The 129,177-nt window shown below is 45.8% G+C and overlaps 1 protein-coding gene across 5 annotated transcripts; it reads left to right on the forward strand.

Moving 5' to 3' along the window:
• The first annotated feature begins 19,037 nt into the window (after positions 1-19,037).
• On the forward strand, positions 19,038-82,755 carry BRD4 (bromodomain containing 4). Of its 5 annotated transcripts, XM_077262309.1 has the most exons (22): positions 19,152-19,313; positions 44,222-44,546; positions 44,957-44,994; positions 53,218-53,355; positions 55,304-55,439; positions 55,596-55,676; positions 56,141-56,373; positions 56,533-56,931; positions 58,277-58,405; positions 58,628-58,840; positions 58,938-59,131; positions 59,609-59,931; positions 60,301-60,411; positions 60,494-60,546; positions 62,683-62,977; positions 63,069-63,746; positions 63,826-63,935; positions 64,024-64,183; positions 66,368-66,495; positions 66,807-67,006; positions 80,981-81,200; positions 81,285-82,755. In XM_077262309.1, exons 3-22 carry the CDS (start codon positions 44,983-44,985, stop codon positions 81,354-81,356), a joined length of 3,885 nt encoding a protein of 1,294 aa, XP_077118424.1. In that variant the 5' UTR covers positions 19,152-19,313; positions 44,222-44,546; positions 44,957-44,982; the 3' UTR covers positions 81,357-82,755. The 5 variants fall into 5 exon arrangements, with proteins under 5 accessions (XP_077118422.1, XP_077118420.1, XP_077118423.1 ...); XM_077262307.1 differs by lacking the exon at positions 44,957-44,994 and having other exon boundaries at positions 19,038-19,313; positions 56,141-56,361; XM_077262305.1 differs by lacking the exon at positions 44,957-44,994 and having other exon boundaries at positions 19,041-19,313.
• Positions 82,756-129,177: the final 46,422 nt, after the last annotated feature.

Here is a 129,177-nt window from a genome sequence, read left to right on the forward strand (position 1 = left end):
AGCAGATCCTCGGAGAGATATTTGTATTGTCTCCTTATATACTTATACATGGTTTTTAGATCGCCCCTCATTTGTCTTTTTTCTAGACTAAATTCTAATTTTGCTAATCTCTCTGGATATTGTAGTTCCTCCATCCCCTTTATTAATTTTGTTGCCCTCCTTTGTACTCTCTCTAGTTCCATTATATCCTTCCTGAGCACCAGTGCCCAAAACTGTACACCATACTTCATGTGCGGTCTAACCAAGGATTTGTACAGAGGCAGTATAATGCTCTCATGTGTATCCAGACCTCTTTTAATGCACTACATGATCCTGTTTGCCTTGGCAGCCACTGCCTGGCACTGGCTGCTCCAGGTAAGTTTATCATTAACTAGGATCCCCAAGTCCTTCTCCATGTCAGATTTACCCAGTGGTTTCCCATTCAGTGTGTAATGGTGATATTGATTCCTTCTTCCCATGTGTATAACCTTATATTTATCATTGTTAAATCGCATCTACCACCTTTCGGCCCAAGTTTCCAACTTTCCCAGATCCATCTGTAGCAGAATACTATCTTCTTTTACATTGACGGCTTTACATAGTTTTGTATCATCTGCAAATATTGATATTTTACTGTGTAAATCTTCTACCAGATTGCTAATAAATATGTTGAAGAGAATAGGTCCCAACACCGACCCCTGTGGTACCCCACTGGTCACAGCGACCCAGTTAGAGAATATACCATTTATAAGGAGGTAGCGACCATGCTATTTTAGAATTTTGGATAACTAGAGGAGGAAGACCTGTGAAGACTTAGACGTCAAGGTTAGATTTCAGAAAGGCAGATTTTAAGGGACTCAGAAAGAGAATCGGAGGGATCCAATGGCTGGATATCCTTAAGGACAAAAATGTCCAGGAAGGATGGTAAATCTTGAAAAATGAGATTCTCAAAGCACAATCGTTAACAATTCCGAAAAGAGGGAAGAATAGGAAGCATTTAAGGAAACACAGAACTTAAACACATGCTAAAAAGGAAGAAATAAAAGTTTATCAAATGGAAAGAGGGAGGCATATCTAAAAAGAAAATATAATGCTGTCTGCAGAACCTGTTGTGAATTAGACTTTTTGGCTCCCTCTTGTGGTTACTAGTGATATGACTCTGGGATTGTCTTTCCTCAGTTTGGCACCCACCTGGGTCGTTAGTCCAGGGGTGTTGCTATATAAACTTCCTGGATCCTTAGTCCAGTGCCTGGCATCGTTGTAATCAGATCCTTTCTGTTTGCTCCTGTCTGCTGCTCCTTGTTCGTGCAAAATTAAGCTAAGTCCCGCTTCTTTGTTTTTTGGTTATTTGCTTTGCTCTTATTTTTGTCCAGCTTGTACTAAGTCTGATTCCTGACTTTGCTGGAAGCTCTAGGGGGCTGGTGTTCTCCCCCCGGGCCGTTAGACGGTTCGGGGGTTCTTGAATATCCAGCGTGGATATTTTGATAGGGTTTTTGCTGACCATATAAGTCATCTTACTATATTCTGCTATTAGCTAGTGGGCCTCTCTTTGCTAAATACCTAGCTCATTCTTACGTTTGTCTTTTCCTCTTACCTCACCGTTATTATTTGTTGGGGGCTTGTATCCAACTTTTGGGGTCTTTTCTCTGGAGGCAAGAAAGGTCTTTCTTTTCCCTTCTAGGGTTAGTTAGTTCTCCGGCTGGCGCGAGACGTCTAGAACCAACGTAGGCACGTTCCCCGGCTGCTGCTATTTGTGGTGCTAGGATTAGATATATGGTCAGCTCAGTTACCACTGCCCTATGAGCTGTTTTTTTGTGTTTGCAGACTTAGTAATTATTTCTGAGACCCTCTGCCATTGGGGTCATAACAGTATGCCAGGCCAACATTGAATGTTTAATGCATTGCAGAAGTGGGATAATAAAAAAGGAAATTCTGAGTTTTTTTTTTTTTTCCCTCTCTTCCTCCCCTTTACCTCTGAGTGGCTTGTGCTTGCTGCAGACATGAATGTCCAGACCTTGATTACAAGTGTGGATCAGCTTGCTGCTCGTGTGCAGGGCATACAAGATTTTGTTACCAGTAGTCCAATGTCTGAACCTAAAATACCTATTCCTGAACTGTTTTCTGGAGACCGATTTAAGTTTAGGAATTTCAGGAATAATTGTAAATTGTTTCTATCTCTGAGACCCCGTTCATCTGGAGATTCAGCTCAGCAAGTTAAAATTGTTATCTCTTTTTTACGGGGCGACCCTCAGGATTGGGCTTTCTCGCTAGCGCCAGGAGATCCGGCATTGGCAAATATTGATGCGTTTTTTCTGGCGCTTGGATTGCTTTACGAGGAACCCAATCTTGAAGTTCAGGCAGAAAAAGCCTTGCTGGCTATTTCTCAGGGCCAGGATGAAGCTGAAGTGTATTGCCAAAAATTTCGGAAATGGTCCGTGCTTACTCAGTGGAATGAGTGTGCTCTGGCCGCAAATTTCAGAAATGGCCTTTCTGAAGCCATTAAGAATGTGATGGTGGGTTTCCCCATTCCTACAAGTCTGAATGATTCCATGGCGCTGGCTATTCAAATTGACCGGCGTTTGCGGGAGCGCAAAACCGCTAATCCTCTGGTGGTGTTGTCTGAACAAACACCTGATTTAATGCAATGTGATAGAATTCAGACTAGAAATGAGCGGAAAAATCATAGACGTCAGAATGGGTTGTGTTTTTACTGTGGTGATTCTACACGTTATATCAGCATGCTCTAAACGCCTAACAAGGGTTGTTAGTCCTGTCGCCATTGGTAATTTGCAACCTAAATTTATTTTGTCTGTGACTTTAATTTGCTCATTGTCTTCTTACCCTGTTATGGCGTTTGTGGATTCAGGTGCTGCCCTGAGTCTTATGGATCTGTCATTTGCCAAGTGCTGTGGTTTTGTTCTTGAACCGTTGGTAAATCCTATTCCTCTTAGAGGTATTGATACTACGCCATTGGCGGAAAATAAACCGCAGTTTTGGACGCAGGTAACCATGTGCATGACTCCTGAACATTGGGAGGTGATTCGTTTTCTTGTTCTGCATAAAATGCATGATTTGGTCGTTTTGGGTCTGCCATGGTTACAGACCCACAATCCAGTCTTGGATTGGAAGGCAATGTCTGTGTCAAGTTGGGGCTGTCAGGGAATTCATGCTGATTCCCCGCCGGTGTCTATTGCTTCCTCTACTCCTTCGGAAGTTCCTGAGTATTTGTCTGATTATCAGGATGTATTCAGCGAGTCCAGGTCCAGTGCTCTGCCTCCTCATAGGGACTGTGACTGCGCCATAGATTTGATTCCAGGTAGTAAATTTCCTAAGGGAAGACTATTTAATCTGTCTGTACCTGAGCATGCCGCAATGCGTTCGTATATCAAGGAGTCTCTGGAGAAGGGGCATATCCGTCCATCCTCTTCCCCTCTTGGTGCGGGATTCTTTTTTGTGGCCAAGAAGGATGGATCTTTGAGACCTTGTATTGACTATCGGCTTCTGAATAAAATCACTGTTAAATTTCAGTATCCTTTGCCTCTGTTGTCGGACTTGTTTGCCCGGATTAAAGGTGCCAAGTGGTTCACCAAGATAGATCTTCGTGGTGCGTACAACCGTGTGCGCATTAAGCAAGGAGATGAATGGAAGACAGCATTTAATACGCCCGAAGGTCATTTTGAGTACTTGGTGATGCCTTTTGGGCTCTCTAATGCTCCCTCAGTGTTTCAGTCCTTTATGCATGATATTTTCCGGAAGTATCTGGATAAATTTATGATTGTTTATCTGGATGATATTCTGGTTTTCTCTGAAGATTGGGACTCACATGTGGAGCAGGTCAGGATGGTGTTTCAGGTTTTGCGTGAGAATACTTTGTTTGTTAAGGGCTCAAAGTGTCTCTTTGGAGTACAGAAGGTTCCCTTTTTGGGGTTTATTTTTTCCCCTTCTGCTGTGGAGATGGACCCAGTCAAGGTCCGAGCTATTCATGATTGGACTCAACCCACGTCAGTTAAGAGTCTTCAGAAGTTCTTGGGTTTTGCTAACTTCTACCGTCGTTTTGTCGCTAATTTTTCTAGCGTTGTTAAACCTTTGACGGATATGACCAAGAAAGGTTCTGATGTTGCTAACTGGGCTCCTGCAGCCGTGGAGGCATTCCAAGAGTTGAAGCGCCGGTTTACTTCGGCGCCTGTTTTGTGCCAGCCTGATGTCTCACTTCCCTTTCAGGTCGAAGTGGATGCTTCTGAGATTGGGGCAGGGGCCGTTTTGTCGCAGAGAGGCCCTGGTTGCTCGGTAATGAGACCATGTGCTTTCTTCTCTAGGAAGTTTTCGCCTGCTGAGCGGAATTATGATGTTGGCAATCGGGAGTTGCTGGCCATGAAGTGGGCATTTGAGGAGTGGCGTCATTGGCTCGAGGGTGCTAAGCATCGTGTTGTGGTCTTGACTGATCACAAAAATTTGATGTATCTCGAGTCTGCTAAACGCCTGAATCCTAGACAGGCCCGCTGGTCATTGTTTTTCTCCCGTTTTGACTTTGTGGTCTCGTATTTACCAGGTTCAAAGAATGTGAAGGCTGATGCTCTTTCAAGGAGCTTTGTGCCTGACTCTCCTGGAGTCGCAGAACCAGTTGGTATTCTTAAAGAGGGAGTTATCTTGTCGGCCATTTCTCCTGATTTGCGACGTGTGTTGCAGAGATTTCAGGCTGGTAGACCTGACTCTTGTCCACCTGACAGACTGTTTGTTCCTGATAAGTGGACCAGCAGAGTCATTTCCGAGGTTCATTCCTCGGTGTTGGCAGGGCATCCGGGAATTTTTGGCACCAGAGATCTGGTGGCTAGGTCCTTTTGGTGGCCTTCCTTGTCACGGGATGTGCGGTCATTTGTGCAGTCCTGTGGGACTTGTGCTCGAGCTAAGCCTTGCTGTTCTCGTGCCAGCGGGGGGTGCTCTTGCCCTTGCCTGTCCCGAAGAGACCTTGGACACACATTTCCATGGATTTCGTTTCGGATCTCCTGGTGTCTCAGGGCATGTCTGTCATCTGGGTGGTATGTGATCGCTTTTCTAAAATGGTCCATTTGGTGCCTTTGCCTAAGCTGCCTTCCTCTTCCGATCTGGTTCCTGTGTTCTTTCAGAATGTGGTTCGTTTACACGGCATTCCTGAGAATATTGTGTCTGACAGAGGATCCCAGTTTGTTTCCAGGTTCTGGCGATCCTTTTGTGCTAGGATGGGCATTGATTTGTCGTTTTCGTCTGCCTTTCATCCTCAGACTAATGGACAAACGGAGCGAACTAATCAGACTCTGGAGGCTTATTTGAGGTGTTTTGTTTCGGCAGATCAGGATGATTGGGTGACCTTCTTGCCGTTGGCTGAGTTTGCCCTAAATAATCGGGCTAGTTCCGCTACTTTGGTTTCGCCATTTTTCTGCAACTCTGGTTTCCATCCTTGTTTTTCCTCGGGACATGTGGAGCCTTCTGACTGTCCTGGGGTAGATTCTGTGGTGGATAGGTTGCAGCAGATCTGGAATCATGTGGTGGACAACTTAAAGTTGTCACAGGAGAAGGCTCAGCGTTTTGCCAACCGCCGCCGCGGTGTGGGTCCCCGACTTCGTGTTGGGGATTTGGTATGGCTGTCTTCTCGATTTGTTCCTATGAAGGTCTCCTCTCCTAAATTTAAGCCTCGCTTCATCGGTCCTTACAAGATATTGGAAATCCTTAATCCTGTGTCCTTTCGCTTGGATCTTCCGGTGTCGTTTGCCATTCACAACGTGTTCCATAGGTCTTTGTTGCGGCGGTACGTTGTACCTGTGGTTCCTTCTGTTGAGCCTCCTGCTCCAGTGTTGGTTGAGGGCGAGTTGGAGTACGTGGTGGAGAAGATCTTGGATTCTCGTCTCTCCAGACGGAGGCTTCAGTATCTGGTCAAGTGGAAGGGCTATGGTCAGGAGGATAATTCCTGGGTGGTTGCTTCTGATGTGCATGCGGCCGATTTGGTTCGTGCCTTTCACGCTGCTCATCCTGATCGCCCTGGTGGTCTTGGTGAGGGTTCGGTGACCCCTCCTTAAGGGGGGGGGTACTGTTGTGAATTAGACTTTTTGGCTCCCTCTTGTGGTTACTAGTGATATGACTCTGGGATTGTCTTTCCTCAGTTTGACACCCACCTGGGTCGTTAGTCCAGGGGTGTTGCTATATAAACTTCCTGGATCCTTAGTCCAGTGCCTGGCATCGTTGTAATCAGATCCTTTCTGTTTACTCCTGTCTGCTGTTCCTGGTTCGTGCAAAATTAAGCTAAGTCCTGCTTCTTTGTTTTTTGGTTATTTGCTTTGCTCTTATTTTTGTCCAGCTTGTACTAAGTCTGATTCCTGACTTTGCTGGAAGCTCTAGGGGGCTGGTGTTCTCCCCCCGGGCCGTTAGACGGTTCGGGGGTTCTTGAATATCCAGCGTGGATATTTTGATAGGGTTTTTGCTGACCATATAAGTCATCTATATATATAATTGTCTAAGGGGTTTTCCGTCTGTCTGTCTGTCTGTCTTTCTGTCTGTCTGTCTGTCTTTCTGTCTGTCTGTCTGTCCTGGAAATCCCGCGTCTCTGATTGGTCGAGGCCTCCAGGCCTCGACCAATCAGCGACGGGCATAGCATGGCGACGATGATGTCATAATGGAAATCCCGCGTCTCTGATTGGTCGAGGCCGCCAGGCCTCGACCAATCAGCGATGGGCACAGTATCGACGTAGATGTCATAATGGTTGCCATGGCGATGATGATGTCATAAAGGTATACTACGGGGACATGCATATTCTAGAATACCCGATGTGTTAGAATCGGGCCACAATCTAGTCTTACTATATTCTGCTATTAGCTAGTGGGCCTCTCTTTGCTAAATACCTAGCTCATTCTTACGTTTGTCTTTTCCTCTTACCTCACCGTTATTATTTGTTGGGGGCTTGTATCCAACTTTTGGGGTCTTTTCTCTGGAGGCAAGAAAGGTCTTTTTTTTCCCTTCTAGGGTTAGTTAGTTCTCCGGCTGGCGCGAGACGTCTAGAACCAACGTAGGCACGTTCCCCGGCTGCTGCTATTTGTGGTGCTAGGATTAGATATATTGTCAGCTCAGTTACCACTGCCCTATGAGCTGGTTTTTTGTGTTTGCAGACTTAGTAATTATTTCTGAGACCCTCTGCCATTGGGGTCATAACAAGAACCTGCAGGGCACGAATCAGATTATCTAAAGCTGACAACGAATTAAGGCTTGCAAGAGATGTCAAAAGCAGTAAAAAATGATTTTGGGGATATGTCAAAAGTAAAAAAAGTCAAAGATGCTATAGGATTTTTACAGGATGAAACTGATTGAAATGGCAAGGAAGGATGTTGAGAAGGCTGAACTTTTAAATTCCTATTTTGCATGTTTTCTTTCAGAAAGAAAATGTAACATCAACTTCACTGTCTTATTAAGGGAATAGAAGAATCCAGGATATCTATAAACAGAAAAATAGTGAGGAAACACTTAGCTAACATAAATGAATTCAAGTCTCCGGCTCCAGATGAATTACACCCCAGAGTACTGAAGGAGATAGCAGAAGAAATTTTTTAACCACTCTCCATAACCTTTGAAAATTTTTGGAGAACAGGAGAAGTCCCAGAAGACTGGAGAAGAGCAAATGTTGTTCCTATCTTCAAAAAGGGGAAGAAGGTGGACCCAGGGAACTATAGACCTATGAGTCTGATGTCTATACCAGGAAACATCTTTGAATAAATTATTAAACAACATGTATGCAAGTACCTGGATACGAATGAAGTGATTAAACAGAGTCAGCATGGGTTTGCAACTAATAAGTCATGTCAGACTAACTTAATTTCCTTCTATGACAGAATCACTGACTGGGTGGATCAGGGAAATGCTGTATAGTATATCTTGACTTCAGCAAAGCATTTGACAAAGTATCTCACACAATCATTATTGAAAAAATGACTAGGTATGGAATTGACAAGCAACTGTTAGGTGGATTCATAACTGGCTTAGTGATCAGATCCAAAGAGTGTTCGTAAATGGCTGCACATCCAGTTGGAAGAATGTCTCAAGTGGGGTACCACAGGGCTCTGTCCTGGGCCCTGTATTGTTCAACATCTTTATCAATGATTTAGATAAAGGAATTGAGGGTAAACTGATTAAATTTGCTGATGACACAAAACTGGGAGGGATAGCTAATACTAGAGAAGAGAGAAGATTCAAAAAGATATAAATAAACTGGAGCAGTGGGCAGCAACTAACAGAATGATTTGTAACAGGGAAAAATGCAAAGTACTACATCTGGGCAATAAAAATGAAAAAAGCATCTACAGAATGGGAGGAATAGAACTAAACAACAGCACATGTGAAAAAGACTTGGGTATACTAATAGATCACAGACTGAACATGAGTCAACAGTGTGATGCAGCAGCAAAAAAGGCAAATACAATTCTGGGATGTATTAACAGAAGCATACAGTCTAGATCACGTGAAGTCATTATTGCCTGTTAGGGTTGGCGGAACACACCGAGTATATACAGGTATACATGTATTATTAGGTGCATTCGCAACCCGTGGTCCACTGTGCAGGAGAGGAACCTGATGCTGGCAAATGGCGCTATATGGCGGTATAAGCGAACTCTGTTAACTCCAGAGTCGCTAGGAACAAGATGCTGTGCCCTGTTAACCTCACAGAGGTACACAGCTACCAACCAGAGCAAACTGTGGTCATGCAGTCAGAGAAAACAGACAAACAACTCTTTACCAGAGGTGCTGGTATTCTAACAGCTTATTTCAGCCAAAGCGCTGAATACACTCATACAGACTCCTCACCGGAGGTGGTGGTATTCTAGGGGCTTATTTCAGCCAAACCCTAACTGCATCCAGACATGGCAACACTGGCGCTGAGCTCATAGACATTGGTTTGATACTAGCCATTTATAGCTGCAGCAACTTCTTGACCTTCCTTGAGGACAAATGGGAGCTGCTACAGTACCTGAGCAACTTCAGGACCTTCCTAGAGGACCAATGGGAGCTGCTGCAGTATCTGAGCATGTGACCCCCGACCTCCAATGAGAGGTCTTACCCTGGGCATGCTCAGAAGGGGAAAAGCAGGACTTAGTCCCAGAGACGTCTGCTCGCCGCTGACCAGTACTGGCTACAAAGGCAGAGCCTGGAAGAACAGTAGTAACCAGTCGCCCAGTATCAGCCTGAGCCAGACGCTGGGACCGACGTCTCCGCTGAGCAGGCTCCACTGCAGCTGGAGAAGAATGGGAGGCCGCAGTGGAGGTGGTTTGAGATTCCCCCTGTGCAAAGGCGGGAACTCGACACCTAACATTACCCCCCTCCTAGGCCCCCTCCCTCCTTGGACCTCGCTACGCTCGAAGGCAGCAATGAGCTGCGGAGCTCGAATGTACTCAGCAGGCTCCCAGGACTTGTCCTCGGTGCCATAACCCTTCCAGTCCACCAAATAAAAATTTTTTGCCACGTACCACCTTGCACCCCAAAATAGCGTTCACCTCGTAATCATCCGAAGACGAACCCGATGTCCCGGCAGATGACTCGGAAAACCGGGACATGTACACGGGCTTCAGGAGGGACACATGAAAGGTGTCGGTGATACCTAGGCGTGGAGGAAGGACCAGACGGTAGACCACAGGGTTAACCTGTTCGAGGACCTTGAAGGGACCCAAGTAGCGAGGTGCAAACTTAGTGGACTCAACTCGCAGCCTGATGTTACGGGCGGAGAGCCACACTAAGTCGCCAGGAGCAAAGGTCGGAGCTGGGCGCCGATGTGCATCAGCGGAGGACCTCATTATCTCCTTGGAGGCCCGGATGACATCCCAAGTGCAGTCCCAAATGTCCTGTGCCTCCACAGCCCAGTCTGCCACCCTGGAGTCGGCGGATGACACGGGCATAGGCACAGGGCAACGTATGGGGCCATAATCAACGTTTCTGCAGCACTATATGAGGCAAATATATATATGGAGCATCTTATGGGGCATAATCAACATTTCTGCAGCACTATACGGGGCAACTATATTTATGGAGCATCTTATGGGGCATAATCAACGTTTCTGCAGCACTATATGGGGCAAATATATTTATGGAGCATCTTATCGTGCCATAATTAACGCTTCTGCAGCATTATATGGTGCAAATATATTTATGGAGCATCTTATGGGGCATAATTAACGTTTGTGCAGCATTATATGGCGCAAATATATTTATGGAGCATCTTATGGGGCATAATCAACGTTTCTGTAACACTATATGGGGCAAATATCTTTATGGAGCATCTTATGGGACCATAATCAACGTTTCTGCAGCACTATATTGGGCAAATGTGTCTATGGAGGATCTTATGAGGCCATTATTAACCTTTATGCAGGATTATATGGGGCTCCTGATTCAATATGGATATTCAAAAACACTTAACCTACTGATGTCTCAATTAATTTTACTTTTATTGGTATCTATTTTAACATAATGGGGATTCAGAAATGTACCTTGGCTTGGTCATACAGTTTCAATAGAGTTAAGGTTCAAATGGGGGAGGTTTGGGGGGGGGCGCCAAACTGATCCTATGCCCCGGGTGCAGGAAAGGCTACATACACCTCTGGACCAGGGTCTGGTTGGCCCTCTCTACCAACTAATTCGTCTCGGGATGATATGCTGATTCAACTCAATGCTGAGTAGACGACAAAGCTCTCTCCAGAATCGAGACGCAAACTGGGGACCCCAGTCACTGACAATTTTGTCCAGCATACCGTGTAGGCGAAATATGTGTTTGATAATGCCGCCAGAGCCCGTGCAGAAGGTAGCCATGGAAGAGGCACCAAGTGCACCATTTTGGAAAAATGGTCGGTGATCACCCAAATAATGGTGCAGCTACGAGACTTGGGTAAGCCCACCACAAAATCCATCCGGACCATCTCCCAGGGCCTGTCTGCCACCGGCAGGGGGTGAAGCAACCCAGCTGACCGTTGATGAGGAGACTTGTTCTTGGCGCAGGAGACACATGCCCGAACATAGTCTGCGACGTCACGGGCCGTATGCAGCCACCAATATGTCCTCGCCAGTAGCTCAGATGTCCTTTTGGTCCCGAAATGTCCACCCACCCTAGACGAGTGAGCCCAAGAGAGAACATCCAGACGCAAAAGTCTTGCCCGGAGGCACAGACTCTAGCGAAACCGGGGCCACAGTTCTCAGGCTCTTGGAAGGGACAATAAGCCGAGGCTCCTCTTACTCCTCCTCAGATGATACAACAGAGCGAGAGAGAGCGTCGGCAAGAATGTTTTTCTCCCCGGAAAGAAAATGGAGGGTGAAATGGAACCGAGAGAAGAACAAGGACCATCTGGCCTGGCGAGAATTTAGCTCCTGGGTGGTCTGTAAATAAACCAAATTCTTGTGGTCTGTAAATACTTGGAAGAGAAAGTGAGCCCCCTCCAAGAGGTCTCCACTCTGAGAAGACCAACTTCATTGCTAGCAACTCTCTGTCCCCGATGGAATAATTCCTCTCCGCTAGTGTGAAGGTTTTGGAAAATAAGAAGCAAGGATGCTTCCGACCTTGAGCATCCTTTTGGAAGAGGACTGCTCCAGCACCAACGGATGAGGCATCCACTTCCATTATAAATGGCTTATCTACATCGGGGCGATGCAGGATGGGAGCGCTAGCAAAAAGAGATTTAATAGAAGTGAAGGCCTTGGAGACCTCCTCAGACCACAATTTGGGATTTGCTCCCTTCTTGGTGAGAGCTACCAAGGGAGCTACCAAAGTTGAGAAATGAGGGATGAAATGGCGATAATAGTTAATTAACCCCATAAAGCGCTGCACCGCTTTAAGAGAATGGGGTTCTTGCCAGTCCATCACAGCCTGTAGTTTGGCAGGATCCATAGCCAATCCCTGGACGGAGATGATATAGCCCAGGAAAGGGGCTCAAACACACATTTCTCCAACTTGGCATAGAGGGAGTTAGTTCGTAAGAGGTCGAAGACTCTGCAAACATCTCTCCGGTGGGAGTCAATATCTGGAGTGGAGTAGATGAGAATATCATCCAGATAGACTACGACCGAGGTGGAGAGCATATCCCGGAAGATATCATTTACAAAGTCTTGGAAAACAGCTGGGGCATTACAGAGCCCAAAGGGCATCACTAGATATTCATAGTGCCCATCCCTGGAGTTAAAAGCCGTCTTCCATTCGTCCTCCTCACGGAAGCGAATCAAGTTGTAAGCACCCCGCAGATCTAGTTTAGTAAACACCCTTGCTCCCCGAAGTCTATCAAAAAGCTCAGATATCAGGGGCAGAGGTTATTTATTCTTAACGGTGATGGCGTTAAGACCCCTGTAGTCTATGCATGGACGTAGTTCCCCGTTCTTCTTCTGCACGAAGAAGAACCCAGCCCCTGCAGGTGACACTGACTTTCTAATGAATCCTCTTGCCAGATTTTCCTGGATGTACTGAGACATTGCCTCCATCTCCGGGAGAGATAAAGGATAAACTCGACCCCGGGGAGGCTCAGCACCAGGCAAGAGGTCAATAGGACAGTCATAGGGGCGGTGAGGCGGAAGGGTCTCCGCAGCCCTTTTGGAGAACACATCCGCATAGGGCCAATATTGCTTGGGCAGAGAGGATAGATCTGCGGGTACCTCAGTTGAAGCAACATGAATGCTCTCCCTCTGACATCTACCCCCAAAAGATTCACCCCATCCCAAAATTCTGCCTGTGGACCACTCGATATGAGGAGAGTGATACCGTAGCCAAGGCATCCCTAATAGGACCTCATCAATTCCCTCAGGAATGACGAGCAGAGATATAATCTCCTGATGAGATGGCGACCAGGACAGAGTGAAAGGGATGGTCTGGTGTGTAATCTGTGAGGGCAGTGTCGACCCATTCACCACTCGTACAGTTACTGGTTGAGCTAGCATTACCAGGAGTATTGCGTGACGTTGGGCGAAGGCAGAAGACATAAAATTGCCCTCCGCCCCAGAATCCACGCAGAGCTCTAGCGAGTGAGTGAATGAGCCTCTTGTAATTGTCCCCTTAAAGGACAATTTGGAGGCAAACGTCGCCGTGTCTAGTGTACCTCCACCTACTACCACAAGACGCTGACGTCTCCTCGACTGCTGTGAACATCTGGTGGCAAGATGTCCTGACTGACAAACATGGCAAACCTTGAGTGCATGAGCGGTCCGGGACTTAGATCCCGCTCGTGACACTTCCATGGCCTCATGTAACTCAGGGACCAGGACCGGAGATTCCAAAGGTTTGGTGAAGGTGGGAGCCAGCCGAAACCTCTGCCTACACTGGGCCCGCTCTAACCTCCGCTCGTGAAAATGGAGGTCAATATAGGGTAGACACAGCTATTAACTCCTCCAGTGTGGTGGGAATCTCCCTTGTGGCCAGAGCATCCTTCACATGATCAGCCAGCCCCCTCCAAAACATAGGGATAAGGACTTTATCCGACCACTCCAGCTCAGATGCTAGGGTGCGGAAGTGGACGGCAAAATGGCTGACCAAGGACGAGCCCTGAGTCAATGCCAACAGTTGGAGCGCTGTATCATGGGTGACTTGAGGCCCTAAAAAGACCTGTTTCAGAGTCCTCAAGAACAGCGGAGCACTCTGCACATGATCGCCACGCTCCCACAGCGGCGTAGCCCACTCCAATTCCCTGTCCGACAGGAGAGACACAATAAATCCCACCTATGCCCGCTCCATGGGGAAACGTGCCGCCAGGAGCTCGAGATGTATAGAGCACTGGCTCACGAAACCCCTACAAGATTTACTATCACCAGAAAATTTTTCTGGCAGCGGGAGGCGAGAGAGTCGGAACAGGGGTGGCCGTGGACAAGGTTGCTGCAACCACGCTAGCAGCCTGAACAGCAACCGCGGTAACATCCACAGCTGAGGTTGTGCACTCGAGAGCGCCAGCCTACCCTCCAGCTGCTGGATGTACCACAAGGATTGCTGTTTATCCGCCATTAACTAGTCAGACCCTGGCGCTAGTATTATGTTAGAGTTGGCGGAATGCACAGAGTATATATATATATTATTAGGTGCGTTCGCAACCCGGGGTCCACCATGCAGGAGAGGAACCTGCTGCTGGCAAATGGCGGCGCTATATGGCGGTATAAGCGAACTCTGTTAACTCCACAGAGTCGCTAGGAACAAGATGCTGTGCCCTGTTAACCTCACAGAGGTACACAGCTACCAACCAGAGCAAACTGTGGTCATGCAGTCAGAGAAAACAAACAACTCCTCACTGGAGGTGCCGGTGTTTTAGCGGCTTATTTCAGCCAAGGCCCTGAATACACTCATACAAACTCCTCACAGGAGGTGCCGGTATTCTAGGGGCTCATTTCAGCCAAACCCTAACTGCATCCAGACCATACTGGCGCTGAGGTCGTAGACATTGGTTTGATACTAGCGCATGGCCATGCGAACCATTTATAGCTGCAGCAACTTCAGGACCTTCCTAGAGGACCAATGGGAGCTGCTGCAGTATCTGAGCACGTGACTCCAATGAGAGGTCTTACCCTGGGAATGCTCAGAAGGGGAAAAGCGGGACTTAGTCCCAGAGACGTCTGCTCGCCGCTGACCAGCACTGGCTACAAAGGCAGAGCCTGGAAGAACAGTAGTAACCAGTTGCCCAGTATCAGCCTGAGCCAGACGCTGGGACCGACATCTCCGCTGAGCAGGCTCCACTGCAGCTGGAGAAGAATGGGAGTCCGCAGCGAAGGTGGTTTGAGATTCCCCCTGTGCAGAGGCGGGAACTCGACACCTAACAATTGCCCTCTACTCCTCTTTGGTCAGACCTCATCTGGAATACTGTGCCCAGTTTTGGGCACCATATTTTAAAAAGACATCAACAAACTGGAGCAAGTTCAAAGAGCGACCAGAATGGTGACCGGTCTGCAAACCATGTCCTATGAGGAACGTTTACAGGATTTGGGAATGTTTAGCTTGCAAAAAAGAAGACTGAGAGCAGACTTAATTGCGGTCTACAAATATCTCAAGGGCTGTCACATTGTAGAAGGATCATCTTTATTCTCATTTGCAGAAGGAAAGACTAGAAGCAATGGGATGAAACTGAAAGGGAGAAGACATAGATTAGATATTAGAAAAAACTTTTTGACAGTAAGAGTATGTGTCCATGGGCTAGATTACATCCGGATTAGCTGCGGATTGAACGCTGTGTACAGACACAGTGTTCAACCCGCAGCGTCCAGATGTTACAGCATAGTGGAGGGGATTTTATGAAATCCCGTCTCCACTATGCGTGTGAATACGCATCCGGCAGCCCTGCGTTTACTGACATGCGGCCTGTCTTTTTAGAACGCAGCATGTCTGTTTACCTTGCGGCTATGCTCCTTCTCCACAAGGTAAATAACACAGCCCTATGTATAGGGTGCGACGATTCCGGATGTGGTCACTGAACACATCCGGAATCACCGCGCGTACAGAATGGGGCGATGCTTTGGGAGGAGCGGGTTTTCCGCTCCGTCCAAAGCGCCGGCAATCTGTACCTTGGACACGCACCCTAAGGGTGATCAATGAGTGGAACAGATTGCCACAAGAGGTGGTGAGTTCTCCTTCAATGGATGTCTTCAAACAGAGGCTGGACAGACATCCTTCTGGGATGATTTAGTGAATCCTGCTTTGAACAGGGGGTTGGACCACATGACCCAAGAGGTCCCTTCCAACTCTAAGATTCTATGATTTAACCACCCTCTGCTTTCTATCACAAAACCAGTTACTTACCCATTTACACACATTTTCCCCCAGACCTAGCATTCTCATTTTGTGTACCAACCTCTTGTGTGGCACGGTATCAAACGCTTTGGAAAAATCAAGATATACCACGTCCAATGACTCACCTTGGTCCAGTCTATAGCTTACCTCTTCATAAAAACTGATTAGATTGGTTTGACAGAAGCGATTCCTCATAAACCCATGCTGATATGGAGTTAAACAGTTATTCTCATTGAGATAATCCAGAATAACATCCCTCAGAAACCCTTCAAATATTTTACCAACAATAGAGGTTAGACTTACCTGCCTATAATTTCCAGCTTCACTTTTAGGCTATGTGCACACGTTACAGATTTTTCACGTTTTTTCGATGGTTTTCCGCTGCAAAAACTGCTTACATTAAGCATCACATCATTTTTAATGCATGCCGCAATTTTTGTGCACATGTTGCGCTTTTTTCAGTGATAAAAACGCATCGCAGAAAAAAACGCAGCACGTTCATTAATTTTGTGGATTTTTCACTGATTTCCCGCTATATTAATGCATTCGTAAGCTCCGGAAAAAAACCGCAAAAAATACGCGTGCGGATTTCCTGCGAAAGTAGTCCGGATTTGCTCAGGAAAATTCTGCACACTTTCCTGAGTGTGGGCACATAGCCTTAGAGCCCTTTTTGAATATTGGTACCACATTTGCTATGTGCCAGTCCTGTGGAACAGACCTCCTCGCTAGAGTCCCTAAATATAAGAAATAATGGCTTGTTTATTACATTACTTAGTTCTCTTAGTACTCGTGGGTGTATGCCATCCAGACCCAGAGATTTATCTATTTTAATCTTATTTAGCCGGTTTCGCACCTCTTCTTGGGTTAGATTGGTGACCCTTAATAAAGGGTTTTCTTTGTCTCTCGGCATTTCACCTAGCATTTCATTTTCCACCATGAATACCGTGGAGAAGGTGTTTAATATATTAGCTTTTTCCTCGTCATCTACAACCATTCTTTCCTCACAATTATTTAAGGGGCCTACATTTTCACTTATGAATCTGATTCTTTTACTATTGATTTAGTTGAAGAACAGTTTGGGATTAATTTTACTCTCCTTAGCAATGTGCTTCTCTGTTTCCTTTTTGGCAGCTTTAATTCGATTTTTAGATATTTTCCTCCCTATAGTTTTTTAGAGCTTCAGCGGTGCCATCCCGCTTTAGTAGTGCAAATGCTTTCGTTTTACTGTTAATTGCCCCTCTTACTTCTTTGTTTAGCCACATTGGGTTTTTCCTATTTCTTGTCCTTTTATTCCTGCAAGGTATAAACCGCTTACAGTGCCTATTTAGGATGTTTTTAAACGTTTCCCATTTATTATCTGTATTCTTATTTCTGAGGATATTGTCCCAGTCAACCAGATTAAGGGCATCTCTAAGCTGGTCAGACTTTGCCTTCCTAAAGTTCAGTGTTTTTGTGACTCCGACAAGTCCCCCTAGCGAAAGACAAGTGAAACTGTACAACATTGTGGTCGCCATTTCCTAGATGCCCAACGACCTGCAGATCTGTTATTCTGTCGGGTCTGTTAGATAGTATTAGGTCTTATTAGGCGCACTGCACATGATCGGAAGTGCAGAGACTTGAACTGACATTACTTGAGTCTTGCATGAAAAAATACAAAATTGCAAATGTAGAACCAGGAGGGGGCAAGTTGAATTGCTCCGGAATTGTTCACACGTTGCGTTTTTTTATTTTTTGCTACTTTTTTTTGTGCAAATTTTCAGCTATGTTTTACAGTACCAGCAAAAGCTATGACATTTCAGAAATCTCCTGCACACGCAATGGTTTATTTTCTTGACTGAATTGGAAAACTGCTGTGTTCTTGAAATGGCAGAACGTCACTTTTTTTCACTCAACGAAAGCAATGATGAAGTGCAAAAACGAAGCAAAAAAATGCAGGTGTCAAGATTTGCTGCTTTTTTTTTATGCAAAAACCTAAGGAAGTTGCATCATGATTCTTTTTTTGTGGGGGGGGACTAAACTTCATCAATATGCAAGAGAAACAAAAACACAGCAAAACCGGCTTTTTGAAAGCACCTTCTTTTACTGCCAAGAAAGCAGGTTTTGCCTGCAGAAAAAAAAAAACGTAAAGACAGCTTAACACATCTCACTAATTTAACTAAACTATGCGTGGAGTGGGGAGAAAGAAAGAATTGCTCTAGAAAAAAAAATAAGTGTAAATTGCATTACAAAAAAAAAAAACAAACTTGGAAAAAATAAATAATATATAAAATAAAATAATAATTAGCAAAAATAAATGACTCACATCCTGCTGTACCTGAAATGTATTTTCACTCAAAATGTAGCAAAAACTGTTTTCTATGTTTTGGCACTTATTGCTTTCTATGGGTAAAAAAAAAAGCTGCAGAAATGCTTGAAAGAAATGACATGCTGCACAATTAACTATATCAGCAGCTTTCCAATTGTCGGGAAGCAAAAAAAAAATACGTGTGAGATTTCGGAAATCTCGTAGCTTTTTCAGGTATTGGAAAAAGCAGCTTTTAATTTAAAAAAAAAAATGTGTGTGAAGTTTTTAATTTCCTGAAGAGCTTTTAATTTCTGCAGCCTTCTGATTGGACAGAGACTAGTTAGGAGCAGATTCCATCAGAGGACGCTTTAAATTTTTTTTTCTAAGACCTGAAATGAGGAAAAAAAAATGTTACACAACTGAACATATGAACAGCGAAATGTTTTTGCCAATGGAGATGAATAGGAAGAGTCTTTTCCGCATGACAATTAAAATAAATAAAAATATTGAAAATATAATTAAAACAAATCAGTACTGTCCCTCATTTTCCCAATAGGAAAATGTAAAAAAATAAAAATATGAATAAAAACAACCCACCGCCACATCTAGAAAGGTCTATACTATAAAATGCCATTTTTCGGTCATGGAAAAATTCAATAAAAAGTGACAAAAATGGCGACATTGTAGTTTTCTGCTATTTCACCTCATTTGGAATTTCCCTTCCCCTTTTTACATGGTAAAGTGAACCACGTCATTAACAACCAAGTCGTCCCGCAGAAAACAAGCCCTCATACGGCCATGTTGATGGAGAAAAAAAGAAAAAAAGGTATGGCTCTTGGAGGAAGGTGAGGAAAAAAAAAAAAAGTGCAAAAAACTAAGTAAAAATGTAGGAAACTGTCCCTGAAAAGCTTCTGTGTGCTTCCCACAGTGACCAAGTACAGAGTCTACATATTTTGCTCTTTGTAGCCTGTTGCCAGGGGTAACCAAGCCAGGGATTGTTTCTCAGGTATCAGGTCTAGTAGGAAGAAAGAGGCGGAAACAGGAAGAGGAATCAGCCGCGCATGCGCAGTAGGGAAGGAGCCAGATGAGGCGGGTTTCGGACGACGTGGGTGTATGCGTATGACGTCACGGAGCGTAGCGGCGGCGCTGTGTGAGGAAGGAGCCGTGGGAGTGCGCTCTCGGTGCGTCTCCATTAATCCCTGTCGGTGATCGCTCGGTTGTCCCGGTTCTGTGGCTGAACTGGTTAGCGGCCCGTTCCTTGGCATTGTCGCTACATCGCCACGCCTCCCGGAGAGGCCTTGAAGGTGAGCACAGGGCCAAGAAGCCTGAGCTATTCACTGTTGCTGGATACGCCGGGCCCGCATTGCATAACCAAGGCAGTTTTGTGGCTGGGCGGAGTTGGCGTATCATTTTGTACATGGTCTTACTCTATTTTTCGCACATTTTCCTGTGCTGTTCTCGCCGTAGGGCTGGAGCCGAAGTCTGCGGTGATTGTATTATTGACGTAATGCTGGGAAAATCCCGTACGTACGCAGTTTACGTAGCGCTTGGCTGTGTGTGGTGTGGCCAAGTCTTCTGCCCTCGCTCGGTGTGACTCAGCCCGGGGTCGCGCAGACATCCTCGGCATCCGCCTCGGTTACGTGTTGGCGGGAGCTGTGCTGTTTACCAGTGTGTGCAGGCTGGCCTCCCTATATACGTTCTTTGCGTACAGCAGTGGGCCGGCTTTGGAGGATGGGCGGGTTACGTCAGATTCGTAGGTCTATGCAGGAAAAGCGCTGGGGGGATGGCTTACGCTTTTGGCGTAAAATATCCCGGATGTTCTCCAATGTTTACGTAACTTGCGTACATCGGTTCTATGGCTGTTCCAGGACACAATGTTTGTGATCGCTGCTTGTTCACATGTAGCACCTAACAGTGAACTTCAGGCTTTGTTTTTTTTTAAGCATCTGGATCGGTGTTTCCGAGCCTGATGTTGTTATCAATGAACCCTGCTGATGTTGCTTTTTTTTTAAAAAAAAAAAATTTAATTTAATTTTCCAAAAATGTTTTGGCTCGTCATGGCCATACGAGGGCCGGCCGGTCTTTTGTGACACGGGCCGCATTTCCTAATGTTGCTATTTTGGGGCACATGTAATTACGTAGGATGAACGAGTCCAACCTTTTCTAATTTACTAAATACATGCTGATCGGATGTTTGCTCTTTCTCCCGCTATCTCCTCTGACCTGCTAATCAGATCCCTGGCGATCATTACTCATCCATTCATTCTAGTGGCAGTAGCCGAGATTGCTGACTTTGGTCGCTGCCATTAAAATGTTACAGTAATGCGTATGATCAACACCAGCGCCATTCAGCCGGGGGTCTGGAGAACCCCTCTTCTTGTTATCTCGGGGCCATGGTGGTCTGACATACAGCGATCAGAAAGAGGAAAACTTTCAATCTTGCAAATACCCCTTTAAATTTACTCTGCTTCATTCTATTAGAGGGTTGAACAGGCACATGGTCAGCATTTTACATCCGTAAGCCACAGGAACAGTATAATAGAAACACGTCACCACTTCTGTATTTCTTACCCACTCCTGGTTTTGGCTTACAAATACTGATGTAAAATACTGACCAAATACTGAATGTGTGAATGTGGCCCAAGATAGAAAGCGATCAACACTTTGATCGCAACACGTGACGAGGGTGAGCGGGCAATGATGGCGCTGCAGCGAGACTCCTAACTGCTTAAATGCCACTATTACCAGCGGCTTTTAAGCGGTTAAAATTCTGGGATCAAAACTAAGTTCATTCCAAGCAGGAGCAAGGCTGTGCACATACAGCTCCGCTCCTGCCGCCATACATCATTATACGGGAATCGGACCACCACGTCTGGGTATATCAGGCAGTTAAAATTTTATATATATATATATATATATATATATATATATATATATATATATATATATTCCTAGAATTTTCCTTTTTTTCCCTACGTCATTATGATCAGTGCTTTGCTTGATAGTCCAGCTCTTCCTCTGGGAGGGCAGCATCTGTTTTGTGGTCTGGATCAATATGTCCCCGTCCATTCCTTGGGGAGTTGTGGCTGAGCCTTCTCCCTCCTGTGTCTTCTCTGCTGTATCCATGTACCGGAATCGTCGCTCTGGCCAGCAGTGCATCCTCTAGACGTCTTGTTTTTGGGGCAGTTATTTAGTAAACTTTGCGAATTCCACATATTAATGTGAATTAAAAAAAAACTTTTCTCAGGAACTTTATTACAATTAAAACTTAAAGTTCAATGTCTGGAATAAACTCATGTAAAGTTTAGGGGATAAATTGAGGGTTGATGGGTTTCTGAACACATGGACCCCCCGCAACCTCGGAAACGGGGCTCTGAAATGTAAGTAAGGCTACGTTCACATTAGCGTTGTGCGCCGCAGCGTCGGGCGCCGCTGCGTCGCCGCATGCGTCATGCACCCCTATATTTAACGTGGGGGCGCATGGACATGCGTTGCATTTGCGTTTTGTGACGCATGCGTCGCTGCGGCGCACGCGTCGGCGCACAGGACGCAGCAAGTTGCATTTTTTGTGCGTCCAAAATCAAGCAAAAAAAGGACGCATGCGTCACAAAACGCTGCGTTGTGCATGCGTTCACATTTGCGTTGTGCGTTGCGTCGCCCAACGCAAATGTGAACGTAGCCCAAGTGCACCCCTACTCCATTCATTCCCTAGGAGGTCCTTCCACAGATAGTGGATTACAGCGCTCGCCTATCTTCTGTCCTGTAGAGAATGGATTTTCTCAGGATTAGGCAGGGGAGATGACTTTAAGTTTTAGGAGTAACTCTTTAAACATTACAAAATGTAAATACATATCATTTCAAGCTGGTGTGAGTGAGGGGCAGTCTGGTGTAGGTTTGGTTCAGATCTTCTCTCCTAATTTTCCAATGTTTTGCTCTTTCAGAGCCGCACTACAGTGAAAATGGTGGCAGTGCCGAATCCGTCTCATGACTGTCACCAGCGGTGCTCAAACCCACCCTACTTACCATATTGGGGTCCGCCTATCACGTCTCTCTTTACATGCCTCACTAGGGCCAAATTTACTAATCACACTCTGAATCCAATTCTCTTGAATGAGAAGTTGGAGGGAAAAAAAATTCTCCATATTTGTGAGTTTGGAAAATCAGACTGCACTCAGATGTCATCAGTGTGGTCCGATGGTTTACACGGACTCATTGACTTGCAGAGCTGAATATCAGATCCAACTCATGCATGCTGTGAAAATTGGACAGGTGCATGGCCCCATAGAATAACATAGGTCCGAATGTAATCCGATGTCTTGTAGGATCGAGCTTGGACTGAAAATAGGCATTTGTACGAGCCCTAAAGCTGGATTCCTGCACTGGTGTTTTTCTCCCGATGAGGACATCTGTGTTTCATTCTCCAGTGATTTACAGTGGAAGGCCTTATTCAGACATCCAATTTTCACGTATCAATGTTTTTCAAAGATAGCAGTTGTACCAGTGATAGTCAATGGGACCATTCATATGTCCATGGAAAATCATGGGGATATGTCCGATTTGGATTCAAGTGTTAGATCAGAATTGGCAATGCAAGTCTATGGGTCCATTAAAAAAAATCACATTGCATTCAGATGACATCAGAGTGCAGTCAACTTTCACAGGCAGGTAATAGAGAAGGTGGAGAAATGTTTCTTCATTTTTCTCCACGTACGAGGATCCAATGCCACTGTGATCAAAATAAATTGGTCCATTTTTCTAGTACGTGGATAAAATCAGACGTCTGAATGAGCCCTCCGTTTTCGTCATTGATCACATTTTCGGTCTGTACATTGACAGCACTCTATATGATAAATTACGTTTTGGTGGCTGAGGAAGTCTCTGATGGAATTACCGTGTGTCTCAATGCAAAACATGGCGGGACGTCTACAAAGTATGACTGGAGATCTGTCGGTGTGCAGGACCCCCTGTGTCCACCATTTACGGTCATACACTTCCAGATCCCAGGGGTCTTCCATCTGGAGTGGATAATGAGATCCCCACTAGTGATTTAGTTCACCATCATCTGTCACTTAGTTCTCCACAGTAGTTTGGTTTCATCGGAGGGTTTCTATTCCCTTAGGGTACCGTCTCACAGTGGCACTTTTGTCGCTACGACGGTACGATCCGTGACGTTCCAGCGATATCCATACGATATCGCAGTGTCTGACACGCAGCAGCGATCAGGGACCCTGCTGAGAATCGTACGTCGTAGCAGATCGTTTGGAACTTTATTTCGTTGCTGGATCTCCCGCTGTCATCGCTGGATCGGTGTGTGTGACACCGATCCAGCGATGCGTTCACTTGTAACCAGGGTAAACATCGGGTTACTAAGCGCAGGGCCGCGCTTAGTAACCCGATGTTTACCCTGGTTACCATCGTAAATGTTAAAAAAAAAAAACCGTACATACTCACATTCCGGTGTCCGTCAGGTCCCTAGCCGTCTGCTTCCCGCACTAACTGACTGCCGGCCGGAAAGTAAAAGCAGAGCACAGCGGTGACGTCACCGCTGTGCTCTGCTTTCACTTTACGGCCGGCACTCAGTCAGTGCGGGAAGCAGACGGCGAGGGACCTGACGGACACCGGAATGTGAGTATGTACGTTTTTTTGTTTTTTTTACATTTACGATGGTAACCAGGGTAAACATCGGGTTACTAAGCGCGGCCCTGCACTTAGTAACCCGATGTTTACCCTGGTTACCCGGGGACCTCGGCATCGTTGGTCGCTGGAGAGCTGTCTGTGTGACAGCTCCCCAGCGACCACACAACGACTTACCAACGATCACGGCCAGGTCGTATCGCTGGTCGTGATCGTTGGTAAATCGTTTTGTGTAACGGTACCCTTAGGGTCATCCGCATTTTAAAAACCTTGTCATTTCATTGTTTAATTTTCAGTGGCTCTTTGTTTCCAGCACATTCAAGTTTGTTGTGGTCACAGATCAGCCGAGAGTGGCTAAAAGAAGACCGTTCCAAAACCTCAGAATGAGCTCACTGACTAGTTTCCAGTGAACTCATTTTGTAGCCAGTAGTGTAATTAGTATACAGGAGGCAAACAGTGCAAAATGTGTAAATGCTAAAATTATTTTCAGACCCAAATAAATTAATGTAACTTAAAAAACAAACAAATCTTAAAATGTTTTATTGTTGTTTTTTTTAAACATGCGGCTGCCGTACATGCATCAGTTTTCTGGACTCTTCCGTTCTTCATGGCTGTGGTTCGGAGCAGCTACTAGTGATGAGCGAGTATACTCGTTGCTCGGGTGGTCTCCGAGTATGTGTGAGTGTTCGGAGATTTAGTTTTTGTTGACGCAGCTGCATGATTTACGGCTGATACCCAGCCTGAGTACATGTGGGGGGTTGCCTGGTTGATAGGGAATCCCCACATGTATTCAGGCTGTCTAGCAGTCACAAATCATGGAGCTGCGTGGGCAACAACTAAGGCCTCTTCTGTCTTTTCAGATCCGTTGCAGTGCGTCGTTTTGGGAAAAAAATGGATCCTGCAAATGTGCAGGCAGGATCTGTTTTTTTCCCATAGACTTGTATTATCGATGGATCGCAACACGTTGCATCCGTCGTGCGACGGATCTGTCGTGTTTTTGCGGACCGTCATCTGGAAAAACGTTCAATGTAAAGTTTTTTTTATCTGCGCCGGGAAAACGTGTCGCGACGGATCCTGCGGCATACGTCGTTGACTAGAATGGAAGCCTATGGACGCAGGATCCGTCGTGACACGTCGTATGACGGAATCCAGCGCTGGAATCCGTTTTTTTTTTTTTTTTTTTTTTACACTGCGCATGCTCAGAATCAGGAATTTGTAGCCAATGGGCCAGACAGGCCCCAAATCTATATAAACCTGGCCTGGGGCGTCACCCCCAAATGTGACAGCAAGACTCCTGCCAGCCTGAAGACTGCCAGCCAGTCAATATATTGGTTTCCCTATTTTCCAGTAGCCAATCACATTTGGGAGACCCCCATTTTTAGGCATGGAAAACGGATCTGTAAAAAAAAAACGGATGGTAAAAACGGATGCAATGGATCCAGTTTTTCGACGGAACAGTCTAGCGGATCCGTCAAAATACTGGATGCGTTGCATCCGGTTTTCACTATTTTTGACGCATCCGTCGATATGTCGCGCCGACGCATTGTGACGGATTAAAAAGAACCGGAAGTGTGAAAGTAGCCTAAATCACCACCCGAGCGTGCTCTGGAAAATCCGAGCAACGAGTACACTCGCTCATCACTAGTAGCTATGTGTCAGCAGTAGCAGGCGGCTCCTGTGTGTCATTTACTTTCACTTTTGCTTCATTCTCCCTGTAATCTGTAATTAGCAGGACTGATCGCAGCATCACCGTCAGTCATGGGGACATTGTGCTTCTGCGTTGCTGCATGCCTGTAAATGCACATCCTAATCACTCGGGGTCCCTGTGATCATTTTGACGAGAGCAGAAAGTGTTGTCATGTGGACATAGGACGGACAGACTTCAGCGCTATCAATCCCAGAGCCAATACTTCAGAAAAAAGTGATAGACTGAGGGATAATGACCAGTCCTGGTGGTTTTGCTTTCATTTCTATAGCAATAACATGTGGTGAAGCCTCCTCTCATCATTTCCTAAGTGCGGTTCTGCTTTTCTCTCTCCAAACACTGCGGCTGCAGAATGAGGGCAGCTTCTGTGGTTGTGGTTTCTGTCCGCACTTCTGGAGGACAATGGTCAAATACCAAATCGAGGGGACTTTATCCCCATTTGCTGGAACAATAATTATTTATTATGCTTTGCTTATATAGCGCTATGATTTTCTGCAGCGCTTTAACATACATCATCACTGACTCCACAGCCCGGATTGCTAGAAAAAACTTTTCACCCATGGTATTTGTGGATAGCGCTTGCACCTATGATATTCTATAGGGCTGTCCTCTTGTCTGATATATTTTTTTTTCCCCTCACTGAGTTGTCTGCAGCGATAATTGGAGACATGTCTGATTTTGATACGATTGTCAAATCAAAGTTGGCAATGCAAGTCTGAGTCAGTGAGAAAAAAGAAAAAAAAGCAGAACGCACTCGGATGACATCTGAGTGCAGTCCGATCTTCACGGACTGACAGAATGTGGAGAAACTTTTTTTTTTTTTTTCTCCACGTCCGGGAAAAACTGATCTTAATAATCGGAAAGTTTCTCGGATGTGGAGACCATGGTCATGTGACCGACCCCACGGTCGCCTTCTAACGTGTCTAGCTCGTGGTGGTTTTTTTTTTTCCCCCTCAAAGGCAGCTTTCTCTAGGCTAATTTTTTATGTGCGTTTCCATAGACATCTCTATAGTAAAAATAACATTTAAAGAACACACACGTGGACACAAAGCAAAAAAAACAAAAAAAGCTTGTAAAAATTGATTAGTTTTTATTTTTACATACTAAAATGCTGCAAAGAGAAAAAAACGTTTTAAAGAGTCGCATGTGTGGGTGACCTGAAGGCGAACCCTCTGTGCTTAGGTGACTTACACATCTGTGAGATTCCGTCTAAGAACCTTTAGGCTATGTGCACATGTTGCGGATTTTGCTGCGGATCCACAGCAGTTTTCCATGCGGTTTACAGTACCATGTAAACCTATGGAAAACCAAATCTGCAGTGCCCATGGTGCGGAAAATACCGTGGTTTATTTTCCGCAGCATGTCAATTCTTTGTGCGGATTCCGCAGCGTTTTACACCTGCTCCACAATAGGAATTCGCAGGTGTAAAAACGCAGGTGGAATCCGTACAAAAAACGCTGGAAATCTGCGGTAAACCCGCAAGTAAAACGCAGTGAGCTTCACCTGCGGATTTTTCAAAAGCAGTGCCCAATCTGCAACATGGGCACATAGACTTAGACCTTTTTATCACTATGATTTCCACATCAGAGGCTGAAAAGCAGAAATAGCAACTCCTAAGTATCGGCGTGAGCTCCCAACTCCTTCCAGTGCCCTCCAGTGCTTTCTGTAGTAACCCGCGTTTCCCACCATAGTGTCCTGTATTGTGGTGATAGAGGGTCAGTCAGAATAGATTGTAAGCTCTTCTAGGTGAGGGGGTCTTCTGTTTCAGGAAGGGATGTGATTTGGCTGCACGTGTAAAGTGTGGACATTCTCTTGTCGCCTGACATCCAGTTTCCATCCTTAAGGGCTCGTGCAGATGACCGAATAATCGGTCTGATTGCCATCCAACAAAACAGATCACTCTCAGACCATTGTTCTACGGGGCCATGCACATGTCCGATTTTCTTCCTCTGACAGCTGGTCCAGGGGGGAAAAAATTAAAATTGCTGCATGCCAGAGTTTGATCTGCTACAGCTATTCGGATTGCACTCGGCCATGCAAGTCTGGGAGTCTGTGGAAAACATTGGGCTGCCCTCGGATGGCATCTGAGTGTAGTCTGTTTTTCACAGACTGACAGAATGGAGCAGACAGAAACTTTTTTTGCTCCCATCTTCTCAGCCTGATTCTCTCTGAGAGAATATACGTCCTGACAGGAGCCATTTCTATGTTGATGGCTCTTACCCCTGTCAATATTGGGAAGGCTCCTGGTCTGACGTGTCTTCATGTAACACACAACTGTGCCTTGTCGTCCCACTGCTGCCGCACCTTCATGCCTTGCATTTGTCATACGATATGTAACCAATAAATGATGTATTTCATGTCTGATCTGCCTGGTGGTCCTCAGATGCACAATACATGTCCTCCTCATAATCAGGGCAATGCCTCCCTCAGTGCCCCTCTAATTAAAATCGGACTAGTCTCATGTCGGTCCGAGGAATAAAAATTGGACATGTGCACAGCACCATAGAATATCCTAGAAAACTACGGGTAACACTCATCCCAGAATATCAGTCATGAGCCAAGAAATCCCAGCTCCTTACTTTCTGTGATCGGTCTCGAGACGGATTATACAACTGGATGGACATCAAGCTGCACAGGAGGAAGACGCTTAGTCGCCAGCACTTTTCAAGCTTTTCTTTGGGTGGGGGTGGACTTGGAACATACTTTTTGAATAAAATGGCTTTGCGCAGTCAGTTTCTGACATTGAATGTCGTCCTGTGCAGAGAGGTTTACGCTGGTTGTCCACGATCGGAAACTAGCAGTGCTCTTTGGATGCAGTGTATCTTCTTTGGGTCCAAGGTGCAGCCTGATAGTGAACGCAGGTAAATCCTCATGTGATCACTGAACCATGCGGATTTCCAGCATTCAATTGATGTCATTTCTCTACCCGAGACTAGTCCGCAAGAGAAATTGACCATGCTGCGGTCTGGAAAGATGTCCCTCTCCGCTGGTGATCCGTAGGCATCTGTGGGCGCATAGGGGCCAAATCTTACCCACTGTGCTCTCACAGCTGGCCGCTGCGGTTGTGATGCGGCATAAATCCGCAGCATCAAATCCTGATCGTCGGCACATGTCCTTATGGTGCTGGTTGTGGTGGGAAGCTTGGTGTTTGTCCTGTAGACTTCAATGTCAGACACTCAGTTTCTTGCGGAACTCTCAGACCACAGAAAATCACTTCAAGGTGTCGCTTCCTGTGTGTCCTGGGTTCTGCGGTGTTGGGCTGAGCCATGTCATCACCTAATATTGTGGCTTCCTACTTGTCTTGATGAATGTTTGTAGTTTTTCTCTGGAAGTGCAGCTTAGAGAACTTTATTTTTTTTTAATTGAATCCTGTAGATCACGCTATATAAGTCTGTATGGAGGCATGAATTCAGGGATGCCTTAGGCTGCTTTCACACATCAGTTTTTTGTCATCATTCCGTTGAATGTTGAATAAAACTAATCTGTCGCAGATTGTGAAAAACTGATGCAGATTCGTTTTTTTTTCCACCGGATCAGACCAGCTGATCCAGCTAATTGGATCCTAAAAAAAAAAAATCAGAGCCTGCACAGTTAAAAAAAAAACAACAAAAACCTGAATCTGTCGCCGAATTCCGTCATTTCAAGGATCTGGCGCCATAAGCTTCCATTCGAGCAACCGACGGATGGCGACTGATCCGTCACTGTCCGTTTCTTTTCGACGGACACAAAAAAAAGTTACTTTGTCCGTTTTCTCCGGCCGCCGGATAAACAATTTTCGACGGATCCACGACGGATGAAACATCAGGCCATCCATCACAATCCGTCGCTAATACAAGTCTGAGGAAAAAAAAGGATCCAGCGGCAACATTTGCTGGATCCATTTTTTTATTCAAAATTCGCCTGATTAAGACTGTTGTGTTAAAGGAGCCTTAGACACAATTTTGCAGCATCTGGTGACATGTGAAGTGCATCATTCAGGAATGAAATGGCAGCACTGTACACCATAAGGCTATGTGCACACGTAAGAAAAGAGGTGCAGAATTTTCTGCACAAAATCCGCATCTCCTGGCAAAATCCGCAGCCGCGGATTTGCTGCAGTTTTTATGCGGATTTTGTGCGTTTTTTATGCGAAATTGGTGTGGATTTTCTGTGGTTTTTGCCACTGCGGAATTTTAACATGGAGGGGTGCAGAAACGCTGCAGATCCGCACAAAAGAAGTGACATGCACTTCTTTGAAATCCGCAGCAATTCGACACTGATTTTTCTGCACAGCTTTTTTTTCCCCCATTGACTAACATTGTATTGTACATCACAGTGCGGATCTGCAGCGTTTCTGCGCAGAAAAATCCGCAGCAAATCCGCATCGTGTGCACATACCCTAATCATCTGGAAACATTTTAAAGTTGCAAGTTTTCTTCTTTCAAAAAACAATTGTCAGATCAGATTTACCAGCTTCTCAATATAAACTGCATACATTACATTGATCTCTTATTCCTGATGAGACAGATGGACTTAAACCAATCTGTGTTAAAATGGCTGTAAAATCATCAAATTAAAAAGAATAGTTTTGACAATTAGGCCGGTTGATTGTAAGTAATTGTATTCCCAAAAATGGCAGCCATATTGTAGGAGTGACACATTTATTGACTAATCAGCAGAATTACATTTGCATCTTTCAGGTCACAGCGACTCCTTCAGGCTGGTTTACAAATGAATGGCAGAGACAGAGGACAACACCTAAGAGAACATACAATGGGACATTTATGCCTGGGGAGATGCCTTCTAAAGATAATCCAAAGAATCAAACAGATTTAAATGTCTCAATACTGAAAGATCTGTTTACTGATGACAGAGGAAAATCTGGGGACTTACACTGATAAGGATGTATGTAAAATTCTTAGACAATGGGGCCCAATGTAACACCTGTCCTTACATGGACACAGTTCCCACCTCCCCCAGAAGGCCTCCTGTGTAGAAATCTCCTGTTATGTCTCTTAAATGTTGTCCTCTGTCATTCATTTGGAAACCTGCCTGAAGAAGGATCCGCTGTGCCCTGAAAGCTGCAAACGGTCATTGGCTAACCCGAAGGATGATTACTCCTTGAATACCTATGTCATTTTTGGGCAGAAGTATATAGTTTTTCTTTTTTTCCCCCCTCTGGCTAACAATATAAATTTGACATTGGACTTAGACATCATGCAAGAAAACTTTCTCAAAAGGGTTACACGGTAAGTACATCAGCCTTGTCAGGTCTAACATGCAACTTATGTCTTGGAATGTGGTGGCAGACCCACTGTAGACCTTAAAGCCACATCTTGCCATGTTTGTGTGCCGGTTACAGAAGACACATCTCTTATAGCTGCTGTGAGGGTTCCACATCCTGCAGCTCCTGTCTGTGCGATGGGGGGTCTGTGTGGGGGTCTGTGTGTTTGGTTATCTGTGTGGGGGTCTGTGTGACTGGGGATCTGTGTGGGGGTCTGTGTGATTAGGGATCTGTGTAGGGGTCTGTGTGATTGGGGATCTGTGTGGGGGTCCGTGTGTTTGGTGATCTGTGTGGGGGTCCGTGTGCTTGGGGATCTGTGTGGGGTTCCGTGTGCTTGGGAATCTGTGTGGGGGTCCGTGTGCTTGGGAATCTGTGTGGGGGTCTGTGTGATTGGGGATCCGTGTGTTTGGTGATCTGTGTGGGGGTCCGTGTGACTGGGGCTCTGTGTGGGGGTCCGTGTGACTGGGGCTCTGTGTGGGGGTCCGTGTGACTGGGGCTCTGTGTGGGGGTCCGTGTGATTGGGGATCTGTGTGGGGGTCCGTGTGATTGGGGATCTGTGTGGGGGTCTGTGCGCTTGGGGATCTGTGTGGGGGTCCGTGCTCAGTGTTATAAGTTGGTATGCTGTCCATCCTGTGCATCTGGGATTGTTGAGCCCTTGATGGGGGGGCACTTAGTATTTAAAGGGGTTGTCCAGAGCCGATTTAATTGTTTTATTATGGCTTTCTACATGCACAAAAGATCAATTGTAATCGCTCTATGGTGCTGGTGACATATCTTTTCCTAGCGCCGGTGATTGTTTCCAATTCCACGCCTTGTCCTCTGCTCCATGTATGGGACTAGAGCCTGATACAAAGCGGCGACAGGAGCTAGTGGGATAAAGTAAAACTCGTGGCATGGCTGTAGCTGAGAAGCCAGCCCTGGGCTTGGTGGGATTTGTAGTCCTGAGAGCCAGAAATGCCAGTCTAGAACAGCAGAGAGACTGATAAGAACTCGACCAAAAAAAACCAAAAACGTATTAAAAATTAAATAAAAAGGATGTTGGAATTGGAAACCCCTTAGATCAGTTGTATGTTCGTGGTTGGTTGGGAAGCAGCAGAGTCTTCTCCATGGCAACGCTTTCCTGGTTGTTCTCCTATAACGAGGTTTTGTGATTGGCTGCAGCAGTCTGTGTTTAAACAACTTGTCACCGCCTGGGAAGTGTTGCCATGGAAATGTGTTTTTTTTTAACCTTTTTATTATTGCCGTACTATCTGAACCAATTCCCAACATAAATTCATATGCCGGGGACTGAAATCTGTTTCCTGGGGGACGACCTTTTCCCAAGTCTCATGCACTTTGCTGCCACTGAAATACAATGCAGATTTTTTGACTGTAAACCCCCCGGCATTTCCATCCTGTATGGATGCAGCCATGCAGACCGACCATTTCACCATCTGCTCTTGGCTTTGGCCCAGATGGCTGGACGAGGGTTGGAGCCCTTAAGGTCTTCAAAGACAAGATGGCTCCCGGCAGTGCACTTGTTTGGTCACCTCTTCCTGTCCCCACGGATCATATACTTGGCCACAGGGGTTGTTTTCAGGAAAGCATCATCTCTCTATCTCCCTGCTTACATGGGGGCAGAACACTCCTGATGAGTGACAGTTCGCTCTATGGCCAAATGCGCTTTTCCAGGCTTACTCTGCAGGGTCAAAGACTGGTGGGATCCAGCCATCTTTAGATCTATGATAGTCGGTAACCGTGGCAACAAGCTGTAGACTACTAGAGAATATAAAATCTTCTATGATGGTAACAATGAGCATTTTTAGTAAGAGGTAGATTGCAATGTTGCTTGTTTTTACATACACATTACATGGCGGTTGGCAGAATGTCTCTCGTATGGTCATCTCATTATGCTGACAAATTCTTCATAAACACTGGATAATGAGGGTAAAATACTTGGTCCCAGCAATATTATTAAAACTTCTAAAATAAACAAAACCCTTTCTACACTTTGTATAAAGATGGGCAGGATGCTTGCGCTAGTTGCGTAGCTGGCCGCTTGTACAATTTACGCAATTTGCGTAGCTGTTGTAGCGTATACGCAGCGCCTGGAATTGCATTCAATTGCATCACCACGCTCCTGCTGCGCATGATGTCACTTCCGCAAACAGGGCGAGCGCGTTCGTGAATCGGCACCTTTACGCCGCCAGCGTGACGCAGCTTCCAGCCTCCTTCGCTGCGGCGACGGCCCAGTCCTTTGATCCGTCACGTAGCCGTCGTAGCTACGCCATTAGCGCTGATCGTCGTCGTGAATAGAGCACTTACGTTTGGAGCTATGTATCCGGCCAGCGCCGCTGCGCGACTTTCGTGACGCCGGTTCTCCTTGGCGGGCCGTGTGTCGGACGGGTTGGAAAGCCGCCACCGGTGGCGCACCCTCGGCGTGAGGATGACGGCTTCTCCTCACCGAGGAGCTCCCCCGCTGCTTACATGTGCGCCGGACACTTAATAGGTACGGAGAGAAATACCGGGGAAGGAGGAGCCGGGGGCCTGGAGAGCAGCCCCGAACCGGCGCCATTTTGTGGGAGAGGAGGCCCGGGGGGGTGGGCCTATGTGAGGGTGAGATTACATGGAGAGATGGCGCAGCGTGTGCACGGCGGTGTACATAATGTGCGGACACTGCGGGGAGGAGGCGGTGTATACCGGCCATTATCTGTACTGTATAGGGGGAGGGGTGTATATATGTATACATAGTGTGTATATAATATATACCCTGTGTAATGTGCGGACACTGCGGGGAGGAGGCGGTGTATACCGGCCATTATCTGTACTGTATAGGGGAGGGGTGTATATATGTATACATAGTGTGTGTATATAATATATACCCTGTGTAATGTGCAGACACTGCAGGGAGGAGGCGGTGTATACCGGCCATTATCTGTACTGTATAGGGGGAGGGGTGTATATATGTATACATAGTGTGTGTATATAATATATACCCTGTGTAATGTGCGGACACTGCAGGGAGGAGGCGGTGTATACCGGCCATTATCTGTACTGTATAGGGGAGGGGTGTATATATGTATACATAGTGTGTGTATATAATATATACCCTGTGTAATGTGCGGACACTGCAGGGAGGAGGCGGTGTATACCGGCCATTATCTGTACTGTATAGGGGAGGGGTGTATATATGTATACATAGTGTGTGTATATAATATATACCCTGTGTAATGTGCAGACACTGCAGGGAGGAGGCGGTGTATACCGGCCATTATCTGTACTGTATAGGGGGAGGGGTGTATATATGTATACATAGTGTGTGTATATAATATATACCCTGTGTAATGTGCGGACACTGCAGGGAGGAGGCGGTGTATACCGGCCATTATCTGTACTGTATAGGGGAGGGGTGTATATATGTATACATAGTGTGTGTATATAATATATACCCTGTGTAATGTGCGGACACTGCAGGGAGGAGGCGGTGTATACCGGCCATTATCTGTACTGTATAGGGGAGGGGTGTATATATGTATACATAGTGTGTATATAATATATACCCTGTGTAATGTGCGGACACTGCAGGGAGGAGGCGGTGTATACCGGCCATTATCTGTACTGTATAGGGGGAGGGGTGTATATATGTATACATAGTGTGTGTATAATATATACCCTGTGTAATGTGCAGACACTGCAGGGAGGAGGCGGTGTATACCGGCCATTATCTGTACTGTATAGGGGAGGGGTGTATATATGTATACATAGTGTGTGTATATAATATATACCCTGTGTAATGTGCGGACACTGCAGGGAGGAGGCGGTGTATACCGGCCATTATCTGTACTGTATAGGGGAGGGGTGTATATATGTATACATAGTGTGTGTATATAATATATACCCATGTAATGTGCGGACACTGCGGGGAGGAGGCGGTGTATACCGGCCATTATCTGTACTGTATAGGGGAGGGGTGTATATATGTATACATAGTGTGTGTATATAATATATACCCTGTGTAATGTGCAGACACTGCAGGGAGGAGGCGGTGTATACCGGCCATTATCTGTACTGTATAGGGGAGGGGTGTATATATGTATACATAGTGTGTGTATAATATATACCCTGTGTAATGTGCAGACACTGCAGGGAGGAGGCGGTGTATACCGGCCATTATCTGTACTGTATAGGGGAGGGGTGTATATATGTATACATAGTGTGTGTATATAATATATACCCTGTGTAATGTGCGGACACTGCAGGGAGGAGGCGGTGTATACCGGCCATTATCTGTACTGTATAGGGGAGGGGTGTATATATGTATACATAGTGTGTGTATATAATATATACCCATGTAATGTGCGGACACTGCGGGGAGGAGGCGGTGTATACCGGCCATTATCTGTACTGTATAGGGGGAGGGGTGTATATATGTATACATAGTGTGTGTATATAATATATACCCTGTGTAATGTGCGGACACTGCGGGGAGGAGGCGGTGTATACCGGCCATTATCTGTACTGTATAGGGGGAGGGGTGTATATATGTATACATAGTGTGTGTATATAATATATACCCTGTGTAATGTGCGGACACTGCAGGGAGGAGGCGGTGTATACCGGCCATTATCTGTACTGTATAGGGGAGGGGTGTATATATGTATACATAGTGTGTATATAATATATACCCTGTGTAATGTGCAGACACTGCAGGGAGGAGGCGGTGTATACCGGCCATTATCTGTACTGTATAGGGGAGGGGTGTATATATGTATACATAGTGTGTGTATATAATATATACCCTGTGTAATGTGCGGACACTGCAGGGAGGAGGCGGTGTATACCGGCCATTATCTGTACTGTATAGGGGAGGGGTGTATATATGTATACATAGTGTGTGTATATAATATATACCCATGTAATGTGCGGACACTGCAGGGAGGAGGCGGTGTATACCGGCCATTATCTGTACTGTATAGGGGGAGGGGTGTATATATGTATACATAGTGTGTATATAATATATACCCTGTGTAATGTGCAGACACTGCAGGGAGGAGGCGGTGTATACCGGCCATTATCTGTACTGTATAGGGGAGGGGTGTATATATGTATACATAGTGTGTGTATATAATATATACCCTGTGTAATGTGCGGACACTGCAGGGAGGAGGCGGTGTATACCGGCCATTATCTGTACTGTATAGGGGAGGGGTGTATATATGTATACATAGTGTGTGTATATAATATATACCCTGTGTAATGAGCGGACACTGCAGGGAGGAGGCGGTATATACCGGCCATTATCTGTACTGTATAGGGGAGGGGTGTATATATGTATACATAGTGTGTGTATATAATATATACCCTGTGTAATGAGCGGACACTGCAGGGAGGAGGCGGTATATACCGGCCATTATCTGTACTGTATAGGGGAGGGGTGTATATATGTATACATAGTGTGTATATAATATATACCCTGTGTAATGTGAGGACACTGCAGGGAGGAGGCGGTGTATACCGGCCATTATCTGTACTGTATAGGGGAGGGGTGTATATATGTATACATAGTGTGTGTATATAATATATACCCTGTGTAATGTGCGGACACTGCAGGGAGGAGACGGTGTATACCGGCCATTATCTGTACTGTATAGGGGAGGGGTGTATATATGTATACATAGTGTGTGTATATAATATATACCCTGTGTAATGTGAGGACACTGCAGGTAGGAGGTGGTGTATACCGGCCATTATCTGTACTGTATAGGGGAGGGGTGTATATATGTATACATAGTGTGTATATAATATATACCCTGTGTAATGTGAGGACACTGCAGGGAGGAGGCGGTGTATACCGGCCATTATCTGTACTGTATAGGGGAGGGGTGTATATATGTATACATAGTGTGTGTATATAATATATACCCTGTGTAATGTGCGGACACTGCAGGGAGGAGGCGGTGTATACCGGCCATTATCTGTACTGTATAGGGGAGGGGTGTATATATGTATACATAGTTTGTGTATATAATATATACCCATGTAATGTGCGGACACTGCAGGTAGGAGGTGGTGTATACCGGCCATTATCTGTACTGTATAGGGGGAGGGGTGTATATATGTATACATAGTGTGTATATAATATATACCCTGTGTAATGTGAGGACACTGCAGGGAGGAGGCGGTGTATACCGGCAATTATCTGTACTGTATAGGGGAGGGGTGTATATATGTATACATAGTGTGTGTATATAATATATACCCATGTAATGTGCGGACACTGCAGGGAGGAGGCGGTGTATACCGGCCATTATCTGTACTGTATAGGGGAGGGGTGTATATATGTATACATAGTGTGTATATAATATATACCCTGTGTAATGTGCGGACACTGCAGGGAGGAGGTGGTGTATACCGGCCATTATCTGTACTGTATAGGGGAGGGGTGTATATATGTATACATAGTGTGTGTATATAATATATACCCATGTAATGTGCGGACACTGCAGGGAGGAGGCGGTGTATACCGGCCATTATCTGTACTGTATAGGGGAGGGGTGTATATATGTATACATAGTGTGTATATAATATATACCCTGTGTAATGTGCAGGCAGGAGGAGGCGGTGTATACCGGCCATTATCTGTACTGTATAGGGGAGGGGTGTATATATGTATACATAGTGTGTGTATATAATATATACCCTGTGTAATGTGCGGACACTGCAGGGAGGAGGCGGTGTATACCGGCCATTATCTGTACTGTATAGGGGAGGGGTGTATATATGTATACATAGTGTGTGTATATAATATATACCCTGTGTAATGTGCGGACACTGCAGGGAGGAGGCGGTGTATACCGGCCATTATCTGTACTGTATAGGGGAGGGGTGTATATATGTATACATAGTGTGTGTATATAATATATACCCTGTGTAATGTGCGGACACTGCGGGGAGGAGGCGGTGTATACCGGCCATTATCTGTGCTGTATAGGGGGAGGGGTGTATATATGTATACATAGTGTGTGTATATAATATATACCCTGTGTAATGTGCAGACACTGCAGGGAGGAGGCGGTGTATACCGGCCATTATCTGTACTGTATAGGGGAGGGGTGTATATATGTATACATAGTGTGTGTATATAATATATACCCTGTGTAATGTGCGGACACTGCAGGGAGGAGGCGGTGTATACCGGCCATTATCTGTACTGTATAGGGGAGGGGTGTATATATGTATACATAGTGTGTGTATATAATATATACCCTGTGTAATGTGCAGACACTGCAGGGAGGAGGCGGTGTATACCGGCCATTATCTGTGCTGTGTAGGGGAGGGGTGTATATATGTATACATAGTGTGTGTATATAATATATACCCTGTGTAATGTGCGGACACTGCGGGGAGGAGGCGGTGTATACCGGCCATTATCTGTGCTGTATAGGGGGAGGGGTGTATATATGTATACATAGTGTGTGTATATAATATATACCCTGTGTAATGTGCAGACACTGCAGGGAGGAGGCGGTGTATACCGGCCATTATCTGTACTGTATAGGGGAGGGGTGTATATATGTATACATAGTGTGTGTATATAATATATACCCTGTGTAATGTGCGGACACTGCAGGGAGGAGGCGGTGTATACCGGCCATTATCTGTACTGTATAGGGGAGGGGTGTATATATGTATACATAGTGTGTGTATATAATATATACCCTGTGTAATGTGCAGACACTGCAGGGAGGAGGCGGTGTATACCGGCCATTATCTGTACTGTATAGGGGGAGGGGTGTATATATGTATACATAGTGTGTGTATATAATATATACCCTGTGTAATGTGCAGACACTGCAGGGAGGAGGCGGTGTATACCGGCCATTATCTGTACTGTATAGGGGAGGGGTGTATATATGTATACATAGTGTGTGTATATAATATATACCCTGTGTAATGTGCAGACACTGCAGGGAGGAGGCGGTGTATACCGGCCATTATCTGTACTGTATAGGGGAGGGGTGTATATATGTATACATAGTGTGTGTATATAATATATACCCTGTGTAATGTACGGACACTGCAGGGAGGAGGTGGTGTATACCGGCCATTATCTGTACTGTATAGGGGGAGGGGTGTATATATGTATACATAGTGTGTGTGTATAATATATACCCTGTGTAATGTGAGGACACTGCAGGGAGGAGGTGGTGTATACCGGCCATTATCTGTACTGTATAGGGGAGGGGTGTATATATGTATACATAGTGTGTGTATATAATATATACCCATGTAATGTGAGGACACTGCAGGGAGGAGGCGGTGTATACCGGCCATTATCTGTACTGTATAGGGGGAGGGGTGTATATATGTATACATAGTGTGTGTATATTATATATATATACCCTGTGATGTGCAGACACTGCAGGGAGGAGGGCTGTATGCATTATACCCTGGCCATTACATGTGTATTGTATTGGGGATGTGTGTGTACAGTGGGGAAAAGAAGTATTTAGTCAGCCACCAATTGTGCAAGTTCTCACACTTAAAAATATGAGAGAGTCCTGTATTTGACATCATAGGTAGACCACAACTATGAGAGTCAAAATGAGAAAACAAATCCAGAAAATCACCTTGTCTGATTTGGCAAGATTTATTTTGCAAATTATGGTGGAAAATAAGTATTTGGTTACCTAAAAACATGCATGACTGTATATGTGATATATAGACACACTCTGCATAAATGGATGCCTGCTGGATATCTGGTTTATGTACCTGTAATTTATACAGTCCATTGTCCTGCAGATATACACACGACTGCTCAGCCCTGATTTCGATGTAGCAGAGGTTCGGCTTTCTCCCACACCTTCCTTGGCACAGGGCAGATGATGTGGGTCATGGTTTACAGGCAGCCGAGCCCTGTGTGCACATTACGTCACTAAATGTGATGTTAGACGAGTTCTCATCCGACCTATCACCCTTAAATTCATGGACTTCGTTCTGTACAGAGTTTGCAACATAGAGAAAATGTTAGATGAGGCATGAATCTTCCTCTCTTTTTCTGCTCCACCTCAGGTATTTAAAAAAGAGGTGGCTGGGGGTGTAGAGGGATTCTCTCATTTTTCGGTCTAGTGGATTCACAAGGCATTTGTAGTCATATTTACCTCTCAGCAGAGGCCAGATTTGTCTTTTTGACTTGAGTAGGGTCCTAGTTCACTCATGTATTTTTTTGTTTTCCTCTAATTCACTCATTTTTTGTTAGTGCAGTATGTTGGAACGATATGTAGACATATGTACACTACTCAAAAATATTAAGGGAACACTTAAACAACACAATTTAACTCCAAGTCAATCACACTACTGTGGAATCAACCCGTACAGTTATGAAGCGACACTGGTTGAATGTTTCTCTTTCTGTTTTGCAAATGTAACAAACAACAAGTATAAATTATAGGCAATTAGCAAGACAACCCCTATAAAGGAGTGGTTCTGCAGTTGGTGACTACAGACCATTAGTCCGTTCTCATCCTTTATGGCTGTTGCTTTGGTCACTTTTGCATTTTGTCTTTGTTCTCACCCTTAGGGCTCATTTCCACTGGCGAGGAAAACAGATGAGTGCAATCCGATAAAAAATCGGATTGCACTCGGACCAATGTTATTCAATAGGTGTCTTTTCATTTGCGATTTTTTTCTCAGCCGAAATCGGACTGAGAAAAAAATCGCAGCAAGCTGCGTATTGCTGCGATTCTCGGACGAGACTCGCCAATGCAAGTCAATGGGTGCGAGAAAAAAATCGCACAGCACTCGCACCATGCGAGTACTGTCCGATTTTTACGCACCGGTGTCCTTTGAAAAGCCGGTAATTCAGCGCGGTGTACAGTAAAATCACACTGACAGGTTAGAATAGAGTAGATATATACACATAGAATAGGTATATATACATATATATATATATCAGTGAGACACCTATATATGTATATTTATATTTAATGCAGCGCAAGATAGCATTAAAGCCGCTAATTCAATTACCGGCTTTTTCTTTCTCCTTCCCATACCCGACAGGATATGAGACATGGTTTACATACAGTAAACCATCTCATATCCCCCTTTTTTTCGCATATTCCACACTACTAATGTTAGTAGTGTGTATGTGCAAAATTTCGGCGCTGTAGCTATTAAATTTAAGGGTTAAATCGCGGAAAAAATTGGCGTGGGCTCCCGCGCAATTTTCTCCGCCAGAGTAGTAAAGCCAGTGACTGAGGGCAGATATTAATAGCCAGGAGAGGGTCCATGGTTATTGGCCCCCCCGTGGCTAAAAACATCTGCCCCCAGCCACCCCAGAAAAGGCACATCTGGAAGATGCGCCTATTCTGGCACTTGGCCACTCTCTTCCCACTCCCTGTAGCGGTGGGATATGGGGTAATGAAGGGTTAATGCCACCTTGCTATTGTAAGGTGACATTAAGCCAGGTTAATAATGGAGAGGCGTCAATTATGACACCTATCCATTATTAATCCAATTGTATGAAAGGGTTAAAAAAAACACACACACACATGATTAAAAAGTATTTTAATGAAAGAAACAAACAGGTTGTTTTAATAATTTATTGCTCTCTCAATCCATCAGCAACACCCTCGCTTGGCAAAATAATAAACACACAATATACATACCCTCCGATAAACTGTCACGTCCCACGAGGTAATCCATCTGAAGGGGTTAACTAATATTACAGGCAGGAGCTGTGCTAAGGCACTCGCTCGTGTCTGTAATCCCCGGGTGCTGAAAGGAAAGCAGAGTGATCTATACTTACATTCAGTCGCGGTGATGCGCCCCTGCTGGATGTTCTCATGAACTGCAGCCTGGGAACTTTTTCCCACGCTCCAGGTCATATGAGGGCATCCACCAGGGGGCGCATCACCGCGACTGAAGGTAACTATAGGTCATTGACCTACATTTCCTTCATTCCCCAGGGCTTACAAGCACGAGCACAGCTGCATTATAGCAGGGCTCCTGCTTGTAAAATATTTTAACCCCTTCAGATGGATTTACCTCGTGGGACGTGACAGGTCATCTGAAGGTATGTATATTGTTGGTTTATTATTTTTCCAAGCGAGGGTCATCACATGGATTGAGAGAGCAATAAAATATTAAATCAACCTGTGTGCTTATTTCATTAAAATACTTTTTAATCGTGTGTGGTTTTTTTTAACCCTTTCATACTATTGGATTAATAATGGATAGGTGTCATAATTGACGCCTCTCCATTATTAATCTGGCTTAATGTCACCTTACAATAGCAAGGTGGCATTAACCCTTCATTACCCCATATCCCACCGCTACACGGGAGTGGGAAGAGAGTGGCCAAGTGCCAGAATAGGCGCATCTTCCAGATGTGCCTTTTCTGGGGTGGCTGGGGGCAGATGTTTTTAGCCACGGGGGGGCCAATAACCATGGACCCTCTCCTGGCTATTAATATCTGCCCTCAGTCACTGGCTTTACTACTCTGGCGGAGAAAATTGCGCGGGAGCCCATGCCAATTTTTTCCGCGATTTAACCCTTAAATTTAATAGCTACAGCGCCGAAATTTTGCACATACACACTACTAAAATTAGTAGTATGGAATATGCAAAAAAAGGGGGATATGAGATGGTTTACTGTATGTAAACCATGTCTCATATCCTGTCGGGTATGGGAAGGAGAAAGAAAAAGCCGGTAATTGAATTAGCGGCTTTAATGATATCTTGCGCTGCATTAAATATAAATATACATATATTGGTGTCTCACTGACATAGAATAGGTATATATACATATATATATGTGTATATATCTACTCTATTCTAACCTGTCAGTGTGATTTTACTGTACACCGCACTGATTTGCCGGCTTTTCAAAGGACACCGGTGCGTACAAATCGGACAGTAATACGGATGTCATACGGATGTAAAACGGATGGTGCGATTAAAAATCGCATTGCACTCGCATTACACTCGCATGACACTCGCATGACAATCGCATACGCTACATCCCTTTTTTCGGTCCAGATTACGGACCGATTTGTCTCTCGGCAGTGGAAATGTACCCTAAGATGTACTGTACAGTAGCATGAGGCAGTGTCTACAACCCGCAGATGTTTCCCTGGTAGTGCAGCTCATCCAGGATGGCACATCAATGCTAGCTGTGGCAAAAAGGATAGCTGTGTCTGTCAGCACAGTGTCCAGCGCATAGAGCAGATACAAGGAGACAGGCCAGTACACCAGGAGATGTGGAGGGGCCATAGGAGGAAAACAACCCAGCAGCAGGACCGCTACCTCAGCCTTTGTGCAAGGAGGATCAGGAGTAGCATTGCAAGAGCCTTGTAAAATGACCTCCAGCAGGCTACTAACATCTTTGTGTCTGCTCAACCAGTCAGAAACAGACTCCATGATGGTGGTATGAGGCCCCGACATCCATAAGTGGGTGTTGTGCTTACAGCCCAACAACTTGCTGGGCGATTGGCATTTGCCAGAGAACACCCAAGATTTTCAAGTTCGTCAATGGCTCCTTGTGCTCTAAACAGGTGAAAGCAGGTTCACCCTGAGCACATGTGACAGTCTGGAGATTCTGTGGAGAATGTTCTGCTGCCTGCAATATCCCCCAGCATGACCGGTTTGCCAGTGGGTCAGTAATGGTGTGGGGTGGCGTTTTTTGTAGTGTCGCACAGCCCTCCGTGTTCTAGCCAGTGGTACCTTGACTGCTATTAGGTACCGGGATGAGGTCCTCAGACACATTGTGAGACCATATGCTGGTGCGGTTGGCCCTGGGTTTCTTCTGAGGAATGACAATGCTAGGCCTCATGTGGCTGAAGTGTGTCAGCAGTTCCTGCATGATGAAGGCATTGATGCTCTGGACTGGCCCGCCCGTTCCCCCGACCTGAATCCAATCGAGCACATCTGGGACATCATGTCTCGTTCGATCCTCCAACACCACGTTGCTCGACAGACTGCTTAGGAGTTGACTGATTCTTTAATCCATGTCTGGGAGGAGATCCCTCAGGAGAACATCTGACGCCTCATCAGGAGCATGCCCAGGCAATGTACAGTATGGAGGTCATACAGGCACGTGGAGGCCACACACACTACTGACCATCATTTCATTGTCTTGAGGCATTTCCTCTGAAGTTGGATCAACCTGCAATTTGATTTTCCACTTTGATTTTGAGCTTCATTCCAACTTCAGACATCCATGGGATATTCATTTTTATTTACATTGATCATTTTTATGTTTTATTGTTCTCAACATATTCCACTATGTAACGAAGATTTACAGCTGGAATATTTCATTCAGTGATATCTGGGATGTGGTATTTTAGTGTGTCCTTTGTTTTTTGAGCAGTGTCTATATGTATATACCGTATATTATTAAGGTACTCAATACAAATTCCCTGTGAGAGCTCATAATCAATAACATTACACAGGGAAATTGTATTGAGTACGTTAATAATATACGGATAACAGATGTGTCCACAGTTGTGGAAATGGAGAGGTACCGAAACCTAAAAAATAGTGGAAAACTCCAGATTTTTTCTTTATTAGCTGAATTTACAAAACCCCTTTTTCTCAAATATTTCTCTCATATATTTCATCTTTTTTCTCCAGGTCGCCTGGCCCTGCATGCGATGGGAGCTTTATCATGTCAACCGAGACTGGGCTAGGTACACGTCTGAGGGCCACATCTGGAATGGGCGACGGAGTGGAAGGGGTCCCAATGTCAGGGGCTCCACAGTCTGCACCTCCTCAACCGCAACCACAAGTCCCCTTGTTAGTCAACCCTCCACCTCCTGAAACTACCAGACCAACCCAACCAAAGCGCCAGACCAACCAATTACAGTACTTATTAAAAACCGTGCTGAAGACACTATGGAAGCACCAATTTGCTTGGCCTTTTCAGCAGCCTGTGGACGCTATCAAACTAAACCTGCCTGTGAGTACAATCATTTAAGTGTCTTTCCATAGATGCCACCTATATGGTGAGACAATCTAGTCTTCACAGTACAATTTATGATATAGCACATTGTATGTCCTTTTCTGGTGTTAGGCCGACGTTTAAAAAATCAGTTTTTCTCAAAACTTAGTTATTGAAATCCCTGAACTTTCAGGTACCAGAATATCCAACTCCATCCGTGGCCTACTTTCATTTTTGCGCTTTAGCTCTTTTTTCCCCCTTCTTACTTCTAAGAGTCATAATGTTTGCAAGTTGTATTTTTGGATGACACCATACACCTTACCTTTATAATGTACAATGGAAAAATGGGGAGCGGGAATCCAAATAGGGGTGAAATGCTTGAAAATATCGCAATTCCACCTTTGTTTTTTTGGTTTTTGTTTTTACAGTTGTGCGGTACAAATGACCTGGCAGCATGATTCTCCAGGTCAGTACGAATACGGCAATGCCAAACTTGTATAGGTTTTGTTTCTTGGGGTTTTTTTTAACATTTTTATTTAATTGGGTTATAAAAAAACAAAGCAATTCTTTTAGTCTCCATTTTCTGAGATCAGTAGCTTATTTTTCAGACTATAACACGCATCCCAAGTTTAGAAGAGGAAAATAGTGTAAAAAATATATATTTTTTTAGCCTGCCAGCAGGATCAGGCATATCAAAGGTCACATGTGCGTCTGACAGTCAAATGTAGCTAAAGGTACCTTCACACTGAACAACTTAACAAAGATAGCGATCCGTGACGTTGCAGCGTCCTGGATAGCAAATCTCGTTGTGTTTGACATGCAGCAGCGATCAGGATCCTGCTGTGACATCGTTGGTCGGAGCTAGAAGGCCAGCACCTTATTTCGTCGCTGGATCACCCGCTGACATCGCTGAGTCGGCGTGTGTGACGCTGATTCAGCGATGTCTTCACTGGTAACCAGGGTAAACATCGGGTTACTAAGCGCAGGGTTGCACTTAGTAACCCGATATTTACCCTGGTTACCAGTGTAAATGTAAAAAAAAAAAAAAACACTACATACTTACATTCCGGTGTCTGTCGCGTCCCCCGGCGTCCGCTTCCCTGCACTGTGTAAGCGCCGGCCATAAAGCAGAGCGGTGACGTCACCGCTGTGCTCTGCTTTACGGCTGGCCGGCGCTGACACAGTGCAGGGAAGCGGACGCCGTGGGACGCGACAGACACCGGAATGTAAGTATGTAGTGTTTGGGGTTTTTTTACATTTACAATGGTAACCAGGGTAAACATCGGGTTACTAAGCGCGGCCCTGCACTTAGTAACCCGATGTTTACCCTGGTTACCCGGGGACTTCGGCATCGTTGGTCGCTGGGGAGCTGTCTGTGTGACAGCTCTCCAGCGACCACACGACGACGAAACAGCGACGCTGCAGCGATCGGCATCGTTGTCTATATCGCTGGAGCGTCGCTTAATGTGACGGTACCTTTAACGGAGGGGGATGGTTGGGGGTGGGGGTGCTGTGGCTGCATTGGAGCGGGGTCGCTGGAGCAGGGTTACACTTTTACTTTGTTTGACAGCCGGAGTGGAGCTGTGGTCCCTGGGCTGGGAGTAGTGGGTGTCCTGGCAGTGCGAGGCAGGAGCAGAGTTCTCTCTGCGCACATTGATCAGTAAAATGGTGTTTGTTGAAGGTGCATGTGCAGATTAAGATCTCTGCTTGTCTTTGAGCAGAGATCTAAATTTGCGCATGTGCCGACAACCGCCGCCATTTTCCTTTCTCCTACTGCAAGGTCAATGTGCGCATTGGGGTCTCCACTCCTGCCTAGCACCACTAGACACCTCCCAGCTCAATGCCCACAGGATCGCCCCACTCATGACGCCCCCAACTTCCTGCTGCGGTGACCCTGCTCTTGCCTGCACTTTATGTGCCTGATCAGTAGTGACCAGGGCTGTGGGGTCAGAGCTGAGATGAATCTGTTCTGCACTTTATGCACATCCTCAGTAGTGACCGGTGCTGTGGGGTCGGAGCTGAGATGAATCTGTGCTGCACTTTATGTACATGCTCAGTAGTCAGGCAGGGCTGTGGAGTAGGAGCTGAGATGAATCTGTGCTGCACTTTATGTACATGCTCAGTAGTGAGGCAGTGCTGTGGAGTAGGAGCTGAGATGAATCTGTGCTGCACTTTATGTACATGCTCAGTAGTGACCAGTGCTGTGGGGTCAGATTTGAGAGTCAGGGAAATTGAGGAGTCGGGAGTTTTGTCTTACAGACTCCACAGTCCTGCATAAAATGTACTTTTCTGCCGGTGAGGGGTGAATGCAATTGTACCACATATTGGGATGATCGTAAATAGAGTTACAGGATAGAGAGTATTATACACGTAGCTTTCTGTGTGTGAGCTCATAATTAGGATTTGTTTAGTTGGCTTTTGGGACCATGAGTAGTGCAGGCCTGTCCTGTGTATGTGTTCATGTAGTTCCAGGTAGCTAAGGCCGGGTTCACTTCTGTGTTGGATGGAGACTGTCACAGACCTCGTCATGTTTTTCAGATGAAATTGATAGATTTCACCCTAAAAAGTGACAAGAGAACCCCCTGACAGGTCAAGTGAGGACCAGTCTATGATGACAACTAATCCAACGCAAAGTTAGAACGTATGTGTGATCATGGTCTGTATATCTTGGTCACTGCCCAAATTCTCTATGACTACTATAATTTCTTTACATTTTTTTCTCTTTCTCCTTTTCCTTTTACTCTAATTTTTTCTCTTATCTATGAGTTTTATTTTTCTCTTGTTTTCTTTTTTTTCCCTCTCGGTTTCCATTTTTTCCTGCCAGAAATGACAAATCTAGAGTAGAAGTTGTGCAAATAGGGCTGGAAGTCCAGTGGGGTTGTGTCCATACAATAGATGTTTCTATTATTATTATTATTATTATTATTATTATTAATTGATATAGCACCATTGATTCCATGGTGCTGTTCATGAGAAGGGGTTACATACAAATTACAGATATCACTTACAGTAAGCAAACTAACAATGACAGACTGATACAGAGGGGCGAGGACCCTGCCCTTGCGGGCTTACATTCTACAGGATGGTGGGGAAGGAGACAGTAGGTCGAAGGTTGCAGGAGCACCGGTGTTGGTGAGGCGGTAGCTCCGGTAGTGGTGAGGAGGCATCGGGGTCAGTGCAGGCTGTAGGCTTTCCTGAAGAGATGGGTTTTGAGGTTCCGTCTGAAGGATCCGAATGTGATTGATAGTCGGACGTGTTGGGGCAAAGAATTCCAGAGGATGGGGGATATTTGGGAGAAGTCTTGGAGGCAGTTGGGTGAGGAGTGAATAAGTGTGGAGGAGAGAAGAAGGTCTTGGGAGGATCAGAGATTACGTGAGGGAAGATATCGGGAGATTAGTTCAGAGATATATGGAGGACACAGGTTATGGATGGCTTTGTAGGTCAGTGTTAGGGTACCGTCTCACAGTGGCACTTTTGTCGCTACGACGGTACGATCCGTGACGTTCCAGCGATATCCATACGATATCGCTGTGTCTGACACGCAGCAGCGATCAGGGACCCTGCTGAGAATCGTTTGGAACTTTCTTTCGTCGCTGGATCTCCCGCTGTCATCGTTGGATCGGTGTGTGTGACACCGATCCAGCGATGCGTTCGCTTGTAACCAGGGTAAACATCGGGTTACTAAGCGCAGGGCCGCGCTTAGTAACCCGATGTTTACCCTGGTTACCATCGTAAAAGTAAAAAAAAACAAACAGTACATACTCACATTCCGGTGTCCGTCAGGTCCCTTGCAGTCTGCTTCCCGCTCTGACTGACTGCCGGCCGGAAAGTAAGAGCAGAGCACAGCGGTGACGTCACCGCTGTGATCTGCTTTCACTTTACGGCCGGGAGTCAGTCAGAGCGGGAAGCAGACTGCAAGGGACCTGACGGACACCGGAATGTGAGTATGTACTGTTTGTTTTTTTTTTTACTTTTACGATGGTAACCAGGGTAAACATCGGGTTACTAAGCGCGGCCCTGCGCTTAGTTACCCGATGTTTACCCTGGTTACCCGGGGCCTTCGGCATCGTTGGTCGCTGGAGAGCGGTCTGTGTGACAGCTCTCCAGCGACCACACAACGACTTTCCAACGATCACGGCCAGGTCGTATCGCTGGTCGTGATCGTTGGAAAGTTGCAGAGTGTGACAGTACCCTTAGTTTCTTTCAAGTACATTGACACACACCCAGCGTGCGCACTTCCAGCCTTACTAACATATGGCATCTAATCTAAATTTCCCTCAATTGTCACAGTGGATCTCTTTATATAAAAAATTAATAAATATCCATGCCGGTACAAAAAAGCTGCAACTTTTTTGTTGCTGGGATAATCAAATTAGTTTTCTTTTTTTTTTTTAAAGTTACATGGGGCTTAGTTTTTTTTATTTTCATACTTTTCTTTTTTTAGTAGTTTATATTGGCGATCTCAGTAGGAAAATTAAAGCGTTTGTCTGAGACATTAACATTAGGACAGGTCATCAATGTCTAATCGGTGGGAGTGTGACACCCCCCACCAATCGGCTATTTCCGGTATCTGCGGCTGCTGGAGCTACTTGGCTATGGAGCTTCACATCTCCATGAACTGTATAGTGGCCGCGGCCCGGTGCTGCACATCCACCACCGATTCAGATCAATAGAGGACGAATGTGCAGTACCCGGTAGCTGCCACTATTCCGTTGACTGAGCAACTGAACAGTTAAGGCCCCCGCCGACACTGGAAACATGGCCGGGTGTCGTGCCCCCACCGATCAGACATTGATGACCTATCCTAAGGAATGATGACTGGCTGTCGTCATTCCCGTCCCAAGTGTGACATCAAGTATTTGTATGCAGCTGTCACTTTCTGTTGGAGAGAGCAGACAGCCAGTCCGAGCATTGCGTTGCAATCCTCACCTTGTTTCAATGGCCGTGTGACTTTTCCCTAAGCCTGATGCTCATTATCCCTGACAGCTGGTAGTACGGCTTTGAAGAATGGAGCTGTGGTTGATCATATGCACATAAGTGCTGCGGAAAAAAAATAATTTTATTGAAACCTTTTTTAGGCTACGCACAATATTTTAATAGGTTCTTCTTCTTATTATTATTATTATTATTATTTATTGTTATAGTGCCATTTATTCCATGGCGCTTTACATGTGAGGAGGGGTATGCATAATAAAAACAAGTACAATATTCTTAAACAATACAAGTCAGAACTGGTACAGGAGGAGAGAGAACCCTGCCCGCGAAGGCTCACAATCTACAAGGGATGGGTGAGAATACAGTAGGTGAGGATAGAGCTAGCTGGTCATGCAGCTGTTTGGTTGATCGGTGGTTACTGCAGGTTGTAGGCTTGTCGGAAGAGGTGGGTCTTCAGGCTCTTTTTGAGGTTTCGATGGTAGGCGAGAGTCTGATGTGTTGTGGTAGAGGGTTCCAGAGTAGGGGTGATACGTGAGAGAAATCTTGTATACGATTGTGGGAAGAGGAGATAAGAGGGGAGTAGAGAAGGAGATCTTGTGAGGATCGGAGGTTGCGTGTAGGTTAGTACCGGGAGACGAGGTCACAGATGTATGGAGGATACAGGTTGTGGATGGCTTTGTATGTCATGGTTAGGGTTTTGTACTGGAGTCTCTGGGCAATGGGGAGCCAGTGAAGGGATTGACAGAGGGGAGAGGCCGGGGAATAGCGGGGGGACAGGTGGATTAGTCGGGCAGCAGAGTTTAGAATAGATTGGAGGGGTGCGAGAGTGTTAGAGGGGAGGCCACAGAGCAGGAGGTTGCAGTAGTCAAGGCAAGAGATGATGAGGGCATGGAAGAGGGTTTTTACAGATTCTTGGTTGAGGAATGTACAGATTCGTGAAATATTTTTGAGTTGAAGTCGGCAGGAAGTGGAAAGGGCTTGGATATGTGATTTGAAGGAGAGATCAGCGTCAAGGATTACCCCGAGGCAGCGAGCTTGTGGGACTGGGGAGAGTGGGCAGCCATGCACTGTAATGGATAGGTTCTTTGGGGGGGTCACGTGAGATGGGGGAAAGATGATGAATTCTGTTTTGTCCATATTAAGTTTCAGAAATCTAGCGGAGAAGAAGGATGAAATAGTGGACAGACATTGAGGGATTCTGGTTAGTAGGGAGGTGATATCTGGTCCAGAGATGTAGATCTGTGTGTCATCAGCATAGAGGTGATACTGAAAGCCATGAGATTCTATGAGCTGTCCCAGGCCAAAGGTGTAAATGGAGAAGAGCAGGGGCCCAAGGACTGAACCTTGTGGGACTCCGACAGATAGGGGGCGAGGTGAGGAGGTGGTGTGTGAGGGGGAGACGCTGAATGTCCGGTCTGTTAGGTATGAGGAGATCCAGGATAGGGCCAAGTCTGTGATGCCAAGGGATGAGAGGGTCTGTAATAATAGGGAATGGTCCACTGTGTCAAAGGCAGCCGACAGGTTGAGGAGGAGGAGGACAGAGTAGTGTAGTGTCACTTGCTCTTGGCGGTTAAGAGGTCATTGGTGACCTTAGGGCAGTTTCAGTAGAGTGGTGTGACCAGAAGCCAGATTGTAAGCGGTCAAAGAGGGGAGCAAGAAGAGAGATGGGAGGACAGTTCAAGGTAGACGTGTTGTTCCAGTAGTTTGGAGGCATAAGGGAGAAGTGATATAGAGCGATGGCTAGATACAGAGGATGGGTCAAGAGAAGGCTTTTTTAGGATAGGTGTGATTGAGGCATGTGTTAAGCTTGAGGGGAAAACACCAGTTGTTAGTGATAGGTTGAAGAGATGGGTTAGGGTTGGGATGAAGACTTTGGTGTGGTTTGGGATGAAGTGGGATGGGAGCGGGTCAAGTGCACAGGTGGTGAGATGCGTTCTTGAGAGTAGAGTGGAGAGTTGATCTTCTGTAATGGTGGAGAAGTTGGATTTGAAGGTGGAGGGCTGAGAAGTCGGGAGGAAGGGCTCTGGGGGTTGTTGACCAAAACTGTCTTTGATGTTATCAATCTTCTGCTTGAAAAATGAGGCAAAGTCTTCAGCAGAGATAAGTGGGGAGGGAGGAGGTGCTGGGGGACTGAGGAGAGAATTGAAGGTGTTGAATAACTGTTTAGGGTTGTGCGCTTTTTGCACGGTTGCATCAGTCCAAAAATGTAAATACTGGCATTTTTTTATTTATTTGTTTTTACTAATCGGGTTAATTAGTTTTATAGTTTGATAGACCAGACATTTATGGATGTTGATTTGACACCTGTATTTTTTATTTAAAAAAAAAATAATAATAATAATTTTTGGGTGGGTTTTTCATGAAGGGAAAGACTTAAGTGATTTTAATTTTAATACTTTTTCTTTTTTTGTACATTTTTGCGGTATTATGTAGTCCTTTTAGCAGACTTGTACAATACACTGCAATAGCACAGTTTTGCTGTATATAGCAAGAATCATAGTCTCTTATAAACTTATAAATCCCAACCATGGGCTGTCTTTCTTAGTAGTTAATGTCATAAGTCACAGGGGTCTTCAGCAGACCCCCGGCTGACATGGCAACCTGTCTGCTCCCCGCATTTGTGACTCAGTGGCCGATGGATAGTCAGGACAGTGCGTTTCCCCTCCCAGCTGTGCAATGTAAATCCCACTGTCCGAGATTACCAGTGGCATTTAATAGGTTAAGAGCGCGGCAGACCTCCGCTCCACAAGCAGCTCTTAGGGGCAGATGATGGCTGTAGAACACAGCCATGACCTGCTGAGGGAGATGCAGGTAAACAAGGGCACTCAACACACAAAGTACCAGTACATCAGATGCCAGGAAGGAGTTAAAGGACCACTCCACTCTGGTGTTTTGTTTTTTTTTTTAGTTTTGGTTTCAATGTCCCCTATGTTATCAGTCATTGTTTTCCAAACTTAAGAATAACCCTTTAAATAACAAACAAAAAAAACTACAAGTTTTGGTTTTGTGGAATGGCAATGACATGGAGAGTCATCTTACCAGGCAATTTTCACCACACAATGAGCGCTGTAAAAACTATTGCAGAATTGCATTTTTTGCGCAGTCTCACTGCATTTTTTTCCCTGTTTTCCTGTACATTGAATGGTGTCACTCAAAAGTACAACTTGTCCTCGGACAAAATAAGTCCTCATACATTTGTCAATGGAAAAATACATTTTGACTCTTGGAAGAAAAAAAAAGGGGGGGAAAAAACCCGAAAAATTTATTGATCAGGAAAGGGTTCATCAAGATTAGGATTTTTAACTTCCAGGTCATAACCCCTGCGGTCCACAGCCTATTTTGTCATATATGTGAATGAGGGGTACAATATCTCATTCATGTGCTTGACCACAGAATGGTTGCGGGGTATGTCAGGATCTGAGCATGAAACCGATAACCGATGCCTGACCGAATCTTCAGCATGTGAACATGGTCTTACAGGAGCTGCCAGTCCCAAGATGAAGCTGGCGAATGTGGAGGCCAGAGAAGCCCTTGGCATTCATTATTTTATGTCCGGATAATGAATGAAACCTGCCACCAAATGATAAAGTGGTCAATCTGCGTCCTCCACCCAAGACATGTTCACATCCTAAAATCCTTCTGCCTGAATCGGCTTCCATACATCAAAGAAGATCTGAAAATTCACTTCATAAAGATATGTTTTTTTCTATGAGCCTTCATTCTTATTTATCTTGTGTATGTATTTTGTCCATAGGATTATTATAAAATTATCAAGATTCCAATGGACATGGGCACCATTAAGAAACGTCTGGAGAGCTATTATTACGTCAATGCCCAGGAATGTATCCAGGATTTTAATGCAATGTTTACAAACTGCTACATCTATAACAAGGTAGGTCTACGGGACGCCCGTCAGTTATTGGGGAGATGGCATGTATTTTAAAAATGATGCAGATGTAGACCTGTGAGAAATGATAGTTATTCACTGTATTGTGCGGTATAACCTGGCTTAAGGGCATAAAAATTTGTTTGAAAATTACTAAAGTTTAAAGAAAAAAAAATTCAATATTTTCATAAATAAATGCAAATTATGTCTACCCATAATAACATATAGTACAGCATATCTTGAAAAATTTGGATATGTTGGTGTTCCAGAGTTATTACTACATAAAGTGACACTGTTCAAAATTGTAAAATTGGCCTGGTCAGGGAGGTGAAAACTGGCTTGGGGGGATGAAGGGGTTAAACAGTAACAGTCATTTTAGTTTTTATTCAATCAATTCAATAGTACATGTGAAAATAAACTTTGTAATAGATCTCATCAGAGAAATCTGCTTCTTTCTCCTCCTGGACTGATCTTTCATTCTCAGTAGTCTCAGTTCACAGATAAAATCCCCGTATTCAGTGAAGACAGATACATTACTGAGATAGATGAGAGCTGCAACTGATGAGTCTATGGAGGAGCTGGAGGCAGCGCTCCTCCTTCATCCTCCCCTGCCCATCTACATAGACGCTTATAATCTGTCTTCACTGAATACACATTTTACCTGTAAATTGATAATTTTGAGAATGATCAGTCCAGGAGGCGAAAAGAGCAGATTTCTTTGATAACATCTATTACAACGCTTCTTATATTCGCGTGTGCTGTTAATTTGTGGAATGAAAATTACAGGCAACCATGTCCCCAGGTCTTCCAAATATAAAGTGGGGCCAGCATTTTTCAACCCTCCGTTACAGTATTCTGTCCCCAATTCGCTAGGCAAAAAAAGACCTTTTATTTTACCCACATACCCTCCTCTTTTCCTGTGACCGCCATCCTCTCTCACAATGGATGATGCGTCCTACGTCATCCCACCGTGTCCTCCATTGCACTCCTGCGCTGGCGCCCTTCTCTCTGCCCTGCCAAGGACAGAGTAAAGTAATGCACAGGGAAAGGAAAAAGAGCGCCAATAACCTGAAGGTAAAGCCATCGCATGCGCACCACAGTATGGCAGAGAGAAGTTGTGCCTGCGTAGGAACGCGACGGGGGGAGGGTCACTGAAACCTCAAGTCAGTCTCGCTCAGAGGAGACTGACTTCAGGAGTCATGCGACTCAGCCCATTATCCTCTATGGACAGGGGAGGAGGGAAGTGGAACAGAATGACAATAATGGTGCAGAGCTCCTTTATCAAGTGTTTACCATCACATTAAGATCAAGACAGCTCAGCTCTATTTAATGCCCTGCTTATTGCTGCAGCTCTCCATCGCCATGTTTTCATGCACCAACTGCGTCAAGGTCTGCATCTTGTCACGGAAGCGCATGACATACTCCATGATGGACACTCCTGGAGGGCTCGGCTCTTCTTCACACCTCCCCCCCTATAGACTGCGCTACAGAGGCAGGACCTCTCGGTACTCCTCCATACGCATCGGTCTGTGAGCTATAAAGTGAATGAAGAGCAGCTGTGCTCTATGGGAGACATCACTGCAGCTCATCTCCCCCGTCAGCTCCCAGTGGATTGCAAACTACAGATACAGCATGCAGAGGGGAAAACTAATGAGAATGCAGGATATAAGTCACATAATGGCAGAAATGGTGTTATTCCTCATGTACACACAGCACGGCTTATTCTGAATAGTTACTTGAAAGCACAGTTGCCCTTTCACTTATAAGTGCAGCCAGACATTGGTGATGGGTCTTCTTTGAGGATTTATGACCAGAGTAAAGATTTTGATGATGTCCTAAACCCGTTTATAGAAGATCATTTGTTGTTTTTGAATTATGCCGAAGTCTCGGTTTTGTGATTATTCAAAGCTCACGTCTTAATAAATATTATTAAATATTATTTTTTTCCCTTTAGCCTGGGGATGATATAGTTTTGATGGCTGAAGCCTTGGAAAAACTCTTCTTACAGAAGATTTCTGAGATGCCCCAAGAAGAGACCGAATTGCCAATTGTTCAGAGCAAAGCACGTGGTCGTGGCAAGAGGGAACCAGGTGACTGGGAAACCAGGGGGTCTTCTTGTGGATGTGGGGGGATGTAGCGTGGGGTTATTAGTTGGAAGACTTTGCTCTGTAAGAATAGGCCAGGTCACGTGTGAGAGTTAGTACTAGACATGACACTTGGGGTTAAGTGTTTTCTGTGTATTTTAGATGTATCAATCACCCCAATGAGAACCCGCCTCCCTTCAATAAGCCAAGGAGACAAGCCCATCGCTAAAACCCCCGTCACACGTAAGTTGACCTGAATTGGAGTATTTAGCCGCCCGATATCCTGACGCGTTAGGTTAAATGCACAAATACTGGGATAAAAAAAAAACTCCACCGTCAAAATCTGCACAATGTTTTGCCTCTCGATTTAGTTTCTTTGGTCCCCCTATGGGGACTAAACCTGCCCTCATTTGATTGCTTGTACTGTATAGCTCAATATATTGGTATCGTAGTGTATGGTGGAAACATTGATTTGTGATGACGCCCAGCGTGTGACACGTGCTCCCGAGCACTCTCCACACACCTGCTCGCTCTCCAGGACGTACGGTGACATCCCGAGGGTGGGAAGGAGTCACACATTCTAGGTTTCTGTCACACTGACAGAATACGCGATTCTGTACTGTATCTGATGAAGTAGCAGAAGTCAGAAAACAAAGTTTCTGTTTCAATCATGTTTTCACCTCCTTAACCACTTGTTCTTTCCTCAGCTGTGTCTAAGCCTGCAACCCCTACTACTCCTGTGACCCAGGCACCTACCCCTCCGCAGACCCGTACCCCACCTGCCCACACCCCTACCATCACGCAAGCGCCCCTCACGTTTTCACCTACCGTCACTCAGGACATGGTGGTGCCCACGACAATACCCGCTGCTCCACCGCCTGTACAGACTCATCCATCCATCATCCCAACTGCTACCCAGCCCGTAAAGGTGAGAAGAACGGTGAGTTCAATGAGGCTGATTATGAAGATGGGTTACTATAGTCTGCCATTGATACAACGCAGGGCCAAAATAAAATTATAAATCTTGCTAGAGCTTCTTTACGTAATAGATTAATTACGTGATTCATTCCGCTACTGACTTATGTTTTTTCCACTATAGAAAGGGGTTAAAAGGAAAGCTGACACCACGACTCCAACCGCCCATGATCCGCTCAATGAATCTTCTCCGCTTCCTAGTGACTCTAAGCCACCCAAGCCTGCACCGCGACGGGAGAGCGGTCGCCAGGCTCGGCCTACAAAGAAGACTGAGGTGCCTGACTCCCAGCTTCCCGCACCTCCTGTCTTACAAACTGCTGCAGGTCCAGCATCTATCCCAGCAAATAGCAGCACCAAAATCTCCGAGCAACTGCGCCATTGTACCGGAATCGTCCGGGAAATGTTTGCAAAGAAACACACTGCCTATGCCTGGCCGTTCTATAAACCGGTGGATGTGGACGCTCTCGGGCTACACGACTACTGCGATATCATCAAGCATCCGATGGACCTGACTACCATCAAGGTATGGGAAAATGCCTTAATGACCTATGACGTGTATATCCGTCATATATTGTCTCTCTGATCTGATCAGCTGTCATGTCCCCCTAATCGTGATACACCTGTTTCTGTTAACTAGTTAAATACCACTGTCAATCTGACAGCGGCATTTAACTCGCACAAACCAGATGCGCAACTTGGCTCCGCTCATCGGCACACCTGTCACGATTGTGGGGCGCTAATAGGTTGGCATGACAACCTGGGGTCTGCAGGAGACCCTTGTGGTTGTCATTGCCGAATTGTACGAGAAAGCAGATGAGCATTTTTGTTAGACATAGCTTCGCTGCAGCCCTGCTATGTGCAACACTATCGATCAGAAGATCGCAGCTTCTAGTCTCCCATGGAGACTATTGAAAAAGTAAAAAAATAAAAAGTTTAAAAATATATAAAAGCTCAAATCACACCTCCTTATGCTCCATTCAAAATAAGCGGAAAAAAAAAATACACCTATTTGGTATCACCGCGTTTAGAAACGCCCGGTCTATCAAGATATAAAAATAATTATTCCAATTAGTAAACTGTAACAAGAAAAAAAAATCAAACCTCCAGAATTACTGGCAATAAAAACAGGTAATAAAAACATTGTATCTATCCCAAAATGGTATCAATAAAAACGTCAGCTTGGGTACTCCAAAAAAAATTAGCCCTCGTCCTGACTCAGAAAAATGGAGATGCAATTGTCTAGGAAAATGGCGCCATATTTATTATTATTTTATTATTTATTTTTTTTTTACAAACCTTGGATTTTTTTTCCCACCACTTCAGTAAAAAAAAAAAACCTAGACATGTTCGGTGTGTACTAACTCGTAATGACTTGGGGAATCATAATGACAGGTCAGTTTTTGCATTTAGTAAACTTGGTAAAAAAAATAAATGTGGAATTGCACTTAAGATTTTTTTTCCCCAGAACTCGATATGATTAAAGCAATGGTGTCGTTCAAAAGTAAAACTTGTCCAGCAAGAAACGAGCCCTCACACTGCCATATTGACGGAAAACTAAAATGTTATGGTTCTGGGAATAATGGGAGCAAAGGATGGAAACGCAAAAACTGAAATACCCCTGGTCGTTGAGGGGTTAATCCTCGCTGTCAAATGATGGAATATTGACAAGATTCTGATAGCCCCACATGGCACTAGCCATAGAATACAACTATGGCTACACCTGAGAAATGACTGCCAATCTATGAGTAGTATCCTAGTATCTGCATAACACTAAGCACGTGTTAGGTGTAATGTACGGGTCAGATATGTCCCACCTCTGCCTTTTTTTGCACAGTTTGTGACCAGCTAATGTCTTTTGGTTGCCACAGGGCAAGTTGGAGAATACGGAGTACCGAGATGCCCAGGAGTTTGCCGCTGATGTGCGGCTTATGTTTTCTAACTGTTACAAGTATAACCCACCAGACCATGAGGTGGTAGCCATGGCCCGAAAACTGCAGGTAAAGTTTGGGGTGACGATCAGCGACTGGCAGGGCAATTTGGACAGGAATGTGTGTCAGCAGCATCTGTGTATGGGGTCCCTGGGAGTTTGGAAATGGGGAGCTTGCCTAAGTGGAGCATGCATTGTGAAAATCCATTGCTTGCAAGAACTGGGGCCAGTAGGTGTTAAACTGTTATATTTGCTTTCCATAATAAAAAAATCTTTTTTTTTTCTTTTTAAGGATGTGTTTGAAATGAAATTTGCCAAGATGCCGGATGAGCCTGAAGAAACGCCTGCGCCAGCCCCCTCGCCAAGCCCTGGTCCTCCTGCTCCCTCCATCAAAGGTCCCTCTCACATCTCTAGCGATAGTAGCAGCGACAGCTCTTCCGATAGTGAAAGTAGCTCCGATAGTGAAGAGGAGAGAGCGCAGAGGTTAGCGGAGCTTCAGGAGCAGGTGAGCACAGAAAGGTCATTTTGCTCCGTCCTGACACTTTCCTGCTGGGAAGTAGGCAGTAAAAAGGGATTTAACGCATCCTGATTTCTTCTTGTAGTTGAAAGCTGTACACGAGCAATTAGCGGCCCTCTCTCAGCCGCAGCCAAACAAACCAAAGAAAAAGGAACGCGAGAAGCGCAAGGAGAAGCACAAAAGAAAGGAAGAGGTTGAGGAGCCTCGTAAGAACAGAGCTCGAGAACCTCCAGCTAAGAAACCCAAGAAAAGTGCTCAAGCGCCAGTGGGAACACCAAGGTACGATACTAACCCTAGTGAAGCCCGGCCAAGGGTTAAACAACAACGATCAACTGGTTTCCATGTAAAACTGTGAATATGACCTTTAATGTGGCATTGTCTGAAATCCACTGCAAAATGTAGTGTGTTCCCCATTTCATTATCCTGGAGTCCACTATTAATATTGGATGCAAGTTTCACAAGCAAAAGTGAGAAAGATTCAAATAATTTCCAATCTCTAAAACTTGTGTTTCCTTTAGTGCTGGAAATATCCCTTTAAACTTATCTTTCATGATCAGGGGGGGGGCAAAGGGTGTTTTGTTATACAATATGATTTATATTTTTATATATATTTATGAGAAATGAATTATAACAATAATTTTTATTCCCCCCCCCCCCCTCCACCTGCATATATGTATTTCCTTTCAGAATCCCTTTCCTTGCCTTGTTCCGGTGATGGTAATTTCATGTTTTTGCCTCTTCCTTTTGTCATGATAGTATAAAGAAAGAAGCGCCCCTACCAGTGGCCCGCCCTCCCCGACCTGCACCACCACCTGCTCCCTGTGAGTCTTCAGAAGAGGAAACGCAGAGATGCCGGCCCATGTCTTACGAGGAAAAACGCCAGCTGAGCCTGGACATTAATAAACTTCCAGGGGAGAAGCTGGGTCGTGTAGTTTACATTATCCAGTCCCGGGAACCATCCCTTAAAAACTCAAACCCAGATGAGATTGAAATAGACTTTGAGACTCTGAAACCGTCCACTCTGCGAGAACTGGAGAGATACGTCACCTCTTGCCTGAGAAAGAAGCGGAAGCCTCAAGGTGAGGTCATCTGTAACAGCAGCATGCTCCTGGTGGAGTTGGCTATGCTCCTGGTGGGGTTGGCCATGCTCCTGGTGGGGTTGGCCATGCTCCTGGTGGGGTTGGCCATGCTCCTGGTGGGGTTGGCCATGCTCCTGGTGGGGTTGGCCATGCTCCTGCTGGGGTTGGCCATGCTCCTGCTGGGGTTGGCCATGCTCCTGCTGGCGTTGGCCTTGCTCCTGCTGGGGTTGGCCTTGCTCCTGCTGGGGTTGGCCATTCTCCATTTAAGGGTCCAATGTTGGTGTCATATATTGGGGAATACATGTGGGATGACTGATGTCTTCTGGCCTGCTCACTGCTTTTTCCTGAAGCTGCTGTTCTATTTCCCAGATAAAATTGAGGCTCCGACTTCTGGCTCTGGTAAAGGGAAAGGCTTCTCCTCTTCAGAATCGGAAAGCTCCAGCGAGTCCAGCACTTCAGACAGCGAAGAATCTGACCCAGGTTAGATCACATATAAACTGTATGGGTACAGGAAAACCTAGCACAGTAAACAACCTTATTACAATTTCTTCTATATTTACAGAAATGGCCCCAAAACAGAAGAAAAAGAGCCACTCAGGGAGAGAGTCCAGAAAGGTAATCCTCACTATAGAGAGCAGCAGACCAACCAGACTGCTCCCCCGACACATCTTGGCCACATCCATGACACACTGAGGTTGTGGCTACCTAATCTTAAGACTCAATGCCCAATTCATCACTTGTGATTTATTGAAGTCACTTTTTTTGGTTTTTCTTTCTTTGTCTCGTAATATTTGCTGATGTTTTTTGCGCCAAGTTCTTAAGTAGCGGACTCTGTCCATGATTTTCTCCCAAAATCAACAATGTTCTTTATTTTTGTGTTCAGACCTTTTTTTTTTTTTTCTTTGTGTGGCCTTTCCTCACTAAATAGCACAAATCCTTTTAAAAAAAATCCCCAAGAAAGTGCGCCAAATTGAAAATTCTTTCAGAAACTTTACTCCAGGCAGGGATTAGATTGAGATGTGCCAAAAAGTGCAGCATTTGCTAAAAATCGCATTTCATGAATCTGTCTAAAAAAAAATCTGGAAATAAAAACAAAAACTTTAAAAAGAAAGATGACTTAAGTGTCTTGGCCGCACCGAGGGTGCACTGAGCTCTTTGCCGCACCGAGGGCAAACTGAGCTCTTGGCCGCGCCGAGGGTGCACTGAGCTCTTGGCCGCACCGAGGCACACTGAGCTCTTGACCACGCCGAGGGTGCACTGAGCTCTTGACCGCGCCGAGGGTGCACTGAGCTCTTGGCCACACAGAGAGTGCACTGAGGTCTTGGCCACACCTAGGGTGCGCTGAGCTCTTGGCCACACCGAGGGTGCACTGAGCTCATGGCCGTGCCGAGGGTGCACTGAGCTCTTGGCCACACCGAGGGCACACTGAGCTCTTGGCCACACCGAGGGTGCACTGAAGCCCCCTAATTTGCATACAAACTAACTTTCTCAAGCACTTGCCAGTAACGGGTACAGTGCTAGGATGATTTTTATAGGGGCTAAATCCTCTATGTCACCATTGAGGTGATTTACAATGCTATTTAGGGGTGACAGACTTTTTTTTAAATGCTAGAATTTGGCTCTGCAAATAATTTTTGCAGTTGGGTGTCATTATAAATGTTGCACCGTTTGCCTTATATCGTCCCTTTGATGCACTTTCGAGTGTTGACGGCAAAAATGAGCTTACGGAGGATCAGTCAGTGTGCTCATTGAAATTTAAAGGGGTAGTGAGGGGAGCTAAAAAATTATTCTAATCGCCCAGCATTCAGAAACGATAAAGATAAGCTGAACAATGCTGTGTATAACCCTCTGAGTACCTGTAACTCCGTGTGACACTGGAGCTTCAGTGCTAGTAGCCCTGCAGACAAGGAGACATCATCAGGGAGCTGCTGCTACTAGAAGCAGTGAGCAGACCACGTCTCCTGATCTGTAACATAACGTCCCATAATGGAGGGGGAGCAGTGAGGAGCAGCTCCTGGGTCCCACGGAGTTACAGGTACTCGGAGGGATACAAACAGCGCTGTTTTTGTTATCATTATTGTTTATGAATGCTGAGTCTTTAGAATAATTTTTTATCACCCCGTAGTAACAAGGAGCCTATAAAAAAGCCAAACTGTGCAACATTTATAATTAAATTTAATAGCAAAAATAATGTGAGAAAAAATGCTCTAAAGATGGACAACTTTCCTGCAGTAATGAACAGGTAGATGAAGGCTGTGTTCCCACCTGCATGTGGCGTTCATGTATCATAGAAAGCACCATTTTGTGTTGGATCCATCAGAAGACTGAATGGCAGCTGTCAGACCCCAGTGACACGGGGGTCCATATAACGGGGGTCCATAAGGGTTCCTCTGGAAGATGAATGGCTGATAGTCTCCTGAATGGCAATGTGAATATGACAAGTTTCATCCCTTTTTGCGTGCTTTGTTTCCATCCCAGTGGTGGTGTCACATGATTGCTATATTCTTCTTTGTCAGATGATGGTGCTGTAACATCCGGCCATGACTCTAGCAGCGTCCTTCTCTTCCTTGTAAACACGTGCGCCACCACGGGGGAGGGGAGCGATGGCGGTCATCTTTTGTGTGGCCGCAGCTCGCTAGACTGCTCACTAAACTCAGGATTTGCAAAGAGGGACACAGTGTGAATTTTGTGTGCACATTTGGGTCCAGTTCTTTGTTAATTTTTCATTTATTTGTTTTTTTTTTTCTACAGAATCATCATCAGTCCCACCCTCCTCAGCCGTCTCTTGCACCCCCTTCCAACGCCTTGAAGCCACCCTCCCCTATCCCTCCGCCCTCCTACGTTCCTCCTCCCAGCCTGGATGCGTCCCATCCATCCCTTCATCTTCCTCTCCATCCTGCTAGTGTTTTTGAAGCCGTTTCTGCTCACTATGGGCAGGCAGGTCTGCACATCCCGGCACCTGATCTTCCAGCACATCTAACAGGTGGTCAGCCGGAACGCATTTCGCCGCCTCATCTCAACCAACATGCTCTTGTTAGTCCGCCAGGTAAACTGCATTTCTGTCTTGCTCGTACACTGACTGCACCAAGTGTGAGAACATGTTCTGTGACTGATCATATATATTTTTTTATTTACAGCTCTGCACAACGCCATGCCCCAGCAACCCTCTCGCCCTTCAAACCGTGCAGCTGCTCTCCCCCCAAAACCTATCCGACCACCATCAGCTTCACCCACTCCACCACAGACGCATCACCAACCAGTCTCTCATTCCCACCACCACCATCCACAGCCCCCCCATGTGCTTTTAGAAGATGATGGTCCACCGTCTCCCAACAGCGATCTCCATCCTTCCCCTATGCATCTAGGCCCTGCACAGATGGCGCTTTACCTGCAGCAACTACAGAAATCGCAGCATACTCCCGCTCAGTCTCCCCTGCAGCCGCTCCTCCCTTCTGTCAAAGTGCAAAATCAAGCCCCACTGACCGTCCCTCCCCAGTCAGTGCGTCACCTGCCGAACCTGCCTTACCCTTCTCCTTCCTCTTCCTCTATAAGCACTGCCCCCCAACCTACGCCTCCTCCTCCCCATGTGCATCAGTTACAGAGTCCTCCTGCAACGTCCCAACAGCAGCCGCCAGGGCCGACACCACCCTCCTCACAACACCCAGCTCTACAAAGCCCCTTGGTTCCTCCGCACCAACAGCTGGCGCAACACCAGCAGGCCAAGCAGCAACAAGTGATACAACACCATCACCCGTCACCTCGGCAGCAGAAATCAGAGCCGTACCCTGGAGGTGAGAAGATCAGGGGCATGCCAGGTATTTGCCAAAGGGATGACGACTCATGAAGCGGGCCCTTTCTGTGCTACGTGTTATTTACCCAATTTGTTCTGTCCAGGTCACATGAGAGAGGCTCCATCACCGCTTCTCCTCCATTCACCACAGGTGGCTCCATTTGCCGGCATGCCACATCCACCGTCACCGCAGGCCATGCAGCCTAAGAAGCAGGTAAATCCGATTGCATCTCTGCTCTGTGTGTCTTTTTTTCAGCAGGTTTTCTTTTTACTTCTTCTAATCCACTTGTTTACTCCTTCAGGAAATGAGAGGATCATCAGTGTTGCAGCCTCAGCCACTCGTGGTAAAAGAACAAAAGCGCCATTCACCCTCTCTGAGGCCTGAAGGCTTCTCTCCTGGCATGAGGAGTGAACCCCACAAACTTCCAGAGTCCCTTAAAGGTTCCAGCCATGACCAGCCACGTGAGTGCAGATGTCACTATAGATGTCCTCCTATCTCTCTGACCGATCCTTCACTGTATGTTTTGCTGGTTCCTCCTCCTCTCACCTTCCCCTTACTGTTGGGGTTCCTCAAGGATCAGTCCTAGGCCCCCTCCTCTTCTCTTTGTATACTGCCCCTATTGGACAAACAATCAGTAGATTTGGTTTCCAGTACCATCTCTATTCTGACGACACCCAATTATACACCTCTTCTCCTGTTATCACGCCGACCTTTTTAGAAAACACCAGTGATTGTCTTACCGCTGTCTCTAACATCATGTCCTCCCTCTATCTGAAACTGAACCTGTCAAAAACTGAACTCCTCATGTTCTCTCCCTCTACTAACCTACCTTTGCCTGACATTGCCATCTCCGTGTGCGGTTCCACCATTACTCCAAAGCAACATGCCCGCTGCCTTGGGTCATCCTTGATTCCGAGCTTTGATTTACCCCCCACATCCGATCACTGGCTCGCTCTTCTTATCTGCATCTCAAAAACATTTCTAGAATTCGCCCTTTTCTTACTTTCGACTCTGCAAAAACTCTTACTGTTTCACTTATTCATTCTCGTCTGGACTATTGTAACTCTCTACTAATCGGCCTCCCTCTTACCAAACTCTCCCTACTCCAATCTGTCCTGAATGCTGCAGCCAGGATCAAATTCCTCACCAACCGTTACACCGATGCCTCTACCTTGTGCCAGTCATTACACTGGCTACCCATCCACTCCAGAATCCAGTACAAAACTACTACCCTCATCCACAAAGCACTCCATGGCTCAGCACCACCCTACATCTCCTCTCTGGTCTCAGTCTACCACCCTACCCGTGCCCTCCGCTCCGCTAATGACCTCAGGTTAGCATCCTCAATAATCAGAACCTCCCACTCCCGTCTCCAAGACTTTACACGTGCTGCGCCGATTCTTTGGAATGCACTACCTAGGTTAATACGATTAATCCCCAATCCCCACAGTTTTAAGCGTGCCCTAAAAACTCATTTGTTCAGACTGGCCTACCGCCTCAATGCATTAACCTAACTATCCCTGTGTGGCCTATAAAAAAAACAAAAAAAAAACAATCAGGTTCCTCGCATCATGTTCTCATACACTTTATGCAGTTAATAGCCCTCTGTGTCTGTACTGCTACATACTTAGGCAGTTATCTGGTTCATGCAGCTTTACATGAACACCCGAGCCTTACACTATGGCTGGTCCAAATAACTAAAGCAATTGTTACCATCCACCTCTCGTGTCTCCCCTTTTCCTCATAGTCTGTAAGCTTGCGAGCAGGGCCCTCATTCCTCCTGGTATCTGTTTTGAACTGTGATTTCTGTTATGCTGTAATGTCTATTGTCTGTACAAGTCCCCTCTATAATTTGTAAAGCGCTGCGGAATATGTTGGCACTATATAAATAAAAATTATTATTATATTATTATTATATGTCACTTATGTCGCACATACAAAGTATTCAGATGATGCCCAGTGATGGCTGATCCTTCTCCAGCCTTTACTGTATGTTTAGAGATTCTCCTCAATGAGCGATCAGAGACCACTCTTTGCTAGGTAGAATGGCTCCTTCTAGTGATGAGCGAACGTGCTCTGATAACGCCTTATCCAAGCACGCTCGGGTGTTATCTGGGCGCACTCGTATATTATGTTTGAGTCCCCACAGCTGCATAATTTGCAGCTGTTGAACAGTCTCAACACATTCATTGATTCCTTAGCAAACCGGCAATCCCCACATGTGTTGAAGCTGTCTAAAATCCGCAAATCATGCAGCCGCTGGGACAGGAACATAATATACGAGCACGCCCAGATGCTCGGATAACACCCTGCACTCAGAGGATCATTCCAACACCCGGCACTGATGTCCTCTCAATGAGACTAAGAGCCATACAAGAGATCTCCCAGGCATTGGATGGTGGCTTGGTGTGCAGGAGCAATCTCTCCACCTAAGATGACCAAATTGTGTGAAAAACATGGACGCAGCATTACCCCTTTACTTTTTTCCCCATCTCTTACATTTTCCTTTTGCGTCCACTTAAACCTTTTGCAATCCTCTACATCTCTTGCTAGACTTGGGGACATGAGAGAGGGTGTGATTGTGATGCTGGCTCTTCAGGTCTCATGTTTGTATCAGCCTAATACGTGACTTCTCCCCTATTCAGGGCCAGAGATGAAACCGATTGATGGTAGCCGCCCTGTGCGATCCTCAGAGCAGAGCATCCCTCCTCAAGGAATACTTGAGAAAGAGAAGCAAAAGCAGGAGCCCAAGACGCCAGTGGCCCCTAAAAAGGTAATATGAATACATTTTTTTCAAAAGATTATTGTATTACCCTTCACAAAGCCAAGCCTGAGTCCAACACCACCACATTTAATGGACCTGGGAAAGTCACATGGAGGGTGGAGGATAGTCTAGCGCCACCACCAGTTATTTATCCCATTCTTTCTTCATACTTCACCATGCTGCTTATTTTCTCTGCCGTGCTCTGCAGTGTTTATCGGGACGAATGAATGCAGTGTGCACAGTGCCTTTGCGTGTTTGTACTATGCATACATTAACGTTCAATTCATGTTTCTTTTGTGACATGTCACATTTTTCTCCAGGATATGAAAATTAAAAAAATGGGATCATGGGCGAGTCTAGTGCACAAGACTCCAGTCACCCCCACAGCAGCTGGGAAGTCATCCAGCGATAGCTTTGAGCAATTTAGACGAGTAGCACGGGAGAAGGAAGAGCGGGAGAAGGCTCTAAAACTCCAGGCTGAACAAGCCGAGAGGATGCGACGAGAGCAGGAGAGGATGAGGTAAGACTTCTACTGCTATCAGAACATCAGCGCTAAAAAAAAATGAAAATATGCCCTGCAGTGTAAGACGGGTAATAAAAGCCCAACAATGGATCATAAGGTAAGTATCATAATTACTATACACAAGAGTCACTGAAGCAGCTAAAAAATAAGTCATAGCCATCCCAACAAGTTTCGCCTTGACAGGCTTCATCAGGGGGCTGGGGCAATAGTGAGTTACGAAACGGGAAGTTGGACCTCTTAATGCCTTTACTCTGTCTTCATTTGCTCTGAAGGATCCACAGACTGCAACCATAGCCAATCAGGCTAGACTAGTGCTAGGATTAGGATAGTTAGCATAAAAGGTAGAAGTTTCCAATTCAGAATTCTGATTACATATGAAATATAATTTTAGCAAATTTTAATGTTATTGACCTTTTTTTTTTTTTTAAATTGAGATTTAACCCCTGGAGGTATTTTAATTTTGGTGTTTTCTTTTTTTGCTCTCCTTCTTCCCAGAGCCATAACTTTATTTGTCAGTCAATATGGCGATGTGAGGGCTTGTTTTTTGCAGGATGAGTTGTACTTTTGAAAGACATCATTAGTTTTAACATATCTTGTACTGTAAAACGGGAAAAAAATTTCAAGTACGGTGAAATTGCACAAAAAAAGTGCAGTCTCACAGTTCTTTTTTTATTTGCTTTTTTACTATGTTCATTAAATGCTAAAACTGACCTGCCATTATGATTCTCCAGGTCATTACGATTTCATAGACACCAAACATGTCTAGGTTCTTTTTTTTTTATCTAAGTGGTGAAAAAAAAAATCCAAACTTTGTTTAAAAAAAAAAACAAAGAAAACAAAACTACGTTTTCCGCTACCCGTAGCGTCTCCATTTCTCCTACGTATCATTGGGGGACACAGGACGAATGGGTGTTATGCTGCTGCCACCAGGAGGACACTAAGTTAAACACACACAAAAGATTAACTCCTCCCCTGCAGTATACACCCACAGGCTGGACAATCCAGAGCCAGTTCTTACTTAGTGTCTCAGGAGGCACTTGGGTCCTCAGGACCCCACCAATTTTTGTTTTTAACGGAAGGGAGCGACAGGCAAATTTTCAGCTCTGATCTCTCCCGCACCAACAACGGGCAAGTACATGGAGCGTTCCTCCTGTATCCTTTCCCGCGACGATGGATGCCAGCCCTGGCTCACTTTCCAGTGTGGCGACGGTTCCTTAGCGTTCCGATCTCCCTCCCTCCCTGTCAGGCGACCACGGGGACTAATCATCCACCTAAGTTTCCTGGAGCCAGGGCACAGCCGGACAGAATGCCATGGCGTCCGTGCAGCCGCCCACTGCATCACCACTGAACATAGCGGATGTTGCACGGCGGCAGAAGCTCTCCACCCTCTCCCTACTAAGGTGAAGGTGGATGGAGCATCGGCCCCATCGCACAAGGTAAGTGCGGGGGCCGACCAGCTGACAGGGGACCGCCCGTTCAGGGATCCCTTATCCTCTTTCTAATGCGGCGCTGCAGCCGCGGGGCAGCTTTATAATGGAGGCATGGCGGGCAATCCGGCGCTCTGTTAGGGCGGTGGCACAGTTTACCGGCCCTGGGCCGGACTCCAACACGGACAATCAGACTCCCTCCCTCATACAGCAGGATACGCGCATAGCAGGGAATCCACCGCCCGCCCACGACACGCCCCCCTCCCTCTCTCTCTCTCTCTCTGGGCGCTTCTCGTTCCCGAGAAGCGCCCTTCTCACATCTCGGCGGCCATCTTGGACCAGGAAGTGCGCTGGCGGCTCTGCAGCACCACAGCGCACAGGACTTCAGGATCTCCCTGCCAAGCACCGCAGAACTTGGTGAGACGCACTCAGTAGGATTGTCTCTTCCCCTGCCAGTACGCTCACTTTATGGCAAAGATGTCACAGTCTAAGCAAAAACGGACTGGAAAGACCCACTCTGTTATTTTTGCTGTGTGCACCTCCTGCAAGGTATCTCTGCCCCGAGGTCACACTACCCCGCTGTGCTCCGCCTGCGAAATGTCTGCGGCACAGGATACTCCGGCCTCTGACCCGGAATGTAGTGAGCCTAGTACCCCCGCATGGGCGTCCTCCCTTGCTCGATCTGTGGCATCCTTGGAAAGGACGATACAGTCCCTCCGTGACCCGTCCCTTACCCAGGGCGCTTCCACGGATGATGTAACGCGGCCTAAAAACCCCTCTCGGCCTAGAGGTCGTACCGTTTCCAGAAGCCCTCTCTCATCTAGAAAGAAGTCCAGGGTAATATCTCCGGTCCGTGATCAGCCCTCCGGCTCAGAGAGCGAAGTCTCTCGTCACTCATCCCCAGCTCATAGCAGGGAATCCTTTCTGGACGACGCATCCAGCGTGTCCGGTTCCCCAGAGTATCGTCACGACCAAGAGACCCTAGATTCTCTCATAGACTCGGTAAGTCAGACGCTACAGTTAGAGGAGGAAACCCCGTCCAAGGCGGTTCATCCCGTGTCATTCGGGCGAACCACAAAGGCTCATAGATTTTTTCCTACGCATCCTCAATTCAAGGACATTGTCGATCTCCACAGAGTCCGTCCGGATAAACGCTTCTCAGGTCAGAAGGCTATGCAATTGAAGTATCCGTTTGCTCAGGACCTTGCTAAGGAGTGGTCTCAGTCACCCTCCGTGGACCCGCCAGTGTCGCGGCTAGCCACCAAGGCGGTTCTATCCTCCTCCGAGGGCGCGTCCATCAAGCATCCCACTGATAGACAAATTGACCAGATGGCTCGCTCGGCTTTTGAAGCTTCCTCGGCTTCTCTCTTCCCTTCTTTTGCCGCCACATGGGTTGCAAAAACCATGACCCATTGGGCCGAGTCTTTAGCCTCTACAGCACTACACGCCGACTTACCCCTCGAGGTTTCACACCTGGCCACTCAGATTGCCAGAGCGGGGGACTTTGTAGTCTCCGCATCCTTAGACGCGGCCAACTGTGCCTCACAGGCAGCGGCCAATGCTGTCACGATCCGCAGATCCCTTTGGCTCAGGGACTGGAAAGCGGACTCAGGATCCAAAAAATCTCTCACGTCCCTTCCATACCAGGGCGAACGCCTTTTTGGGGACAAACTAGATAAAATAATCGCAGACTCCACAGGGGGAAAGAGCAAATTCCTTCCCCAGCAACGGACCTTTCGCCCCTTTCGCAACCAACAGGGCCGAGGCCGATATTTCCGTTTCGGCTCCAATTGGTCCAATCCTCCCTCCGCGCCACCCGGCGCCGGGAGAGGTCAGCGCAAGGACAGAACCTCCCAGCCATCTTACAAACCTTCTCCCTCTTGGAGAGGCAGACCCAGACAACAGGGGTCCAGGGGGCCCAGACCTAACAGGTCTCCACCTCAATGACTCTTGGCAGACGCCAAAGGACACCGACAGAGTTGGCGGCCGCCTACTCTTCTTTCGGGACGCGTGGCTCTCGGTAGTTCCCGACCGATGGGTCCGCGAACTGGTATCCTTCGGTTACAAGATAGAGTTTGTCTCTCTTCCCCCATCTCGTTTCTTCCAGTCCCCTCCTCCCAGAGCAAGGGTCCGTCAGTATTTTCAGGCCATAAGATCGCTATGGGAAGACGGGGTCATCATCCCGGTACCTCAGAACGAGAGGTACCAAGGTTTCTATTCCAATCTTTTCATTGTACCAAAGAAGGACGGCTCAGTACGTCCAATATTGGACCTCAAGCTCCTCAACAAGTACGTCCGTGTACGTCAATTCCGTATGGAGTCCCTCCGCTCGGTAATTGCCTCTCTGGAAGAGGGCGAGTTCCTTGCATCTCTAGATGTTCAAGACGCTTACTTGCACATTCCCATCCTACCGTCTCATCAGCGCTTCCTCCGCTTCGCGGTCCAGGGGCACCATTTTCAGTTTGTCGCCCTACCTTTCGGGCTGGCCACTGCTCCTCGGGTGTTCACCAAGGTCATGGCAGCTGCCGTGGCCATTCTACATGCTCGAGGCATAGTGGTGTTGCCCTACTTGGACGACATCCTCATAAAAGGCCCCTCTTTCCGGTCCTGTTCAGAAGCGGTAGACGTCACTATAAATACCTTTTTGCGTCTGGGCTGGAAAATCAATTTCAAAAAATCTTCCCCAGTCCCGGCCCAAACCATATCCTACCTGGGAATGATCTTAGACTCCTCTCAGGGTCTAGTACTTTTGCCTCCGGAAAAGGTATCCACTCTTCAGAGAGAAGTCCGGAAGCTTACTCAACCTCGCTCTCACTCCCTACGCTTCTCCATGAGGGTACTCGGCAGGATGGTGGCGGCAATGGAGGCAGTGCCCTTTGCGGTTTTTCATCTCCGTCCCTTACAACACGCCATTCTGGCAGTATGGGACAGGAATCCCGCCTCGCTCGACCGCCGTCTCCTTCTCTCTCGCCCAATCAGACAGTCCCTCAGGTGGTGGACCAAGAGGTCCTCCCTGACTCGGGGGAAGTCTTTCCTTCCGGTGCATTGGCTGGTTGTCACAACGGACGCCAGTCTCTTCGGCTGGGGTGCAGTGTTCCAGCGCCACTCGACTCAGGGTCGCTGGTCTCCGCAGGAGTCCCAGCTGCCCATCAATATCCTAGAGATTCGGGCAATCAGACTGGCTCTCCATCATTTTCAGCCGTTCCTCTCCGGCCGTGCGGTCAGAGTCCAGTCCGACAACGCCACTGCGGTAGCCTACATCAACCGCCAAGGGGGCACTCGCAGCAAGGCGGCCATGGTCGAGGTGACGCTAATTCTCCGCTGGGCCGAGACACATCATTCCATACTCTCAGCAGTTTTTATCCCAGGCGTGGAAAACTGGGAAGCGGACTTTCTCAGTCGCCACAGCCTCGATCCCGGAGAGTGGTCTCTCCATCCCGCAATCTTTCACCAGATATGCTCTCGATGGGGGACCCCGGACGTGGACCTAATGGCATCTCGCCTCAATTGCCAGGTTCCCGTCTTCATGGCCAGGTCTCACGACCCCTCAGCCTTCGGAGCCGACGCTCTCGTCCTCTCATGGCAGGGTTTCAGACTCCCATACATCTTTCCCCCAATTCCTCTTCTGACAAAGGTGATCAGGAAGATCAAGGCAGAACGGATCCCAGTACTTCTCATCGCTCCGGACTGGCCGCGCAGGACATGGTATGCCGAGATGGTTCAACTGGTCTCAGACGTACCTTGGAGGCTGCCGAGTCGCGCAGACCTCCTGTCTCAAGGGCCCATTTACCACCCGAACTCAGAGGCCCTGTGTTTAACGGTGTGGCCGTTGAGTCCTGGGTACTGAGGCAGAAGGGGTTGCCCCAGACGGTGATATCTACCATGCTCCGCGCACGCAAGCCTTCTTCTATGCGCATCTACCACCGCGCCTGGAAGGCATACTTCGCCTGGTGCAGGAAGCGGGGACGTTTCCCCCTCCGTTTTTCTATCCCTCACATTTTGGAATTCCTCCAATCAGGCGTAGACTTGGGTCTTGCTCTCAGCTCTCTTAAGGGCCAAATTTCTGCTCTCTCGGTTCTTTTTCAGAGAAAGATTGCAAACAGATTGCAGGTCAGGACCTTCATCCAGGGTGTTTCTCATATGGCTCCGCCTTACAAGATGCCCTTGGAACCATGGGACCTGAACCTAGTTCTCTGTGCTCTTCAAGAGCCCCCCTTTGAGCCCTTGCTTGAAGTGTCTTTGCTGTTCTTGTCTTGGAAGATTGCCTTCCTCGTGGCTGTCACGTCTATTAGACGTGTCTCTGAGCTGGCAGCTCTGTCGTGCCGACCTCCTTTCCTCGTGTTCCACCAGGACAAGGTGGTTCTGCGGACATGTCCGACTTTTCTTCCGAAGGTTGTTTCCTCCTTCCATCTTAATGAGGAGATTGTCCTTCCCTCACTGTGCCCTGCTCCTTCCCACCGCACGGAAAGGGCGCTCCACACTCTGGACTTAGTGAGGGGTCTCAGACGTTACGTCTCCAGGACTGCGTCTCTCCGTAGGTCAGACGCCTTGTTCGTTCTTCCGAAGGGGCCACGGAAGGGTCTACCCGCTTCCAAGGCCTCCATTGCCAAGTGGATTCGTTCCGCCATCCAAGAGTCCTACCGTGTCAAGGGTCACGCCGCACCTCCGGGGATCAAGGCTCATTCTACCCGGTCAGTCGGCGCGTCCTGGGCCATCCGGCACCAGGCATCGGCAGCACAGGTCTGCAAGGCTGCTACATGGTCCAGTCTACATACGTTCACGAAGCACTACCAGGTGCACTTTCAGGCTTCGGCAGACGCTTCCGTCGGTAGGCGAATCCTACAAGCGGCTGTGTCTCATCTGTAGTTTGTAGGCTCGCTCAGCATTTATAACTTCTGGTGACCCACCCAGGGACTGCTTTGGGACGTCCCATTCGTCCTGTGTCCCCCAATGATACGTAGGAGAAAAGGAGATTTTTGTGTACTCACCGTAAAATCTTTTTCTCCGAGTCATCATTGGGGGACACAGCACCCTCCCTGTTAGCCTAGTTGGCTCAATTGTTCTTTTCAGTCTGTGTTTTGACTATGACATGTTTTCTGTTTGTTAACTGGCTTACTCCTACTGCTTTGTTACCGAACTGGCTCTGGATTGTCCAGCCTGTGGGTGTATACTGCAGGGGAGGAGTTAATCTTTTGTGTGTGTTTAACTTAGTGTCCTCCTGGTGGCAGCAGCATAACACCCATTCGTCCTGTGTCCCCCAATGATGACTCGGAGAAAAAGATTTTACGGTGAGTACACAAAAATCTCCTTTTTTCGTGATCTCGGGTCGGATGAGGGCTTATCTTTTGCGTGCCGAGCTGACAATGATACCATTTTGGTGCAGATACGATCTTTTCATCACCTGTTATTGCATTTTAATGCAATGTCGCGGCGACCAAAAAAACGTAATTCTGGCGTTTTGACTTTTCTCTCTGCGCCATTTAGCGATCGGGTTAATCTTTTTTTTTTTTTATTATTAATCGGGCGATTCTGAACGCGGCGATACCAAACGTGTAGGTTTGATTTTATTTTATCTTTTAATTTTATCTTGAATGGGGCGAAAGAGGGGAGATTTGAACTTTAATATTTTTTTTATATTTTTTAAAACATTTTTTTTTAACTCTTGGCATGCTTCAATAGTCTCCATGGGAGACTAGAAGCTGCCATATCCCGATCGGCTCTGCTACATACAGGCGATTATCAGATCACCTGTGTGTAGCAGAATTGCTGACTTGCTGTGAGCGCCGACCACCAGGCGCCACTCATGGCAATCCAGCAGTGACAACCATAGAGGTCTGCAGGAGACCTCTGTTTGTCATGCCAACCCATTGGTGACCCGCGATCAGGTGACGAGGGTTACTGATGGGCGGATTTCCTGCGCGATTGCAGGAAGCGCATGCTAAACAGCAGACGTGCCGGAAAGGATTTGGGCTAGGCGCCGGAGCCCACATCAAAGGGAGGGTGTCAGACATCGGCGTACTATTACGCCCAATGTCGGAAAGGGGTTAATAAGTCATGTCGTATTACATTCCGTAACAAAGGTCTTATTTACCCGCAGTGTAAAAACAGCTCACGCGCGGATGTTTAGTGTTTTGAGCTTCTTTTCTCTGATTTATGTTTCTAAAGACGCAAAGCAATTAAAAGAACAAAAAAGTTGCTTTAGGACAAAAGACACCAATGTGTCCTGAAGAGATTTTCTCCTGAAAAACTTGCTTGATTCTCACACGTCTAAAAGTCATTGTGTACACATAGGCTAACAGACACAGGGAGTGGTGACGGAGACTGAGCGCTGGACCAAGGGAGGGTTTTTTTTTTTGTTTTTTTTTTATTACAATCTGCAGCTGGAAGGGTCCTCTAAAAAAGCTGTATAAGAGGGCTGATGTAGAGAGGGGTGGAGCTATGACTAACACTGAAGAGATTATTGTAAATGGGTTATCCAAGTTTTATTATCCCCTTTTTGTTTGTTTTTGTTGCCATATTTTTACGGCTGATAAATCACTTTAGACGTGTCTCAACTGTCTGAGGAGCATGATTGTAATCAAACACACCTGATCTGGTCACTCAGATGCAGAAAAGGCAACAAAGGAAATTGCTAAGTAGTGGTGAAGGGTACCTGTGATGACTGGTAAATGCACAATGTAAAATCGTATAAGTTAACAACCCTACAACCAAGAAGCCGGACCAAAGTGATGTAATGTGGACAGTCGGAGAATTACATAATCAAGAGAAAAAGGATGGGGGGATCTGACTATATAGTCTAAAATGATTAACATTTTATTTAATCAATTCAGTTAAAAAATAAGTGGCAAGTAGCAATGGAAAATTAAAATATGACGTAATACAAGAAGGGACGCACAACCAGGGGTATAAACAGAAAAACAAAACAAAAGGAAAAACACTATAATGTGTAAAATATGAACAAAAAAATATATACACTCACAAAAATCAATGACACGAAGTGCATACTATCAGAAACATATAAAAAATACATAAACCTAAGTAAATTGAAAAAAGTGCTAAGTGCAGTATAGCAACAAATCGTTTTATAACAACAATAAAAAATGCCGTATATCATGAAAAGATAAAAATACCAAGTCGCAAAATTGTGTAATTAATGATGTTACCATAACATGGAAAATATGTGTATCATGTAGTATTTGGCACATCAGAATAGAAGCACTGAATAAAGGTGTGATAAAACATGCAGGAAATCATAAGGAAAATTATAAAATACTAATGCAAGGGTAGGAGGTAACTCGCAAAATAATGTAGCACGTTTGCACCTGGATGGCATCCACCCCAACGCGCGTTTCGGCACGCTGCTTTCGTCAGGGGGTGGAAGGGTTTTCTAAAAAAGCTGTGTAAAGGGCTGATGTAGGGTGGGATGGAGCTATGGCTAACAGTGAAGACATTCTGGTAAATGGGTTATCCAAGCTTTTATTATCCCCTTTTTGTTTGTTTTTGTTGCCATATTTTTACTGCTGATAAATCACTTTAGATGTGTCTCAGTTGTCAGAGAAGCATGATTGTAATCAAACACACCTGATCTGGTCACTCAGATGCAGAGCAGGGCTGTGATAGGAAGAAAAGAAACAATCTCCTCTGCTGACTTGGTACAACTGGGTTCTCTCCAGCTTCATCTTGCTCAGTTTTGCTTACTAATTCTGACAGCTTTACAGCAAGACACGGGAATTGACTGACGCAATCTGGAGCAGATCCAGGTATGTTTGTCCATGATGCTGCTCCTCTGATAGTTGAGACACATGTCTCGACTGATGTGTTTTTTCAGGCTGCAACTTATCCAGACAACCCTTTAAAGGGAAGGTGCCGTAATTTTGTTTTTGTATTAAAAATTATTGTTTATATAAACAATTATTTTTAATACAAAAATAATTTTTTTAACTTTAATATCTTTTTTATTATTAATTATTTTTGCAGCCACTGGGCGCCGCCATTTTGCTTTGCAGGAGTGTAAGTGTTGCTGCACGACACTTACACTCTGCAAATACGGCAGCCCTGGGCATAGGAGGCTGCGGTCGGCGTCCGACCCCATACCTATCATTGAGCTGCTCCCTGCTGTGATCTGGCCACGCCCCCTGGGCTGTCTCCACATCACAGCAGAGGCAGGAGGTCAGCGCCATCTTTCTTCAGCCCACAGTGGAGTGTACCTTACACTCTGCAAATACGGCAGCCCTGGGCATAGGAGGGCAGGAGGTCAGCGCCATCTTTCTTCAGCCCACAGTGGAGTGTACCTTACACTCTGCAAATACGGCAGCCCTGGGCATAGGAGGCTGCGGTCGGCGTCCGACCCCATACCTATCATTGAGCTGCTCCCTGCTGTGATCTGGCCACGCCCCCTGGGCTGTCTCCACATCACAGCAGAGGCAGGAGGTCAGCGCCATCTTTCTTCAGCCCACAGTGGAGTGTACCTGTGAGCTGCGCTGTTGGAGGGGCACCTCCATCTGTCTCCCCTTCACACTGTCAGCGGCCGTTCCCTGTCCTCTTCTATGCTGCCTTCAGGGCCGTATTTGCCACTAGGCACTCCTGGGCACGTGCCTAGGGCGGGGACGATGCGGGGGGCGGCACCTGAGCAAGTGAGCAAGGTTTTTTTTTTTTTTTTTTTTTTTCACCTCCCGACCGCCCCAACCCCAGACCCCCCCACCCCCGGCCCAGAATCCGACCGCCGCCTCCCCCCGCCCTCCTTGAAGACGATACTCGCCCTGCTCCAGCGATGCCTGGTCTCAGCTTCTGTCGCGCGTCCTGAGTGAGCGGTCACGTGGTACAGCTCATTAAGGCTCATGAATATGCGCATATTCATGAGCCTTAATGAGCTGTATCACGTGACCGTTCATGCAGGAAGAGGGTGCTGCGAGCCTGCGCCTGTGCGCCGGGAGTCGGGACAGAGCCGGAGGGATGTCGGCGCGCCCGCTCGGTGTGAGACAGCTGACAGGTGAGTATGAGGGACAGGGGGGATGAAGGAGGACGGTAAGCCGCCCGCTCCATGGGAGAAGGATCGGAGAGCGGAGGGGGGTGGTGGAGTGATCAGCCATGCATGGGGGGGGGGGGGGGTGGAGTGATGAGTGATGAGCCATGCATACGGGGGAATATGAGTCATGCGTACAAGAGGTGGGGGGGTTATGAGCCATGCATACAGGGTGGCGGGGGGGGGGGGGGTGGATATGAGCCATGCATACAGGAGGTGGGGGGGAATTATGAGCCATGCATACAGGGGTGTGGATATGAGCCATGCATACAGGGGGGGAATTATGAGCCATGCATACAGGAGGTGGGGGGGAATTATGAGCCATGCATAGGGGGATATGAGCCATGCATACGGGGGGGTGGAGAGATGAGCCATGCATACAGGGGGGGGTGGAGAGATGAGCCATGCATGGGGGGGAATATGAGTCATGCATACAAGAGGTGGGGGGGATATGAGCCATGTATACAGGAGGGCTGGGGGGGGGGGTGGATATGAGCCATGCATACGGGGGGGGGGGGAATTATGAGCCATGCATACAGGAGGTGGGGGGGAATTATGAGCCATGCATAGGGGGATATGAGCCATGCATACGGGGGGGATTATGAGCCATGCATACGTGGGGGGATATGAGCCATGCATATGGGATGGGAGGAAGATGAGCCATGCATACAAGATGGGAGGGGGGCATTATACACTATTGAGCATCATGTGTGGCCATTATACAGTATTGAGCATCATGTGGGGCCATTATACAGTATTGAACATCATGTGGGGTCATTATACAGTATGGAGCATCATGTGTGGCCATTATACAATATGGAGCACTGTGGCCATTATACAGTATGGAGCATCGTGTGTGGCCATTATACAGTATTGAGCATCATGTGTGGCCATTATACAGTATGGAGCATCATGTGGGGCCATTATACAGTATTGAGCATCATGTGGGGTCATTATACAGTATGGACAGTATGGAGCATCATGTGTGGCAATTATACAGTATGGAGCATTGTGTGGCCATATTTTTTTGGTTATAATTATTGTATATGAAACAGTGTGATCAGCAGTGCTAAATGGGTGTGGTTGGGACTTGGATATGGGTGTGACTAGTTGTGAAATGGGTGTGGTCAGAGGCGTGGCCTAAAATTTGCCGCGGCACACGCAACCTTTATACCTCTTTCCCTTCAAGAGTTGGGAGGTATGGTACCGCATTTGCCAGATCACAGCAAGTGCCACAAATCCCATAGGGAATGAATGAAGCCAAACGCAGTGTTGCCGTAAGTGATCTGTTACGCGGCAGATGCGAAAAAACTGCCCGATCTGCTGCAAAAGGCGACTTTCACAACAGCGATTCTTGCCAAAAGTCACTGGCAATAGTGTCATACTCACCAATGGGGGAGGCAGCACTAAAAGTGCCTAGGGCAGCAGAAACTCTAAATACGGCCCTGGCTGCTTTGTAATCTCTAGAATCCCTAGAGAGGCTGAAGTGCTGCGGTCTGATGTCCTCTTATCACGAGCTGCAGAGGTAACACGGGGGAGGGGAGAGTCCCTCTGTGCTGCTCCCGCCCTGCCTCTCACTGCAGCCACTGATCAAGGGCAACAGACCGTGGTGTATCTATTACTATACTGTGTGATACTGACTGCTGAACCATGTATGTAATCCTCTGCTGTGTGATACTGTCTGCCGGCCGTGTATCTAATTCTCTCCTGTGTGATACTGTGCTGAGCCGTGTATCTAATCCTATCCCGTGTGATACTGTGCTGAGCTGTGTATCTAATACTATCCCGTGTGATACTGACTGCCGGCCCGTGTATCTAATTCTCTCCTGTGTGATACTGTGCTGAGCCGTGTATCTAATCCTATCCCGTGTGATACTGTGCTGAACTGTGTATCTAATCCTATCCCGTGTGATACTGTCTGCTGACCCATGTATCTAATCCTATACTGTGTGAAACCGACTGCTGAGCCGTGTATCTAATCCTATCCTGTGTGATACTGTCTATTGAGCCGTGTATCTAATCCTTTCCTATGCACTCCTCTCCCCCCCGCATGTCTTTACCCATTGCACACACAGCTCAGTGCGTGCGATAACAGGAGCTGCTGCTGTCATGCTGTATTGTGGCATTATGTGTTATCTATGACGGTATTATATGTGATCTATATGGCGGTATTATTTTGATCAGTATTGTGGAATGATGTAAAAGCTATACGACGGTATATGAGAACTAGATTGTGGGATTATGTGTGATGTATGTGGCGGTATTGTGTGAAAATTATATGGTGGTATTGTGTGTGATCTATGTGGCGGTATTATCTGAGACATGTGATGGTATTATGTGTGATCTATATGGCGGTATTATCTGAGACGTATGTGGTGGTATCATGTGTGATCTATATGGCGGTATTATGTGAGATGTATGAGACGGCATTATGTGTGATCTATATGGTGGTATGTGAGAACACTATGGCGGTATTATGTGTGATCTATATGGTGGCACTGTGTGATCTATATGGCGGTATTATGTGAGAACACTATGGCGGTATTACGTGAGAACACTATGGCAGTATTATCTTCAAAAAGGGGACCCATTCTAGGGTGGTTCTGGCTGAGCACCTGCACACGGGTCTGGGGTAATAGAGGGGGCAGCAGGACCTCCAGTTAGGTGCAGTCAGGGGAAGGCTGGTGAGGCAGCTGAAGAGAGGGGTCCCATGTTTATCATTACTATATGCCTACATTTCCCCCCAGCCTGCGCCTGTCGTCTCGCTTTCACACATCGCCAGGACAGGATGGAGAAGACAGGAGCTGAGGAGGGGAATGGGGTCTTTGCATGCAATGTCTGGATCAGAACAGGCTATCAATCAGCAGAAATGTTTCCTGGATTTCTGTGGAGCAGACGGCCCATCCATGTGTATAAAAGACAGCTAAATCCCTGGCTGCTCCGCACACCAAACAGGGTGCCCCCCATAGACCAGCACACTGCTCTCCTGAAATACTCTGCTGTCATCCTGCTCCGTCCACCATATGTCTCCCAGAATCCTTGCTGCCTGCCATCCTCGGTGACTGTCTACTTGTCAGTATAACTTTGCAATCACCAATAAAATGGCTGCTCACTGGTTCCTGAATATCATCCTCTCTTATCCCTTAGCAAACACCCAGAAGGGGAGGAGAGGAGACATCACACACGTCAGCAGACTCCGCCCATAATTACTGCAGTGCTGTAATGTGAGCTAGTTGTACACTAGGTTTTTGTCAAATTTCAGCAGCTGCTCCCCCTTGTGTTTAAAAGTGGAAATGCCAAACCTTTTCAAATTATTTTTCATATTTTACTAAATTATAAACAAATGATAATATTTTTTAAGAAAATGTGAACATTAATTCTTCATATTTTTTCAATTGCTGGAAAAAAAAAATGTTGATGGCACCTTCCCTTTAAGTGTACTTCTACTTAAGAGCATATCTTCTATTTCGGGAAGCTGGTTTATATGTACCTTGACCCTCTAATATAACTTGTTCCCTCTAGGTCTCGGGAAGAAGATGATGCTCAGGAGCAAGCACGTAAAGTTCACGAAGAGGCTCGTAGGAGACAAGAGCAGCAGCAGCAGCAACAACAACAGCAGCAGCAGCAGCATGTGCAAAATACTCTTCCTGCTGCTCCTCCGCCTACACAAAGCTCTCAGCCGATCATGGATCAGAGAGAGATGGAAAGGAGGAGAGAACAGGAGAGAAGACGGCGGCAGGCAGTAAGCCCCAAGCATCACGGTGTCAGTGCGTTCGGTATAGATCGTGCTGACAGCTTCTCATTTTCTTGTCCTTTCTTCCTGCAGATGGCCCCCTCTATAGACATGAATTTTCAGAGTGACCTGATGGAAATATTTGAACAGAACTTGTTCTCCTGAGACTTCAATCTTCGCACCGTCACCACCTCCACCACTTTACTCCACTCAGCCCTGTCCCATGATTTTCACCTTCTCGAGGGTTTTTTTTTTTTTTCTTTTTGAAAACATTTTTTTTTTTTAATGTCACTGCTGAGGGGCAAAAGGGACACCACCCTTACAAGAGACGTTGACGTTTATGCCCCTCATGTATTTTTATCCCAGCCTTTGTACATTGAAACGTGGAGTCTCCAGAAGTGTTGATGCGAGAGGAGACACATGGCCTCAGTATGGATTATCGTGCAGTAAAAAACCTTCTGATTTCATACCAACCCCCCCTTCCTCCTCTCGTGGCAGAGCAGTTTGGAAAAGCAGAGACTCTCTGGGGTGGGCGGGGAGGGGTAGCAGAGGTTATCCCTCTATAACCCACTTTCTGTGAGAAGTGGGGGGGACTGGAGCGCTCTGCATTGAATGAGGATCACGCGCAAGAGACAGGCGTTTGGGTACAGTGCAAAGTGTGCTTGTTTGTGTCGGGGCGAAGAGGGGCCGCAGAACATTGCTAATTGTGTGCGCAAACAAATCGCTACGGCAAGTAGAGATTACCTGGTGTATATAATCCAAATGCCCTCGCAGCTCTTGGGAGCCCATTTAGCCTTGTTTTATACTATTACATCTAATCACCTTTTCCGCCATTGCACTTTGAGTCCAGTCATCGGGTACCAGGCAGAGATGCAACTACGTACGTGCCGGAACGTTTTACCGCGCGCCGCGATTAGGCAAGATGTCACATTTACACAGCGGCCATTAGAGGAGACATCGTATTAGCGAAACGTGGTCAGTGTTCTGAGCGTACATCCGCAGACACGTGCGGCATGTCACGTACCCGATGTCGCTCACTGTGTACATGTCGGCTGCATTTCACATACAGCAATGACTGCTCCATGACAGCCCATGGTTTTTGTACACACATTTCTATGTGCCTGCAATGATTGTACTTAATTTTCTTTTTTTTTTTTTTTAATATTGTATACATTTTCATGCTGTGTACGTGTGTGCGCGTGTATGTTTGTCCCTTGTACACCCAAATTGCTCTTGAAACTCAGGTATTAATCCCCCCCTTCTCTATACGGACGTAGAAAACGGCTCGGCGTGAATCCAGTAGAACGTAATCAAAGCCTAGCGAAATAATAGTCGTGTCCCCCTGAAAAAGCCTAATTTCCCATTCTGCACATCCATTGCATTGTATATCGCTTTCCACGTGTACGTACGGGTGGGCCGTATACAGACACACACATGGAGTTGCATGGTTTATTACGTATTCTTATGAGTTTGTTATAAAACACCATTCTATGTAGTATTTTAATATCGCTCTGCTGGGCCGACCCATTTACATTACATTGCATGGCTGCCTTCACCGACCGCGAAAAATTAACAAAATAATAATAAAAAAAAAAAAATAGAAAATAAAATATGAAAGAACCCTCCGTAGTCTACGTTTTCTCACCCAGCAAGGTCTTCTCCCATCGGTTGCTGCGCGATCCTATAGGAAGGGTGATGCTCCGCGAGTTCGGTCCCCGGCCACCGTGCCGTGTCCTTGTATTCTCACAAGGATACAGCGCTTCAACGCTTGAGCGTCAAACCCGCGAAATGGGTTTTCTGGAGCGCGGCGCTAAAATAAAAAATGTTAACGTGCGTGTAAAAGTCTGACCAGGTCGTCCTGAAAAAAGGCCCAAAAAGGAGTTATGTATACACTGTAGCATCAAAAGTTCGTACGACCACAAAATGCTGTGAAATCTCGGAATCCAGCTCGCCACCGCAGGTTCAACCTGGCGCAATGATCTGCTCGCACACAATACAATAGTCTGCAACAATCCCTATGCCCTTAGTCTGTAGGCACTGCAGTAATGCAGAGTAGCTGTACCAGCCCTAAGTGTAGTGAGGGCCCAGTGAGTGTGAGTGAATGTGTATGTACGTGAGTGCGTATTCGTGCGTGCATGGCGGGGAGGGAGGGGGTGGTGGGAAGGGATCTTTAATTGTTTTGATCACCCTGTTAATTTGATACAAACTCGCCTTCCCTGGAACTTTCCGACCCATATCCTGTCTCTGTAATTTTACTCTGTTTTTATTTTATTTTTTTGTTCTTTTTTTTTTTTTTTTTTTTTATTTTATATATAAATATATATAATTTGAACTGTTAAAAACAAAAAAAACTAAAATCCTTTTATGTGCCATAAGCTCTGTTTCCTCTATTCTCCACCCAATCCCCTTCCCCTATTGTTTTCCTATTTTTTTTATTTTAAGATAGAGCCCTCACCCCCCTCCTTTCCTCCCATTCATTTTCCTGAGCAAACAGGCACAGAAGTCTGTGTTGTAACTGATTTCATGCAATAAAGTCTTTTTTTATTATAATTTCATTTCATTTTACTTTTGCTGCATATACAACAAAAAAACAACTTAGTATTATTTATGTTGGTTTCAACCCGTTCGCCTCTGTTGCCCACCTCTAACTCCTGTCCACCCACCCTTTATCGTTTCCTCCTTTTTTTTAGTTACCCTGCAGAAGGGTGCTCTCTTCATCTACGGGGCATGGTGGTAAGTGCTCTGCAGAAGCGGTGGAGGGTGTGGGGATTGACACATTGGCAATATCGGGGAGCCATGTAAGATTGTGAGGGTGATACTTGTTCAGTATTTGCAAAGTGGTGATGAGGTTCGTGATGCTCTGCAGGGGCGGAAAACAATTTTTTTTGTGGGAGGGGACAGTCAAAATTGGAAGCGGGTTATAGGAAAGACACATAATACCACGCATTAAAGAGTTCAGGAAATGATGTACTTCCATTTGTATTCATCCTTAATATATTTCTGGAAGATGCCCCCTTATTCCTGGTATTACTAAGCAATGGGCATTTGATCGAGATGTTATTCTAGAATCCTAATCCATTCACCTATTAAACAGTGTTCTGTCTCACGTTCCTCAACTTCAGCTGGATCCCTTTTTCCGATTGCCTTACTGCATCCTATCGCTATACCAGTCATGTCCCATGTCTTATCTATTTATTTTTTATTCTTCACCCTTTTTTCACAAAATAACTGTCATGATGTAACTTGGTCAATTAAAATTTATTAATTTTTGTTTTAGTTCTAAGGGAATAATTTGGGATCTTGACCCCCTCACCTTTCATCTAAGAGTCTATCTCCCTTCCCTCCTTCCCCATATAAATGGTCTATTTTCTATTTTTGTAATCAAAAAGTAAAATATTTAGGCGTATACTGTGTTGTTCTTTGAGTAGAGGAGCGATAAGATGTAAATATGTTATGGCCTCCTAAGTGATTCTCAGAAAAATCGCGCGTCGGGGACATCTGTGCAATTTGTGTTCGACTCGGCTATTTAAGAGCTTTTGATTTTCCTCTAAAATAAAACCGACAAGTAGCAAGCAACTTACATTATAGTCTGCGGCAAGTGAGTTGCAACGGAAAATCCAACTTCTATTGACATCATAGGAAATCATTAGATGTGACACGACTATTTTTTTTAGAAGGGCAGGGTACATCATCCGAAATCCTGGAAGTAATGTCAATGACTCATGCATGGGATTTCAGAAGTGACCGTGAGGAAATAGGCTGCCTTCTGGGATGGAAATCAAGCCGTTTTGAATAGATCCACAGATTCACCAATTCCTTGACTTCTCTTTATCATACAACCCCTTTATCACCTATCCACAGATCGTTGGGGGGTTCCGATCATTTTTACTTCCAAAGATCTGTAGAATGGGGCACTTTTATCCCCGTTAGATTGGAGCGACCGTGCCCCACACTCTACTACCTATCCATTTGTTTACTATGGGACTGCTGGAGCGCTACTCTGCTTTTTCCAGCAGCCCCATAGGTAATGAATGGAGTGGAGGTCAAGCAAGCGCACTGCCACTATCTCTTAATGGATAAAAGTGCCCTGCTCCTGTTGATCTTTAGAGGTCCCAGTGATCGGACCCCCACTAATCTATTAAGTTATAACCTAAACTGTGTCTAGATGATAACTAGTGATGAGCAAGTTCGTATATAGTGTTATCCCATGCTTGGGTGTTATCAGGGTATCGCCGGGGCTTGAGTAATATGTTCGAGTCCTCGCGGTTGCACAAGTCACAACGCTTAGACAGCCGCAACACATGCCAGGTTGCCTAACAGCCATGCAGGCGCGGGGATCTTAACATATTCGAGCACACCCAAAATACTCAGATAACACCTGAGTATGCTCTGATAATGTGTTAGCCCATGCTCAGGTGTTAACTGAGTGTCTTCGGCGTGCTCGGATAATCTGTTCGGGACCCCACGGCTGCATGTCTCACAGCTGTTCGACAGCCACAACACAGATCAAGCAGTTATAAATACATTTTAAAAGCAGATACCAATTTTTTTTCCCAAATGCCCTCTCGTCGTTCCCTCTAAAAAAAAATAAAAATAAAAAAAAAAATAAAAAAATCCTCTAATTTTGCAGTATTAATCAAAAAGTTTTTTTGTAACTACTTAATCTACATTTTATTTTGCAGATCATTGTAATCCATTAATCCTTCCTAGGAAATGATAGCTTAAAAAAAAAAAAAATAATGTTGAGGGTATTCATTGGAAAAGCCCTGCCATTTCTTCTAGATTGGATTATATTAGGCTTTTCGTTATGTCATTTTTCACCACGACAATCATCATTTCTTCGTCCAGTCTCGCACCCAGCTTGGCTTCTTGACAGATTTGGGTGGGTGTTTTTGTATTTTTATATTTTCATGATTTTTTTGGGATTTGAAGAACGGACAGTGTTAAACGCTCCTCATTTGTGTATTCATTGGGATCCATTACATGATCTAATGATTTCTATTCATACATCTTTTAAGTAAGCCAATCAAGCACTACTTCTGTGATTAGATGAGGTTTGTGGGGTTTTTTTTGTTGTTGTTTTTTTTTAAATTATAATTACAAGACTGGCAAAGTGCTTCAAGCCTTCCAGGGGTGTACACATACACGTCGCCTTTGGTCGACCCTTGCACTAGTATCCATAACCCCTATATAGCACTTTTTTTTTCTTTTTTTGTGCAGAAACCCTGCAGAGCATCACAAATTCATATAAACACAAAATACCAAATTTATATCAAACTACACATGTATCACGGCTTGTATTACCATGTTCTTATAATTAAAGACTGTCTGTGAATTTAAGAAATAAATAGAATTTTTACTCTACAGTTGTGCAGATGTGCTTGTGATAAACTATTCAGGTATTTTCCTTCTTAAAAAAACAAAGAAACAAAAACGGATGTATGCTTTTAGTAATGTTTTTGCTGTATATTTTTTAATTAAAGGGGTTATCCAGGACTATATTTATAGTTACTACCTACCTGTCTGTTGTGCAAGTGCCGATATCTGCCGGCATAGAACAGTTAACTGACCGCTCTTGCCTTTCATTCTGTGGCTTTTGCTGGTGTCACGTAGACATAGCAGCGGCTTCTCTTCCGCTCTGCTATGTTGACAAGGTTCGACTGTCGACAGGTTGATTGTTAATCAACATGACGTGAGCAGTCACACCCCTTTGATTGAGCTGGCCGGAAGAGGAAGAACTGCTCAGTTGCTATGGAGCAGGTTAAACGTCTGTAGGAGCAGTCAGTAACCGCTCTGAGATGACAACGGGTAGAACAGACTGGTGGTCAGAAACTACCTGCCTGTTAGTTCTTAGGCACATAGTAAAATAAAAAAAATAGTCCCCGATAGACCCTTTAAAAAATGAATAAACGTGTGTGTGTATGTATGTATGTATGTATGTATGTATATATATATATATATATATATATATATATATATATATATATATATATATACCGTATATACTCGAGTATAAGCCGAGATTTTTGGGCTGAAAGTGCCCCTCTCGGCTTATACTCGAGTCATGATCGGTGGTGGGGTCGGCGGGTGAGGGGGAGAGGGCGCTGAGGCATACTCAACCTAGTCCCGGCGTTCCTGTCGCTCCCCCTGCCCATCCCACGGTCTTCGGTGCAGCAGCCTTTTCCCCTGTTCAGCGGTCACGTGGGACCGCTCATTAGAGAAATGGATAGGCTGCTCCACCCCCCATAGGGGCGGAGCCGCATAATTCATTTCTCTAATCAGCGGTGCCGGTGACCGCTGACAGAGGAAGAGGCTGCGGCACCGAAGAACAGCTGTCCGGGGGAAGGAGCGGGACGCCGGGAGCAGGTAAGTATCGCATATTCACCTGTCCTCGTTCCACACGCCGGGCGCCGCGCCATCTTCCCGGCGTCTCTCCGCACTGACTGTGCAGGTCAGAGGGCGCGATGACGCATATAGTGTGTGCGCCGCCCTCTGCCTGATCAGTCAGTGCGGAGAGACGCCGGGACGGGACGCCGAGGAGCTGCAAGCAAGAGAGGTGAGTATGTGTTTTATTATTTTATTGCAGCAGCAGCACAGCTATGGGGCAATAATGGACGGTGCAGAGCACTATATGGCACAGCTATGGGGCAACGGTGCAGAGCACTATATGGCACAGCTATGGGGCAACGGTGCAGAGCACTATATGGCACATCTATGGGGCAACGGTGCAGAGCACTATATGGCACAGCTATGGGGCAACGGTGCAGAGCACTATATGGCACAGCTATGGGGCAACGGTGCAGAGCACTATGGCACAGCTATGGGGCAACGGTGCAGAGCACTATATGGCACAGCTATGGGGCAACGGTGCAGAGCACTATATGGCACAGCTATGGGGCAACGGTGCAGAGCACTATATGGCACAGCTATGGGGCAACGGTGCAGAGCACTATATGGCACAGCTATGGGGCAACGGTGCAGAGCACTATATGGCACAGCTATGGGGCAACGGTGCAGAGCACTATATATATGGCACAGCTATGGGGCAACGGTGCAGAGCACTATATATATGGCACAGCTATGGGGCAACAGTGCAGAGCAATATATATATGGCACAGCTATGGGGCAACGGTGCAGAGCATTGTATATATGGCACAGCTTTATGTGGAGCATCTATGGGGCCATAATGAACGGTATGGAGCATCTATTTTTAATTTTGAAATTCACCGGTACCTGCTGCATTTTCCACCCTAGGCTTATACTCGAGTCAATAAGTTTTCCCAGTTTTTTTGTGGCAAAATTAGGGGGGTCGGCTTATATTTGGGTCGGCTTATACTCGAGTATATACGGTATATATATATATATATATATATATATATATATATATATATATATATATATATATAAAATCAGGATATATACATGTGTGAATAAAATATATAATTATAAGTATAATACTATACATTTACCAAAGTACCGTATATACTCAAGTATAAGCCGAGACCCCTAATTTTGCCACAAAAACTGGGAAAACTTAATGACTCGAGTATAAGCCTAGGGTGGGAAATGCAGCAGCTACTGGTGAATTTCAAAAATAAAAAGATACCAATAAAAGTAAAATTAATTGAGACATCAGTAGGTTAAATGTTTTTGAATATCCATATTGAATCAGGAGCCCTATATAAAGCTCCATAAAGTTCATGATGGGCCCCATAAGATGCTCCATAGAACCATTTGCCCCATATAATGCTGCACAAAGGTTGATTATGGCCCTATAAGATGCTCCATAGAAACATTTGCCCCATATGCTGCTGCTGCGATTAAAAAAAAAACATACTCACCTCTTGTCCTGAGCAGGCGGGAACACCAGCACTTGCGATATTCACCTGTCCCCGTTCAACCCGCTGTGTCTTCCGGCTCTCTGCAGCGACTGTTCAGGCAGAGGACGTGCACTAAACACGTCATCGCGCCCTCTGACCTGAACGTCACAGCCAGAGGACGCGTAAGACACAGCGGCGGTGGATCAGGGACAGGTGAATATCGTATGGCTCACCCTCCCGGCGCGGTCCCTGCTCCGATGCGATGGCGCCGGCAGCTTGTTCCTGTGTTCAGCGGTCACTAGTACCGCTCATTAACCCTTGTCAGGCTGCATAATTTTACAACCTTAACAGGCTGCATAGGTACAATTGTACCTTCACATATACCTCCACTGTGGGAAGACTTTACTTGGTTTCAGAAACTAAAGTTCATTCAGCTACAAATGTTATGCTGATATCTATTGTTCAGTGTTGTTACTGGTCACTTATGTTGCTGTCAATTAAGTTAATTCAAACTGGGAGTGGCTTCTACTTGTCTTCCTGCCTCCCTCCTCTCATTAGCCATTTTGCTGTTCATCTCATTGCTGTGAGCACACATTTCTAGGCTTGTGAAGTCTTCAATTTCTTGGAAACGAAGGTAGGAAAGTCTCACAGCATCTAACAGCCAGTTATACCTTTATTCTCATTATGTGGGGACAGAACAGTCAAATTGTCTTTCAGCCTGGACTTGGCTTACATATATTTTGTATGAAACTTATCACTATAGGTATAATTTTTATACGAAAAATGGATAATAATTAGTATCTACATATTGTTTTACGATGTTTTATTTATATTCAGCACAAAATACGAAGCCAAAATTCATCTAGCAAGTCATCATGAGTGATAGTAATGCTGGATCTAGTTTCCGCCATAATCCAAGAAAACGTGTTTGCAGGTTAGTATAATTTTGTGAAAAGCCAATAATGTAGTATTTCGGAAAATTATTTATTTTACATTTTTTCATATTTACAGATTTACGTCTGACGAAATAATGCGAATGCTAGAAGAATCTGATTCTGAGCATGAGGATGAACCATATGTTGCATCTGATGATGAAAACTATGTACCACAAGTGGATGTTACTGAAGAAGATTCAGACATTGAACAAGAAATGGTCATAGAGCATGAAAATGAATACGAATCAGACGAAAGTGTTGAGGATGATTCTGTGCCTCAAAGTGCAGGCGACATTTGGACTGCTAAGGATGAAACTCAATGGTGCAGTAATCCACTGCCAAATGCACAAACAAAATCTCGTAATGTCCTACGACAAAGAGGTGGCCCTGCAGCAATCAGCAACCTATATACAGCAAAAGAGCTATTCAAGTCCATCATGACTCCCGAGATGTGTGACATCATATTACGGGAAACGAATCGAAAGGCCAAGAGAGTTTGTGATGCTTACAACAACGAACTGGTACAACGTTTTCCTGATTCTTCCAAACGGCCACCACAAAAAACATTCAAGCAATTTACTGAAACTGAACTTCATGCATTTTTGGGCATACTGATTGCTGCTGGTGTGCACAGAGCCAACAAAGAGAATCTGGAGGAAATGTGGAATGTTGCTGCTCTGCCTCTTATACGTGCAGCCATGTCTCGTGACCGCTTCAAGATGATACTCAGATTTATCAGGTTTGACAACGAAAATACACGTGCAGAACGTGTGCAAACAGATAAAGCTGCACCAATACGGGACATCTGGACAATGCTGAACAGTAATCTGGAGAGAGCCTACAAGCCATATCATTGTATCACCGTCGACGAGCAATTATTTCCATTTAGAGGTCATACTAAATTTACCCAGTATATACCTTCAAAACCAGCTAAATATGGCATAAAGATTTTCTGGGCTTGTGACTCATCAAATGCCTACCCTTTACAAGGTCAGCTCTACACTGGGAAACCAACTGATGGTCCTCGACAAGTAAACATTGGAGAACGAACAGTATTGGACCTAGTGAGCTCGTATAAAGGCTCTGGAAGAAATGTCACCACCGATAACTTCTTTACAACCATGGAACTAGCTAAGGTATTGAACTCCTGGAACATGACACTAGTTGGTACAGTGAGAAAAAACAAAAGGTTCCTACCTAACAACATGCAGCCTGCCAAAGAAAGGCCTGTAAACTCGACAAATTTTGCCTACAATCATGATGCAACAGTCTGTTCATATGTACCAAAGAAGAACAAATCAGTCGTGCTTCTATCATCTATGCACATGACGGGAGAAGTTGAAGAGACACTAGCAGCCAAGCCAGAGATAATAAAATACTACAACATAACAAAAGGTGGCGTTGATGTTATGGATAAAATGTTGGGAGAGTACACTGTGAAACGACGAACATCACGTTGGACTTTGGCATTTTTCTACAATATGATTGATGTCAGTGGGTTAGCATCCTACATCATCTACAGAGAACACAATCCAAGCTTCAGGGCAAAGGATCAACGAAGAAAGTTCCTGAAAGATCTCGCAAATCAGCTGTGTATGATTGCAATTGAAGATCGTAGTACAAACAAAATGATAATGAGAAACCATTTTCTTCGAGGTGCAGTAGAAATGGTGCTTGGACGATGCATTGTGGTAGCATCGCAGCCAGCAGCTGGCCCCAACATACCTCATGGTAGTCGTGGACCCTCCCCTGTTGTTGGTAGTTGCTATGTCTGCAGAGACCTGAGGCGAAAACAACGCAAGACTAGAAAGTCTTGTGTGGTTTGTGTGAAACCCATTTGCGATGAACACTCTGTAGCAAAGCCAACATGCATTACTTGCAAAGAAAATCAATAAAAAAAAGTTTCTTACATTTTCTTTTATAATGTAAATGAACAGTTTTTTACTTGTTTATAATAGTTAAATAGCATTATCATTAAAAAAAAATTTATGCTTTTTCCCTTGCATTATCTTCATTCAAAATATATGAGGTACATTTGTACCTATGCAGCTTGTTATGGATGCAAAAAGATCTCGACCCCTTATCTCGGAAGCGGGTGGAGATATTTTATTGAAATTTGGCCAATATATTCTGGACCAAAAATGTAGAGATGTCACGAAATTTCAGCCCTCTACGTCTTTTCAAAAAAAAGTTATTGCAATTTTAAAACGGAATAGTTACAATTGTACCTATTCAGCCGGATAAGGGTTAAAGTAATGAATATGCGTCTCCACCCCTATGGGAGTGGAGTCGCGTCCATATTCATTTCTTTAATGAGTGGTACCACGTGACCGCTGAACACAGGAAGAGCTGCGGGCGCCGGAGAAGCAGAGACGCGTCGGGAGCAGGTGAGTATGATGGACAGCTGCCGCCCCCCACTCCCGCTGACCACCTGGGACAATGACTCGAGTATAAGCCGAGACGGGCACTTTCAGCCTAAAATTTTTTAATGAAATCCCATTCTAAATCAATTGCTATTAATAAGGTGTTGGTTCCTCCTTTTCAGATATAACCGCTTCCACTCTCCTGGAAAGTTTTCTTCAAGATTTTGGAGGTACAATACCTATAAATACATAGGAAGCAGATGCCAAGTAAAAAAATTACAAGAATCTTTATTAAACACTGTAGAACAAACACTTTAAATCATTTTTTTACATAGTCGCCTCATTGGTGGTCACAGGACCATGGGTGTTATGCTGCTGTCCACTAGGAGGCGACACTATGCATAATCTGAAAACGATTAACCATGGCTTCTCCTCAGTATACACCCTTGGATGGCGTCAGCCTTCTCCAGTTTTTGCTTAGTGTCACATTAGGAGGCACACCTAAAACTTTTTTTACTCCGTTTTTTCCGACGGGATTACAGATGAAGAAAAGAGGGTCTCCTGTGAGACTCCCGGCATGGCTCCTTCCTCGGCCCCCTATTACGGGGTGCCCGGTTGAAGTCGAGATGGCTATTCCCCATGTCGCTCCTTCCCCAGTCCCTCGGGTGCTGGTTCGAAGTCGAGACCCTCCTCCTTCCCCAATTCCTATTGGTTTCTGGGTTGAGGTCGCGGCGAGGATAAAGCCCCCTGATGGTGACAGCAGCACCCTCCCTAATCCCCCTCTGGGGGCATTAGGTTGAGACGCCTCAGTTAGGCCTGTACAGGCAGCACTCTGCAGCTCCCAGCAGCATGGGCCAGCACACTGCTTCTGCATCCAGGGACCCCAGTCCAGCTGCGGGCTCCTGTTGGGGCCGTGGGGAGTGCAGGCAGGCATGGCACAATAGACACAGGGCTCCCTGTGCCCCTGTCTCTGTGGCAGCAACAGCTCTAAAGTGCCTCTGGGAGACCCCTCACATGCCCCCCCCCTTCCGCTTATAGCCACACCGCTATCCTGCCTTAAAATCCGAGGGGGTCCGGTTCAGATCCGACCCGCTCCCGGACTTCTGTGCTGGCCTGGAGCCTTTCTGGCCATCATGCATCTAATTTAGGCCGAGGCTTCGGTCTAGCTGAAGCCGCCGCCTCCTCTGCCAGTCAGCCCGCCCCCCGGATGACAAATATGACACTCTACAGTGTCATAGAGGGGGCGGATCGAGACGGCGCGTTTTTTACACAGTTCTGCCGCCCTTTTTTTCAGCTCTCCGCCCCCTTCTCCCCCTTTCTCTTCTTCTCGGCGGCCATTTATGCTGCAGAACAAGGATTAACCCTGCATCTCCCGGTCAGCAGGACCAGGCCAGCAAGTCTCCAGGGGCACAGGACTGTGGATCTTCGGTGCTGGACCTAGGGGCAAACTGGTGGGGTAAGATCACAGCTGTTTTTTTTTGCTCAGCTGTGAATCCATATTCTCTTTAAGGCTCCCCTATAGGTTCCTCTGCATAGCGACCCCTTGTAGGGTCCTCTGCATAGCCAGCCCTTCTGCACTCTATGCACTATGCCGGGCTCAAGATCCAAGAGAACTAGGCAGGACTGCTATTATGTATTCTGCACAGCCTGCAGGACCGCTCTCCCCAGTGGCAGCATGTACCCGCACTGCCAGGACTGCATCCAGACTACTGTGTCAGAGCCCCAAGAAGCCCCTGCCAATGCTTCGGTGTCTAAGGCCACGCCTGAATGGGTCACTCAGATGTCGCAATCTATGACGCAGTCTACAGATAACTAACCTCCACATTGCTTCAGGCTCTGCAGAGTCATGCCTCGGCTATGACTGCTACCCAGCAAAGGGAGAGCTTGACTCGGGGACAGGACGACCCTGGCACATCCACTTCTAGGTCAGGATGCAAGCAGACCCATAGGTCAAGTCCATCTGCGTCATCCCATAGCACACAGTCATCCCCTTCTAGGGAGAGGCAGCGTAGTTCCATGTCATCTAGACCATCCCCTTCCAGGGGCAGACAATGCAGATGTCCGAAATCCCCGACCAGAGAAGGCTTCCGCCCCAGATCGCCCAACAGGGGACGCCTCAGTGGTACACAAGGAGTCAGAAGGCATCTGTGACTCCGACTCACAAGGAAACGGAGGGGTCCCTGATCCCAATCCCCCCTAGCAATACAGCGCTAGTTGACATCTCTTCCATCCATCAGCTGCTGGACATTTCTGATCCACCAGAGGCCTCAGAACACAAGATTTCCTTTGAAGGAGCTCTGAAGCCGCCTAAGGTTTTCTCTAACCACCCAGAGTTTAAGGCGATCCTTAAAAAGCAGCTCTCACAGCCTGAGAAAAAATTCGCTGATTGCAAATATCTGGAGGCAAGGTACCCCTTCCCACAGAAGGACACCAAAAAAATGACAAATCCACCTGTAGTGGACCCCCCCAGTCTCTAGGCTAGCAGCACAGTCCCTCCTTTTCACTGCCAGATAGCTCTACCCTCAGGGACGCAGCAGACCGGCAGGTAGAACGCATGGCTCGTTCAATTTTCGAGGCTGCAGGGGCATCCCTGGCTCCTGCATTTGCTTCAGTTTGGGCTGCCAAGGCCATTCTGGCCTGGGCCAAAAATTTACAAGCTGGTTTCTAAGCATCCGCTCCTGAGCTGTTGGACCAAGCGGTTCAAATAGCAGTTGTAGCAGATTACATGCTTCATGCAGCTCTGGATTCAGCAAGAGGTGTAGCGGGGTTAGCATCAAACGCCATCACAACTCGGCGTATCCTCTGGCTGCGGGAATGGAAAGTGGACGCAGCCTCAAAGAAGTCCCTCACGCACCTCCCCTACCTCAGTGGGCGACTTTTCGGTGAACAGTTGGACACGATGATATCCAACGCCACCGGGGGTAAGAGTACCTCTCTTCCCCAACTGAAACCTAAACGCACTTACAAGAAGTGTAACCAAACTTGATTCTGATCCTTTCGGAACTCCTCGGGCAGGTCCGTCTCGCGTCCAGCACAAAATCATAACCGTTCCCCACGCAGGGACAACTCACGTTCGATGCAAAGGTCGGACAAGACTTGGCAGTCAAAAGCAGGTCAGTCTAAGCCCAGAGGAGGAAAATCTCAGACTCATCATGACTCATGGACTCCGGAAGACACCACACCCATAGGCGGCCGACTTTTGCTCTTTCATCAAGTCTGGCTGCCTGTTACAGAAGACAGGTGGCTCAGGGAACTAGTGTCTTCCGGATACAAGATAGAATTCATTTGCAACCCACCGGACCAATTCTTCCTCTCTGTCCCCCCCAAAACCACCAGCCAAGGCTCGTGCCTTCCACCAAGTGGTCTCGCTTTTTCAAGCAGGAGTCATAGTACCGGTCCCCACGGCCTAGCGCTTCCGAGGGTTCTACTCCAATCTATTCGTAGTTCCCAAGAAAGGAGGCAGCGAACGGCCCATACTGGACCTAAAAAAGCTCAACAAATATGTACGGGTCCGTCACTTCCGCATGGAGTCCCTTCGGTCCATGATTGCGTCCATGGAGAAGGGAGAAAATCCCGCCTCCATAGACATACAAGATGCATACCTCCATATACTGTACCTATTGCACCCGCCCATTAGAGATTTCTCAGGTTCGCAATCGACCAGGACCATTACCAGTTCGTGGCTCTCCCGTTCGGACTCGCCACAGCTCCCAGAGTGTTTACCAAAGACATGGCAGCCATCATGGACGTCCTGCACTCCAGAGGCATAGTAGTCGTTCCATACCTGGACGATCTACTCATCAAGGCTCCCACCTTCAAGGACTGCGAGCTCAGCGTCTCAATCACAACCGATACGCTCAGTCGCATGGGCTGGTTAGTCAACCTACAAAAGTCATCACCAACCCCGAGTCAGTCTCTGACCTTCTTGGGAATGCTACAGCACCTCCAGGGGTCTAGTGCTCCTTCCCAAGGACAAGGCACCCTCCTCCGCAAACCCCCTCGATCTCTCCGGTTTGCCATGAGAGTCCTCAGCAGGATGGGGGTGGCAATAGAAGCGGTCCCATTTGCCCAGTTTCACCTCAGGCCTCTCCAACTAGCCATCCTCAAGTCCTGGGACATGAACCCTTTCTCTACAGGGAGTTCCGGCTAACCTAGTCAACCAGGAGGTCCCTGCACTGGTGGCTCAAGCCTACCTCGCTAGCAAAGGGGAAATCCTTTCTCACAGGTAAATGGAAGGTTCTGACCACCGATGTGAGTCTGACAGTTGGGGTGCGGTGCACCTACACCACAGGGCAAGTGGTCCCCAGTGGAAGCGACCATGCCCATCAACATCCTGGAAATTCGTGCCATCCTCCTGGCATTGAGGGCCTTCCATCACTTACTGGCAGCCTCTCACATCAGAATACAGTCGGACAATGCCAGGGCTGTGGCATATGCAAATCACCAAGGGGGGACCCGCAGTACCCAGGCGATGCGAGAAGTGTCACACATCCTCCACTGGGCAGAGGACACGGGGTCGGTTCTCTCGGCGGTCTACATTCCAGGTGTGGACAACTGGGAAGCAGACTTCCTCAGCCGACAAGGAATAGACTCGGGAGAGTGGTTTCTCCATCCCAAAATTTTTTGCCAGATCTGCCATCGCTGGGGGACCCCGGATGTGGACCTAATGGCATCCCACTTCAATGCCAAGGTCTCCAACTTCATGGCCCGAACACACGATCCGCGGTCGCTCGGAGCAGACGCTCTGGTTCAGGACTGGACCCAGTTCCAGCTTCTGTACATTTTTCCACCTCTCCCCCTGATATCCAGAGTGGTGAGGAAGATCAAACAAGATGGAGTTCTAACCATCCTAATCGCACCGGACTGGCCCAGACGTACATGGTACGCCGACATCGTACAACTTACAGCAGACGCCCCCTGGCGCCTCCCCGACCGCCGAGATCTTCTATCACAAGGCCCGTTCTACCACCAGAACTCAGGGGCCCTCAATTTGACGGCATGGCCCTTGAAACCTGGGTTCTAACCCAGGCAGGGCTCTTGCTGGACGTCATTAGGACCATGATCAGGGCACGGAAGCCAGTCTCTGCCAAGATTTATTACCGTACCTGGAAAGCTTTCTTTACCTGGTGCGAATCTCGTGGCCAGACCCCATTCCCTTATTCCCTCCCCAAACTACTTGGTTTTCTCCAATCGGTGTCAGCCCTCTCAGTGCTTTTTCAAAGGCGCTTTGCTACCAAGCCGCAAGTAAGGACATTTCTTCAGGGGGTTTTCCGATTGGTTCCCCCCTACAGATGACCACTAGAAACGTGGGACCTCAACCTGGTCCTGCCAGCATTGCAGGAACCACCCTTCGAACCCCTTAAGGCAGAGGTGTCAAACTGCATTCCTCGAGGGCTGCCAACAGGTCATGTTTCCAGGATTTCCTTAGCATTCCACAAGGTGCTGGAATCATTCTGTGCAGGTGATTAAATTATCACCTGTGCAATACAAGGAAATCCTGAAAACATGACCTGTTGGCGGCCCTCGAGGAATGCAGTTTGACACCTCTGCCTTAAGGTCCCGCTCCGCTTTCTATCCCAGAAGGTGGTTTTCCTGGTGGCAATCACCTCGCTACGCAGGGTGTCTGAACTGACAGCACTCTCCTGCAGATGGCCTTTCCTGGCTGTTCACCAGGACAAGGTTGTCCTCCGTACGGTCCCATCCTTCCTTCCGAAGGTTGTGTCCAACTTCCACCTCAATGAGGAAATTTCTCTGCCTTCCCTTTGTCTGGTCCCGGTTCATAGAGTGGAGAAGGCTCTGCATACACTTGACCTGGTCAGGGCATTGCGTATATATGTGTCTAGGACTGCGTCATTCCAGAAGTCTGATTCTCTTTTCCTTCTTCCGGAAGGTGGCCGCAAGGGTTTGCCAGCTTCCAAAGCTACCCTTGACAGGTGGATCAAATCCACCATACAAGAGGCCTACCGCCTTAAGAATTCTCTTCCAGCCAGTATTATGGCACACTCTACATGGGCGGTAGGGGCCTCCTGGGCCATTCGGCACAACAACTGTGTAAGGCGGCCACTTGGACTTACCTACACACGTTTACTAAACACTACAGAGTTCCTACCCAGTCCTCAGCGGACGAGAGCCTGGGTAGATGTGTTCTGCAGGCGGCGGTGCCCCAAGTGTAGGGGCCTGTCTACACAATATTCGTCCTTTGCTTCCCACCCAGGGACTTCTTTGGGACGTACATGGTCCTGTGTCCCCCAATGAGGCGACAGAGTAAAGGAGATTTTTGTGTATTCACCGTAAAATCTTTCTCTTAGCCTCTAATTGGGGGACACAGCTCCCAACCTGTTACCCTTTCCGGGCCGTTGTTACTGTTGAGTTCTCATATTGTTTTCTTGAGCTCGTACATAGTTCCCTTCTTATAGGCATGGTTATGTTATTTCATGTTATGTTCCTCCTAATGCTTTTGCACAAAACTGGAGAAGGTAACGCCGTCCAGGGGTGTATACTGCAGAGGAGGAGCCACGGTTAATCTTTCAGATTATGCATAGTGTTGCCTCCTAGTGGACAGCAGCATAACACCCATGGTCCTGTGTCCCCCAATTAGAGGCTAAGAGAAAGATTTTACGGTGAGTACACAAAAATCTCCTTTTTATATTTTACAGTGGGTATACACCAAATGGATCTGCAAACACAGGAATATTCTTGCCAAAATATACAGTACAGACCAAAAGTTTGGACACACCTTCTCATTTAAAGATTTTTCTATATTTTCATGACTATGAAAATTGTACATTCACACTGAAGGCATCAAAACTATGAATTAACACATGTGGAATTATATGCTTAACAAAAAAGTGTGAAACTGAAATTATGTCTTATATTCTAGGTTCCGTAAAGTAGCCACCTTTTGCTTTGATGACTGCTTTGCACACTCTTGGCATTCTCTTGATGAGCTTCAAGAGGTAGTCACCAGGAATGGTCTTCCAACAATCTTGAAGGAATTTCCAGAGATGCTTACCACTTGTTGGCCCTTTAGCCTTCACTCTGCGGTCCAGCTCGCCCCAAACCACCTCGATTGAGTTCAGGTCTGGTGACTGGAAGCCAGGTCATCTGGCGTAGCACCCCATCACTCTCCTTCTTAGTCAAATAGCCCTTACACTGCCTGGAGGTGTGTTTGGGGTCATTGTCCTGTTGAAAAATAAATGATGGTCCAACTAAACGCAAACCGGATGGAATAGCATGCAGCTGCAAGATGCTGTGGTAGCCATGCTGGTTCAGTATGCCTTCAATTTTGAATAAATCCCCAACAGTGTCACCAGCAAAGCACCATCACACCTTCTCCTCCATGCTTCACGGTGGGAACCAGGCATGTAGAGTCCATCCGTTCACTTTTTCTACGTCGCACAAAGACACGGTGGTTGGAACCAAAGATCTCAAATTTGGGACTCATCAGACCAAAGCACAGATTTCCTCTGGTCTAATGTCCATTCCTTGTGTTCTTTAGCCCAAACAAGTCTCTTCTGCTTGTTGCCTGTCCTTAGTGGTTTCCTAGCAGCTATTTTACCATGAAGGCCTGCTGCACAAAGTCTCCTCTTAACAGTTGTTGTAGAGATGTGTCTGCTGCTAGAACTCTGTGTGGCATTGACCTGGTCTCTAATCTGAGCTGCTCTTAACCTGCGATTTCTGAGGCTGGTGACTCGGATAAACTTATCCTCAGCAGCAGAGGTGACTGTTGGTCTTCCTTTCCTGGGGCGGTCCTCATGTGAGCCAGTTTCTTTGTAGCGCTTGATGGTTTTTGCCACTGCACATTGGGAAAACTTTGAAAGTGTCCCCATTTTTCAGACTGACTGACCTTCATTTCTTAAAGTAATGATGGCCACTCGTTTTTCTTTACTTAGCTGCTTTTTTCTTGTCTTAATACAAATTCTAACAGTCTATTCAGTAGGACTATTAGCTGTGTATCCACCAGACTTCTGCTCAACACAACTGATGGTCCCAACCCCATTTATAAGGCAAGAAATCCCACTTAATAAACCTGACAGGGCACACCTGTGAAGTGAAAACCATTCCCGGTGACTACCTCTTGAAGCTCATCAAGAGAATGCCAAGAGAGTGCAAAGCAGTCATCAAAGCAAAAGGTGGCTACTTTGAAGAACCTAGAATATAAGACGTAATTTCAGTTGTTTCACACTTTTTTAAGTATATACCGTATATACTCGAGTATAAGCCGACCCGAGTATAAGCCGACCCCCCATAATTTTGCCACGGAAAACTAAATGACTCGAGTATAAGCCTAGGGTGGAAAATGCAGCAGCTACTGGTAAATTTCAAAAATAAAAACAGATACCAATAAAAGTAAAATTAATTGAGACATCAGTTGTTTGTTTTTGAATATCCATATTGAATCAGGAGCCCCATATAATGCTCCATACAGTTTATGATGGGCTCCATAAGATGCTCCATATTAAAATATGCCCCATATAATGCTGCACAAATGCTGATTATGACCCGATAAGATGCTCCATACAGACATTTGCCCCGTATAATGCTCCACAAATGTGGATTATGGCCCCATAAGATGCTCCATACAGATATTTGCCCCCATATCATGCACATGGCCCCATATAATGCTGCACATGGCCCCATATAATGCTGCACATGGCCCCATACAGATATTTGCCCCCATATCATGCTGCACATGGCCCCATACAGATATTTGCCCCCATATCATGCTGCACATTGCCCCATACAGATATTTGCCCCATATCATGCTGCACATGGCCACATAAGATGCTCCATTCAGATATTTTCCCCATATGCTGTTGCTGAGATTAAAAAAATTACATACCTCTCGGGCCCCCGGCACTTGCTATAGTCACCTGCTCCCCGTTCCACCGCTGACAGCCGCTGTGTCTTCCCATCCTCTGCACTGACGTTCAGGAAGAGTCTCTAAGGCTGCTTTCACACATCAGTTTTTTGCCATCAGTCACAATCCGTTGAATTTTGAAAAAAAAACAGATCCGTCGCAGATTGTGAAAAACTGATGCATCGGATCCGTTTTTTCATCGGATCCGACTAGCTGATCCAGCTAATTGGATCGTAAAAAATGCGGATGGATGCGGCAAAAACTGATGAAACGTGAGGCCATCGGTCGCTAATACAAGTCTATGAAAAAAAAACGGATCCGTTTTTTTTCAAAATTAACCGGATTGTGACTGATGGCAATAAACTGATGTGTGAAAGCAGCCTAACAAGGCAGGACTGACAAAGATTATCAGAAGACATACAGTGTGACCCATTGCCTGGACCTCACTAACAAAGAACACCGACCCCAAGACATCAAAAGCATGGAAAGTGAGAAGGACGTATATGATTAGACTATATATATAGAAATGGAAGAAACACTGGCGCTCCGGATAATTCCCAGGAAGGGGGGGGAAATAAATGCTCAGTGTAGAGTGCTGCCGGTGATTATAACAGGTTCTGTGTGGACCTGTTGAGTATGTATAACTGGTTAATACGTAAACTTCACCTGCGCTAGCTACACAAAAGGGACAATGCAGAAAGGACTATAACAATGTGTTTGGGAGAAAAGAGATATATAGGTTCAAAGGCACTTACTGTGTTTTTTTTTGCCATGGGTGGTTACGCGTAGAACCTGTTTTGAGGTTGTAATAGGATCTTAAAGAGATGAAAAAGCAAATGTGTTCTTTTTATTTATTACCCCGATGAAGAGGGCTAGAGCCCTTGAAACGTGTTGGTTTACTACCCATATTGCACCGATCCCCTCTGTGTTATGACCTGGTGGTTAGGAGCACCCGGAATGACCTGATGGTTAAAACGGAAACCTGAGACAAGCTCTGAGGAGGTGGTAACTCTACTGACCGCAATCCCTAATCCTATCACCAACACTAGAAATAGCCGTGGAGCGTTCCTAACTCCCTAGACGCCTCTTCACAGCCTAAGAACTAACTACCCCTGAAGATAGAAATAGAAGCCTACCTTGCCTCAGAGAAATTCCCCAAAGGAAAGATAGCCCCCCACAAATATTGACTGTGAGTTAAGAGGGAAGTGACAAACACAGGAATGAAAACAGATTTTAGCAAAGGAGGCCGAATCTTCTCTAGATAGACAGAGGATAGGAAAGGGAACTGTGCGGTCAGTATTAAAAACTACAAAAACCACGCAGTGTGCAAAAAGACCTCCACACCGACTCACGTTGTGGAGGTGCAACTCTGCACCCCCAGAGCTTCCAGCTAGCAAGGAAATATCATAATAGCAAGCTGGACAAGAAACATAGCATGTGCTGAGAAATATACTCAAAAACAAATGGAAAACAAATGAACTAGCAGGAACTTAGCTTTTGCTGGAGTAGACAGGCCATCTGAGAAATCCAAGAGAGATCTGAACCAGTACTGAGACATTGACAGCTGGCATGAACTAACGACCAGAGCAGAGTTAAATAGGAAAGCCAGCAGAAACAATAAGTGAGGGCAGCTGAGAACGCCAACCTCAAAGATCAGCAGTTCCACTCAAAGCCACCAGAGGGTGCCCAAAGACAGAACTCACTAAAGTACCATTCATGACCACAGGAGGGAGCCCAAGAACGGAATTCACAACAGTACCCCCCCCTTGAGGAGGGGTCACCGAACCCTCACCAGAGCCCCCAGGCCGATCAGGACGAGCCAAATGAAAGGCACGAACCAAATCGGCAGCATGGACATCGGAGGCAACAACCCAAGAATTATCCTCCTGGCCATAACCCTTCCACTTAACCAGGTACTGAAGCTTCCGTCTCGAAATACGAGAATCCAAAATCTTCTCCACCACATACTCCAACTCCCCCTCAACCAACACCGGAGCAGGAGGATGAACGGAAGGAACCATAGGCACCACATATCTCCGCAACAAAGACCTATGGAACACATGGATGGAAAAACGAAACGACACAGGATTGATAATTTCAGAAATCTTATAAGGACCAATAAAACGAGGCTTAAACTTAGGGGAAGAAACCTTCATAGGAACATGAGGAGAAGATAACCAGACCAAATCCCCAACACTAAGTCGGGGACCAACACAGCGACGGCGGTTAGCAAAACGTTGCGCCTTCTCCTGAGACAATGTTAAATTGTCCACCACATGAGTCCAAATTTGCTGCAACCTGTCCACCACAGAATCCACACCAGGACAGTCAGAAGGCTCAACCTGCCCTGAAGAAAAACGAGGATGAAAACCAAAATTACAAAAAAAAGGCGAAACCAAAGTAGCCGAACTAGCCCGATTATTAAGGGCGAACTCGGCCAATGGCAAGAAGGTCAGCCAATCATCCTGATCAGTAGAAACAAAGCATCTCAGATAGGGTTCCAAGGTCTGATTGGTTCGCTCGGTTTGGCCATTTGTCTGAGGATGGAACGCTGAAGAAAAAGACAAATCAATGCCCATCTTAGCACAAAAGGACCGCCAAAACCTAGAAACAAACTGGGAACCTCTGTCAGACACAATGTTCTCCGGAATGCCATGCAAACGAACCACATGCTGAAAAAACAATGGAACCAAATCAGAGGAGGAAGTCAATTTAGGCAAGGGTACCAAATAGACCATCTTAGAAAACTGATCACAAACCACCCAGATGACAGACATCCTCTGAGAAAAAGGAAGATCAGAAATAAAATCCATGGAAATATGCGTCCAGGGCCTCTTCGGGACAGGCAAAGGCAAAAGCAACCCACTGGCACGAGAACAGCAAGGCTTGGCCCGATCACAAGTCCCTCAGGACTGCACAAAAGAACGCACATCCCGAGACAAGGAAGGCCACCAAAAGGACCTAGCAACCAAATCTCTGGTGCCAAAAATCCCAGGATGACCAGCCAATACTGAACAATGAACCTCAGAAATAACCTTACTAGTCCATCTATCAGGAACAAACAGTTTCCCCACTGGACAGCGGTCAGGTCTATCGGCCTGAAACTCCTGCAGCACCCGCCGCAAATCAGGGGAGATGGCAGACAGAATCACCCCCTCGAGAATACCAGCCGGCTCAAGGACTCCCGGAGAATCAGGCAAAAAACTCCTAGAAAGGGCATCAGCCTTCACATTCTTAGATCCCGGAAGGTACGAGACCACAAAATCAATACGGGAGAAAAACAGCGACCATCGAGCCTGTCTAGGATTCAACCGCTTGGCAGACTCGAGGTAAGTCAGATTCTTGTGATCAGTCAAGACTACTACGCGATGTTTGGCTCCCTCAAGCCAATGTCGCCACTCCTCGAATGCCCACTTCATAGCCAACAACTCCCGATTGCCGACATCATAATTACGCTCAGCAGGCAAAAACTTTCTAGAAAAGAAAGCACATGGTTTCATCAAAGAGCCATCAGAACTTCTCTGAGACAAAACAGCCCCTGCCCCAATCTCAGAAGCGTCAACCTCGACCTGAAAAGGGAGTGAAACATCTGGCTGACGCAACACAGGGGCCAAAGTAAAATGACGTTTAAGCTCCTGAAAAGCCTCAACGGCCGCAGGGGACCAATTCACCACATCAGCGCCTTTCTTCGTCAAATCAGTCAAAGGCTTAACCACACTGGAAAAATTAGCAATGAAGCGACGGTAAAAATTAGCAAAGCCCAAAAACTTCTGAAGACTCTTCACAGAAGTAGGTTGAGTCCAATCATAAATGGCCTGAACTTTAACAGGGTCCATTTGAATAGTTGAAGGGGAAAAAAATGAAGCCCAAAAAGGAAACCTTCTGAACTCCAAAGAGGCATTTAGACCCCTTCACAAACAACGCATTAGCACGAAGGACCTGAAATACCATCCTGACCTGCTTCACATGAAACTCCCAATCATCCGAAAAGACCAAAATATCATCCAAATATAAAATCATGAATTTATCCAGATAATTCCGGAAGATATCGTGCATAAAGGACTGAAACACAGATGGAGCATTAGAAAGCCCGAATGGCATCACCAGGTACTCAAAATGGCCCTCGGGCGTATTAAATGCTGTTATCCATTCATCGCCCTGTTTAATACGAACAAGATTATACGCCCCTCGAAGGTCAATCTTGGTAAACCAACTAGCCCCCTTAATCCGAGCAAACAAATCAGACAGCAGAGGCAAAGGGTACTGAAATTTGACCGTGATCTTATTGAGAAGGCGATAATCTATACAGGGTCTCAGGGAGCCATCCTTCTTGGCAACAAAAAAGAACCCTGCTCCTAATGGTGATGACGACGGGCGAATATGCCCCTTCTCTAATGACTCCTTTACATAACTCCGCATAGCGGCATGTTCTGGCACAGACAGATTGAAAAGTCGGCCCTTAGGGAACTTACTACCAGGAATCAAATTAATAGCGCAATCACAGTCCCTATGAGGAGGTAGGGCACTGGACTTGGGCTCATCAAATACATCCTGGTAATCCGACAAAAACTCAGGGACTTCAGAAGGAGTGGAAGAAGAAATTGACATCAAAGGAACATCACTATGTATCCCTTGACAACCCCAACTAGACACAGACATTGATTTCCAATCCAGTACTGGATTATGAACCTGTAACCATGGAAAACCCAACACAACATCATGCAAATTATGTAACACCAAAAAGCGAATATTTTCCTGATGTGCGGGAGCCATGTACATGGTCAGCTGAGTCCAGTACTGAGGTTTATTCTTGGCCAATGGCGTAGCATCAATCCCCCTTAAGGGAATAGGGCTCTGCAAAGGCTCCAAGGAAAAACCACAGCGCCTGGCAAACTCCAAGTCCATTAAGTTCAGGGCAGCGCCAGAATCCACAAATGCCATAACAGAATAGGACGACAATGAGCAAATCAGGGTAATAGACAAGAGAAATTTAGGCTGTACAGTACTAATGGTGACAGACCTAGCGAACCTCTTAGTGCGCTTAGGACAATCAGAAATAGCATGAGTGGAGTCACCACAGTAACAACACAGCCCATTCTGATGTCTGTGTTCTTGCCGTTCAGCTCTGGTCAAAGTCCTATCACATTGCATAGGCTCAGGCCTCCGCTCAGAGGACACTGCCAAATGGTGCACAACTTTGCGCTCACGCAGGCGCCGATCAATCTGAATGGCCAACGACATTGATTCATTCAGACCAGCAGGAGTGGGGAACCCCACCATAACATCCTTAAGGGCTTCAGAAAGACCCTTTCTGAAAATTGCTGCCAGGGCATACTCATTCCATTGTGTAAGCACAGACCACTTTCTAAACTTCTGGCAATGTACGTCTGCTGCTTCCTGACCCTGACATAGAGCCAGCAAGGTCTTTTTTGCCTGATCCACAGAATTAGGTTCGTCATAAAGCAATCCGAGCGCTTGAAAAAATGCATCTACATTAAGCAATGCAGGATTTCCTGGCTCAAGGGAGAATGCCCAGTCTTGCGGGTCGCCACGCAACAAAGAAATAATAATCTTCACTTGCTGAATGGGGTCACCAGAGGAGCGGGGTTTCAGAGCAAAAAAACAATCTGCAATTATTTTTGAAATTCAAAAATTTAGATCTATACCCAGAAAACAAATCAGGAATAGGAATTCTAGGCTCTAACATCGGATTCTGGACTACATAATCTTGAATACTTTGTACCCTTGCAGCGAGTTGATCCACACAAGAGGATAAACCTTGAATATCCATATCAACACCTGAGTCCTGAACCACCCAGAGGTTAAGGGGAAAAGAAAGACAAAACAAGCTGCAAAGAAAAAAAAATTGACTCAGAACTTCTCTTATCCCTCTTTTGAGATGCATTAACACTTTTGGGGCCAGCTGTACTGTTATGACCTGGTGGTTAGGAGCACCCGGAATGACCTGATGGTTAAAACGGAAACCTGAGACAAGCTCTGAGGAGGTGGTAACTCTACTGACCGCAATCCCTAATCCTATCACCAACTCTAGAAATAGCCGTGGAGCGTTCCTAACTCTCCCTAGACGCCTCTTCACAGCCTAAGAACTAACTACCCCTGAAGATAGAAATAGAAGCCTACCTTGCCTCAGAGAAATTCCCCAAAGGAAAGATAGCCCCCCACAAATATTGACTGTGAGTTAAGAGGGAAGTGACAAACACAGGAATGAAAACAGATTTTAGCAAAAGAGGCCGAATCTTCTCTAGATAGACAGAGGATAGGAAAGGGAACTGTGCGGTCAGTATTAAAAACTACAAAAACCACGCAGAGTGTGCAAAAAGACCTCCACACCGACTCACGGTGTGGAGGTGCAACTCTGCACCCCCAGAGCTTCCAGCTAGCAAGGAAATATCATAATAGCAAGCTGGACAAGAAACATAGCATGTGCTGAGAAATATACTCAAAAACAAATGGACAACAAATGAACTAGCAGGAACTTAGCTTCTGCTGGAGTAGACAGGCCATCTGAGAAATCCAAGAGAGATCTGAACCAGTACTGAGACATTGACAGCTGGCATGAACTAACGACCAGAGCAGAGTTAAATAGGAAAGCCAGCAGAAACAATAAGTGAGGGCAGCTGAGAAAGCCAACCTCAAAGATCAGCAGTTCCACTCAAAGCCACCAGAGGGTGTCCAAGGACAGAACTCACTAAAGTACCATTCACGACCACAGGAGGGAGCCCAAGAACGGAATTCACAACACCTCTGGCTCCGTAGCTCAGCGACGTCACCTATAGCTCCGCCCACCACCCTTTACCGCCACCTCGCTGTTGTTTGCGGCCGGGGTGCACGAGGTTCTCGCGGTCTTACGGCTCCTGCCTCTACGTCTTTCCCAGCTGACCGCACAATCACAGCGGCAGCATCAGCGGTACGCCCGCTACCCCCGGGATCATGGCAATCCGCCATTAAGGGAAATCCTGATCAAATATGTATGTACACAACTTGTGGAATCAGCAGAATTAATATATCTAGTGTATCAGGAAAGGCTCTGTCCAAACCTATACATATGTAACATTTACCTTGATTACAGCACCATTAACCAGCTCAACAGTATCCCATTTCTGCAAAGTCCATATTACTCCACTATTCTTCTGTATCCTAAGTGAGTATAACCAACATCACTGAATTCACTATATCTACACCCATCTAGATCATGAAGTTTTGAAAGCTGTTTAAACAGGAAGGATCGTCAAATTCCAGGTGTATATGATCAGACATTTGCGCTTCTACTCTTATAACTTGAGTTCTATAACTTGAGTTCTATTACTGATACACTATCTCCTACCTAACCAATGAACTTCATTATGGCTTAGCTGGTTTTCTACACACACAAACAGAACACATGCAGGGATTGTCTGTTTGTTAGACAGCCGCTACAATGCAGGGATTACCCAACAACCACGAAACATGCTGCCGCGGGGACTTGAATATATTATTCGAGCATGCCCAAGATACTCGGATAGCACCCGAGCACGCTCGCTCATCACTATTAAGATTATAATGTGGAATATAGAAGGGTTGAGGTCTCCTCGTAAATGGGCGATGGTTCTGTGCCACCTAAAGTGCCTTAAAGCAGATATAGCTTTCCTACAAGAGACACATTTGCTGGAATAAGATTTCTTTTGCATGAATAACATGTGGGAGGGCTCAGTGTATGGATCACTGTCACTAGGTAGGAAAGCAGGGGTGCTAATCCTGATAGACTAAACATTTCATGCATAAAACTGAGTCACAGGAAAGAGACCCGGTCGGTCGTTACACACAGCTGAATACAGTTATGTTCAAAATAATAATCTTTATTTTTATATAGCGCTAACATATTCCGCAGCGCTTTACAGTTTGCATACATTATTATCGCTGTCACTGATGGGGCTCACAATCTAAATTCCCTATCAGTATGTCTTTGGAATGTGGGAGGAAACCGGAGGAAACCCACGCAAACACAGAGAGAACATACAAACTCCTTGCAGATGTTGTCCTTGGTGGGATTAGAACCCAGGATCCCAGCACTGCAAGGCTGCAGTGCTAACCACTGAGCCACCGTACTGCCCAGTGTGTTAAAAAAACATGAGTAAATCACAAAATCTTTACACTAGTTTTTATTTCCATGCACACTGTTTTCCATTTCAAAACATGAAGAGAAATGTAGATAATTTTTAATTACTTTACGGAAAATAACACAAAATGAACATTGGGCTGTTCTAAAAAATGTCAGTGTCTGCATTCGTCTTAAACTCACAATATGTACTTTTTTTGTGGATTTCGAATTCCTGTGAATCACTAGCATTAGGCTGGTTTCACATTTGCGTCTGTGCGCGCAGTGTTTGATCCGCATACATCCGCATGCGTACATATATTTAACACTAGATGGTGGCCCGATTCTAACGCATCGGGTATTCTAGAATATGTATGTATGTATATATAGCAGCCACATAGTATATAGCACAGGCCACGCCATATTGTAGAATACCCGATGCGTTAATATAGGCCAAGGAGTATATAACACAGCGCAAACAGTATATAACATTGCCCATGTAGTATATAACACAGCCCACGTAGTAGATAGCATATAACATGTTGCATTTTTGGAAGCGTCAAAAATCCGTCAAATATGCTCAGGCATGCGCATGCAAATGAGTGCGTTAAACAAAACGCATTACTGTCTATGGGAACGCATGCGTTCGATGCGCTTGCATACTTCGAACTGCGCATGTCCAGGAACTGATTGAGACATGCCCTCCTGGAAATATCAAACGCATGCGCATAAAAGCACAAACGCAGGCAAAAAATGCATACAAACGCATGCACACGCAGTGTTTTTTTGCCGCCATGCATAAGCTGATACACATAAAAATGCTGCAAAAACATGCGTTTGCATGCGTTTTGGAATGCAGATGATATGCTGCGCACATATACATAAATGTGAACTTAGCCTAATATTTAGTTGTTACCCACAGTTTTTTAGAACTGCTTCACATCTATGTTACATACCGAGTCAACCAACTTCTGGCACCTGTCACCTGTTTTTCCAGCCCAGGATGCTTGGACTACATCCCATAATTGTTTGGCATTTGTTGACTTAGCCTCATAAAAGGCATTTTTGATGTCACCCCACAAGTGTTCTATCCGATTAAGGTTGGGGATTATGTTGGACTGGAACCAAGATTTTGCTCGTTTACTGGTGTGTTTAGGGTCGTTGTCTCGTTGAAACACCCATTTCAAGAGCATATCCTTCTCAGCGTAAGGCAACATGACCTCTTCCAGTATTTTAATTTATTCAAACTGGTCCATGATCTCTGGTATGCAGTAAATAGGTCCGGCACCATAGTAAGAGAAACATGCCCATATCATGATGCTTGCGCCAACCATGCTTCACTGTGTGCAGAGTGTACTGTGGCTTGAATGCAGAGTTTGGGAGCCTTCTGACGAATTGTCTGCGACCCTTGGACCCAAAAAGAACAATTTTTCTTTGATCAGTCCACAGTATGCTTCTCCATTTCTCTTTAGGGCAGTTGATGTATTCTTTGGCAAATTGTATCCGCTTCAGTGCGTATTTATTTTTATTTTTTTAAACAGTGGGACTTTATGGGCACTTCATACTAAGAGATTACCATCACACAGGCGTCTTCTGTCACAGTCCTCACAGGTAACGTGAGACTGTCTGTGATCATCCTGGAGCTGATCATCGGCTGAGCCTTTGCCATTCTGGCTATTCTTCCATCCTTTCGAATGGTAGTCTTCCATTTTCTTCCTCATCTCTCTGGTTTTCCATTTTAAAAGCATTGGAGACCATTTTAGCTGAACAGCCAATCATTGTCTGCACTTCTTTATAAGTTTTACCCTCTCCAATCAACTTTTTAATGAATGTACGCTGTTCTTCTGAACAATGTCTCGAATGACCCATATTTCTCAGGCTTTCAAGGAGAAATGCATGGACAGCATGTCCTGGCTTAACTCTTAAATAAGGGCAACATGATTCACACCTGTTTCTTCACAGAATGATTGACCTCACTAATTGATCTCCATACTGCTATTATTTTGAACACACCACCTTTCAATTAATTATTCTAATACGCAGACTCAAAAACCTGCAGATCATGAATGCAGAATCTGGTGGTTTTCTTAGAATCTACTGAACCAACTGGTAAATTGATTGACATGTAGTAACAATTTATACCAAAAACAGTGATTAATCTGGTTAGTCATATTGGACTGCTATTATTTTGAATGCTGCAGCATATGTAGCAAAAAACGGTAATATGAGTCTATATACCATTTATGCTCCCAATGTCATTTAAAACATTTTTTTTTATAACCTAAATAACAAAATACTACTGGATAACGACCCTGGTAGGGGGAGATTTTAATGCAGTACCTTCACTTGTAGAGGATACAAGAGGCAGTGTAGAAAAGGGAAAGAATTTGCAGAACCAGAAAGAAGTGTTAGCTGAACTACTAGATATGACATCATTCTGTGATGAGTGGAGGGTCCTCCATCCAATTTTCACATTATTCCCACCCTCGTAACTCGTGGTCAAGAATAGACCTGCTACTCACAGATAACCAATAGATTATCGAAGATATGGTGATATCAGATCATAGCCCTAGTTCACTAGTTATGCTGGATAATATGACTAAAGGAACTGATTTTTTTGTGGCGTTTTCGCACTTTTTTTTTACTTACTTCCACAAGGTGTTAAAGGAGTGGTGGGCAGAATATACATACACCAACGAGGAACATATACAAGATCCATTGTTGTTTTAGGAAACAGCCGAGGTTGTTTTGAGAGGTAAATTATTGGGACACATAGCCAACTTCAAGAAAAACATTAGGGAACAATGAGCAATCGGCTGCGACCGGCATATACTGAATTTATAGCTCATCAGTCCCAACAAAATAAAGAAATGTGGTTAATAGCGAAAAGGAAATTTTAATCTTGGGCAGACCGAAAAAGAGAAAACTTTATCAGGTCACAGCAAGAGGTAGACCAACATGGATTTTGGCAAATTGCTGGCCAACGAGCTAAAGGACGGAGGACTCCCACACTCATAGCTAATATGATAGGGGCAGATGGCAACAAAACATCAGACCTAAAAGAAATCAATAGTATATTGGGAAAATATTCCAAGAACCTATATAACAAAATAGGGGAAGATTTGAGTGATGGGAGGGAATGGTTGCAGCAGGTTAAACGTCCCTTTCTGACTACAGAGGATATAGTGGCCTTAAATGCGGAAATAACGGTTGAGGAAATTAAAAAAGCTACAGGGGCATTAAACACTCAAGAAGCTCTAGGTCCATATGGGTACAATGTAAAATTCTATAAAGTATAAAATGAGCAAATTTCACCAATGCTGTGTTTAATAAAATACTGAGCAGCTCACAAACATCACAGCATTTCAATATGGCATTTATAAAATTAACTAGATGGTGGCCCGATTCTAACGCATCAGGTATTCTAGAATATGCATGTTCACGTAGTATATTGTCCAGTCACGTAGTATATTGCCCAGCCACGTAGTATATTGCCCAGCGACGTAGTATAATGCCCAGTTACGTAGTATATTGCCCAGCCACGTAGTATATTGCCCAGCGACGTAGTATAATGCCCAGTTACGTAGTATATTGCCCAGTCACGTAGTATATTGCCGAGCCACGTAGTATATTGCCCAGACATGTAGTATATTGCCCAGCCACGTAGTATATTGCCCAGTTACGTAGTATATTGCCCAGCCACGTAGTATATTGCCCTGTTACATAGTATATTGGCAAGCCACGTAGTATATTGCCCAGGCACGTAGTATATTGCCCAGCCACGTAGTATATTGTCCAGTTACATAGTATATTGCCCAGCCACGTAGTATATTGCCCAGTTACGTAGTATATTGGCCAGCCACGTAGTATATTGCCCAGCCACATAGTATATTGCCCAGCAACGTAGTATATTGCCCAGCCACGTAGTATATTGCCCAGCCACATAGTATATTGCCCAGCCACATAGTATATTGCCCAGCAACGTAGTATATTGCCCAGCCACGTAGTATATTGCCCTGTCACGTAGTATATTGCCCAGCCACGTAGTATATTGCCCAGCCACGTAGTATATTGCCCAGCCACGTAGTATATTGGCCAGTCATGTAGTATATTGCCTAGCTACGTAGTTTATGGCACAGCCGCATAGTATGTAGTATATTGGTCAGCCACGTAGTATATTGCCCAGTAATGTAGTATATTGGCCAGTGACATAAAATAAAAAATAAACATATACTCACCTTAGTCCTGGCTCCTGTGTACGGTGCACGCGGCAGCTTCCGGTCCCAGGGTTGGTATGACTATCAGCGCAGGACCTGTGATGACGTCGCGGTCACATGACCGTGACGCAATGGCAGGTCCTTCTCGAGCAGGCGCGCAGTACATATGATGAAGTCATGGTCACATGACCGTGACGTCATGGCAGGTCCTTCTGGCGCAGGCGCGCAGGACGTGTGATGACGTCGCGGTCACATGACCGTGATGTCATGGCAGGTCCTTCTCCCGTAGCATCCTTAGCACTGGAACCTGCCGGCGGACAGGACGCAACGTCGGAGGGTGAGAATAACGTGTTTTTTTTTTATTATGTGTAACATTCTAAATAGCAAGAGCACAAAAAGAGGATTCGGAGATCCTCCAAAAATTAGAAAAAACAGCAAAACAAGGCAGAGATGCTTACCTGCCTAGGCCTCCAAACAAATGCACTATCAGGATGCAGTGGACCCATGTGGTTAGGATAGAAAAAACACAGGTGCAGCATAACCGATGAGGCAGCCACTCACGACCTGCCAAACTAATGGAGGGGGTGGCTGCTTGGCACATTGCTGCACATAAAAGACTTGTATGCGGCGCTGTTCACACAATGGAGATGCACAGCATCCAGGCAGGCCTAGTAGTGACACCCTTCTATTAGATCAGGCGGGCCTGCCCAGCGCTATCCAAATGCACCCCATGTGAACAGACACCACAGTTTACAAGACAAAAATGGGCCCAACTGCACCCCGGAAAAAAGTGCAAAAAACACATAAAATTTTTTTTAATGTGAGGTATTAGTTGATATTTTGGCCAAAATACGGAAGCTCATGACCCGCGTCAAGGGTCCCCACGCTCATGAGTCCTAATTCTAAATAGCAAGAGCACAAAAAGAGGATTCGGAGATCCTCCAAAAATTAGAAAAAACAGCAAAACAAGGCAGAGATGCTTACCTGCCTAGGCCTCCAAACAAATGCACTATCAGGATGCAGTGGACCCATGTGGTTAGGATAGAAAAAACACAGGTGCAGCATAACCGACTGATCTAATAGAAGGGTGTCACTACTAGGCTTGCCTGGATGCTGTGCATCTCCATTGTGTGAACAGCGCCGCATACAAGTCTTTTATGTGCAGCAATGTGCCAAGCAGCCACCCCCTCCATTAGTTTGGCAGGTCGTGAGTGGCTGCCTCATCGGTTATGCTGCACCTGTGTTTTTTCTATCCTAACCACATGGGTCCACTGCATCCTGATAGTGCATTTGTTTGGAGGCCTAGGCAGGTAAGCATCTCTGCCTTGTTTTGCTGTTTTTTCTTATTTGTAACATTAGATCGTTTTACTATTGATGCAGCATACGCAGCATCAATAGTAAAAACGTGGTCACACAGGGTTAATAGCTGCGTAACCGGAGTGCGTTACACCGCGCTCCGGTAACGCTGGCATTAACCCTGTGTGAGGGCTGACTGGATGACTGGAGGGGAGTATGGAGCGGGCACTGACTGTGGGCATGCTCGAGTGGTATCCGAGTATTTGTGACTGTTCGGAGATTTAGTTTTTGTTGACGCAGCTGCATGATTTACAGCTACTAGCCATCCTGAGTACATGTGGGGGTTGTCTGTTGCTAGGGAATCCCCACATGTAATCAAGCTGGCTAGCAGCCGTAAATCATGCAGCTGAGGCCGAAGAAAATGAAATCTCCGAGCAGTCACAAATACTCGGGAAAACCCGAGCAACGAGTACACTCGCTTATCACTAGTTATGAACAAACCTGGCATATCTAAGAGATCCCTCTTCCCAGGAGTTTACATACTGATAGGGAATTTAGATTGTGAGCCCCATCGGGGACAGGGATGATGTGTGCAAACTGTAAAGCACTGCGGAATATGTTAGTGCAGCGCCCCAGAGTCCTGGTCGTGCAGTATTGTTGCTCTGCCGCTAAGGGGAGTGATGGTACATCTGATGGCACTAAAGGAGTTCACCTGACCAGGTATCACAGTCACACATTACACTTCACACTCCGGCCACCAGGGGGAGCAAAAGGTTCTATGTATTAGGCCACTCCTCACACTCTGGTAAAACTGGGGGTTGGATAGGAAGTTAGGGAGAAAGCTGACTGGGTTTTGCCCAGGCAACATCCAGTGAGAGAGGGTGTTGCGGGGAAAGATTCAGGGGGGTCCCTGTCAGGGGTGTGATCCTGACAGAGGCCTAGCAAGAGACAGATCATTACGGAGCCGCGCCTGCACTTCATTGCGGCGATATCTTAAGAAAGGACAAGAAGCGGAGTATATTGTGGAGAAGTGAGAAACGAGATCACAGCAACAAAGGAGATAATACCGGGAGGAGTCGTGCCCTAAGATCGTGGCAACATCCTTCTGAGGCGCGTAGCCGGTGGCCGGAACACCGAGGGAGTACTGGCTCTACGCTTTACTTCAATCACGGCAGGGCAGTTGACTTTAGGTTGGCTGTCTCACCTTTTCACCTAAGCAGACAACGGAGGCAAATTGTGGGAGAGGGGCATCTCTAGGGTCCCTATAAAATAGCTCCAGGCCTACCCCCGTCATACGGGTGCCTCCTATCCAAACTGGGGGACGGAGAGAGAGAACATCAGAAACAGATACAAGAGTTGTGAGGACTATCCCATGGTGCTCAGCAGGGAGGTACTACAACACACAGGCGCAAGTAGGAAGGCTACTGATTTCCACCTGCAAAGGGAACTCTGGATGTGCCTTCGGACCGGCCGGTCTCAGCAAGCCCTGTTAGCAGTGCTCTGGATTGTGGATGCCGAAGTCTACAGTAAAAGGTAAAGAGACTGCAACCCTGTGTCCTCGTTATTTACCGCGACCTAAACCACCACCAGCTACACCTTTAATTGGACGCCCCTTAGCAGGGCCACGGACCGGGTCGGGCCACCGTGACATCCCCAGAACCGAGACAGAGGGACCCGGTACCGAGTACCCCATTGCCCTGCATCTAGGGGCACTCCATTAGTGCTATACAAAAATAAAGTTTATTTATTTATCAGGGGATCCAGAGTTGAGGGCTTCAATGTACCTCAGTGGTCGAGATCAATACTGTGTGTGGCCAACAACCAGGCAATCCCTTTGTCTGTTGTGGCTGTGGAAATTGCTTTATGTACAGCGCCTTGCGAAAGTATTCGGCTCCCTGGAACTTTTCAACCTTTTCCCACATATCATGCTTCAAAAATAAAGATACCAAATGTACATTTTTGGTGAAGAATCAACAAGTGGAACACAATTGTGAAGTTGAACAAAATGTATTAGTTATTTTAAATTTTTGTGGAAAATCTAATCAAAAACTGAAAAGTGCCTTTTGTTTTTTTCTAAGGTTTTAGTATAGGTATCCTAGACATTTTCTGATACTTTAAGATTTGTATGACCCGTTCCATACACTATGATACAAATATGGTGATTTGATCATATCCTTTTTGTTGTTTAATAAACAAATTTAAAAAAAAACAAAAACTGAAAAATGGGGCGTGCAATATTATTCGGCCCCTTTACTTTCAGTGCAGCAAACTCACTCCAGAAGTTCACTGTGGATCTCTGAATGATCCAATGTTATCTTAAAATGCCTAATGATGATAAATATAATCCACCTGTGTGTAATCGTCTCCGTATTATTATTTATTTATCTAGCACCATTGATTCCATGGTGCTGTACATGGAAGGGGTTACATACAAATTACAGATATCACTTACAGTAAGCAAACTAACAATTACAGACTGATACAGCGGGGCAAGGACCCTGCCCTTGTGGGCTTACATTCTACAGGATGGTGGGGAAGGAGACAATAGGTTGAGGGTTGCAGGAGCTCCGGTGTTGGTGAGGCGGTAGCTTCGGTAGTGGTGAGGAGGCAGCGGGGTCAGTGCAGGCTGTAAGCTTTCCTGAAGAGGTGGGTTTTGAGGTTCCGTCTGAAGGATCCGAATGTGGTGGATAGTCGGACGTGTTGGGGCAAAGAATTCCAGAGGATGGGGGATATTTGTGAGAAGTCTTGGAGGCGGTTGGGTGAGGAGCGAATAAGTGTGGAGGAGAGAAGGAGGTCTTGGGAGGACAGGAGATTTTGGGAGGACCGGAAAATGCGTGAGGGAAGATATCAGGAGATTAGTTCAGAGGTATATGGAGGAGACAGGTTATGGATGGCTTTGTAGGTTAGTATTAGTAATTTGAACTGGATACGCTGAGGGAATGGGAGCCAGTGAAGAGATTTGCAGAGGGAGGAAGTGGAGGAGTAGCGAGGAGAGAGATTAATTCATCAGGCAGCAGAGTTAAGGATGGACAGGAGAGGTGCAAGAGTGTTAGCAGGGAGGCCACAGAAAAGGATGTTGCAGTAGTCAAGGCGGGAGATGATGAGGGCATGCACAGTTTAGTAGATTGACAGTTGAGGAAAGGACGGATTCTGGAGATATTTTTGAGCTGGAGGGGACAGGAGGTGGAAAGAGCTTAGATGTGCAGTTTGAAGGACAGGGCAGTCAAGGGTTACTCCGAGACTTCCGGTATGGGGGAAAGCGTGATGTCGTTAATTGTGATAGATAGGTCAGGTAAAGAAGATCTATGAGATGGAGGAAAGATGATGAGTTTAGATTTGTCCACATTGAGTTTGAGGAAGCGAGAGGAGAAAGAGGATATGGCTGATAGACACTCTGGGATTCTGGACAGCAGAGAGGTGATGTCTGGGCCAGAAAGGTAGATCTGAGTGTCATCAGCATAAAGGTGGTACTGGAATCCATGGGACTTTATGAGTTGTCCCAGGCCAAGTGTATAGATTGAGAAGATGAGGGGTCCTAGAAACGAGCCTTGAGGGACTCCAACAGAGAGAGGGTGGGATGAGGATGGGTAGTGTGGGAGTAGGAGATGCTGAATGTTCGGTTGGAAAGGTATGAGATCCAGGATAGGGTGAGGTCTTTGATGCCAAAGGATGAGAGGATCTGTAGTAGAAGGCAGTGGTCAACTGTGTCGAAAGCAGAAGACAGGTCTAAGAGGAGTACAGAGTATTATCCGTTAGCTTTGGCTGTAAGTAGGTCATTAGTAATTTTGGTCAAGACTGTCTCAGTTGAGTGATGGGGGCGGAAACCAGATTGTAAATTGTCATAGAGCAAGTTAAATGTGAGGTGGGAGGAAAGTTCAGCGTGGACGTGCTGCTCCAGCAGTTTGGAAGCGAATGAGAGCAGCAATATTGGACGATAGCTGGACATAGCAGTTGGATCAAGGGTTGGCTTTTAAGGATAAATGTGATTGTGGCATGTTTGAAAGCAAAAGGGAAGGTACCAGAAGTTAGTGATAGGTTGTGACGTGCGATTTGGAGAAGAGACAGTTAAGTCCCACTTCAGTGATGTTGGATAGCTAGGTTATGGGGTTTGGGCATTGGTCTGGTAAACAAAGGGGTTGTGGTGGTTGAACAACGAAGACTTGCCTTGTTTGGTCGACCTTATTTTTAAAGTGCCTGGCAAAGTCCTCAGCAGAGATGAGGGAAGTTGGAGAGGGCAGTGGGGGCGGAGGAGAAAGTTAAAGGTTTTGAATAACTGTTTGGAGTTGTAGGATAGGGAAGATATGAGGGTTGTGAAGTAGGCCTGTTTAGCAGACGTGAGAGCAGATTTAAAAGCGAGTATTGCCTGCCTGAATGCAGTGAAGTCATCTTGCGAATGTGTTTTCTTCCAATGCTGCTCTGCAACCCTGGACACTTGCCGGAGCTTTTTAGTGGTTATTGTGCCAGCATTGTCTATTGCTACGTCGCACTCGGACATGAATGAGAGGGGCAACAGTGTCCATAGCTGATGTGAGAGTGGCATGGTAGAAAGCAGTGGCATGTCTGTCGTGGAGTGAGGATATGGATGCCTGTGGTAGGATAGTCAGAGAGCATGTGGGTGTTTAGGTGTGCAAGGTTTCTGCAGGGGTACGCATGTTGCTGGACATGGGTGACCGGTGAGGAGGACAGGGATGAGAAAGTGAGTAGATGATGGTCGGATAGAGGGAGAGGGGAGGTGGTGAAGTTAGATAGAGAGCAGACGGGTGAAGACCAGGTCTAGTATATGTCCATCTGTGTGGGTGGCTGCGGATGACCACTGAGTAAGTCCAAAAGATGAAGTAAGGGACAGAAGTTTGGAGGCTGTTGACTGAAGGGTATCAGTGGGGATGTTGAAGTCACCCATGATGATGGTGGGAATGTCAGCAGAGAGAAACTGAAGAAACAGGTTGAGAATTGGTCAATAAAGGCAGTGGCCAGGCCCAGAGGTCGGTATATGACGGCCACTTGGAGGTTGGAGGGAGAGTAGATGCGGACAGAGTGGATAAGGGAGGGTAGAGGTGGGATTGGGTTAAAGGTGCAGTTTGAAAAAAAGGAGAAGACCCACTCCTCCACCATGTTTGTTGCCGGGGCGAGGTCTGTGGGTGCAGTGGAGGCCACCATAACACAGCGCAGCAGGGGAGGCGGTGTCAGAGGGTGTGCCATGTTTCTGTGAGGCCGAGGAAGGCAAGATTGCGAGAGAAAAAGGTCATGAATCACATGAAGCTTATTGCAGATTGAGGGGGCATTCCAGAGTGCTCCAGAGAGGAAGCAGGGGGGTGGGCGTCAGGGGCACAGGTTTTATGTTTGAAAGATTGCGGTAGTTCATATTAGATAGGGAGTGGTAGGAGGGGGTAACGGGAGGTATGAGCTGTGGGGGTCCAGGGTTGGGAGATATGTCGCCAGCAGTGAGAAGCAGAGAAAGGGAGAGCAGGTGGGAGGACAGTGGCCGGCTTGTTTTGTGTTTTATTAGGACAGATTTGAGGTTGAGGAGCAGGTCAGCAGAGGAGGACAGGTGGGTAGGTAAGAGGGAAGGGGAGATGATTATTTGGTCAGAGGGTGCTGGAATTTGTGGATAGCAAAGGAGAGAGGATTAGTGGAGCAAACACTAAGAGCATATGTAAACATGGTGAAGGAGTAAGATGGGTTAGTACAAAAGCTAGATCCAAGTAATAAGAAGTGCTTATTCAGCAGACATACCCAAAAGAGACAGAGAGTGGGGTCCTGACTCCTGCCGTGACTAACTGCCATTGAAATAACTGCACTTCAGGATACTTTAGCTGCCGTGATACTTTGCTGCCGGGAGACGCGTGCCTGACCTGCACGCGTGCCCCCCTAGAATGCTACTAAATAGAGGATCAGGTGAGAGGGATTGTGGGAGCTGATTTGGGACAATCAAAGGCACTGGGTTTGGCTACAACCATATGCTTTAACACCTTGCACCCAATAGTATCTCCTGTGACCCCAGCATGGATGTACAGCAGTAAGTATTGAATACAATGCAACAATGAATTTAGCAAACATTCAGCAGGCACTGTTATATACCATTAAAGGAAATATTGCAGTATGATAAGCAGATGACAGCAAGCAGAGATTGTACCATTAAAGGAAATGTTGCACCTGCTCTGTGATAGTCTCAGGGTTCTGTTTGAAGCACAGAGAGCATCATGAAGACCAAGGAACACAACAGGCAGGTCCGTGATACTGTTGTGGAGAAGTTTAAAGCCGGATTTGGATACAAAATGATTTCCAAAACTTTAAACATCCCAAGGAGCACTGTGCAAGCGATCATATTGAAATGGAAGGAGTATCATACCACTGCAAATCTACCAAGACCTGGCCGTCCCTCTAAACGTTCATCTCAAACAAGGAAAAGACTGATCAGAGATGCAGCCAAGAGGCCCATGATCACTCTGGATGAACTGCAGAGATCTACAGCTGAGGTGGGACAGTCTGTCCATAGGACAACAATCAGTCGTACACTGCGCAAATCTGGCCTTTATGGAAGAGTGGCAAGAAGAAAGCCATTTCTCAAAGATATCCAAAAAAAATTGTCATTTAAAGTTTGCAACAAGTCACCGGGGAGACACACCAAACATGTGGAAGCAGGTGCTCTGGTCAGATGACACCAAAATCGAACTTTTTGGCAACAATGCCAAATTATATGTTTGGCGTAAAGGCAACACAGCTCATCACCCTGAACACACCATCCCCACTGTCAAACATGGTTGTGGCAGCATCATGGTTTGGGTCTGCTTTTCTTCAGCAGGGAAAGGGAATATGGTTAAAATTGATGGGAATATGGATGTAGCCACATACAGGACCATTCTTGAAGAAAACCTGTTGGAGTCTGTAAAAGACCTGAGACTGGGACGGAGATTTGTCTTCCAACAAGACAATGATCCCAAACATAAAGCAAAATTTACAATGGAATGGTTCACAAATAAATGTATCCAGGTGTTAGAATGGCCAAGTCAAAGTCCAGACCTCAATTCAATCAAGAATCTGTGGAAAGAGCTGACAACTGCTGTTCACAAACGATCTCCATCAAACCTCACTGAGCTCGAGCTGTTTGCCAAGGAAGAATGGGCAAGAATTTCAGTCTCTCGATGTACAAAACTGATAGAGACATACCCCAAGCGACTTGCAGCTGTAATCGCAGCAAAAGGTGGCACAACAAAGTATTAAGTTGAAGGGGCCGAATAATATTGCACACCCCACTTTTCAGTTTTTGATTTTCCACAAAAATTTAAAATAATCAATAAATTTATTTCAACTTCACAATTGTGTAATTGTGTTCCACTTGTTGATTCTTCACCAAAAATTTACATTTGGTATCTTTATGTTTGAAGCTTTATATGTGGGAAAAGGTTGAAAAGTTCCAGGGAGCCGAATACTTTCGCAAGGCAGTGTAATTGAAACCAGAAGCATCTCAGTTGTTTTCAGATGTTGTTCCTCTTTCAAATACATAGCAAATATAGGTAAACTGACTGAACAGCAATCTAGTCTGAACTGGTGCATAACCAAAAAAGGCTTACATAGCAAATAGATCAATGGCTGCACTCAACTGTACTAAAGCAAAGAAATGTGCGATACATGAAATATGAATAGCATAATGGCTTGTGAAATCTATGAAAACACATGAGATGCTTAGCACAAGATTTGGCCAAAAAATGTGAGCCCATCCACCAAATGTCAAGGTAATCTCAAATCGGATGGGTACCTGACCTGACTGCCTAGTGTGAACACTTACCTATGGCTAATAACATGGTAAAGTACAGTTGAGTGCAGCGATTGATCTATTTGCTATGTAAGCCTTTTTTGGTTATGCACCAGTTCAGACTAGATTGCTGTTCGTCAGTTTACCTATATTTACTATGTACTATTTTTTCTGACGAACGCCCCGCCCTTCACCATGCTGTGATTTTAATTACATCCAAACACAGTTGGTTCTGACCTTCCTATAAATGCAGGCTTTACCATGTTATTAGCCATAGGTAAGTGTTCACACTAGGCAGTCAGGTAAGGTACCCATCCGATTTGAGATTACCTTGACGTTTGGTGGATGGGCTCACATTTTTGGGCCAAATCTTGTGCTAAGCATCTCATGTGTTTTCATAGATTTCAAAAGCCATTATGCTATTCACATTTCATGTATCGCACATTTCTTTGCTTTAGTACAGTTGAGTGCAGCCATTGATCTATTTGCTATGTAATCCTCTTTCAAATACATTTGGTGGAATCCACAACAAAATCATGTGAGCTTTGTTACCCATTCATGTTGGTATGTTCACAAGCAGTAAACATTTCCATTATAGCTCATTATAGTTTAAATTTTCTTATCTTTTCCTAGGAGATCCAAGAAGTCTGTCTTTACACTTATAAATTGGCAACTGTGTAGATAACTGTGGAGACATAGCATTGTGTCTTAATTAATCAGATGTCTTTTTAACGAGCAAGGAAGAATAGACTACATGTTATCTTTTGAATGTGTTTCTTTTTGGTTGGTCAAGAAAAGACTTTTGCTTGTGTAAGCCTGTAATACTTACTTGTAAGTTGACATTTCCTGTAACATTGTGCTGTTATACTGGATGACTAGTGATGTTTGCTGATATGTTAATTAAGCGTTGTCGAGGCCAGCTAGTTTGTTGACTTGGAAAATAGAGAAGGAAAAACTATGCAAATAGATTACATAAACAATGTGAATTGGTCTAATCAGCATTCTTCCCATTTACCTGTAAATATTGAAGGACACTTGTTAATTATAAAAAGAGGTTATACGCCTCTGTAGAGAGAGGCAGACAGCCAGAGATTCAGCCAAGACATCCAGAGGGTCTTTACAGGACAGCAGTCAATACATCATGGCTCCATCACGAGGGACACAGATTTGTCATTGTACAGGATGCCAGCTTAGGGGACCACGGCACCAGCTGGAAGTATGTAGATCTGCTTCATTGACCTTAGCGAATTAATGGATACTTTTGGAGAAAGCCAGGATGGAGACCCGCCGGTCAACTGGCTCCATGGAGATATTTGGAGAAGCCAGGTTGTGACCCTCCAGTCAACTGGCCTTGTATCTGAATGGACTGTTATCGTCCTAAGCTTGTTGTTACCTTCTCTTTGTGCATGTCGCAGGTGGGGTAACCGGCCCTGTAAGATCTGAAGTAACAGCTGCTAGTATCACAGTGAGTCAGTGGAAGGGTGAGACTCTAATGTGTACCATATTGTGGTATTTTGCTGGGACTGTTCTACGTGTTATCTGCCTGTTTTGTGGTTCAATAACGTATTGCGACAGTTTTACCCTCACCCTATGTTGTCCGAGTAGCATTATGCCCATGTTAAAAAGGAGAGCGGGCGTCCAGTGCAACGATCCCTGGTCCATGCAGTTTCGGCCAGCAAACCGTGGCGCCCGCTGACCCCATGTGTCTCCACAATAACCCACTAAGGTTCTGCTTTAATACCCTGGACTCCCACCAGCTCTGGTAGGCTGCCTGCCCTGGGATCCCAGAAAACAGCCTCTTGCAATGCTCCATCCACTCCTGGCACCCATTAATCCTTTCTTGCCTATCCCTATTTTTCCTCTCCTTTTCATAAAATCATAGAATGTTAGAGTTGGAAGGGACGTCAAGGGTCATCGTGTCCAACCCCCTGCTCAATACAGGATTCACTATACCATCTCCGACCAATGTCTGTCCAGCATATACAAAAAAAAGGCTGCACTCTATCGTGCCAAAGCATGTCGAATATGAAATATGAATAGCAAAATGGCTTTTTGAACATTAGGAAAAATATTTGTGAGACGCTTTGCACAGAATTTAGCCAAATAGTGTGAGCCCATCAACCATCGTTAAGGTGGTCTCATTAATTCGATGGGTCCCTGACCTCCCTGTTCAAATGTGAACACTTACCGAAGGCTAATGTCTGTATGCTTGGGTGAATGTGGACACCTCTCTCAGTAAAGCCTACATATGGGTTGGCCAGAACCAAGTGTGATTAGATGTAATTAAAAACCACATGGTGAAGGGAGTTCTCAGTCAGTAAGCTAACATAGAAATGACAGAAAAACGACTGGCACATCAAAACTAGTGTGAATAGGTGCATACCAGGAGCAGCTACCTCCATATACAATATACAAAAAAAAGGTTGCACTCGTTTTGAATACTTTAGGGGGTTTATCCAGGGTTCCAGGCAGCTGGTTACTTTCACCATGGGTAAGGAACTTTGCTAAAAATGCACCTTGTATGCACCTTATTGCTTTGGTTTCCCTCCCGTGCGGGTGACACTTGTTTTGTATGGGAACTGTTGCTATCTACTATGGCTGTATGGTGGTTTGTATTACATTACTATACCAATCTAAGCTAGTTATATATGGGCTTACACCATGCTTCTTTGTATTAGTATTGGTGCTGTTTATTAATACCATGGTGACATCACAAATTAATTCCGTGCCTGGAATTAGGGTGTTTTTTACTAGGGTCTCCTTCCTTCCTTATATGTTAATTGTATTAATTGTAAGTCAATTTTGTAATAAAATATTTATTGATTGCATCATTGTGTATGGAACTCCATTTTTTCATTGTTTTCTAAACTATTGGGAGTATACTTTACTGTCCTATTACCTACATGGGTAAAGCTATATATTCACTGGAATTTAAACATTTTTCATGTGGGACTCATGTTATCTCTGAGTTTTTTGTATTACTTTTTTATATATTGTATATGGAGGTAGCTGCTCCTGGTATGCACCTATTCACACTAGTTTGGATGTGCCAATGCCTGTCCAGCCTCCGTTTGAAGACATCCATTGAAGGAGAAATCACCACCTCATGTCAGCAAATCACCCTTACTGACAAAAAGATTTTTCTAACATTAATCTGTATCTTCTCCCTTTCAGTTTCATTCCATTGTTTGAGTTTTCATGTGCAAATGAGAATAAAGATGATCCCTCTACACTGCGACACCCCTTCAAATACTTTTGGACAGCTATTAAGTCTCCTTAGCCTTCTTTTTTTGCAAAGTAAACATTCCCACATTCTTTAAACAGTTCCTTGTAGGACATAACTTTGCAGTCCGCTCACCATCCTGGTAGCTCTTCTGTTAACTTGCTCCAGTCTTTCAATGTCTTTTTTAAAATATGGTGCCCAGAACTGGACACAATATTCCAAATGAGGCCTGACTAAGAAGGAGTAGAGGGGAATAATTACTTCACGTGATCTAGACGCTATGCTTCTCTTAATATAACTTAGAACGGTTTGCCTTTTTTGCTGAATCACACTGTTGACTCATGTGCAGTCTGTGATCTATTAGTATACCCAAGTCTTTTCACACATGCTGTTGCTTACTTCTATTCCTCCCATTCTGTAGATGTAATTTTTTAGCTATTCTCTCCTGAAGACTTTGCACCTTTTCCTCTAAGAGTCACAAGCCTGCATTTCTGGCACGTAAAGTTTGTCTTTTCTTCTGGCAAGTCTGTAAACATATAGCACACATTGCAGCATATGGGTTATCTCCATGTTGAACAAAACGAACTTCTGTGGAATTGCCGTAAAGATTAATTCGTAATATGCAAATTATCTCCCTCGAGCTTTAATTCCTGGTTTGACGCTTTCCTCCAAGTAGCCAGATTCAGCAACACTCAAAAGATCCTCTGACTCACAGCAACTCTTCACTCTTAACCCAGAATGTACCAGGAATATGCAAATCATCTTCCCAAGCTTCAATTCCTGGTTAACTATTTCTGGTCCCATAGAAAGGCGTGCACACCAGTCCTGGCTGGTTGTGTACTTTTCTTGCGTATACTGTAAACAACAATTAAGGCCAGTCCTTGGTTATCTGCACCACCTGCACCCAGCCTTCAGTTTAGAACCCCCCAACCCCCACAGCCTGCGATGAGCATGTACTCATCCATGAGAAATTTTTAAGTTTTGCTGTCAATCAGTCCCACTTTCAATTTGTGGCCCTCCCCTTTGGGTTGGCCATGACTCCCCGGGTATGCACAAAGATCATGGCTGCCATCATGGCTCTTCTACGCGTCAGGTGGTGGGTAGTTGTCATTCCCTACCTGGATGACAATCTGGTCAAGGCTTTTGCTACTCCTAGGATCTACATAGTCTGCAGATCACGCTGGACACATTCATTTCACATTGTCAAAGATATCGCTGATCTCTGTTCAGTGCATCATCCTTCTGGGAATGCTGTTCGACATTGTCCAAATGAAAGTTTTCCTTCCAGAAAACAAGATTTCGGCCCTACAGATTAGTACCATGCAATTCTGGGACAAGTCTCCTCTCTCTCTGGATCACACGATTCTTCTTACTCCTAGCTCAAACATTCTGTTATGGTGGTGGGACTCGCCCCTTTCTTTTCGGTCATTTCTTCCTACCTATTCAAGAGCAGATTATGACAACAGATGCCAGCCTTCTCAGTTAAAGAGCAGTCTTCCTGGAAATTGACAGTGCAGGGTTGGTTGAACAGCCACAAAGTCTTGCTTTCCATCAATATCTTAGAACTCAAGGCAATTTGTCTTGCACTGTGTCTTGGAAGGATCAGCGGTCAGGTTTTCCAATCAGGATCCAGCCTGAATGTCTCTACCGTGGCTTACATCAACCATCTAGGTGGAACTGAGTTGTCAAGCAGGTGTCAGAGGTCTCAGATTTTTTCCTTTGCAGATCGAAGAATCCCAGTCATTTCAATTATCCAAATTCTGGCAGTGGACAATGAGGCCGCAGACTTCATAAGTCGAAGGATTAATCGGAGTGGTGTCAGCATCAGTCTTCGTTCAAATCTGTCTACAGTGGGGAACTCCAGATGTTGACCTGATGGCATCCAGACAATCAGAAGGTGTCCAATTTGTGTCCATATCTTGCAATCCTCTAATCAGCCCGAAACACCGTGTCTGCGAATTGAGATACTGATTTGGCTTTTATCCTAAGTCATATTGCACGACTCGTTAAAGGGTTGATTGTGACTTGTAGGATCGCTACTTCCAACAGGTGGCGCTATAGAGTTTAAGTCCTCTTTTTCTCAGAAGAGGCAATTTGCATATTATATTTCCCAGAGGAGCATTGCACGGCGAATAAGCCTCCTTACCTTGATAAGCCAGAGATGGTATGTCACTCTCCATAAGGAGAAATCATACCCCTTAGACCCCACTCCAGAGCCTCTCACCTAGCCAAATCAGTTCTCATGCTTCGCACTGACGAGGGCCAACAGCCCAAAACACCGTGTCTGCGAATTGAGATACTGATTTGGCTTTTATCCCAAGTCATATTGCACAACTCGTTAAAGGGTTGATTGTGACTTGTAGGATCGCTACTTCCAACAGGTGGCGCTATAGAGTTTAAGTCCTCTTTTTCTCAGATGAGGCAATTTGCATGCAATCCTCTAGAAATTCCTCGGCCTGTTTTCCCTTCCTTATTTCTGCCTCTTTCCAAGCTTCTCAAGAAGATCAAGTCAGAAGACATCCCTGTAATCTTTGGGGCTCTGGACTGGCCCAGAAGATCATAGTATGCGGAATTGGTTAACTTTCTCACAGATGTTCTGTGGAGACTTCCAAATCGACTGGACCGGACCTTCTCTCCCAAGGTCCCCTCTTCCACTTGAATTCCTGGTCACTCAATTTAATGGCAGGTTTTTCTGGTGAGGTTGGACCGACCATGATCATAGCTTGGAAGCAATCCTTGTCTCATATCTACCACCTGGAAAGACTTCTTCTTGCTTATGGTTTTTCTCTTCCCTCCTTTCTGGCAGTCGGGACTTGAGTCTGGCTTAGTCCTCAGTTTTCTCAAGGGCCCGGTTTAGGCCTTGTCCATTCTTTTTTTTTCAGAAGGAAGACGTCAATACTTTTCTTCAGGGTATGGGCCTATTCTGTTCCTCCTTACCAGCCGGCCTCCCTTGGATCTTATTCTGATGCTCAACACACTAGTATTCCCCCACTCTGGCTTTCCTGGAAGGTGGTGTTCCCGATTGTCATCACTTCTCTCAAGCGAGTATCTGAACTAGCATTTTTCTCACTTTTTTGTCTTTCACCTGGACAAGGTGGTGTTGCATCCTGTACCTTCATTCTTTTCCAATGAGGTTTCTTCCTTCGACTAACAAAGACATCGTTTTTCCTTCCTTTTGTCCTTCTAATCATGCAGCGAAAGCCTTACACTGTTCAGATTTGGTCAGCGCTCTCTATCACTACCAGGTGACAGCATTCTTTAGATGTCACATTTCCTGTTAATCACTGCAGAAAGACCTTACCGTGGTCTTTTTGCCTTGAAGGCAATCATTGCCTGCTGGATTCTTTCTACCATCCTGGAAGCTTATAAAACCAAGAATAAAGAGGCCCGCCAGAGGTGAAGGGCCATTCCTACCAGGCAGTGG

This window comes from Ranitomeya variabilis, chromosome 5 (genome assembly GCF_051348905.1).
Source record: "Ranitomeya variabilis isolate aRanVar5 chromosome 5, aRanVar5.hap1, whole genome shotgun sequence".
In the NCBI taxonomy this organism is placed as follows: domain Eukaryota; kingdom Metazoa; phylum Chordata; class Amphibia; order Anura; family Dendrobatidae; genus Ranitomeya; species Ranitomeya variabilis.

What these genes read in the sequence shown, in the direction of transcription:
- BRD4 (XM_077262305.1), top strand. Translation starts at nt 44,256, where the DNA reads ATGTCAACCGAGACTGGGCTAGGTACACGTCTGAGGGCCACATCTGGA. An exon ending in CCGTAAAGGTGAGAAGAACG is followed by an intron (nt 56,374 to 56,532) that starts GTGAGTTCAATG and finishes TTTCCACTATAG; the next exon opens with AAAGGGGTTAAAAGGAAAGC. An exon ending in CGCCAGTGGCCCCTAAAAAG is followed by an intron (nt 66,496 to 66,806) that starts GTAATATGAATA and finishes ATTTTTCTCCAG; the next exon opens with GATATGAAAATTAAAAAAAT.